The 144,179-nt window shown below is 37.6% G+C and overlaps 1 long non-coding RNA gene and 1 pseudogene across 1 annotated transcript; one reads left to right on the top strand and one right to left on the bottom strand.

Moving 5' to 3' along the window:
• Positions 1–93,945: 93,945 nt before the first annotated feature.
• On the bottom strand, positions 93,946–95,880 carry LOC121471718 (annotated as a pseudogene).
• Positions 95,881–96,381: 501 nt separating this feature from the next.
• On the top strand, positions 96,382–136,016 carry LOC121472116. Its single transcript, XR_005982778.1, has 3 exons — positions 96,382–96,495; positions 96,903–97,037; positions 135,312–136,016. It is a non-coding gene; the product is annotated as an uncharacterized LOC121472116 (long non-coding RNA).
• Positions 136,017–144,179: the final 8,163 nt, after the last annotated feature.

Here is a 144,179-nt window from a genome sequence, read left to right as displayed (position 1 = left end):
GACCCAAGATTATGTATTTACCGATGTTTTGTTCAGTTTTAATCTTTGACATTGATACTGTTTAGCTCATCTCTTACTGACTTCTGCAAGTGATGTGTGATAGGTATCCAACTTATTTTTTCCCATTATCTAACTGTATCATTAGCTCCATTTTCCCTAGTGCTTTATAATGGCCCATTTTTAAATCCCCAAATTTGTAGAATTGTTCACTTATTTGTCTTTATACTCATTGGATATATTTGTATATTCCTCAATGAGTACCCTTCTGTAGGTTTGTAGTATAATGGTGAGTTTGGAGGTTCAATCCATTTTCTACCATTTTCAATAATATTATAATTAATGTATAACTATTCTTTAATTAAAGTAGACTAAAAATCACCTTAGTAAACCCAATAATTTAAAAATTATGTAACACTTTGGAGAAAAACAACTTTATATGAAATCTCTTCATCTCTTTCCCTTTCTGTCTCTGTCACACACACACACACACACACACACACACCATCTCTGATAGTTTTGTGACTTTTTCTCAGGCGGACTCTCAGACTTCTTCTAAATTAAGGTCATAATATAATTGCTTAACTATATAATACTGAGAATTAGAAACAATTATTTGTTAAAAAATTTTTTTGTGAAATATTTCTATTTTTGAAGGTGGGGCTTCTGGGTTTCTAAATTGCAGACTGCTATTGTACACATAGATATGCTTCGGAGACTCTGCAAATCCTTTATAACACTTTCATAGACATTTGTATAGCCCTGAAGATAATGTCCATAGATTTCATTGGTTTGTCAAAGAATATTATGATCTAGGAATAATTAATGCCTCACGTCAACAATTCCCAGACTTGTGACACATTAAATATCAAATACAATTAAAAGTCTTAAAGTTCTTTGATAATTAATTGAGGAAAATAATCGAATACATGAAAGGCCCTGTATTCTAAAAATGAGCAATTGATGTTTTAGTGAAACATTAGTTCACTAAATCAGGTGGGAAATATAAATTACAGCCCATTTTCTCGTCATGTAGGTGGTTTTATTCCCCTTCTAAAAGTAATGAATGTATTAATATAATTATAATAATAGTGTTCTTATTGCTACCAGTTACTTAGCACTCACAATGTACTAACCACCGTGACAAGTACATTGAATGCAGTATCTCATTTCACTCTAAAAAAGTCTCAATTATGAGATATTCTTATCATCATTTTCATACAGAAAGTGATCTTAGGAAATTGCCCAGATGATTAGTAGCTGAGATAGAAATAGAACTTGACTATTTTTTTCTCTCACTCAGGTTAAAAATAAAGCCTTCTCTTTCCCATTTTTTTCTCTCTCCTGTGTCTTGGACATATAGAATGAAATAAGTTCCAATAATGGATTTTTATTAAACACTCAGGCTGTTAAAATGACAAAATTTTAGCAGTTCAATCCTTCTGAGATTAATCTAACCCATTCCTAGAAATTTTAGGGCTGTAATGAAATCATTACCGTTTTTCACTGACAACTGTGTTTAGCAGTAAGCATGTCAATGGCCAAAGTTGCCTTTATTAAATAGTCAAAAACAACCATTCATGATTTTTCCTATTCACTTACCTTAGGGAGCTTTATGATTGACAAAGCACAAATATGAAGAATCAGAGTCAATATTTGATGTCTGTCATCTAGAAACATATATATGAGAGTCTGTGGCAAGGGAATATTTTGAAAGATATTGTTGCAAAGGAAAGTTTTGAAGTCCATTTCTTAAGCTCCTCTTAATATCCAAAGCCACTCAAAATGGATTTAATTTTTAACCCACATGGTAGAGATAACTTAGAACATGTAAGTGAAAGCTGGAAAAACCCCTTCTAGCCTCAAGAATCTGTGGAATTGGAATAAAAGACAGGGGTAAAGCATGGAGGCAAAATGCTCAAGTTCCAGCTTTCCCTTGTTCCCTTGTCTCGGGGCACAATCCCTTCGGGAAGATTAGATACACATAATCCTGGAGCTGGGATTTGAAACAAGACTATCTGAAATTGGAGGCCACTCTCCACGTGGTCTCAGCCAAAAGGCCGAGGAGCGATGGAGGCCACTCTCTAATGATGAAAATATGGAGTCTTTCAGGTAAAGAGCGATGATGCCTGTTTTAGGTGGGCAACATGAAATTATCAAAATAATGATGTGTACAGGTGATACGTAGGAACCTAAGTGGACACAATCAATTAATTAATTTAAAAAGTAGAGCAGGTTGAAGGAATCACTGTGCATTATTAAATAACCATGTAATGTTTTTATCCACCTAATATTTTTATTCATCATGCTAAGGTCATTGTTCTGGTACTGTAGTGTCTTTTGAGCTATGTTTTTTTAAAATAATAAATTTATTTTTTATTGGTGTTCAATTTGTCAACATACAGAATAACACCCAGTGCTTGAGCTATGTTCTACGTTTTGTACAACCAAGTGAAGAATGTGTATGGCAGGGTTTGACTTCATTAATTTGAGTTGTTGTAGGCCATTGAGGAATGGCTGGAAAAACCTGGTGGATGGTAGGAGTAAAAGCAATATGTCAAATATCTAAAATAGATATAGATAAAACCCAAGTAACTCTCTCTAAAGTAGTTCTTTTTGTGGGGACAGGCTATCAGGCTGGGTTCTCTAGAGAAATGGAACTGATAAATTAAAGGTTAAGTTAACATATATAGATCCGCAAGCTGGAGAATGAGGAAAGTGAGAGGTGTAACTCAGTTTTATCTTGAAGACCTGAGAATTAAGATTACAGAAGTGTAAATCCTGGTTTGGGTCTGGAAGCCTGAGAACTAGGAGAGCCAGTGTCTCAGAGCAGAGGACAGGGAAGTCCTGTCTCAAGCTGGGAGAGCAAATTGGCCCTTCCTCCACATGTTTGTTCTATTCAGGCTTTGAATGAATTGGATAAGATCTACTCTCGTTAGTGAGAACATTATTCTTCACTCAGTCTATGAATTCAAATGTGAATCTCTTCCAGAAACACCCTCATAGACATATACAGACATCGTGTCTCACCAGCTATCTGGGCATCCTTCAGACCAATCCAGTGGATACATAAAATTAACTATCATAGTGGGGAAGGAGCGGATTGTTTTTTTCAATCCTGAACACAGATTATAAGTACTGGCACAAACACAGCATTTTAAAATAATGGATGGCCAGACCCCATCACAGAAAAAATTGATCAGAAAATCTGAGGTTAAATCTGGCACTTGTAGGCCTCCCTAGGTGACTCTAATGTGAGTGAATGTTATCTCTAGGAAACACGGTGACAACTCTTAGCTTTTGAAACTTTTTGAAAAATGCTAGTATGACTTTTCTCCATGGAATGTGAAGTTTGGTACTGCACGAAATTTGTTTTTTTTCAATTGTAACATGTCCTTACATGCTCTCCCACTGGCATACCCCTCCTATTCCACCCCCACCAATCCTCAGCCCCATAGAAGGGTGGAATATAGCACGCTCATTTGGCTAGATTCTAAAATCATACATCTGTTTGGATAGAAATCCTGTCAGCTCTGGGTAATAAAATGTGATTTGGAAGTAATGTGTATTTTATTTAACTATTGACTACAAATTAAAAATTAAAAACAAAAAGTTGTTTTTATTGTTGTCAACTTCCTTAAATAATGTCCTTAAATAGAACAGCTTAAGTGGCCAAAATAACCATCTTTTAGGTGATTTTTGAAAATTATTTTTACAAACAGGAAAAAGACACCAAGGGATTTCAGCGAATAAAGCCAAAACTGTCACAACATGATAACTCAGTTCCAAGGTTTTCAGAAAGATGTATTCTTTCTTCTAAAACTTTCACACATGGTTTTCATAATATTTACATTCCTTCCTTTCTTCTTTCTTTCTTCTTTCTTTCTTTCTTTCTTTCTTTCTTTCTTTTCTTTCTTTCTTTCTTTCTTTCTTTCTTTCTTTCTTTCTTTCTTCTTCCTTTCCTTTCCTTTCCTTTCCTTTCCTTTCCTTTCCTTTCCTTTCCTTTTCTTTCTCTCTTTCTTTCTTTCTTCCATCCTGAATCATAAACACAAATAACATATTTTTATCCCGGGAACATTCTTTAAGAAACTTTCTTATTAGTATTTAAAGCTCATAAACTATAACATGCTGCTGTTAAGAAGATGCAACTTGCAAGTATATAATATTACATTTATAAAATAATTGTGTTATTTATGAGAAAAAAAACTATTTTTATTTAAAGTCAGTATACCTTGTTAAATATAGCACTGAATCTATAAATTACATCAGGTAATATTTAACATTCTTCCAACCCATAAGTATGACATATCTTTCTATTTGTTTAACACCTCCAAAATTTCATCAACGTTTTATAATTTTCAGCGTACATATCTTTCACTTTCTTAAGTTTATTCCTAGGTATTTTATTTTGGGGGGTGCAATTATAAATGAAATTATTTTATTAATTTCTCTTTCTGCTACTTTGTTATTACTGTATAGAAATACAATAGATTTCTGTATATTAATTTTGTATCCCACAACTTTACAGAATTCATTTATTACTTCTAAAAGATGTTTGGTGGAGTCTGTGGGGGTTTCTTGTATAAGATCACGTCACCTGCAAATAGTGACACTATCAGAATATAAATTGTACTTTTCACATAACTAAAACAAATAATTCTAAAATCTATAAGGAATCAGAGTAGACCCTGAGTAGCAAAAACTATCTTGGGAAAGAAGAAAAAAGCTGGAGGTACCACAATCTTAGATTTCAATGTATGCTACACCTAAGCCATAATGATCAAAACAGTAGGATACTTGTACAAAAATAGACACATAGATTTAAAAAAATAGAACATAGAGCCCAGAAATAAAATCATGCTTATCTAGTCAATTAGTTTATGACAAAGAGGGCAAAATACATATAATAAGAAAAAGAAAGTCTCCTCAGTAAATGGTGCTGGGAAAACTGTACAGCTACATGCAAAAGACTGAAGCTGGACCACTTTCTTACACCACAGACATTAAAAAAATACCTCACCAAAATGTATTAAGGACCTAAATATGACACCTAAAACCATAAAAATCCTGATGGAAAACAGACGGTAAACCCTTTGACTTCAGCCTAAACAACATTTTTTTAGATATGTCTCCTGAGTCAAGGGAAACAAAAGCAAAAATAAACCATTGGAACTGCATCAGAAAAAAAAAAAAAAAAAGCTTTTGCACAATGAAAGAAGCCATCAACAAATGACAATGCAACCTACTACTGGGAGAAGACATTTGCAGGTGATATATTTGATAAAGGGTAATATCCAAAATATGTAAAGAACTTCTACAACTCAACACCATAAAAATAAATAATCTGATTTAAAAATGGGCAGATGACCTGAATAGACACCAAAGAAGACATACTGATGGACAGCAGACACATGAAAAAATGCTCAACATCATTTATCATCAGGGAGATGCAAACAAAACCACAATGAGATATCTTCTTGCACCTGTCATGATGGCTAATATCAAAAAGACAAGAAATAACACGTGAGGATGTGGAAGAAAGGAACCCTCAGGTACTGTGGGAATGTATTTTGGTACACCTACTATTGAAAACAGTACAGAGTTCCTTAAAAAATTAATACAAATACCATATGATCCAGTAATTCCACTACTGGAATGCAAAAACGCTAATTTAAAAGATACATCTACTTCTATGTTTACTGCAGCCTTATTCACAATAGTCAAATTATGGAAGTAACCTAATTGTCCATCAGTAGATAAATGGTTAAAGAAGATGTGGTGTGTACACACACACACACACACACACACTGGAATACTACTGAGGCATAAAGGAGACTTAAATCTTGCCATCTGCAACAACATGGATAGACCTAGAGGATATCATGCTAAGTGAAACAAGCCAGAGAAAGACAAATATGATGATTTTACTCCTGTAGAATTTAAGAAACAAAGAAAAAAGAAAAAACAAACAAACTCAAATATCGAGAACAAAAGGGTAGGTGGTAGGAGGATGGGTGAGGTACCTGCAGGGGATGAAGGGAACACTTATTGTAGTGAGTACTGACTAATGAATGGAATTGCCGAATCATCGTATCGTACACCTGCAACTAATATAACACCGTCAATTATGTTTAAAAGTGGTAAGAAAAAAAGTTTGTCATATAAATTAAATCAAATCTGCAGGTGGGAAAAATTGATAAATGGATAAATATGTGGTATGTATACATATACAGTGGAGTATTACTCAGCTGTAAAATAAAGGCGCCTTACCATTTGTGGCCACGGAGTATAGGGCTTAGTGGAATCCATCAGAGAAAGACAAATACCGTATGATTTCAAATGGAATCTAAAAACAATACAAAAAAAGGCAGAAAGGGACCCATAAATCAGAAAACAAACTGGTGGTTGCTGGGGGCATGGGTGAAGGTTGGGCAAGAGGGTGAAGGTGGAGCGGGAGGTACAGGCGTCCAGTTATAGGATGAATAAGCCGTGGGAATGAAAGGCACAGTGTAGGGGAGCACAGTCGATGGTCCTGGGTAGCACTGCTTGGTGACAGCGACATGCAGCGGCTACACTCGCAGTGAGCACAGCGGAACATCTAGACCTGTCAAATCACTGTGCTGTACACCCGGACTAATGTGACAGGAGTGTCAACTATATTTCAATAATTATGTTTAAGAAATAAAAATAAAAAATTATAACAGAAAAAAAACAGTATATTTTGTGATATGATTACATTGATTTTTACTATGGGGACTGATTTTTTTTCCTATTAAATAGTATGGATGTGATACAAGTAAGTGTGATAATCAGGTCATGTGATAGTATTATTTATGTGACATTAATGTATGTGGGACGTTAAAGTTTGTAATGATATATTCGGTTTGACTGAAGGATTGGTGAAGTCTACTTCGGTTTTGAAATTATTTGAGTTCCCTACCAGAACACTGATGTGGTGTGAGTGTAGCAGCATTCAATGAGAAGACAGAAACTGTTTTTCCTATTTTTCTGTCTTTATTGTGGACGTTAAACATTACCCAACAGAACAGTAAGTCAATCTCCCTGGTTTTGAATCTCCCTTTACAAGTCTTCACATTAAAATAAAATTCAATGGGTATTTGGAAACATAATTCTGTTGTTTTTTAATATGTGTGCCTTCTTAAATAAAGACAAATTTGAAACCATTTTTTTTAAAAATAAGATCTGCTTTCAGTACAATTCTTCATGATACAAAATGATTTTTACTTTACAGAAAAATTCAAAGTTCCATTAATTCCTAAACTTTCTTCATACAGCCAAGTATTTTCATGTCATTAATTACTGGGCAGAGATACTTGAAGAAAATTAAGATTACATTTAAAGTATCCGACACTGCCAATTGAATATTAATGCCCAGAATAGGCTTTATTCATTACAATAAAACATGTGGGGGAAATAAAGATTTGATTTATAAGCATTTAATTTGCTCACAATGCTGAAGAACTTTATTCCGAGGCACATGTCACTCTAAAGGAAATACTACTGGGACGCCTGGGTGGCTCAGTGGCTGAGCGTCTGCCTTGGGCTCAGGGCATAATCCCGTGGTCCTGGGATCCAGTCCCACATCAGGATCCCCGCAGGGACCCTGCCTCTCTCTGTGTGTTTCTCATGAATAATAAGTAAAAAAATAAATAAAAATAATAAAGGAAATACTACTGATACAGGAGAGCTTGGTTCTTGTCTCACAAAGAATCTCCCGGACAAAAGAGTGAGCAAAGCAATACAGGTTTATTAAGCAGAGATACAGAGACAGCTCTCAGGAGCGAGAGGGGTCCCGACAGGGTCGCCGCTGAGGGCTTTTAGGGTCTGTCTTTTATAGGGCCCGACCCGGAAACTTGGTCAATTCCTTGTCCATATCAGGGTGGGTTTGTAAATATCATGTGGATCCTGAGAACAAACATGGGGGACTTGTAACAACTGAGATGTTCTTGCAAATATCATGAGCCCAAACAAGGTGTCCCCTTCTCTCTGGTTAATGTCTCCTCCACAACATTCCTCTACAGCTGGGTTTCTGTGAGCCTAGGCAGGGAGCCCTGGCCTTGACATTCCTGCACCCTCTGGGTTTGGGGGGACTATGACCACACCCTAATGACCTATGTCTTTGTAGTCTGGTGAGTTTCTGTGATTACTTAGTAGCCATTAAAGGGGGAGACTCCCTAACAGTTTGGAGCTAGGGAGCCAGGTTTTTCCATTTTTAGGTGTCTCACCTTTGTTTTCTTGGGATGGGTAGGAGCCTGACTCTGGGGCCTTTCCCTTATCTTTCCCTGCCTAGCCCAGTCTGCCCCTAATGTGTTCCTACATCACTACAACACCCAAAGAAACAAATGATCTAGTCGAGAAATGGGCAGAAGACAAGAGGAGACATTTCTGCAAAGAAAACATACAAATGGCCAACAGACACATGAAAAAATGCTCAACATCACTCAGCATCAGGGAAATACAAATCAAAACCACAATGAGATACCAGTCAGAATGGCTAAAGTGGAAAAATTAGGAAACTGATGTTGGCAGGATGTGGGGGAAGGGGAATTCTTTTATACTGCTAGTGGGAATGCAAACTGGTGCAGCCACTCTGGAAAACAGCGCGGGGGTTCCTCAAGAAGTTAAAAATAACCAGCAATTACTGGGTATAACAACCCAGCAATTATTAAGTATTTACCCAAAGGATACAGGCATAGCGATCCAAAGGGGCACCTGTACCCTAATGTTTATAGCAGCAAAGTCCACAATAGCCATATGGAAAGAGCCCAGGTGTCCATCAACAGATGAACAGATAGAGAAGATGTGGTATCTGTATACAGTGGAATAGAACCCAGCCATCGAGAGAGAGAGAGAGAGAGAGAGAGAGAGAGAGAGAGAGAGATCTTGCCATTTGCAATGACACGGATGGAATTAGAGGGTATTATGCTGAGTGAGTGAAATACGTCACTCAGAGAAAAACAACCATCATATGATCTCACTCATATGTGAAACTTAAGAAACAAAAGGGGATCATAGGGGAAGAGAGGCAAAAATAAAATAAGATGAAATCAGAGAGGGAGACAAAGCATAAGAGATGCTTAATCATAGAAACAGACTGAGGTTGCTGGAAGGGATGGGGGTGAGGGGATGGGGTCAGTGGGTGACGGACATTAAGGAGGGTGTGTGAAGTAATGAGCACTGGGAACCATATGCAACTGATGAGTATTGAACTTTACCTCTGAAACTAATAATACACTATATGTTAATTAATTCAAAATAAATTTTAAAATAAAATTTTAAAATAAAATTCAAAAATAATCATAAATATACTAAGTACAAGGCTATTGCATAATAATAGACAATAATACAATAGTGCATGGCATTACGTTAGATATTGTGGTCATTTCAAGTAGATACGACGGCCTCATTGCCTAGAGGTTACTGCTTAGTAAAGGGACAAAATTTAGATTTTCATCATTTCCTTCTTGTTAGGTGTCTTGCTTGGAGGACGAGTGTGGACTTCATTCTGACTGGTAAAAACTGAGACAACGTGTACTGGTAGATCCTAAAGCATTTCCTTAATTTAAGAAAGGTTCACAATGAAGGAATGTGTTTTCTTTTCCTCTTCTGACTGTTGGGCATTTAATGGGAGACACTGCAATGCCTGGAAACGTTAGAGGCATTTACGTTGCAGGACAGGACAAGCTTAGAGGTTGGGACCAACATATTGAGAACAGCAAAGCAGAAAGATGAAAAAAAACTGGAACTTTGCTGGAAACTCACTGCGGCGTCAAATTAACTGCAACCACACCACCTCCAGAGTTCACGTTACGTGTGATGGTGACGGTGGTGGTGAGGATGATTTGTCAGGCCCTTCCTGATTGGAGATTCCATATTTCAATATTAGAGCATGCCTAGGGCAGCGTGAGGTCGTGCCCTCCCTGTCCAGGTATCTGGCACCGGGGGGCTGCCCCAACCTCCTGGGCTGACCCCGCGCTCTCCCTTCTGGTGGACGTACATTTGACCTTGCAGCCTAAGGCACTGGTCAGTGCTTTGAAATTTCGCTCTAACTCCTGCCTCACGAAGTCCTTTATAACTGACTTGTAGGTGTTCTGGGCCAGCGACTACCCTGCTTTCTTATTTTAACAGCTCAAAAATATGCTCAGCTGTTGCTGCTGTGATTTCCATTGTCCCGGGACGCTCCGCCAACAGGTGGACACCGTGAACTGTGCCTCCAGGCCCCACGGGTCAGCTCTGCGAACACCGTGTCCCTTGTCTGTCCTGCCGCCGACTCAGGCCTGGCCCCTCGTCCATGTCCTGGGCGGCCCAGGTTCTCACGATGCTTTCGCTCCTTCGCAGCATTGCTGTTTGCAGATACGTGGCTATTGTCCTTCGAGACCTGTTGTTCTGTGCATTCCTTTAAGGTTCTATACGCATGGGAGGCGATAATCTCTGGACAAGTAAAGGTTAACTTGCCCCGGGCTGCTTCCCTGTAGGCTGGACTGTCCCTAAAACCCACTGGTGGCCTGAAAATCTCCAAAGAATCGTGTCACAGCCGAGGCTTCTGGGCCGCCTCTGGAGCCCACGACAGATGGCACCTGGGGTGCCCCCAGCCGTGGGAGCGTCGCCCGGGCCTGCCATGCCTTGCTGCTGCCATCCCAGGAACTGACCCCAGCCAGGAACAGCTGGTGCGTCCCCTCCTCACCAAGCCCGGGCTTCAGGGAGCTGACTTCCTTTCCCAGAGGCTGACGTCCAGTCCTCTTAGTTCTCCTGAAATGCAGTGAAAACGCTTACTGCTATTTTTTTCTTGGTGAGCTTCTCCTAGGAAACCTCGCTCTTCTAGCATCCTCTCGTGCGTACCTGGCCATTTGTCTTTGATTGCTTGACGCTTTGGCACCTCCTAAATTGCACACGTGTAGAAGGAACTGGCTCCAAATAAGACAGACATCGCGGCACAGAACCGTCTGAGGTCCCAGTTAGAAACCTCCTCAGGGTCTCTTCCTCGTCCGCAGCCCACTTTTTCTTTTGGTTGCACCGACGCTGAAATCCATCTGAATCTGGAAGTGGGAAGCTCATCCCCCCTGGCACTCATTCCCACAGGACGACAGACAGCAGCTCGCGGAGAAGAAACGGTGCAGACCGACCTCCTGAAGCTACTACGGCTGCGTCCCCTGGCTATGCCTCTATGCCCTGGAAGCTCAGGGCTTCCCTTCTTTTACGTTCACTTGGTTTATATCCCTTTCCTTCTGCACCTTTTTAAACACAGGACAGTCCAGTCCTGGCCGCCATCTCCAAACCCCATGCTCTGTGTATGACTGATTACATTGGAAATTAGATTATAAATAATTGTAGCTTCTCTAACCAAATGTCTGGTTGGCATTACTAAGGACCCAGTGCCTCGTGGATCATGACACTGACAAATAATCTGACGTTCCTGTTTGGTTTTTTTTTTTTTTCACTAGACCTAACTTAGTTTTGAGGCATCATGTGAGGAGCACCCTGCCAAACTATAGTCCAAGGGCAAAATCTGGAGTGAGAGAGCTACCGGTAGCAACTCCTGCCCCAAAGGAATCCCACTTTAGCAAGTAATAAATAAGGGGAAGAGGAAAGACTCTAAGGGTGCTTGGCTGCCCTGTTTACTCCAGAACAGCCATGATGCCCATAGCAAGTAGAACTCTCAGAAATGTTCATTAGTGGAAATATTTCAATGTTGAAGAATATAAAAGCTACGTGGCAAATATGTACTGAGCAAGGAACAAAGCAACATTAGTCAAGACTAGAGATATAAGCAGATGTAGTGCCTGCAGGTCAAGATAAAGTATTGGGATTGTAGTCAAGGTACAGTGAGAGCCAATAAGAAAGTTTTGGTTGTTGAATTTAGTTTTGTTTTCCTACACAGGATCCAATTTTGTTTTTTTAAAATAGGTGAAAAAGGGGATATATATATATATATATTTTTTTTTTTTTGATGCACGAGGAAGTAGAAGATAGGGAGAACTGATAATGCAACACACAGAAAAGATAATTGCAAAGGAATAAAACCCCCGAAAGTATAAGAGGAAAAACCTACAAGTATATGTAAAAGCATGGACGGGGCTTCGGGATGAGGAGACATACCTTCTCCATGAACACATGAGACAGAAGGAGTAGGTGGGTGCAGGTAGGTTTGCTTTTAGAATCAGCCACAGAAAAGTTGAGGGATTTCCCCTATGATTATTTTAATTTTCCCAATGACACATGCAGGAAAGATGACAGGACTGTAGGACATCACTGAGTTTCAGGATTGCAATTATACAGAAATGCTAGTCAGCCTGGTTGTATAATTTTCTTAATCAACGCTCAGCTGAATGTGTGCAAAAATAGCTAAGGGGATATATACACATGCACAGGATTTTTTTTTTTCAGGCAAGTAGTGAGAGAAGTGGGTAAACAAAGAATAGAAATGATGGAACCTAAGATGAAAAGAAAAGGAAGAGAAGTAATCACGCAACAGATGCTGATTAGTAAAACGCTGGTTAAAATGAACTGACTAGAAGTTTTCAGCAAAGTGAAAAAAAATTTTCTTATGAGTATTTTTAAGTAGGTAAATTAGAATGATAGAAAATTACTGCTGAAAAAGTGAGATACATAAACATGTGACTTTGGGAGTAGCAAGTATAAAAGTGCATTAACTTTATTTTAAAGAAATTAAGCACTTTAACAAGGGCGGAGCTGAGAGTTAGTTCCACGAAGGCTCCAGCCTCTACACTGTCATCATGGAGTCACCCACCCTCTAAGAAAGGGAATATTTCTTTCTTACTTTCTGTTGGGTTCCCTTCCTTCATTCTTCTCAAGATTTTCTGAGTAGCATCTGCACCCCTCCCTAGAGACATCACCTCATCGCTTTGAAAGAAGACAACAGTCTCTTGCCAGAAAGGTAACTTGGCAGGAGCTAGAAGTGGTTCGTTCTCTACCTCTGCTGTGTAGGCCAGAGAATTTATTTATATTAAATATTATGGTATTTTTGGTGGAATATCACATGTGATTTAGTGTTCCACTATGTCTCTAAAATACCCTTTTTTGGGCAGGGGAGAGGATAGTGGGAGAGGGGGAGAGAGAGAATCTCATGCAGGCTTTACGCCCAGCACAGAGCCCAATGCAGGGCTCAATCCCATGACCTGAGCCGAAACCAAGAGTCAAACGCTGAACCAACTGAGCCACCCAGGTGCCCCTATTTCTAAAATATCTAAAGAGAAGTCCCCCAAAATGCTTTTAAAGCCCAAATCTATACATAAAATGCCAGTTTTTCCTGACTTAAATTATACGTTTAAAGATATTTTATTTGTTAAAGATTTTGCTCACATAGTAATAAAGACATAAAATGCATTTCAAATTTTAAACTATAGATTTAGAGAAAATGTATTTACAAGTTTCTAATGACATATGAAATACCACATACATACAAAAACTTGAGTGTAAGTAGTAAAAACATAGAGATAGCAATAAAATATGGTGACCCACTAAGATATATCCTGTACTCCAATAAAACTGTAAGCTTGCAAAAATATCATTTGAGTTATTTCTTTGTCCAACAGTGGATGAATATTCCAACTGGCTATTTGATATCTGAGATCTGTAGGAAAAGTTGTAACTTGATTGAAAATGCAATAATAAATAATAAATAATCTCAATTCAAGTTAAAGGCCATACTTCTTATATGTATAGGCAAAGTTCTATTTTTTTTGCCTGGTTTGCCTAATAATGAATATAATAAGTGAAAACCAGTTATTGGTCATGGATAAATATAGAGACACAGCTTAACTGTTCTACAAAATTTTAAAAAATCATATTTTTTTCCAAAAAAGTCAATATCACAACTCCAGAGGCCAAATACTCCCTATAAATTTTAATTATTTGTAATGACTTAACATTTATAAGACCTCATTGATAATATTCAACCTGAACGACCTAATATGTATCACAATTTACATGTTTATCCAACTGCAGTAACACGAACAGGCTGATATGCACAAAAGTTACATCATGACACTTGGGAAACACCCTGTATTAGTTTCTCACTGCATATTGCCACAGATTTTGTGCCTTTTGTGAAACAACACGAATTTATAATCTTATAGTTCTGGAGTTCAAAAGTCTAAAGCAGGTCTTCTTTGGCTAAACTTAGTGACCTTGACGGGATGTGTTACTTCCTAACGCTCCCAGGGAGAATGAGTTTCCTTGCCTTCTCCAGCTTTTGGAGGCCACCCTGTACCCCTCGGATCATCTTTAAAATGCTTCCAACCTCAGCTTCCATCATCACATCTTTTTCTGACTGATTTTCTTGCCTCCCTCATACGAGAGTCCGGATAATTACATGGGACCCATTTGGATAATTCAGGACAAACTCTCCCCTCATCAAACTCCTTAGCTTAATCACATCTACAAAATCATTTTTTTAAAACATGTAAGGTAATATATTTACAGGTTGCAAAGATTCGGGCATGAAAGCGTGGGGAGTCATTATTCAGTCTGCCACACCTGCGCACGCATCAGAACATGCTTCAGGATTTAACGTCTTTATAGACTGAGTTTATGATTAATGACTACCGTTAGTTGCCTGAACTGCAATTAGCGAAAATTGTTAATGCTTTCCCCTGTGTTCTGAACCTTCTTCAACCTGGTATTGTAATTCATCTGCATTGCTAAGTAATTTCAACTCAGCTAACCCACTTTGAATACAAAATACTATTACGATTTTGTGAAATATTAGACTCAGTATTTATTCTATTGGATGACACATTTTGGGTCGGGCGTTTTGCAGGGGGATATAGATCCAGAGATCAAGATCTCTGCCAAAGACGAGTAAGAAGAACCTGCGGGGCAGATAATGTAAATATAATATAAGGACGGTCACATACATTATCATGTAGAAGAAATTAAAATAGTATGAAAGGACAGACAGGTTTTGATAGGAATACAGGTAAAGACTTCCCGGAAAATTAGTCTGTGGTCTTGATCCTAAAAGGTGAGAAGGATTTTGACTAGTGGATACTCTCGTTCTGGGGAACGAGAACCATTTGCGAGAAGATCCAGGGACAGAAACATTGTGGCTGGAGACACAGCAGCTGCTGGCCTGCACCAGGGCTGGGTGATGGGCGCAACCTGACGCCATGGCTTGAAAGACAGGTTAGGATGAGATTATGGGGGGACTTTAATGTCATGCCAAGGAGGTGAATTATACCCCGACATGAAGCCACAAACAAATTTTAAAATAGGATGTGATTTTTTTTTTTTTTTTTGAGATGTGATTTGTTTTGAGCCCCACTCCAGTGCAGATGGTATTCTTGGTAACGGCCGTACAGTGTGGACCTTACACTCTAATGGCCAGTTAATGGGTCATGGGATCTGGTCTTTTAATTTGATGCCTGATTTTGTTTGGCTTTATCACTCAATACTCCCAACATAAACGGGTGATACTGTGAATATATATATATCTGGAGACGACGGAGAACTGAAGTTTCTTAGAGGAATTTCCTTTTCTCCAGAGGGGGGCAGCACAGTCCTTAGGTTAGCAGGTGGACTGGCATTTCCTGGACCGTCTCTACCAGCGTTTGGAAAATGAGAGCCTGGATGCTGTATCTCTTCTTGGCCTTAGAAAGAAAATCCGTGTGGACTAGTGACCCGCTTACAAATACATAGTGACTCGAAACCAGGGTCCATCTAGTACCGTAGCGGCTCACGCTCATTGCTCCATCTGAGAGCAGGATGAAGGTTCTTGCCCCCAGACTCCTCGACAACATCCTTGAGTTTCCCTCCTGCGCGTGGACTTCCTGTGGCAGCTGGCACGCGGGTCATATTTTTTCGTTCCACTCTCGATGGTGCTACATCAGCCTTGGAAGCCATTTGCTTATAAACGTGTAACAAGATTCATAAACCTTTTCTCCTCTTCAGCCTCTGGCTCATGTAAAATCGTGTGTCACGACAAGTTTCCCCGCCACCTGCTCATACATGTTCTTTCTCCAGAATCACACGGATCGAAGCGATTCTGGGGGGAAGACTGAAGTCTCATGAGCCTTCGCGCATCAACAGCTAAACCCTGGTAGACACGTCTGCCCTTACGTTTGCTTCAAAGTCTCTCAGCCTCCCCGTGCACGCAGGTAGCCAGGAGTCAGGCCTTCCCCGCGTCCCGGCCAGGCCCCGTCTGCAGTGCCAGGTGCCTGATCACCCCTCTGGTCTCACACGGGGTTCACGGCCATGGTTTCCGACTCAACGTACTTCCTTTGTGATCGTCTCACATCCTGCCTTGTAAAGGCAAAAGTCACTTCACTAGGATGATGCCCGCGCTGGTTTCATTAAAGAATCTCCCGCAGATGGACGGACGTGGACAGGAGGCTGTGGCTCGGTGTGAGGGGACGTGACCTGCTCCTTGAGACCATCTTTGTGATGCTTCTAAAGAGACTAAAAACTGGACTCTTTGGACTTTAGTTCCTTCCTTAGCATCATGATGGGGTTCGCAGACATGACCTGGGCTTGCTCTCTAATTGTGTGCGTCTCGTCTAGGGCCGAACGTCCCTGAACGCGCCCACCTTGCCAAGCTGTGCCAGGCTCACACTCATCTGGGCCGGGCTCGCGCAGGGGGCACCCACCGCCCCCGCATGTTTATCTGCGGAACCAAGACGTCTTCCTCAGGGCTCCACACACTCTCTCTGACTTCCAAACCACCACGATGGTGGGCCCGCAGCCTAGTTTACTGGCCGACTCCTGCTTCCACTTCATCTTTCAGAGCGTGGGCTTCATTTTCACATTTCAGAAAAACTAACATAGTTTCGCAATTGCAAATTATAGGGCATCACTGAATATCAGAATATCGGACTGTCCAGAAGGCAAGTATCAAAGGTCTATGGAGCAACATGTAGAGAATAATACACTACTACATGTTTCTTCAGACTTTCATTTTCTATGTCTCATTGGTCAAATTTCATTCTTCCTTACAGACATACTTATTTAAATAAATCGTATGACACTTACCATGCAATGAAAAGTGTGTGTCTTGCCAACATTTTTCTCAAATATTAATGATAAAGTTAATGTAGAATGACATCTAGAAATAATGTTGGTAATATTCAACAATGCCCTTAAACACACAGAAAAGCAATTTTGCAATTCTTATATATCCCACAAAAATGTATGGAATGTGGCTTCTATTACTATTGTTTTAGTTTTTGTTTATTTATTTGAAAGAGGGAGAAAAAGAGAGCACACGCAGGGGGAAGGGCAGAGAGACAAGGAGACTCCCCACCGAGCAAAAAAAAACAGACTCTCAGGGCTTACAGGGCTCGATCCCAGGACCCTGAGACGGTGACCTGAACCAAAGGCAGATGCTTAACCGACCGAGACATCCAGGTGCCCTAAAACGTGGCTTCTATTTACAGTTGGGAAAGTAGTTCGCTACGATTCACTAGACTATTTCAACCTTTTTTTTTTTTTTTTTAAAGTAAGCTGTACACCCACTGTGGGGCTTGAACTCACAACCCTGAGACCAAGAGTGGCAGGCTCTGCCCACTGAGCCAGCCAGGTGCCCCTTGCTAGACCACTGTAAAGTCAGCAAGTCAAAAACATAATTATAGTTGTTAAAAGGAAGCATTTCTTGCAAAACGTAGAATACAGATTTAATATCTGTGTATTAATTGAGTAAAAATATTATTTTTCTATCATTCAAATATATTCTAGAGAGAAATGCTTATGCATTATAATTCTATAAGAAAGTATATTATGCACAATATTCTTAATTTTTCCATATAGGACACAGGTAGTAAATTAAGAAAAAGAACAAAATAAGTTATTTAATGTTTTATGCTTTTCTCAGCGACAACATTAAAATTATGTCCTATGTTCTCCACACTAGCTTGAGTTGTTTAAAAAAAATCCATAAAAATCATAATTGCCAAATCTGTCCAGTCTGTAAATCAAACTAATTACTTTCTCAGTCATTTCACAATTTTGACTGTTTCACTTTTAATAAGTGAGCATTGTTAACCAGGCCAAAAATGAACTTCCAATTAATTTGGCTTTTTTGTTGTTGTTGTTAATGTGACAGATTAACATTGATGTATTTTTACATATTGAATAAGTTCTGCATTCTTAGAATTATTCTCACTCAATCATGCTGTATAATATAATGGATTGGATCTGGAGTTTTTATCCAGAATTTTTAGGTGCATTTTCACAAGAAAGCTGGTCTATAGTTTCTTTCACTTTTCTTTTTTTCTCCGTGTGTGTGTGTGTGTGTATGTGTTGCCTTTGGTGTTGGTATTAGGGTAATGCTAGCATTTTATATAAAAAACTGGTGAGTTCTGAGTCCTATTCTATTTTTTAGAAGAGTTTGTACAGAATTACAAATTAATTCTTTAATTCTTTAAATGTTTGGTAAAATGCTCTAACAAAATTATCTGGTCTTTATGTTTACTTTATTGTAAGCTTTTAAATCACTAATTTATTACCTTTTTGATAGTTTCAGACTATTCTGATTATCTATTTCATTTTGGGTGAGTTAGTTAGTAATCTGTGTTTTTTGGGGAGTTGGTTTAAGTCTTTTAACTTGTCAAATTTAATTGCATAGAGTTGTTCCCAGCATTGCCATTATCCTTCTGACGTCTACAGGGTCTGCAGTGATATTTCCTCCCTTCATTCCTAACACTGGAAATTTAGGTCTTTCTCTTGTTTCTTTGCCTATCTTGCTAAAAGTTTATCAGCTTCCTTTTTAAACAACTCACAGTTTTGTTTCATTGTTTCCTCCACTTTTCTGTTTTCAATTTCTTTGATTTCTGCTCTTTATTACTTCTTTCCTTGTCTTGATTTGGATTTTTCTTTGTTTTTTTAATCTTTTTCTAGCTTCTGGAAGTCAAAGCACCCAGCCATGCCAAATCATACTGGAGACTGAAGCAAAAGAAAAAAAATCACTAATACTGATATTCTCTTTAAGTAAAATGTGAATAATTCTTACATCGTAGATTTATATGTTAAATATATTTTTTAAAATTATTGCATTAAGGTTTTACTTATCTTAGTTATTAGGGCTTAGAAGACCTTAAAATTTTGTCTCTGTGGTACTGGACTTCCCTTAAATCTAACTTCTTTTATTAAGAAATATATAGGCTATGATTTTACCTCTGTAGCACCTTTAAACACCTCACTAAGGATAGTAAATTAGGGAACTGCTTTTCAATCATTTCACAACATATTAAGCTGAGTCCTCCAGAAAGCAGACTCTGAGGAGTGCGTATCTGGGCAAATAATTTATTTAAAAATTATTAAAATTTATTAAAAATTTTATTAAAAATTATTAAATTTATTAAAAATTATTTCTAAGAGCTGCCAGAGAAGAATGTAGGAAGAAGGACAAGGGAGGGGAAGAAGCTGAGAAAGAGTGCAATTTTAGGTAAAATAACAGAGTGAGTGGCTTTATTTTATTTATTTATTTTTTTTAAATTTTAATTTATTTATGATAGTCACACAGAGAGAGAGAGAGAGAGAGATGCAGAGACATAGGCAGAGGGAGAAGCAGGCTCCATGCACCGGGAGCCCGACGTGGGATTCGATCCCGGGTCTCCAGGATCGCGCCCTGGGCCAAAGGCAGGCGCCAAACCGCTGCGCCACCCAGGGATCCCAGAGTGAGTGGCTTTAATTTGATCTTTCAGGGGATCCTGGGAGTGTAAATTATACCTCAGAGTAATGCCTATTTAAAGGAGGGAAGATGACTTCCCATATATTTGAACCCATCTAAAGTCAAGGTTGGATGGAGAGTGAAATGGTGATAAACCTCATAGAGTCTTCCTACCCTTGAAGGCAAAGCAGTCCCAATAGCTTGAGGCCAGTCTTCAGAAAGACTCAAGATACTGGCCTGGCCATGGAAAGCAAAAGGGCCAAGCAGAAGTGGCATTAAGAAAAAATGGTAAAAATGAGGGAACCTGAACAGATCTCCAAGTGTGGGCTACGTCTATTATGTAAGAATATATCGGGGATGCCTGGTGGCTCAGTAGTGAGCCTCTGCCTCTGCTTCAGGGCATGATCCTGGGGTCCCAGGATCGAGTCCCGCATTGGGCTCCCTGCATGGAGCCTGCCTCTTCCTCTGCCTGTGTCTCTGCGTCTCTCTGTGTGTCTCTCATGAATAAATAAATTAATAAAATCTTAAAAAATATATCAATTATAAGTGCAAAAGGAATTTCAGGAACCTAGAGACTTAATGTAATACAAACTAAAATGACTAAGTTTGAATATTTATTAGCTTTAAATGTACATACATGTGCATATATTTACATATACACCTTCTTTATATACACATACGCACTTGTACATGCACATTTACACTTCTCACTCTCCAAGGACTTTCCTTCTAGTACTAGTTCTTTAAAGTAAAGTTTTGATACACTTTGGAAGAATAGATAAGTTGTCAGTGGTGTGGATAAATAAAATATTATAAAGATAGCTGGAGAAGATATTAGGAGAATTTTCTATATTTTCCTAAATACATTCTTAAAAGTATGTCAAAATTCTCTTTGTGTTGTTTTTGAAATTTTAAGATAATTTTGAAAAACTATGTAAAACCTCATGCATTTTTAAATCAGACATCTATATTTTATCACCATAAAATTTAAGAAAAATATTCTATAACACTTTTAAATAAATCCATTTCATACATATGGATAACAGCATGTTAAACAATTGTTTATATAAATACAGTCATATGAAATACATTAGTAATTACATACTAATTTTTACATATTAATATTAGCCACTGTCATAGCTATATATAATTATGATCTGATACCCACTAACATCTACATAAAAAACAATTTAAAACTTTCCTTGAAAGTCAGGCATTTTACTTTGCTCACCTTCTCCTTTGTTTTTTTTTTTTTTTTTTAAATTTTTTTCTAATTTTTATTTATTTATGATAGTCACAGAGAGAGAGAGAGAGGTAGAGACATAGGCAGAGGGAGAAGCAGGCTCCATGCACCGGGAGCCTGATGTGGGATTCGATCCCAGGTCTCCAGGATCGCGCCCTGGGCCAAAGGCAGGTGCCAAACCACTGCGCCACCCAGGGATCCCCATCACCTTCTCCTTTGAATTAACACTTCCTTTCCACTATTTCACTTGCCAACAGAAATTTATGCTAATAAATATTTTATTATAACTATAAAAAATTATTCAAGCAGCTTTTAGGAAAGAACATATTTAAAAACTATCTTAAAATGCATTCTATTGAATTTATCCATATTCCTTTTGAACAAAAATTTTTAGAAATACAATTACACTATTAAATTGAATCTATTATATATTTATATTATGTATAATATGTATTGTAAATAAAAATCTATTTAAAGGTTTTTAAAACAACTTTTATGTATTTTTTAAATTCTCTTGGTTGTGTTGTAAATTGTACCTACATTTTCCGTTCTCAGTCCTAGAAAACAGTATTTCCATAATTGGGTAAAATCTTAGCACTTTTGACCCTATATCTTTTACTTAAAAATAAAAGCTTAAAGGGACGCCTGGTTGGCTCAGCAGCTGAACGCCTGCCTTTGGACCAGGTCGTGACCCGGGGGTCCTAGGATCGAGTCCCACATGGAGCTCCCTGCATGGAGCCTGCTTCTCCCTCTGCCTGTGTCTCTGCCTCTCTCTCTCTGTGCCTCTCATGAATAAATAAATAAAATATTTAAATAAATAAATAAATAAATAAATAAATAAATAAATAAAAGCTTAAAAATTTATGACAATATAAAATACATATGTTTATTTGTTCCTTTTCTCAAACCAACCTTCCACCAACCCAGAGATATACAATATTTTCATCACTTAAAAGAAAAAGTGGAGAGTAATGAGGATTGATACCTATAACATAGCTGATGTTGTGTTGGTTTTTTTTAACTCCTTGCTGAAATACACTGTTTTATTATTTTCTTTGTAAATTAGAAGTCTTCTTTACCTGTTGTGCTTCATCTCTCCTTAATTCAGTGGAGCAATTTATAATTGTATGTTCTAACCCCCCATTAATACAAATATTCCCAAAGATAATTATAATTAATAATTTTAGCATATAAAAAAATTTAGTAGAGTTGTTAAACTACTTTATTGAAGAATATGTTTATAACTCAACTGTGTTAGGAAAAATCCCTCACATTTCCAAATGTTTAATGGTTGCTATTAGCAAACTAAATTAATGTGCTAAGATATAACACGAATATGATGATTGCTTTTTCGTTAGAAGATTAATGCTCTCTATTTAGGTGAGTAAATGATTCACATTGTTTCAACTATAATGTTTATCCCTTAGAATAATTGGATATATGAGAATTATCCCATTTAATCAAAATATAATTTGTTTTTTAAATATTTCTAGGATAGTTACATAGTGTTGGGAATTCATAAAAGTTAAAAATTGAAAAAAAAACACATGATCTTATTTTGTCATTTTGCTATCTCTAAAAATTTCAGAAACAAAGGAAAAAAGTCCATAATATCGAGAGTTATATTAGCAAATTATACTAAGGGGAAGGATGTAATGAGGTAAAATAACACAAATAATTAACGTTCAAACACTGAGGCATTATTAGAATGCTATTTATTTTTCTGGATATAATTAAGGTGTCAAAGGAAAACACATCTTAAACTAACAGATCCTAAAATAATTTCATTTGTAATTTTGCCTTGAGAGAAAGTCCAAATGGCCTTTCCATTGGAATAACAAAACAAACATCATTAATTTGTTTCTTAATGAATTCATAAAATTACAGAAATCAATTTTTAAGAGTTCACTTAGAAATAAAGTAAAATCATGGATACTATTTGGAGATAATATATTTTTATTGCATTAGATTGTAACTTTCTGAAAAAGGTTTCTGATATATATTCAGCTACTTTTCTAGATTAAAGATTATCTACTTAATCATTAAATCAGACAATTATTCTATAATCAATTATGTTATATATGAAAAACTACAAATAAATTGTGTGAGAAAGAACAGTACATAGTAGAAGAGAAATTTACACAAATATTACAGGTGAAACATGCTCTCGGCATAGTCATTCCAATGGAATAAATAAAATTAAAGGGTATATATTGTTCAAAACAAGTTAATGGAATTACAGGAAGAAATAAGATTGTACTACTGGTACTTATGAAATCAAACTTGTGCCTATTCTTTGAAAAATCTTTTCCCAGATACGTATTTGGAAATAACACATATAGAAACTTAAGTTTATACGGAAGGATATTCATTGCAATCTTGCTTACAGGAATGAGAAACTGGATGTGGAGATCCCCTACTACAAGACAGAAATATGCAGTACATTATGGCGTATTATGTAAAGTACATTGTGGCAGCAGTCAGAACTATGGATTTATTTAGAAGACTGAAAACATGACTACATTTTTTAAAATAAAGTTTAAAAAAATGATTATACAACATAAGTGCTATAGTGACATTTATTCAAATTAAATATTCACACACACACACACACACACACACACACACTCATCGTTACCACCACCATCACTACAACCATCAGTTAAAACACTGCATGTGTTTTCACAAATATGGAAATATTTAAAGACATATAATCAGATGCATTACAGTGGATGCACAATGCAGTAGGGGAATGGAAGTGGGATGCATATGCCATGGGAAAAAATATATGTACAGTTATATATATATATATATATACTATAGACATATATGTATGTGTATATATAGATATATATTTACATTATAATTTATAGATAGAACATAAACTTACATGTGTATTATATATGTATATGCATATGTATGTATTTATATTTAAATACTTAAGTATAAATACATCTAATATTTAAATAAGTAGTGCCATACCTAATATTATATCTCATAATATATAGAATACTTCAAATAAATATTTTATCTAATTTATAGGTATGACATAAACATATATGAATGTGTGTATATATATAATTGAGAAGGAAAGAAAAAGAATAGAGATCTTTTAATTTTTTTAGTTTTATTTTTTGAGAATAGAGATCTTTTAAAAGACTCCATTCAATATTCATTTTTCTTTCTCTCTGAAAAGCAAAATGTTTATAGCAGCAATTGCTTAAAGAAAACAGTAACAACATCAAAATCCATGGCTAGATCTAGATGTGTGACCCAGTGTTAAATAACAGAATATAAATAAAGTTGAAGGAAAAAATGTCCTAGAAAGTTCTTTTTAAAAGTGTGATTTGCTTCACCTAAAAAACTGCTCTTTCTCCTTTCCCCTTTTTTATAGCCAGAGATAGGATGTCAGCCATGGGCAGGTGATAACAGAGATGGAGCCTTGATTTCTTAAGACTTATTACAGAAATCCTTCCCCACCACACATCAGTTGCATAGCCATTAGTTCAAGGTGAAATAAGGACAATTACCTTAGTTCTCTCAATCGGAGATAGGGTGAGACTACCTTTATCACTATGATGAACATTTGAATATTTTGAGTGGTATTTGATAAAATATATACTTATGAGACACTCTAATAAATTCTCTGAAGTAATCCCATTGAATGCAGTTACAAAGGAACAAGATAGGTTTACCTATTTTATAAAACTTTTCACTGAATTTTAGCTTTCAATATTGTCTGAAAGACATTAAATGAAGGAAAAATGTGCAGCTACAGCCCAGGCCTTGAGAGGAACTATTTGTTTCTACTTGCCTTCTGGTGCCTCTGTCAATACTACAAGGACTTTCTGTGAAATCCCAACAACTCAGGCCCAGAATAATTAAACGTGAAGCAGACTAGATCCCAGTCCTCTGTGCAGCAAGAGCCAGGTTGACCCAGAGTTTGAAGCAGAGTGAGATAGCCTAGATGCGCTAAGTCCTAACCAACCCAGAGATGCATGAAAAACAAACTCTGGCTCTATGCCTTTGAGATGTTGTGGTTGTCTACTATGCAGTGAAAGCTCATCGATATGGTAAAACTAATTCTCCTTACATTTTTTTCCCATCAGCTGTTAGGGCTTCAGACTTCACTTCTGACAGAGCTAGCTCTTTAGGGAATGCATGTGCAGAAAAGCGTGAATTTATCTGGCTAAGCCTAAGAGAAGTTCGAATGGGGGTAGTATTTAGAAGTCAGGCCAAACCTTATTAATCTTCAAAGAGGTCTTTGATATCAAAGTGTTTGGTTGCAAGCAACAGAAAGAGATTTTGAATAAACTTAAAAACAAGAAGTGTGTTGCAAGCTATCAAATAGATCAGATAATCTGTGGAAAGGTTTGAGAGACTTGTTCAAAAATTGGCAAAAACCAACCAAGGAGGCTGGGCAGTAAGGAGTAGTCACTCTCACATCCGAGAAAAAGTCTTAATTACGATGTTCTTGTGAGCACCACCAATACAAAACACCAGGTGGATGGTAAAGGCTGACTCTGAAGACATAAGCCCTTTGCTTGTACATTTTTGCTGTACTCTTTTGGGATTCAAATTTCCAGACCGGATGCCTCATTGGTTACATTTAATTCACATGTCTACACCTGGTTTTCGTATATGTGCTGCCAAAGCAAGCGGGACACATGCCTGCATTCTGGATGTCAAGAGGTAGAGAGAAGTGTCTGTGTGCGTGTGTGTGTTGAAAAGGGGGGCCCTAACAAGGGGTTCAAAATACAGAGGATAGCCAATAACAGCAATGAATGATCTCTACACTATTCCCAGGGCATCATAGTTAAGCAAAATAAAAGAACTGAAATAAGGCATAAGGGAATCAGGAAAAGACATAAGGCAGTAACACAATTTGGAAGGATACATGGGCATGGAGTCAACAGATGAAGTCTCAAATCAGGGATGTACTGGAATAAAATGATGTTCAGATGAACTAAGGAATATTTCGGGGACTTAATTTTATGAGCTCGTGGCCCATCTCCCCAAGGACCCCTCAGACAAGTGGCTTCTGTGTTCCGCACGTATCCTACCATTAAACTGACTAAGTCACCTTCATCTCCTGCGGACTCTCCGACACTCTGCCGAGGATTACAGAACCCTGGTAATTAGACTCAACGAACAATAACATTTGGTACTTAGCAGCCAAGATGAGATCCATTCCATTCCTTCATGAGATGCTCACTTTTAATTTTTCCTCACTAAAAGACTCTTAGCATGGCAAATTGAGGTTAATAAAATACATTTAACCTTGCGCACAGACGGTGTAAATACACGCACAGCTACTCAGCATGTAAGCTTCTGCAGTACCATTTGGATGTGCTGACGGTTTCTAACAAAGGTAACATTTATCTGTTAAAGTTTTAAGAATCACTCTAAATTGAGGCTTACTCTATTTTTTTTTAAAGCTATTGATGAGGTACTCATAGATTTCATAGCCAAAGACACTTAAAAAACTCCCTTCGTTTCACAGAACAGACTTCTGAGGCCAATGGGAATTTAATGGTTTAACAAGTGTTAGATAGTAAACAGGGGGCGGATCTGGAATTAAAATCAAACTCTCCTCATTACTTTTCCAATGAAAATATTTCATTTTCAGATAGAAAGCATATATTTTGCATGCTGTTATTGTTCAAATTATTTATACCAGGGGCTAAACACATGAAAAGGGATAATAAAGTCACATAAATGAGAGAAGAGGAACAATGAAAACATGTAGGTATGTACGGGGTGAAAGTCAGTGCAAACTAGAAAGCCAGCCCCCTCCCCAAGGACGCTCCTCCACTCAGCTCCAGCGGGCTACTCCCCTGGCGGTGCATGCCCAAAGGGACCACACGTGGTTTTTCATTACAAATGAGTCAATTGTGTAAGTTGTATTTAAAATAAAAACTGAACCAGAAGAAGGCCAGATAAGACCCATCTAGGAGATAAATTTGGTTTGCAGGCTGCTAATTTGAATGACAATTTATACCATCTACTATGCAAGCATAGGTAATAGTATCGGTATTACTCACTGAATTTAAAAACAAGAAATATTCAGCATCACTGTCCTCAGTATGAGATCCTACTAAAAATAGTATATATACATAAATATATATTAATTTCTAAATCAATTTGTCACTGTTAAAGCATATTCTCTTAAAGTCTACAAACATGATTACGTAGGGGCACCTGGGTAGCTCAGTCGGTTGTCTACTTTTGGCTCAGGTCATGACCTCAGGGTGTTGGGACAGAGCCCCAGGATAGGTTCCCTGCTCAGCAGGGAGTCTGCTTCTCCCCACTCTGTCCTTCACCCCCTCGTTCTTTCTCTCTCTCTCTCTCAAATAGTCTTCTAAATTTTTTTAAAAACCAAAGTCTACAAACACTACACGAAATCTTCACTTTAATATAAACAATAGTAGAGGTGATCTTATAAATATTCTAAGAAAATATAACTGAGAACAGGTGATCAATACACGCAAAACTTTGGTAATCAATACACTAAGCTCATGCATGAAATATAGACAAATCTCCTTGGCCCTTGATATAAATGATTATCTTGTCAATTTCTTCAGTAATAATTCAGTGTTGATTAATAGACTGGTAGTTTCTCTCTGAAGTAGTCATTGATTATCAGGATACAATAATGCCACTGACAAGTAATTGTCCTTTAGTAGATGTGGTTGCTTTATCGTATAAAATTTAACATTCAGTTGAAAATGGCAAAATAAAGCCATTTCTTATTCTTTATTTAGTTGACTAATCTGCTGATGAAACCTGGTTTTGGGGGGCTCTTAAGTAATTTTTAGAAAGTATTTTATAATGATTTTATATAACATGCAGTTTGTACTGAAACAATGTTTTTAACTTCTTCTCCCAAAAGAAAACCTAAATTGTATGTGTTCCATAAAAAATGGAATTTATGTTTAAAAAGTTTGGGAGATGTTGCATCCTAAATTCCGCTGGTAGAAGTTCACACTGCAAAATAATATGCTAAAAATTCTGAAGTTTTCCCACAATGAATCTATCTTATTTAACATAAGATATTTTAACATATTTTATTTTTTAAATTTTATTTTAAAAAGGTTTATTTGAACAAGCAGTCAAATAAATTTTCTCCTTGATTTTGAGCAAAAACAATTTGGAGAAGGCTGGTACAGAAAGGAAAATAAATTTTCCAAGGCCATACAGCTGATTCAAATCCAATTTAAAATTACTTAAAAGTTTTTCTGATTCTCATAACATTTTCAAAAAGGCATTTTAGGGCAAATTATGTGGATTTATTTTCCTCAGTCTTGGTGAATATTAAAGGAGCATATTTAAATCAAGCTAAAATCCTTTTGTCAGAAGTATGCAAATTTCTAATATTTACCAGTCAACTTATTTAAATTCATCAGAATATTCATGAGTGCTGAATATGGAGTTTCTAATAATTTCAAAGGAAATAAATTGTGGAGTGGGTGACGAAAGGAAAGATGACCTATAAATTTTCAAACGTAATCAGATTTGTATAAAAAATGAAATGGTCCAGAAAATAGGTTTGTTTGGGTTTACATGAAACTATCTCTCCATGGCTTCCTCCAGCCCTGGAGGAAGGTCCTGCGAATTGCCAAGAGGGCACAGATGGCTCACAGGGGACTCCAAGACCCTCTAAAGAGCTGCCGTACTTGAGGTCACGCATGTCTCTGCAGCTCCAAGAAGCGTGTGAGCCGTTACAGGAGACCCTCCAGCCTACGAGGGGAAATCTCTGCTATGCCTCACACTTCGCAGGGAGCAGACGGGAGCTTTTCCCACTCTCGCCATCTATTTCCCGCCACCTAGTCCATGGTCCTTTTACTTTTATTTCATTTTTGTTTGTTGCCTGGTCATTCGTTCATCCATGGCACAGCAAAGCATTTTCTTTCGTGATATTAGAAGACACTGGAGTCCTCTCCAGGAGGCTCTGGCCTCCGCCTCCGGCTACGACTCACAGCGTCAGCCTCTTAGTTTTCCTTGGACCCAAAGGGTAGGCACTTCCCCTTCCTTGAAGGCTGCACTGATCCCTTCAAGGCTGGACTTGCATCAAGACCCGGTGGGGGTCATCACACACACACACACACACACACACACACACACACACAACCAGGTTTTTGCTCTCTTCTTTGCAAACGTCATCGGGAAGTATGTTTATAGATAAAGATACAAAAGTTCGCAAAGTTTGAGTGTGCAGATACAAAGATTTTCACAAACTACATAAACACATTCAGGCAAACTAGCACAAGATTTCAGAGTATTATTTGCTTCAGACAAGATCCCCCCATGTTCACTGTAATCACTATTTCAAAAGTTAACTACTACAGTGATTTCTGAGTCTACGGATAAACCGTGCTTGTTTCAGAACTGGATGTAAATGGAATAAAACAGTATTATAGTCTTTTCTGATTTGTTTTATTCAACGTTATGTTTCTGTTGCACAAAATTGTACCTTGTTTATCTCATCTCTACACAGGTTTTAATTTTATTAAAAAACCTCAATTATCCATTCTAGTGTTGATGGACACTTAGGGAGACCCAGTTATTGTTAACTACGAGCACCGCGACTATGGGTATTTCATACATGAGGTCTGGTGGACACAGAAATGCAGTTCTGATGGCTTGTACCAAGACATGAAATTTCTGGGTCACAACAGATATGGCATACTGGTTAGCAGTGGTTCCAATCCGTGATCCTATCGGCAGTGTACAGGCGGCCCGGTCTACACGTCCTCACAAACACTCGCTGGACAAGTCAGAAGCCCTGGGAATGCCACGCGCGGCCACGTGGCTGTCCTGCAGAAGCAGCGGGCTTCATCATTAAGGTAAACACACAGAATTGTCCCAGGAGTCACAAAAGCTAAAGGAGAATCTAAGGCAGCTGGCGCATTTGCAGACCAAGTCGCTGTTCTCGATGGCAAGGTGAACATGTGATGTCACCGCCAAAGAAATGGCTGTTGCTTTATAACCAACCCCAAAACCTCACTCAAGAAGCTCTTTTATGGCCCACCTTTTCCAGAAGCAAACAGGAAAATGAACTCTGGGAGATGAGTTTCATGCTAGACAAGTTGACACATAACAGAGCTATGAAATTTGATAGGGTCACTTATTTTTATTTTGTTTTAGCCATTCTGATGTGTAGAATTTTTTCAAATTGTCGTTTTCCCATTACACATTTTTTGTGTCATTTTTATTTTAATTTTTATATATTTGGAGCCTTATCATATTTGGAATTCGATCTCATTCTCTTCTTTTAAAAGATATATGTATAAAATTTATCACTTTCTCATTCTATGTCCTGACTTTTCATATTTTTAATGGTTTCATTTGATTAATAGAAGTTTTATGAAATTCAATTTATTATTCTTTCTTTTATGTTTAGTAAATTTCTGTCCCATTTAAGACACCCCCCTCTTGCATATTGAACATCATTTATTGAAAAGACCATTCTTTTCAGATTGACTTTTTTCACCTGGTAATATGCATTTAAGGTTCCTACATGTCTTTTCATCGCTTGACAGCACATTGCTTTCTAGCACTAAGTAATATGCCGTCGCCTACATATAATATGGTTCATCCATCTCCTGAAGGACATCTTAGTTGCTTCCAAATTTTGCCAATTTTAAATAAAGCTCTATAATCATTTGTGTGCAGGGTTTTTTGTTTTGTGTTGAGAGGATATTACAACTTTATTTCAATAAATTTGAAGATTGACATGAAATGGGCAAACTCATAGAAAACATTAATATCTCAAAACACTCATATTATTAGAGAATTATGTGCAGATTTTTGTAAGTTTCCAATGCATTTTGATATAATACCAAGTAGCGTGATTGATGAATCATATAGTAACAGTATGTTTAGTTTTGTAAGGAATTCTATCTTCCAAAGTGGCTGAACCATCTTGCATTCCCACCAGCAATGAACCAAGGGTTCCAAACCCTTGCCAGGCTACCTACTGTCTGATTCCAGCTACATGACATTCTGGAAAAGCCAAAACTACAAAGACACTAGAAAGATCAGTGGTTGCCAGGGCCTAGGGGAGGAAGGGATGGATGAATAAGCAAAGAGGATTTCTAGGGCAGGGAAACTATTCTGTATGACACTACACTGTGGATTCATGTCATTAGACATTTTTCCTAATCCACAGAAAACATACGACACCAAGAATGAAGCCTAAACTGTGGACTCTGGGTGATGTGTCAATGAAGGTTCATTGATTATAACGAACACACTAGTGTGGTACAAGCTGTTGATGGTAGGGGCAGCTGTACGTGGGGTAGAGAGCAAATGTGGGAACTCCTTGTACTTTCCAATCAATTTGCCATGAACCTGAAACTGCTCTCAAAAATAAATTCTTTTCTTTTAAAGATTTATTTACTTATTTCAGAAAGAGGAGAGGGGCAAACAGAGAGGGAGAGAGAGAATCTCAAGCAGATTTCCCGCTGAGCACAGAGCATGACTTGGACTAAATCTCGCGACCCTGAGATCATGACCTGAGCCGAAGTCGAGACCCAGATGCTTAACCGACCAAGCCACACAGGCATTCCTCAAAAATAAATTCTATTAAAAAAATAAAAATAAGACCATTCTTTGTCCACTGCAAAGTAGCATCATCACAGATCATGTGACCATACATGCAAGAGTCAGGTTCTGAACTCTCAACTCTCTTCTCTTAGTTTTTTTTTTTTTAATATCATTTTATCAATTGCCCACCATTTTAATTATTATAGAATATAATAGGTCTCATTAGCTGGTGTGTAGATTTACACATGATAGTTGATGGAGGTAATCTGGAGATGTTCTCTGTCAGCTTATTGATCACTTTTATTCTTATTTGATGAGAAACTGTTTAGTTTTTTTTTTTAATCCTTTAATAAACGGTTGTTGAATTTTACCAAATGCTTTTCTACATATATTAAGATGTTCAAATAAGTTTTCTTTCTTTTTTTTTGATTAATGTTGTGAACTATGTGGACTGATTTTAGAAACTGAATCCTCCCTTGTATTGCTGAATTAAATCACACTTTGTTGGTCTTTCCATTCTTCTACCTTCAAGTTTCACTTCTGTTAAATCTCCAGCTTCTGGAGTTAAGTGCTTAAATCATTGTTTTCATATATCACTGGCTTTAATTCTCTAATATTTTGCTTTTATATTCATCTATATTCATGAGAGAGAGTCCTCTAATTTAGTCTTCTTGCTAGTATCCTTGCCAGGTTTTAGGGGTTTTTTCCCCCTTAATGAGCATTTCTAGAAATTTCATCTATTTTGGCTAAGAGAGAACTAAAGCTTGACTTATAAATTTTCTTCATTATACTTTTTTTTCCCCACAATTTATACTCTTGGCTGTTATTTTTTCCTTTTACATTACATTAGGTATAATTTATGTTCTTTACCTACTTTCTTGAATTAGAAATTGAGAAAATTGCATTTTATTCTCATTTATACATTTGAAACTACAGATTTCCTTCAGAGTAATGTGCTAGCTACATTCAACAAGCTTGCTATATCTTTTCTTTTTTGAAATTAAATTATTTTTAAATTTTCATTGTGATTTTTTTCCTGTGGCCATGGATAATTTATAAGCACATTGTTTAGTTTCTTGGTAGTTGGGGGGGATATTCTAGTTATTTTGCTACTAAATTTTACCCTAATTCCACTCTATTCAGAGTACATAATCTAAATAACTTCAGCCTTTTAAAATTTTTGAGGTTTTCTTCATATGTCACCATTTGGCCAATTTTGGTAAATGATCCTTGAGCATTTGAAAATAATGTGAATTTTGAGGCTACTGGGGGCAGTAATATTACACACAGCAATTTGCTTATGTTTGTAAGCTCTTCTAATCTCATATAGCATAGAAAATTGATAATTTAGTTTTTGTCTGCTTACTGTTATCAGGTATTCAATGAAGTTTATTAATGTTTTCTACTTGAATTATAAATTTGCCCATTTTTCCTTTTAATTCCTTTGAATTGCTTCATATATTTTGGAACCACATTATTGAATGCAAGCAGGTTTAGGAATGTTATATTGTCTTTTTCCATTGACTTGTTTAGCATTGTGCAAAATTCTTCATCTTCAGAAATTCTTTCTTATCTGAAGCCCACTTTTTCCAGAATATAAGAGCTACCCTCATGTTTGTTTCCCTGCCTCTATTTTACTAGTTTATCTTCATTCATCCCTTTATTTTCAATGTTATTCGTGTCTTTGTCTCGAAGATACGTCTCTTGTAGGCAGTATTATGCAGCATGGAGAACTGAGAAGATTTTGTGTTTTCCTATCTCCCGTCCGCTTCGCCATCCAGCCCCATTGGGTTTCCTTTCTCCCTCAGTAGCAGACTTCTTCCTGTGTCTATCCAAGAATTTTAGCTTCTAAGCAGGGCAAGGGATTAATAAATGAAGAGGGCAGCAGAAGAGATGCAGATCAACTATGAAAGACTCTAAAATTTTACTTTCTATGGATACAGTTGTAGATCTCCATCTTTATGTATGCATATATATGTATGTTTTGAAACATATATGGAAATATATATACATATGTTTTTAAAAAATATTTAGTTGACTTTTCAGATTATTCTCAACAGCCATGTTATCTTCTGTGAACTAATTTATCCCACCTGAATACAGAAGTCAGCATAATTTTAAAGGTATTTCCAATTACTACATATATGATGTCGATAAAGTATTTTAATAGTAGAGCCCTCATATTAGGTTTGCAAAAGAATTTTTCATCGGAAAGACTTACAGCCAATGACAGCCTAATAACTATTGGTCACTGTATTTCTGAGAAAGTAAGCATTAATTGAATCATAAGTGATCTGTTTTTATAACTGCATCATATTTTTTAACTTTTTAAGAAAAATACTACATTTGTTATTGACATAATTATTAAGAGACTTCTAAATGTTTCTTTCAATTGCTAATATATTTTGTTCATGAAAAAATCTTGCAAAACAAACTAAACATATGTGGACTATTCTCCATGTTCCATAAATTAAAAGTTCAAAATGAATAAAAACTACTTGATATCTTTTTCAGTAGCATTAAGTGATGTTAAATATCATAAGTAATATCTAAGTGCTATCACTATTCAGAACAGTAACAGAACCATATACTGTCAGTGATAAAGTTCAGGCATCACATTCCACAAGAGTTGTCAGATAAATTAATTAAAAGTTTCAGACAGGACTCGGTTGCTAAAGAAAACTCACAGGCATCAAAATGACTTATGAATGTTTATGAATCGTTGGTTTGTTCATGGAAGACTACGATATAGCAACAGCATGAAAGTAGGGACATATATCCTGGCCAAGGCTGCTTCAGGGTAATATCTCCAAAGGTCAAATAGAGATCTACTTCCCCCTGTAGGGCCATAGCAGATGTTCTTTTTTGCTATGATCAGGAATTACCTTAGAACCAGAAAGCACAATCTGCCATATTGGCTGGGGCTTCTTAGACTCTTCTGTTCCTGGAGGCACAGTATTGCTACGTAAACGGTCCGTAGAGAAGAACTATCCCCATCTCACCAAACAAAATGCAAACCATTAGTATCACTGCTATTGCCCAATGATCCTGATAAACTGAAACAGCTTCACGACCATAAAGACTAAAAAGATATTTAGTTACTCAAAGTTTATTAATTTTCGGTTAAATTTACATCTTTGGAGTAGACATAGGAGAGCCCTATGTTTATTTGAAAATTTGTGATTAACCACAAGAACCACAAGAACTTGTTTGTTCTTCCAATATATTTTTTTAGATGTTTAGTCTCACTTTTTAATTTTTTAAAATTTTTGTTTATTTTTTGCAGTCTTTGACTACTGGTTCTTAAAATTGTGGTAATAAATGTTTTAATCCTGCTGCTTCTTTTTAAAAGTTTTTATTTCAATTCCAATTAAATATAATGTAATATTAGTTTATTAGTTCCAGAGGTACAGTATAGTGCTTTAACACCTCTACACATCACCCCGTGCTCATCACAAGTGCCCTCCTTCATCCCCATCACCTATTTAACCCATCCTCCCTGGCCCCCTTCCCTCTGGTAACCAGCGATTTGTTCTCTATTGTTAAAAGTCTGTCTCTTAAAAAAATAAATAAATAAATAAAAATAAAAGTCTGTCTCTTGGTTTGTCTCTTTCTTTTTCCTTTTTTTCATTTTTCAGTAAGCCCCTTTTTATAGAAAATGCTGTATATACATATATAATAAACATGCAAGCAAAGGATATTTATAGAAGGCATATTATCAGAATGGATTTTTTTTTTACTAGAGTAGATTTGGTTACTAGAAATACAATACTACTCATGTAGTGTGATAATAATGTTAGAAAAAACATAACATGTTTGCCAATAGTGAAATGATAAAATATTATTATTGCATGTACTATAAGGTTTACTCCATAATATTAAAGAAAAAACATGTAGTGCTGCATGAAATAAGCAAACATATAGTGTTAAAAGAAAAAAATTCGAATTGCTAAAACGTGCATGTGTGTGTGTGCATGTATAATGAAAAGTCCAGAAGATACGATGCATTTCTTTTTTAAACTAGTGATTGCCAGCGGAAACTGTGGGACAGGACAAAGACAAAGGTTTAGGGGGATTCTCTGGTTTTCTTTCTTCATATATGCATTGTTTAGACTATTTTTTTCTTGTTCTTAAATACAGTGCTGCCTGCATATAAAAATGATTCAACAGTTGACGAGAACGCATGAGGCAGAAAGGGCAGAATGCACAAACTCCAGTGAAGTTCCGAACTCGAAGGCCTCTATCAGGGAGTTGGTCCTGGGAGCATTAAGAGAATATATTTCAGAATGAGTCCTGCTAGGCAAAGGGGACCCAGATGGGAGCTCCTGCTGAGTTGCTTAGACTATTTTGTAGGTGATGGAGAGTGATGACTGGATTCCGGGTAAAGAAAGAGGAGGAAGGGACTCTAACAAGTTTAACCTTCAAACTGAGTTAACTAGATCATTACTCGGAGCTGTTAGAGAAGACAGCGAAATGGGGGTGGGTAGGGAGTTAAGAGTTGAGACAAGAAGGTCACTGAAACAGTCCAAATGAGAAGTGGTTAGGACTAGAATGTGGCTGAGTAAGGAGAGTAGGTGACCAGGGTGGGACCTGTTGAGTTGTGATGACGGTGCAGCCAACGCTGACATGTGAGCAGGTCGTTGGATACATGTCTAAAGCGAAAAGTGAAGTTCAGTCCGAGAGATAAAGATAAAAGCACTTTCTGGCCCCGGGTAGTAATTACTGTCATCTGTAGAGTAAGTAAAGTCCCTCTGGGAGAGCTTTAGAGAAAGACCGGTGAAACCAGGGCAGACCCCTTAAAGTCCTGATTGTGCTCTGCTGAAGAAATAATGCCCCATTAAATGGAACAGCAAGAGAGCAAAGAGAAAATCAGGGAACGGAAGTGTCACAAAAACTAAGAATGGCTCAATAGTGTACACAGTAACATTCCAGGGATAACCGGAAAATTAATAAGCACGTGAAAATAATTCTGTTCAGCAGTTAGAGTTTTAGCCATATTATTTATCCTGGCTTTACATTTTTTTTTTTACTATAATCTAAATAGAAGAATTTAATTACTATTTAAAACCTGGATATTGACCTTAGTAAATTTCCACCAGAAATCTACATTTTAACAAAATCAGTGGGTAAAGGGAAAATCAATTGCTAGATGACTAAACACACTCCATGTGAACAAGTATGTGTGATATGATCACGGCCTAAACATGTTAGGATAAGTAAGCACTTGGGATTCTCTACCTAGTTTACCCAAAAGGTAAAATCTCCCAGAGGATGATGTTTAGATTTAACAAGACCAAATAATTAAACTCCATTAGGTCAAGCTGCATGAGATGATCAGCATAATTAATTTAGATTTTGAAGTGCCCCAAAGGGAGACAGTATTTGTGTTATTTCTGAAGGGAGGTTTAGTAAAATAAGGAATAAGTTTTGAGTATTTAGTAAAGGGAATAGAGGAATTAGGTTTCAGTATTTGAAAAGTGACCCAAAGTAATTTGTCTTGACAAAAACTTATATATAAAACTTTATATATAAAACTTTATATATATATATATATAAACTTGTTTTATATATAAAAACTTGTTTTATTAAGATTGACAAATATCTATCGAAATTATTCAGAGAAACTTTTCCCCCAAGTTCTACTCTTACGATGACTATTCTTGCCTCCTCCCCTCGTTTATCTATAGCCTCTTACTACAACAGTGAGAAATGTGGCCCATTATCCACTAACCATTTACTTAACTGTTCAACTTCAGTATAAATATAGAGAAGTGGTGTAATTCCTAACACACAGAATCCAGTAACACAGTGTATAGTTTCCTTTGCCTTTAATTTTATATATTCTACTAAATTTCAGAGTTACTTAAGCCAGCCTCCATTCCTCACTCCTCTCCTTATGAGGTGGTTTCACAGATTTATTGTACAGTTCAATTGTTTTATCACATTCTGCATTCAATCCTGGGATCCTGTGACATCCAAAGATATATATATTTTTAAATTCGTGTAAAGTTCACTCTTCCTATTGTAAAGTTCTATGGGTTTTGACAAATGCATAAAGTCACGTGTCAACCAGTAGAGTCACATACAGAATTATTTCCCTGCCCTAAACAATCCCCTGTGCTTCATGCATTCAACCCTCTCGAAGTCCCCTGAAACGCTGGCAACAACTGGTCTTTCTATCATCTCTATACTTTCGCCAATCCCAATATGTCATAGAATCAGAATCCTACAATATGTAGCCTTTTCATATTGGTTTCTTCCATATAACAATATGCACTGAAGGTCTCTCTCTCTTTTTGTGACTTCCTAGTTCATTTCTTTTCATTGCTGAATAATATTCCATAATGTGGATATGCCACAGTTGGTTTATCCATTCACTGACTGAAGGACAATTATTTACTTCCAATACTTGGTAGTTATCAGGAAAGCTGCTATAAACTTTTGCATGCAGGTGTTGTGTGGCTCTGTTTTCAAATCCATTGGACAAATAGCTAACAGAGCTATTGTTGGATTGTATAGTAAGACTATGTTTAGCTTTGTAAGAAACTGCCTGTCTTCAAAACAGATGGAATGAATGAGAATTCTTGTTGCTCTGCATCTTCTTAAATACTGGTAGTGTCAGGTTCTTAGGGTTTTGTTTTGTTGTCATTCTAATGGGAGATAGTGGTGTATTTCTCACCTCGTTTTCTCGTCCCTCAATGTCATCCATTTTCCTGATAATTAACAATTTGAGATATTGGTTGGGATAATATTGGGATATTCTCCATTACAACTGATGAGTTCCTGAATATGTCTCTGGTTTGGGTCTCTCCTTTTGTATCTTGCACATAACATTCTGGCAATAGAAACAGAATCATAGAAATTGTCGCCGTTATATATAATCACCTCGAACAACACTGCAATGGTAAAAGTTTGCTAGGTGGTCCTAAATGGATTCTATATTCTCTTTGTAAATAAAATAACATTGATGCTGTCCTATTTACATGTACAGGAATATGATGGAATGTGTCCATATCTCTTACTAATTTTGTAACGACTTTTAGAAGTTTCCAGAACAAGTAGGAACACTATTGAGATATCACAATTTTATGAGGATCAAATTGGTTAAATTTATGTTTGAATTAGCACAGAAAACATTGATGTTTTTAAATTTACAATACTGCAAAAAATTATTTCTATGGACTCTAAAATTGGCTAGTAAATTTAAATATTGTTTTTCAGTGAGGCTGAATATGCCTCTAACACTTATTACAGACACCAAAACTGATTGGCTTTTAGGGGCTCTACCTGATTTAAGTTCTAATCCTAATATTTTTGTTGTTGTTTTCTCCACAAAAAGCAACACTGGTTTATAATGCTTTTTAAAGTATAATGTGTAGTTGAGAGTCAAACCTTCAAGTACAAGAAGTTGAAATGAAAAGCATCCTTATATAAAGTAGGCGTGCTACTTTATATAACACTTCCCTTTCCTGTATTATCCTGCTCAGCTAAGGCTACCTTACAATCTAAAGTAAAAGCTGCAGGGACCGTTGACAATTTAATAATGCTGAGCAACACACACACCTCTACATCAAATTGACAGCACACACAAACACATATCATCCCTGTAACACTTAAAGTGGTAAAATAATAGTAGTGATAAGAACTGATCACAATTTGAGTAGCTGAAGAATACTAAGCCAACATAAAACCTTCTAAAAGATTACTTTGTACAACAAGACAGCACATTATTTCTGTACACCTTTAATAATTGTGCCCGTAGGTGAGAATACACCATATATTTTTTAGAAAACTCAAAACAAGGTTGAACAATTTTTTTCAAAGTCACATCCTCAGTGTCTGAGGCTATTATTTATAGTTTAGCCTATTTTACTGTGACTTTGGTAGGATAAAGAACATCTAGTCATAGACTTCTCTGTTAATAGACTCTCTACTTGCAAGACTGTTGTAAAGTCAGACTGTAACTCCAATTTCTTTAATCTTTATAGAGTTCTTTTTTTTTTTAATCTTTAGAGATTTCATTTCCAAATGCCAAATCATGGATTTAAGGGGAAAAGGGGAAGAAAAAAAAAAGGATATGATTCAATTTGGCAAACCTGTGTTGGATGATGAGTTTTTGACAGGGACAATAATAGCAAAGTCTACGGCTCCGCGGTGGAATGCGGTGGGCCCTAACTCTACGTTCTGCTAAGTGTTGTACTGGCAATTTGAACAAAGCGATTTGAAAGCAGGAAAAGACAGCAATCATTCTTTCAAATTATTCTGGAAGTTTCATTTTGAACTTCATCTTAAAGGATGATTGGGGTTTGGTCATGCAAAGAAGAGAGACCAGAGGTATAGAATTTTGTCCTAACATTCCCCATGCTGGTGTTTTATCAGCCCGTTCCTCTCAGTCCAGGTGCTTGTGACCTATCACTTAGAATATCAGTTTAATACTGTCAGTACTAAGCAGTCCTCTGGTTTGTGCATCTCTAATTCAGTATAAGTCTTGTTCAAAGGGTTTACAATATGCCATTACCTAAGAGGGGTAATTGTTAGATCAGGCCATATTTTTTTGTTTGTTTTGTATATGTTTATTTTATTTCTACAAATATATTTCTGTCCTTTGAAAACATGAGAGAGTATGAATTTTACTTCAATTCCTCTTTTTTTGTACACCGTGAGGCATTCAACACTTGACTGGCTAATTGTTAATTCCAAACAGATAATACACTGTCTTTTCAAAACCTATCAGTAGCGTATCCTACCCCAAACTTAAATGTCCACAAGACGCTCAGTCCCCTTGTTTTACTTTCAAAAGAGGTTCTAAATGGTTATCATCCTCCGAGTATTGCCTCATACAAAGCACTACATACAAAGGCCACTATTCAAATACAACATTCCTCTACCTCGCTTTCTTTTCCCAGCTAAAGAATCAGTTTCTCATTGGTTCTTTACAGTGGATCCAGATTTATGTACTTGCAAGACTCAGTATAATTGATTCCTTGAGATGTACATGGAGTCTTGAACTGTGAAGGAGCATGGAGTTCTAGTGGAGGCTCCATTGCTTATTGATGGCTTTGGTCAAGTGACTGAGCATTTCTACCACAGGCCACTTCTCTTATGGGACCATTAATCAAAACTAACTCAATTTCTAATACGAGCAGAACAAAAGAATAAGATAGGAAATTACCCTTTTCTTTGTGCTTTCTACAAAACTAGATCTTCAACAAGGGGTAGACACGGGGAAGAACTTTTTCTTCTCATTCTACATTATAAGGCTTTTTCTAAACTATTTCCAGCTATAAAACAACTAATTCTAATTTGCATTTGAGCTTCAAGTCAACTATTTTTAGTAGACATTCCTCCCAGACTCTTAAAAATGATTGACATGAATTTTATATTTTCAAAGTTATTTCCATCTCAAGTTTGTTAAGATGCTTTCAAAGGAATTTTAATGAATATTTAGGAAAAGGAAGATAAAGCAAAATGTCTAGTTGCCATTTCACAGTAACATCACATCTACTTGAAGATTCCTGAATAATTTTTATAGAATTCTTATGATTTATATTTATTGACATAAAAGTCTTAAGATTTATTTGGCTAATTTTTGACCTAATTATATTTATTAGCATAAGTTAATTTTATTTATTAATTTTACTTATTACCAATAAGTATCAATTATACTTATTGTCATAGAAGTCATGAGACAATTTGACTAATTTTTTTAAAGAGATGGGGGACAGAGAGAGAGAGGGAAAAGAGAATCGCAAGCAGGCTCCATGCTCAGCATGGAGTCAAACATGGGGCACGATCCCAGAACCCTGAGATCACAACCCCAGCTGAAATCAAGAGTCCCACGATCAAGCAACTGAGCCACCCAGGTTGCCCCATAATTTGGCTAATTTAGGAAGGAGAAAAGGAGAGAAGAAACAAGGAAAAAAAAAAAAACAATTTGAAAAAGAAAGAGGGAGGGGGAAATAGAAATAAAGTAACTAGCACTTTCATCCCAAGAGGCTTGTTATCGGTGCAGGTTTAATAATCAAAATATTATTGTGGAAATAGGCAAATGAAGATATGAATAATTTACTCCACATATCCATCAATGGATGTGGAAAATGGCCCCAAACCAATTCCACGGTGGTTGCTGACGGTCTCTAAAATAATGTACTCCACAATATTTTCTAACTCATGACTGATTCCACTGAAATGGCTTTCTCTTGGCTCTAATGGCTTTAGTGTAATTGGTATTTTAGTATGTTATGGCTTAAAAATACAGAGAGATCTAGCATCCCTAACATAGATTCCCTTAACAATGAAACAAAGAAACATCCATAGGGTATAAGGCTAAAGCATTCACTACCTTGCTTAATGTTCCTAGACGCATAAAATCTTCCAGGAAGACATAAAAGTGTGACCATTGGTGAAAAAGCATGTATATATTAGTAGTTAGTGTCAATGAAACTATCTTTTTTTTTTTTAATTTTTATTTATTTATGATAGTCACAGAGAGAGAGAGAGGCAGAGACACAGGCGGAGGGAGAAGCAGGCTCCATGCACCGGGAGCCTGATGTGGGATTCGATCCCGGGTCTCCAGGATCGCGCCCTGGGCCAAAGGCAGGCGCCAAACCGCTGCGCCACCCAGGGATCCCTCAATGAAACTATCTGATTCATTTTAATGGTGACTCTTTTACTTGGAGGAGTGCGACACTATATAGGATATATAGATAACAATTAAAGACAGATAAATCAGTACCAATATTTGAAATTTCCATTTAGGAATAATCTATGAACTGCCTCTTTCTCAGGTGAGATCACTACACCTGTCAAAGGAAAGCAATGAAGTTTTGGATACCACGATTACTTATAAGCACTCACAGATCTTTCCTAAATCAAGTCAGTTTCCATGGAAACAGGAATTATCTGCTCAAGTCTGACCTTTCCATTGCATAGTTTAGTTTTGACAGCTATGTGAGCACTGTTTTAGAAAGCACATATAATTCACAAAACCTTATAAAAGACATACAAAGTAGAAAGTAATTAAAAATGAAAAGCTTTAAAAATGCAGTTAAGGTTATGGATTTTTTAAATGTAATTTATCACTTCTCATGTGAGATTTCTATTAAACCAGTGTTACCTTGTAATGTTCAAAAGCAAGAGATACAACAAGGTGGAGAACTATTTTATTATTATTAAGGGAAATTTTGTTACATAAGTAAATATTAAAAAGAAAACAAAAGCTTGACAAGAAAATATCTCTAAGCATATAATGGAAACTCAATAATAACTTAAATGTGGGGACACCTGGATGGCTCAGTTAGAACAAGCAACTCTTAACCCTCTCTGGGTTGTGAGTTTAAGCCCCATGTTGGGTGTAGAGGTAACTAAAAAATAAATATAAACTTAAAAAGTAACCCAAAAGGAATAAAATGACAACTTGGATGTGTAAGCAAATATAGGAGGTATATTCCATACATTTTACCATAATAATCTAACTGTTACAACTCTATGTCATTATCCTATATTTTTGGTTGCAAAAGGATCAAACATACTAAATGATTCCCCAATGTCATACATCAAGTATTTAAATTCAGGGTTTATGTCTTCAGGATTCAAAGCAAAACTTCCTTTAATTTCAGCCTTTAAGGTCATGAATGAATGAATGAAGCAATATCAAGTGGTAGCAAACTTTTTAGCCAAACTATTGAAAATCATCTTCTAAATTTAGTTAAATGTTATGATTTGAGAAATTATGGCCATATATCTATCTGTTTCTGCATTTGGGAAAGATGATTTTTAAAGTGTTTTTATTAATTTTCATATTTGCAAAGAAATTCAGGGACTATGGCTTTGGCACTGTGGTAGTAAATGAGAGAAAACCTGATAGATTAGAATTTTACAGCATAGAATCTCAGAAGCAGATAATATACTTATGGTGGTTGTCATTAGACCTTCCAATTCAATAAATAAAACTTATCCTCAAGTGTAGGTGATAAAAAGGCATAAAGTTATTTTACAAAAAAACAGTTAATTCTAGTTACTAAGTTTAACTTCCAAAGGAATGAATAGAAAAGAGCATTCATTCCAACATTAAAAATATATATATACATATCTCATGAAGAAATAAAAGCTATCTGAGATGACTACCATGAAGGCAAAATCAGACTAATCTTTTTTTTTCTTTTAAAGATTTTATTTACTTATTCATGAGAGACACAGAGAGAGGAAGAGACACAGGCAGAGGGAGAAGCAGGCTCCCTGCAGGGAGCCCAATTTGGGACTCAATCCGGGGACCCCGGGGTCACAACCTGAGCCAAAGGCAGACGCTCAACCACTAAGCATCCCCCAACCCTAAAGAGCCTTGAAAGATATCACAATGTAATTTCATTTATTTTAAGAAACAATTTTTAAAGTCATAAATTATAAAATAATTTTATATATAAAAAAACTTCTTTATTTTAATAATTTTAAACCTTTAAAGATTATATCTTTTCACATTTAGGATAAAATTTAGACTCTATACTGACAAATTCCCTGTCCCTTCCAGCTCTACTTTATGTGTTTATACTTTCTGATTTTATGACTTAAGTAAATATGTTTATCATCTTTCTCAAGCTGAAACTTATAAAAGAAATGAAGTTATAGACTGAATTTTCGTAGTTGCAGAACACACATTTTTTTTCCTGAAATGAATAAACTTACATATTTTTAAGCTTCAGCTTCTATTTTCCTCCTCTTAAATTTGATACCTTAGTCCTTGAGAGGGAAACGACAACGTTATATAGGTTTGAAAACCGGCATCACAAAAAAGATACAAGTTAATGGGTGATTTAGTTAGGACTCGGTTGAAATGCATGATGGCAAGTCTAAACTAAATAGGAAAATAATCTGTTGTCAAACTCAAATTTATCTGAGCCCATTCTGATTCAGAAAAATTTGGAGTGGACTTTAGGAAACAAATTTACCGAAATATTTTAATAAGAAAGAAGGGAGAGAAAGTTTCAATATCGCTCTCAGCATTTAGATTATATTCAACCTTTAAAATTGCTCTAGAAAGGAACCAGGACTCCTAGGAGAGGTGCGTGATTCCAGGACTGGGGTATAGGAAATATCCGAATATAAAACATCTTTTTGGTGCTGGCGAGTGACAGGATATTCAAGGAGTGATGGAGACGCATCAGAAGGCTACAGGAGCCGGCCTGAGCGAGCAGCCACTGGCCAAATCAGGGAAATTTTGAGAATCAAACGGGCTGCGAGGAACAGACTCAACCTGCACAGGGCTGAGGAGTGGGAAATGTTTGGGATGTGCCACTTTTAAAAAGGAGGCTGGTGCTGCTTTGTCTTGAATTAACTCTGTGTCCCTGGTTAAGTCAGTCTGAGGTAAATTCCCTCCTTTCCAAATGAAAATCTTTGTCTGAGTTTACATCCAGTTAAAAATCTCTAAGTAGAAACAACTTCTAGAATAAAGGGGCGAGGAGTGATGAGAAGCTCTCTCATCAACATTTTAACTAAACTAGACAAAATTATTAAAAGCCATAATTTAAAGTCTCCGGAAATTGTCCTATATAGCAAATGTAGAAACATTCATCCAAATAAATCGTCTAAATCTCAGCGGTCTATAATCTTTGAGCCATTCACCCTTCTCCGCCTCCTTCCCACCCCAAGCTACATCTTGCAGGAACTATTCCAGCTCTGACACAGGAAGGTGCAGCCGTGTCAGTGAGTTTTCTCTCCTTCCTCACGTCCCACTCAGGTTTGGTGTCAAACTAGGGAAACTCCTCACTCTGGGGTGAGGAGAAGGGAATGGGCAGCCTTTAAGAATGCCTCCCTCTGTGTCTGTGCCTCTCTCTCTCTCTGTGTGTGTCTCATGAATAAATAAATAAAAATCTGGATAGATAAAATCTTAAAAAAAAAAAAAAAAAGAATGTCTCATCCTACCCCAAGCCCCGTGCTCCAAGAAATTCTCTTCTAAGAAGGGGTAGCTGAGAACCAGGGCAACCTTACTGCAACCACCTCTTACTCCTGGGACACAACCAGTCAGAGCAGGATGTGGAGAAGAACTGAAAACATTCCTAAGCCACAAAGAGATTGATCAACAAAAGGCAGAAGTTGCAATGGCACCAGGGACTTAGGCACGACCTTTGACCAACAACTGGCTGAGCAATGAGCTCCTCTGACCTAGGCTGTCGGGACTGAATGTTTGTATTCCTCCAAAATTCCTCTGTTGAAACTCCAACCCCCAAAGAGGCTATATTTGGAGACAAGACTTATAAGGAGGTAATTAAAGTTAAGGAGGTCATAACTGCAGCGTCCTGATCCAATAAGATTGTTGTCCTTATAAAAAGAGACACCAGAGATCATTATTCTTTCTCTGTCTCTCACCACTGCGAGGACCTAGTGAGAAGCTGGTCATCTGCAAATCAGGAAGAGAGCTCCCACCAGAAAGTGGACATACAGGACCTTGACCTGGGGCTTTTTAGGAGACCCAAAACTGGACAAGAAAAAAAAAAAATCTGGGACGCCTGGGTGACTCAGCAGTTGAGCGTCTGCCTCGGGCCCAGGGCATGACCCCTGGGGTCCTGGGATTGAGTCCTGCTTTGGGCTCCCTGCATGGAGCCTGCTTCTCCCTCTGCCTGTGTCTCTGCCTCTGTGTGTGTGTGTGTGTCTCTCTCTCTCTGTCTCATGAATGAATAAATACAAATCTTTAAAAAAAAAAATCTGAGCAGGGATATCTAAGGTCACATGGTCATACTCAAGAGGGAAATCAACTTCACAGAATCAGTTCAACCAAGTCACTAAGCAAATAAACAAATGACCAGTCCAAAAAACAAGATGACTCAGAAGTGGAAGAGTCAGCATCCTGTGTTGCTGAGACATGTTTTCCAAAATATCTCATTTTCAAGAGGAATATATCAAGACATGCAAAAAACAGAAAACTGTGACCATACACAGAAAACAAACAGACAACAGAAACTGCTTTTGAAGGGCCCCAGATGTTGCAGTTAGCACACACAGGCTGCAAAGCAGCTATTACAACTATATTCAAAGAACAAAAACGGACTGAGTCTAAAGAATTGAAAAAAGGTATGGTAACAGTATCTAATTAAATAGAACATATAAAAAAAGATATAAATTATTTTTTAAAAAGAACCAAATGGAAATTCTTTAGCTGCAAAATATAATAACCAAAACGAAACATTCACTAGGTGGCATCAATATTAGCTTGAATTGGCAAAAAAAAAAAAAAAAAGGGAACCGGCAAAATTAGAGTAAAAGAGAGTAGGTAATCTGAAAAACAGAGAGAAAAAGTGAAAAGGAAAAAAGAACAGAGCCACAGAGCAATGTGAGGTACCAATAAGCACCCTAACATGTATAGTGGAGAACCCTAGAGGAGAGAAGGGAAAAGGGGCAGGAATTATGATAGTATAGGTATGAAGTATATTTTCATAAATTAAGAGGAAATACCTAGAACTATCGCTAGTTGATAATAGAAAAAAATAACTAAGATTATTAAAGCAATTGCAATTTTGCACTAGAATATCCACCAAATTGAACAGAAATTGGGTAAGAAAAGAACAGAGAGACAAAAAAAAAAAAAAAAGATGTGAGACATAGAAATAAAAGGTAACACGGCAGGTATAAGTGCAACCACACCAATAATAACATGAAATGTGACTGGATTAAATATTCCGATGAAATACAAGACTTTAGACCGGATAAGGAAAAACAAGAGCCGATCTGTATATTGTCCTAAGAAGACAAACATTAGATCTAAAGATGCAAATAGGTTGGAAGGAAATGGATGAAAGGCAGAGACCATGGGAAGAGCAAACCTCGGAGGCCTGGAGAGCTTGGCTAGTACCAGGAAAAGGGACTGTGGACCAGAAACGTCCGTTTGTAAAGAGGGACGACGAAAACCTCATCCATCGGGAGCGAACATGCACGGCCCTGCAAGGCGTCCCACAACCCATGAGGAACCTCGACGGAAGAGGGGGGTGACACAGCCAATTCCAGGGTGATAACTGGAAACCTGCAGACCCTGTTCCTAGGGTTGGGTTAAACCCTAGGTGGGGGATGGAGCCCACCTAGAAACCAGCAGCGGTCTCTGCAGCGCACCTGCCGAGCATCCGTGGGGACCCCCTCCCCCCCGGTGCTCAGGGAACATTCTCCCAGATAGGAAGAAAATGAGCCTTAATACATCTAGAGTAATTAAAATCATACACAATATGTTCTCCAAGCACAAGGGAATGACCTCAGAAGTCAAAAACAAAAAGAAGTTTGGGAAGTTCACAAATTTAGGGAAATTAAACAACACGCTCCCCAGTGACTAAGACAAAAGGGAAAAGATCACAAAGAAAATCAGAAAAAACTTAAGATGGGAGACGGGCAAGCTGGCAGGAAGCAGGATCCTCGCCACACCGACCCCCCTAGGCGACCTAGGGGACATCACGAAACCCGGACACCTACCAGTCTGCCCTGAGGTGTAGACAGAGGGCAGCCCCACCTACAGGGGGAAGGTGTGGGCCTCTAACAGGTAGGAAGGAGAAAAAATAGAATAGAGAAGAACCGGGGGAGGGGGGAACCAGGCTTGGGGGGGGACCTCGGGGACAGGAGAGCCCCAAGGGAGATGGGGGAGCCTGGGGACAGGAGAGCCCTGAGGGAGATGAAGGGACTTTACTCAGCCATTAGAAACGACAAATACCCACCATTGGCTTCGAGGTGGATGGACCTGGAGGGTATGATGCTGAGTGAAGTAAGTCAGTCGGAGAAGGACAAACATTATATGGCCTCATTCATTCGGGGAATATAAAAAATAGTGAAAGGGAATAAAGGGGAAAGGAGAGAAAATGAGTGGGAAATATCAGAAAGGGAGACAGAGCATGAGAGACTCCTAACTCTGGGAAACGAACTAGCGGTGGTGGAAGGGAAGGAGGGCGAGGGGGTGGGGGTGACTGGGTGACGGGCACTGAGGGGGGCACTTGATGGGATGAGCACTGGGTGTTATTCTGTATGTTGGCAAATTGAACACCAATAAAAAAAATTTCCAAAAAAAAAAAAGGAAAGAAAAAACTTAAGATGACTAAAAATGCGAACCTGATACAGCAAAACTTATAGAAAAGCTAAAACAGGCTCAGAGGAAAATCTACAACTACAAATTTCATATTTTTTGAGTACCTCAAATCAATAATCTTTCCATCCTGAGATATTGAGAAAAAAACAAAGAGCAAACTAAACTCAAAGTAAATAGAAGATTAGAGTAGAAATGAATGAAATACAAGCATAACTTGTTTTATTGCTGTTACTTTGTGTTTTGCAAATACCGCAGTTTTTACAAATTGAAGGTTTGTGGCAACGCTACAAGAGCAAGTCTATCGGTACTCTTTTTCCGGTAGTATTTGCTCATTTTGTATCTCTGTCAACTTCATAATTCTTTAAATATTTCAAACTCTCAGGCAGCCCTGGTGGCTCAGCGGTTTAGCGCCGCCTTCTGCCCAGGGCCTGATCCTGGAGATCCAGGATCGAATCCCACGTCGGGCTCCCTGCATGGAGCCTGCTTCTCCCTCTGCCTGTGTCTCTGCCTCTCTCTCTCTCTCTCTCCCTGTCTCCAATAAATAAAATCTTTAAACAAAAATATTTCAAACTCTCTCATTACTATCGTATTGGGCATGGTGATCTGTGATCAGTGTTCACCGATCTTACTACCATACGTACTTTGGGGCTCCGTGAACCGTGTCCAAATGAGATAGTGAACTTAATTAATAAATATTGCATGTGTCCTGACCAGTCCAATCAGTGGCGGTTCCCCTTACCCCCTCTCCTTGGGCCTCCCTATTCCCTGAGACCCAACAATACAGGAATTGAGCCAATTCTGTGATCCTACAATGGGCCCTAAGTGTTCAAATAAAAGAACGACTTGCACCTCTCTCACTTTAAATCAAAAGCTAGAATTGGTTAAGCTTAGCAAGGAAATCATGCTGGAAGCCCAGGTGGGCTGAGAGCTAGGCCTCTTGTACCCATCAGTTCTCCAAGTTCTCAATACTAAGGGGAGGTTCTTGAAGGAAGTTGGAAAAGTGTTACTTCCGTGAACCCGGCAAATGATAATAAAGCAAAACAGCCTTTTTTGCTGATCTGGAGAAAGTCTTAGCAGCCTGGAGAGATTAAAACCACCAGAGCATTCCCTTAAATGCAAGCCGCATCCAAAGGAAGGCCCCTGGTCTGTTCAGACGTGGGCAGGCTGACAGAGCCGAGGAGGCTGCAGAAGGCAAGTCGGAGGCCAGCGGAGGTTGCGTTGAGAGCTGTAAGGACAGAAGCCGTCTCCACAACACGAAGGTAGGTGCAAGGTGAAGCAGCAGGGCTGACTGTAGATGCTGCAGCGAGTTATCCAGAAGATCCGAGTACACGTAATTAGTGAAGGCGTCTACACTAAACAACAGAGTCTCAAAGTGGACGGAACCGCCTCCTATTGGAACACACGATGCAGGAATTCATCCCCAGAAAGAAGTCGGTTCCTAACGTCAAAGTTTCAAAGTCCAGGCCGACTCCCTTAGTACGGGACGATATAACCAGCGACTTTAAGTTGAAGCCCACGTGCACTGACCATTCGGAATCCCCTATGGCTCCTAAGAATTACGCTCAACCTCCTCCACCTGTGCTCTGTGCACGGAGCGGTGAAGTCTGGGTCACAGAACACCTGTGTGTAACAGGACTTCCTGGACACTTTTTTTTTTTAATGGAAATATAGTTGACATAGTGTTAAGTTTCAGATGTACAATAAATATTTTAAACCCACTGCTGGGACCTACTGTTCAGAAAATAAAAGTTTGTTTCAAAATATTACCCCTAACTGACAAAGGCACCTTGTCACCCAAGCGTTCTGATGGAGACGCATGACTTAGTATCACTTTCATACCTACTAACACAACATCCACTTGGCAGGCCATGGGTCAAGAAGAAATTTCAACTTTCAAGTCTTATTTTTTTTTCTTCTTTATTCAGCTGTATAAACATGGGGACAGGGGTCCAAGCATGTATCACTTTGTGGAGACTAATGCACCCTACATACACTGCCAAAAAGCTGCACCACCTGTGCCCCTGTACCCTGCATCCGGGCCTCCTTAGCCCCTTGCCCCTCCAAGGTATCTGAATGGGACAAGTGAGGGTCGGCTGAGCATCCACAGGGAGGAACAGGCATTGGAGGTCAAGCCTTGTTATTTAAGAAATCTGTCTCATAAAGCTATAGCTGCTATGGATAGTGATTCCTTTGATGGATCTGGGCAAAGCACATTAAAAGCTTTCTAGAAAGGATTCACCGTCTTAGATGCCATTAAGAAGATGTGCGTTTCATGGGAAGAGGTCAAGATATCAACATTAACACATTTGGAAGAAGTTGATTCCAACCTCATGGATGACTCTGAGGGGTTCAAGGCTTCAGTGGAGAAAGCAACTGCAGGTGTGGTAGAAACAGCAAGAAAACTGGAATGAGAAGTACAACCTGACGATGAGACCCAAGTGTTGCAGTCTCATGATAAAATTTTTTTTTAAGATTTTATTTATTTATTCATGAGAGACAGAGAGAGAGAAGCATAGACACAGGCAGAGGGAGAAGCAGGTTCCCTGCAGGGAGCCTGACGTGGGACTCGATCCAGGGTCTCCAGGATCAGGCCCCAGGTCAAAGGCAGTGCTAAACCACTGAGCCACCCAGGCTGCCCGTGATAAAACTTTTAATAGATAAGGAGTTGCTATCTATGGATGAGCAAAGAAAGTGGTTTCTTGAGATGGAAACTACTGCAGGGGAAGATTGTGTGAAGACTGTTGAAAAGACCACAAAGGAATTAGAATATTACATGAATTCAGCTGATAAAGCAGTAGCAGAGCTTAAGAGTCCAACTTTGAAATAAGTTCTACTGTGGCTAAAATCCTGCCAAACAGTATTCCATGCTACAGAAACTGTTCATGAAAGGAAGAATTAATTGATGCAGCCAACTTCTTTACTACCTTGGTTTGAGAAGTTGCCACAGCCTACCCAACCTTCAGCAACCACCACCCTGGCCAGCAGCCATCATCATCAAGGCAAGACCTTTTACCACCAGAAAGATTATGACTTGCTGAAAACTCAGATGATAGCTAGCATTTTTTTTTTAGCAATAAAATATTTTGTAATTAAGGTATTTACATTGTTTTTTAGACATAACACTGTTACATAATAAACTACAGTATAGTGTAAACTCAGGTTTTACAGGCACTGAGAAACCAGAAAATTCATTTGACTTACCTTACTGCAATATCTGCTTTATTGTAGTGCTCTGGAACCAAATCCACAATATCTCCATTGCACACCTGTAGAAAATAGAAATACAAAGAAGAAGGCCAACGAAACCAAAAGTTGGTTCTCAAAAAAGATAAAATAGAGAAAAGTATAGGTAAAAATAGACAAGTTAATTAGAGTCTCAAGTTACCGATCCTTTACAAACTTCCAAATTATAAAAAAGGAGAGAGCACTTCCCAATTTATCCGATGTGACCAGTATTATTATGACACCAAAGTTAGGTAAATATATCAAAGAAAATAAAACTACAAGTCAGTATCCTTTTTGAATATATATGTGAAAATCCTCAATAAAATACTAGAAAATTGAATCCAGGAAAATATATAAAACATTATACACTGTGACTAAATTGGAGTTATCCAAGAAAGTGAGCTTAGTTTAAACATATGAAAATCAATCAATGTAATACATCATCTAAGTACAATAAAAGACAATCTTCATGTGGTCATCTTAATGAGTACAGAAAAAGCATTTCATGAAATCAATGCCCTCTCTGAATAAAACACTACACAAATTAGAAATAAAAGTGAATTTTGTCAACCTGGGAGAGGATATCTATTTAACACCCCCAGCTAGCATCATACCTGATGCCAAAGACTAAATGATTTATCCCCAACACTAGGAAAAAACAAGAATGTTCTCTCTTTTCACTTTTATTCAGGCCTTGTTCCGGAAATTCTAGCTAAGACAATTAGGTAAGCAAAAGAAGTAACAGGTATCTATATTGGAAAGGAAGTAAAGCAACATTTGCAGATGTAGGATTTTATTTATAGAAAACCCTAGGTAATCTGTTTAAAAGACTTTTAAATAAATGAGTTCAGCAAAGTTTAAGGACACAAGGTCAATATACAAAACTCAATTATGTTTCTACACACTAGCAATGAAATTGAATGAATAATCAGTATCATAAAAAGGATAAAACCATTCGGCATAAACTTAACAAAGGAAATACATTTCTTGGACACTGAAAACTACAAAATATTGCTGAAAGGATTAAAGAAGATCTAAGAAAATGGGAAGTCAATGAATAGTCATGAATTGGAAGACAATATTGTTAGGATGACAATACTCCCCCAAATTTATCTATCTTCAGTATGCTTCCTATCAAAATATCTGCTTTTTTTTTCTTTTTTACAAAAATTGACAAGGTGATCTTAAAATTCATATGGAAATTCAAGAGAATCATAGTAGGCTAATGAATCTTGAAAAAAAGATCTCAACTTAGAGGAGTCACATTTATACATTTCAAATTTTAGTAGAAAAAAAATTTAGTACAGAGGTGTAGTGATCAAGATGGTGTTGATATACCGACAGACATAGGTAAGTGGATAGAACTAAGAGTGCAGAAATAAACCCTTACATTTATGGTCAATTTATAGCATTAAAATTATTACGACTTTATAGTACTAGTAACATCTATCACCTCAGGTATGAGATCATGGTTCGCTCTACTGTAACAGAAGTAGCATAAAATAAAAGCAATCTAAGCTTTGTCACAGAAGCTTAATTTGCCATTCACAAAAGAAAATAAAACTAGAGAATGTACAAGAAAGGAAAAAATAAAATGAAAATTTTAGTTAATACAAAAGAAAAGTTTGTTTAGTTAAAACAAACACAGAAAAGTGTTTGTTCTTAGAAAAGATTCGTAAAATTGAAATAAGCTAATAAGCATGACAGAGGAGAGAATAAGAAACCCCGAAATTATATTCTGCTCTGAAATTAAAAGGAAGATATCACTGCAGATACTCTAGCTATTAATAAAGGGATTAAGAGAATATAATGAACATTTTTAACCCAATAAATCTTTATAAATTAAATTAGATAATTTAAATAAATAAATTTACCACGTGGGCACAGGAAGAAATAGAAATAATAATCTTAGAGCCCTCCATGCAGCACCATTCCATGGGAGGATCAACAAGCCACAGGCGGAAGGAAGGCTGGTTACACTGAATGTCTTCCTCTCTGAAAAGGGCAGTGTCCCCCTGAATGGGATATATTGTGGCTGTAAGCTTCCTTCCTAACCAGCAGGGCCTCAGCCAGCACCACCTTCCACGAGTTCTCGGAGTTTGCACACTACCAGTTTGGGATCCCACACAACCTCACCTTGGCCCAAGGGATCCACTCTAGGGCAAGGAAGGTAATCGCGGGTAATGATTATGGTTCACTGGTTCTAATACACACAACATCGCCCGCAGGCTGCTGTCCTTATAATAAGGGAACGGTTTCTGGAAATATATCTAAATATCTACTTGCCTGTGAACCCCTGAGAAGATGGTACACTATCCTTCAGTTCCATTTTGTGATATGTAGGCCACCTATGGACAGAAAACAAGGGGTCGAAATAGGACTCCCCATGCTCTCCAACGTGCCTGTTAATGTACCTGGGGAATTTGGGCTTCTTTTCCCTATAATATGAAGTTCTGTGCTTCTAGAGGATTTGGTTGGCTGAGCATTTTCATTAGGGGGTCTCAGTAACGGTCTTGTTAAATTTAAGGCTATTATGGCCTCCTCTTTACCCCAGGCTCCTCGTAACTATTGATTAGCAGGCAAAAAAAAGAGTTAACATGTTGGCAAGATTCACGGACTCTCATCATCAGAAGAGGTAGGTGTGTTACTATACAACGAGGGCAAAAAGAAAAACAGTAAGTAACTAAGTGATAAGCCAGGATCTCACTCTATATTTATATAGAATATATTCTATTCACTGTTATGGCTTTAAATGGACAGGAACACCAAAAGTGGCTCTATACAGGCATGATAACTAGGGATTTGGTCACCCCAGGCATGACTGTCAGGTTCACTCCAGCAGGCAAAGCTCTCAAACCAACAGTGATTTTCCTTGAAGAAATGGAAATGTGGAATTTGTGGTAGAGATAGAATGAGTATCAGTAACAGGCTTATTTAAATTCAGGGGTATTATGTGTTCCTAAAACACTCATCTTTAAATTTCCCCTGGAGTATGTCTGAGGAATCCTAGAGAAATTGTGCCCTGGTGGAATGAATGAATGTAAGGAGCAAGATGACCTGAGCAATATAAGCCCCAGAGGACAGGGGAAGCTGTTGGGGCCCTACCCGCACAATCCCTTCGTTACCAGGGCAGCCATAGCCTAGCCACCCGCACCTGATGGCTCATAGCTTTACTCTTCTAGGAAAACTACTCATGTCCAGAGAAAATCACTTTCCCAAGAAAGGCATGAAAACCCACGTCCTTTACCTAGGAAGTGGCCCACAGACAATGAGTAACTTGATACTGAATACACACAAAGTTGTGCCTCTTGTCTCAAGTTTGGGCAATTTTATGATTTAGGGCTACTCATGTGGTCGACGTAAGAGTAGAATAGACTGAAATATATCGATTATTAGCTCCCTGCCCCGCTTCTATCCTGTTTCCCTCATTTCCTTAATAGGATTCTCCTAAGAACATTTCCTCAATAAACCGCTTGTATCAGAATTCATGTCAGGTTCTGCTTCCAAAGAATACGGACTAATTCCACTCAAAAGAATGAGTCTCTGACTTAGCAAAACAAAGAAATTGTAATATTTTATGTAGTAAAGAAATATTTTATTTTATTTTTTTGTAAAGAAATATTTTAAACCAATGAATACAAAGTAGTTAAAAATACGGGGATGCAAAAAGGTATATCTGATAAATATGAGCCCAAAAAAGGATGTTTCTGTAACAATATTAAACAATAAAAGGCCAACAGACATGAAAGGATAAACGAAGAATGGTCTATTTACACAACGTTCATTGGGCAATAAAATACTTCTCAAGTGGACGTGTGTATGAATAAAGAACCAGGGTAAGAACAGCTGATTCTCTGTTTATTTGTCAAACGGCCTTGGCGCTAATTCTTTTATTTTACAGACTTTATTTTCTCCACTTTCACCATGTGAATCTCGGGATTTCCACATATCTCTAAGCACATACTAAAAGCAAAGAGCGGAATCTCTTCATTCTCAGTGATTCATGAATATGAAAGAGAACTGTTTCATTCCAGAGGACAACGTGAAATGTGCACAACCCTTTTTCTTACTAATTGTCTCAGCTGAGGCTAATTATTTAATTTTTTGAGTCTTACTTTAATCACTGTTATAATGGGAAAAATTCCATAAATTGCAAGGCATTAAAAATCTCGAATGTCTCTCAAAGGCATATATTATAATCTCTCAACAACCCATACCTCTTTATCCTCCTTTTTTTCTTTTTTCCTTTCAAAGTAAAAAAAAAAAAAAAATCATATCATTTGATATTTTCCCCTCTCTTAGACCAATTAAATTTGAATTTCTGTGGGTGGAGCTTAGGCACTGTTTTTTTTTTTTTTAATGCCAAATTGTTTGTATAATTACAATGCTACTCTTCTGAAACTAATATTATACTATATGCCAACTAACGAATTTACGTAAAAACTTGAAACAGAAACAGAAAACCCCACAAGGTTACATTAGGTCCAAGTGTACAATTTACTGATTCAACAATTCTATGAGTTACTCAGTGCTCACCATGATAATTGAAGTCATTATCTGTTGCCATATAACATTATTACGATATTATTGACTACATTCCTTAATCCTGAAATATTTTTAACCCTAAAATGTTAATATTCTAAAATGATTTTCTAATAGGGCAATAAAAAAGAATAAAATAATGAAATTTTATTTCAAAAAAATCTCATTATTTAAAAATGTCTTCACTATTATTCTTACTATTTTAGATGCTCACTGAAATATGAAAGGGCAAAAATTAGATTTACGAACGGAATAGAAAAACTTCTGAGTTCCACATTGTCAAGACAATGTTTAAATTGTAATATATTCAGAAAGATAATAAATTATTTTCACATGTCAATAAGAACACAAAGAGGTATCTCTAATCTGCTCGTACTATAATTTTGTTTCCTCCAAACTCAGTAGAGAAAGAGAGAGAATATATCTCTTCATATTCCACATGAGATGGGCTTATGTAAGCTAACAGAATAGAATTCCTCATGTTGTAAAAAATGCATGATCACATTCTGGAAAAATCCTCTTAGGAGACAGTGTTTCTCACTGCCCCCGTCCCCTGTCAAAAATAGCAAGAATAGCAAATACCAGCCCTCCAGGTAATTGTAATAATAAACAGTACCAGAATTTTGATCAAGGAGTTAATTCTTACCTTGAGGAATAACGTAAGCCCCTAAAATACCAAGTTTCTGCATTAGAAATAAGTAACGGCTACTAGGCACAGTCCTTACGTGTGTGGTTTTTATTTTTATTATTATTTTTAATTTTTTTAAAAGAGTTTATTCATTTATTCATTAGAGACACAGAGAGAGGCGCAGAGATAGAGGCAGAGGGAAAAGCAGGCTCCATGCAGGGAACCCGACATGGGACTCGATCCCAGGACCCCGGGGTCACGCCCTGGCCCGAAGGAAGGTGCTCAACCGATGAGCCACCCGGGCATCCCTGTGTGTGGTCTTTATTTTAAGATAATCAAACTTACTTGCTAGACTCTCTGAAATTGTAGGCAAGCTAAAACTTATAAAAATTAGTCATGAAGAAAATACATTCTCAGTTAGGAAGTAAATGGAAACGCTGCTCGCCTCATACCACCGTTTCATCAGCTGCTCCTAGAAAACACTTCGGGGCTGCACCTCAAGGTAGTCCTAGCTTCTAGGAAGGAGGCTACTTCACCAGCTCCAGGTGGGCCCGTCCTTAAAGCAACATCATTGTACCTGCCTCTATTCTGGAGACGATTTACTGTTACCGTTAACTCTCACGAAGGAACAAATGAAAAAAAAAAATGTATTTATACCACGGGGGTATAAAGAGAATGGTTTTAATAATAAAAACCTAAACTTGAATCCTGGGTGATCTTAGGACAAATTTAATTAGACTTTTAAGTCCCAGTTTTTCCATGTGTGAAATGTAATAACTAAACATACAGCATCATTGAGAAAAGAAAAGAAGTAAAACATCTATTAGTGTTTTGCAAATAGTCTACACTCCATGACTGTGAGTCCTTATCTCCCTGTTCCATATGATACTCAAAATAGGGCACCCTACTGGAAAGAGCTCGAATTATTGGTATATTATGCTGGATCACATTTGCAAAGTAAATCATTTAGACATATGTAAGATGGCATTAAAAAAACTCCCCTCTAATGACCTCTCATTAGCTAAAACCCTCTTCCAAGCTCCATACTTGGGTCTCTAACTAACTTTCCAAACTTCCACTTGGCTGTTCCTTAGATATTTCATAATTAATACCACTATGCTGAACTGTTGATTTGTTCCCTTCCTCCCTTTTGTTTTTAAGAGCTTTTTTTCTACAGACTTTTCCAAATCAGTGACTGGCCTCATCCACCACCCGTACACGTCAGCACTGGGCTGCTCCTGACACCTCCTTTTCTTTCCCAGGCACCTAATCTGTCCAACCCGAGCCACTTTGATTCTATTTTGCAAAAAGTATATATCATCCATTTCTCTTCAGTTTTGGTTCAGATCACTGTCGTTTCTTCACGGAGTACTGCAGTGATCTCCTGACTACTCTCGTCTCTAATTATCCTGTCACTTTCCATTTCATTTTCCACGAAGCAGCTAAGGTGATAATTTAAAAGTACAAATTGCTTTGTTACTCTTGCCTACAATTATCCAATGGCTTTCTTATCCACTTAAAAATTATATTATAATATAATATATTAAATATACCATAAATATATTCATATTTGATATATTAAATATTATACAAATATATCTAATATTATACAAATCTAACATATTAAATAATATATAAATATAATAGATATATTATAAATATATTTATATTTAATACATTCAATATATAAATATATTAAACATTATACAAATATATCAAATATTATATAAATATATTAAATATATTATAAATATATTTATACTTAATATATTAATATAAATATATTTTTAAAGATTATATATATATATATATATATAGATAGATAGATAGATATATACCTACCAGGCACTTTATGTTCCGACCCCTACCTCACTCCCCACACTCTTCTCATGAATCTCTTCTCCCTACTGATTGTCTCATCCTTAAGAGTGTCTCAGGTAACTTATATATGCTGTGTCTTTCCCACCAGGTGCCATTTATTTGACTTGAAAATCTTCCTCACTCCAATTTTTCACATAATTGGCTTCTGCTCATTTTTTGAGTCTCATATTAAATTTCTTCTCAAAAACCTTTCTGGCAACTCAAACTAATAACATATCTTCTTTTACTTCCTCTGAGGACACCTGTTCCTTTTCTGCTATTACTTTTTTGCAATATATTATATATACGAGATGGGATTTTACTTCTCCTTATTTTCTCTTCTAGGCAAGGAAGGAATTTTTGGTGTAACAAGAAAAAAAAAAAAAAAACAATGGCATCATATGTTCATTCATTCAACCAAAGAACACATGAAGAGGTAGGAGGTAATGGTTGTGGCCAGGAGCAGTAGCTATCTGTCCAGGTTACTTGGGGGGAGACCTAAGATGCAATGACATTTAGCAGGGACAAAATGAAGCGAGGGAGAACGCCAAGAGGAAGTGCCCTGCGGGCGGGAAGCACAGGCACAAAGTTCCTGGGCCGGGTACTTACCGTGTGTCTGAGGAGCAGGAGGGAGGGCAGGGTGAGAGGAGGCAGAGGGCGGAGAAGAGGGTTAAGCTGGGTCTCGACTGCATAAGGAATCACAGATCACGGCGTGGGCTGTGTTTTATTGTAGCATCAACATCATTTTCTTATTCGAGGCAATCAATTTTGTGTTTCTTGTAGATTCTGCTGTTTGGAAAGTCCCAAGGCCTGATATCCCCCCCGCGAGGAAGGGCCGCTGCTCCTGGATGAGTCAAGAGGGAGACCCAGAATAGGAGCACATCCGACCTGGAGCTGGGGGCGCAAAGGGCGAAGCCCAGAGAATAAAAGAGCGAAGGGATGATCGAGGGGGGATAACAAAGGAGCAGACTGGGATCCAGAAGAGGACTTGTCAGGCACTGTCTGGGCGGGCCTCAGTGGGTCTGAGAGAACCAGAGGCCATAGGGACGCGACGTTTTGCACCATCCCTCCAACTCCTTGGGGGCCCACAATCATCTGAAAGCAGTACGTCTCTCTAAGTGTCCAGACAGCGCATCGCGTCTAGACAATGCAAGAAAAGCCAAAGAGCTAACTTGGAAGGGAATCATCTACGTATTTATCCATCTGAGATGTGCTGTGTGACCTTGCATGACCCGTGACAAACCCTATCCCTAGAGCAGGACCCTAACACCTCGCTCCCTCTCCTACAGGTGGAATGTGCAATCACCTAGTGGAAGGAGGGGCGGCCTGGAGTTAGAGGCCCCCTGTCAGGTGCAGTCCAGCGTGGGGCAAACAGATGGGAAATTACACTGTAAAACAAAGGACACTTGAGACACTTCCAGTTTCGGCACTGACAGTGAAAGAGCTCGCTTAAAGGTTGTCCCTTCCTTTCTTACAACTAGAAAATAACTGAACAACTGAAATGATTTTTCCTGGAAACATCAGTGCATTGAGTTTGCAGCCAAACCACCATCCGCGAATCCAGAGAGACGAGTGAATACAGAGAGTCACCCTCTACTGAGACTCCGCGCGCAGGGGGCCGAAGCCTCGGGAGTCACATTTTGGAAGAAACTCTTGCAGAGTAATTCTGCTGAATTGCTGGAGGCACAGTGCCCATTAGAGTAAAACCCGACAAGTTTCTCACTCTCAAAAGGGAAAATCAGTGAAATCAAAAGCTGTTTTTTTTTTTTAAAGATCAATACATTTCATAAACTTCTAGCCATATTAACCAAGAAACAGAGAGAACACAAGTTATTAAAATCAGAAATGAAGGAGGGGTCATCACTACTGATTGTGTAACATTAAAAAAAAAAATACGATGAACTCTATACTCACAAATTTGATCGTTTAAATGAAATGGGCCCTTTCCTTGAAAGGCACAAACTACAAAAAGCTCATAAGAGGAAAAAGAAATAATCTGCGTAGGACTATATCTATAAGTTATTTCATTGTAACATTGCAAAAAGTAAGCCGGTAAGCCTGTATGATTTTATGGTGAATTCTTCCAAACACTTAAAGAAATGACACCATTTCTCTAGCCTAGGACATAGAATAAGTGAGGTATTGAGACTTCACTATTTATTGAAGTAAAAACGATAGGAAACGGAGTGGTTTCAGACAAGGAGGAGAGTTTTCTGGGAGAAGCCATGTATACTCACATTGTGATTAAACTCAGGTTTCTCCAGAGTTTCAACATGCTCTGGGAAACTCTACACTTTTCAATTAATTTGGGCAAAAAGAGAAGAAAAGAAATATATGAGGTCATCAGCAAAAAAAGCTGCTAATCAGATAGAGCTTATCTTATAATGGAAACCAGATGGCAGAGAAAGACTCATATAAAGTTTAGTGGGAAAATGTGAAACTACGGTTGGTGAAGAAAGAAAAGGGACAGGTCCAGGGTTAAGGTGGTTCCCTAACAGAGGAAATACATAAGCAGCTTTGCTGTTAGCGTGACTGTCGCGCACAGGAAATGACATAAATGATCACTAATTGTTGGGGAGTACGAAAGAATAATAGAAACCCACAAATTGACTGTGGATGAGACTAATATGCCCTCAGAAATCACTAAAAAATAATGTATGGTGAACTGAAAATTTGCAGAAGGAACAGGTGTTATAAAATGTTATAAAAAATGTTGATGTTATTCAATTTTGTTCAGCAAAACCACTGGCCACTAGAAGCCTATGAAGACAGGATTCAGACCTTCAAAACTAATAGCAATATGTGTCAAGTCCTATACAGGATAGTCAGAACTTAGGAAAATATTTTATTGTTTATAAGAAAAAAAAAAAAAACATTTCACATGTTTTTCTCTTAAAAGTTCTATCTGGGGCCTGGAAGCCCTGAGAGGATCCTGCAAGAGAAGCTGACCGGCAGCTCTCTACCCAACTTCAACTCTGAGCAAGAAAGAGATTTTGAAAACATACTGTTCCGGCATCAATATTGAGACAAACCAACACCATGTACCCCTCATCTGATGCACTAGAAGGAAACAACATCGTGCCACTGGAATTCCTTCCAGAAATGCATGACTTGAATCTCATCATAAGACGCAACCCAACTGAATAAAGATCTGTAAAATACGTTTCCCACTCTTCAAAAATTAATTGGTAAGGGCAGGAAGCTTAAGAAAATCTGGATATTATTTCACAGAAAAGAAGGCTAAACAAATATGACAATTAAATAAGTTTTGTAGCCCTAGATTGGTTCTTGAATCAGGGAAAAAATAAGTCACAAAAGATGTCACCGAGACAACTGATAACCTCTGAAATACGGAATACGGATTATACAAGGGCATATGTTAATACTAAAATTCTCTGGTTTTGATCATTGTATTGTGGTTATGGGAGAGAATTACGTCCTTTGTCTATAAAACAACACATAGTGGCAAAAAACACAGTATCTCCAACTTATTCTCAAAAATTCAGGAAAAAAATTTCATCTATTTGTTTATATGCATACAAGCAAGTGGGGCAAAACGTCAACAAATTATGAATCTAAAAGAAATGTGTACAAGCGGCCTGTATTATTCTTATACTTTCTCTGTCGAAATTATATAAAAATTAAAGTATAAAATTAACTTAAGCATTATATATTTCATTAACCTTAGGAATGATACGGTGCTATGAATTTTCAATAATTAGGTTCATCTTTTTTAAAGATTTCTTCATGAAAGAGAGGGGACAAACATTTGAAAACTATAAACATAGCCTAAACTTTGTTAACAATGAAACACTGTTCAGTTTATATTTTTTTTCAGTTTTACAATTTTTTGCTTTTACTTCCTGACTATACTGAAGTAATATATAAATGTTGACATGAAGCAAGGATTTTAATTTTCATCATCTCTCTATTTACCTCTCACACTTTCTTTTTCCCTGCCTTTATCAGCCTTGACATTTTTTGACAATTTACTTCCTTCTAATGAGAGATAAAAATAAGGCTTAATAAACCTTGAACTTAATTTCTAGAAGTTTTGGCTTAGGGTTAGGTTTTGTGTTCAAACCAATATCCCTAGGATTCCTGTCATTACTCTTGCCTGACAGTTTTCTACTCAGATGTTTTATCTGTTCATATTGTATTTTATAAAACATACGTGAAACCTCTCCTAACAAAATATGAGAAAAATTCGTTTGATATCGTGTCAAATTAATAAAAAATAGCACTTATAATTAATGTGGGAAATCAAAGAGTAGAAGAAAAATACCATAAAATTTGATTGGAACTACATCTGCTCACCAAAAGAAAGGAATCTGAATAATTTTGATGTATAAAATCAGCTTTAAAAATCAATTAAGCTAATAAGTAAAAACTAAAGACTGATTAAGCTCTTTCTTAACCAGGTTTCTATTTGAAAAACTAATATTTAAATAAGCACGTGTGATCATATTGCAAATAGAATATAAAATTTTATTTGTAATATCTATGGCAAGTTATTTTTTTTAAAGATTTTACTTAAATTCCAGTGAGTTCACATACAGTGTGATATTAGTTCCAGGTGTACAGTAGAGTGATTCTACACCTCACACGACATCTGGTGCTCATTACAGGTGCCCTCCTTCATCCCCATCCCCTAGTTCCCGTCACCGTACCCACCTCCCTTGGGTTTACCGTCAGTTTGTTCTCTTATTTCTAATAAGATGTGACTCTTATTAGATGCTTCAAAAGGAAGCATCATTCCGTAAAATCTAATGACTGTAATAAAATCATCAGCTTTCATAGTGGTCATTCTGTAGTATATGCAAATATTGAGTCATTATGGTGTACGCCTGAGACCAATAGGTCAATTGTACCTCAATTTTAAAAATCAGGCTTTCGAGGCTGTTCTGAGATACACGCACCTGCACGTGTGTGTGATTTGATAACCAGTGCTGTGTGAGAACTTTCAAACTACTCATTAATACATTTTCTAAGACAAGATTTTTTGAGATACTTCATCATTAGAGTGGCTGAATAAATTACGTTTTTCATTCATCTTGCCTGTTCACCTTGGAATATATCTGTTAGGATACAAAATATAGTTTCCGGCTGATAGGCTGAGGCAGAAACTTGAAAAGTAATCAACTAAATCTGCAAGAAAGTTCTCATCTTAATTGCATACTTCCAGATGTAAAAAGGAAAATTTCTGTTCACGAATACTTCTTGCAAAATATGACTTTCTTAGAATTCAATAAACCGACATTAACATAAACTCGGTAAGCCTGGCACAGTACATGAACGAAGGTGTAGTGGACATAGACTTCGTCAGGCATCAGTTTGCTTTTAAACTTCTATTACTGCAGAGAAACTTGTTTAGAGACATGACGAGGATCAAAAATTATGCCTTCAAGTTAAGTCATAATTAAGTCGTAAATTAAATTAAGTCCTTATCAACTTTCACCACATCGAGGCTTATCACGGAAAACCTATCAGAGCAGTGATGACTCTGGGGCTACAGAGGGTCACTGATGGGACTCTTGAATCAACACGTTGACACGGACTCTCTTTCCATTACCTCGCCAAGAAAAAGACACCGAATCTTTCTCTAAGGGCAAATTAAATTTTTCTCCTAACTGTAATTGAATGAGAGTGTTTCCAAAAGCAAAATTAGCAGAATATCAAATAAGCTACAAGTTATATTTCTTTTTTTTTTATTTTTTTTTAAATTTTTCTACAAGTTATATTTCTGTATCAACGCTGACTGGCTGTATTTCGTATTTATGATCCTATTGTTTTATTGATTTAAATGCATGCATTAGATTAGATAAAAAAGAAAACGAGACTAGCTTTGTACTAGAAGAACATGTTCACTAGCGCTTTAATCTGTCTAAACATTAAAAATAATAAAAAAAATAAAAATAAATTAAGAAAACAGACTTTTGTCTGAAGTTTCACGAACCTTAAAAAGAAAATAATTTATCAGTCGGGGGCATCATTTGGTGTCCAGGTAATCTGAAAATGACCACACATCACGCCGGGGCCGTCAGAGTCCTCTGAAGAGTTACACAAAGGACTTCCCCGCTCTTGGCCTTCCCCCCTCCTGGAGGAGGCCACATGACTACAAAACCTCCTGAAGCTGCCATATTAACCGTCTACTTTCTGGCCCCACCGAGTTTACGCTCAGGCCCCTCGTAAAGGACGCATCACCTTTGCCCCCACATGGTGCCCAGCGTGGCAATGACCATGGGCTCGCGAGGGCCGCCCACAGTTGTTTCCTATTTCGTTACCCGGGGATGCATCCCAGCCTGCGATCATCTCATGCTTCTTTCCTTCCTTGTTTTTTTTTTTTTTCTGTTTCTTCCTCAATAATGTGAGATTCATATTTTCTCTCTGGCTCATGTGTATATATCCCTGTGTCTTAGCACAGTAACAGGTGTTCAATAAACACCTAAAGGAGAATAGCAGTAGGAGTGCTAAGGCTCCGATGGTTTGCCACTGCCTGAAACACAAAATGCCAATTCCTTAATGTCGAACAAGGCTTTCTGTGAGCTAACCGTGACCTACCTCTCGGCCTCTCTCACTCATTAAAGCAAACTAGACGTTGCTTCCCGAGCATCGCTGCATTTCTGTACCTGCAGATTCCTGACCAGGGTTAGCTCTCCCAGGATGATCTTCAGGACATGTCTGATGGATCATTCAAAGTTCTGAGCAAAAGTCTCCTGTTTTCTTTTTTTTGAAGAATCTCTGCATGCATCAAATAGGATTTATCCCTCCTCACCTTGTGATCTCCCAACACGTTATTTGTCTACCACCTGGCCAATAAGCATATCTGCTGTACTTGTGCATATTTCTACGCTCTTCACCAACCATGGTGTGAGATCTGTGAGGACACAGACCACGTAGTCTCACCTGCCTACATGCAGAACCGAATCCAGTAATTGATATACCGTACTTTTTTGAATGGATACTTTAATTTTCACTAAGCAGTTTACTTTCCCTCCTAAAATAATACTATTAAAATTTCTCAAATTCTCCGAATGCAATAGAACATAATGAAAGGGGATACCTGATGGACCTTAATGGTCAGGAACTCGCGTAACTGTACGGTAGGTTTTGGTGTTGGTGGGCAGCACGCTTGCAAAGGTGGCGACGGCCAAGGACAGTGATCTCTTATGTACCACATACCACCTGCGATACTTGGCATATCAAACAGTAGCCCATAGTGTTTGAGCGTTGGGTAAAGGTCACAACCACCTGAGAAATCATCCGTGCAACTGCATTAACAGAACTGAGTCGGAAGAAGGCAAAGTATTTAAAATCCTCAGTTATAAGTTTATAGATGAATAACATGGGTTTCTGAAGTCGCATTTCAATCTCTTTGGTTTTTTTTTTTTTCATTATAGTTAAATTTGCTAAGAAATCAGATCTCAAATGTTCTCACCCCACACGCAAGGTATTACAGAAGCTGTTATTGACTACCCCTATCGTGGTAATAATTCCATATTGTGTGTATCAAACGCGCATGTTACACACCTTAAATACATGCCACGTTCTAAGTCAATGATACCTCAATAAAGCTGGGAAAAAAGGTAGAGCACACTTAAGAAATTAGAGAGCAGGGTGAATTATTGGGGGGTATGTGAGGGAAACCCCGACGCTTCCTTGTTCCTCCCGCTTCTTTTCCCGGGGGGAAAGCTGAGTGAATTAGCAGAGTTCTTTCACACGTGTTTTTAGTTCCTGGAAAAGATTCCTTTCGCGTTCTCTAGGGGCTCGTCAAAGGACGACGTTTCTCAGGAAGCTCACGTTGGCCATTTTCGCTAAGGGCCTGACCAAGTCTTTCTGTCATGCGCCAGTTGGCTTAGAACCGTTACTGGGACACACAGCTCCGTGGCCACAGGAAAAGGCATCGGAATGTCCCAGGGCCTCCTGCCAGGTTCACTCCAAACCACCATTTTGATGGAAGTAGTGTATTTTGGGTGAAAAAAATTAATTCGTAAAAATTTAATTTCCAGATATCATTATGGATGTACCCCCCCCCCTTTAAAGCAAATTCCTTAAAGAGAGATTTCTAATTGTTAATATTTAATTATTAAATTGCCTACTTGGGAAGAATGATCTCCTCCCAAAAAGCTAGACTGAGGTCCCAACCCCAGGTAACGGTGAACGGGACGCTATTTGGAAATAATTTCTTTGTAGAAATAATCAGGCAGGATGGGGCGGTTCAGGATGAGGGTGAGCCCTAAGTCCAGCGGCCGGCATCCTTGTGGAGCACAGCCGGGGGCGCAGAGGCCCTGGAGGAAAGCCCTGGACGCCAGAGCCAGCGTGAGGGGGGTCTGGACACGGGCCCCTGCAAGCACTGCTGGCACCACCTACACCCAGAAGAGGCAAGGAGGCCGTCTTCCCTCTGGGCCTCAGAGGAAGCCCCACGCCACCGACACCTTGATTTTAGACTCAGCCTCTAGGACCACGGGAGGATGAACTTTTGTTTTTTAACTCAGCTTGTGGTAATTTGTTGGAGTAGCCCTAGGATCGAACACGGGGGGGTGGCACCAAACAACTGCTGTTTAGACGCTGGTCTGCCTTTCCGGGGTCTTCAAAAATTCATCCAAGGGACTTTAGTAATGACTCAGTCACCTGGGCTAACCTCCTTCATCTGTACCTCCTGGAAAGCCAGATCCCATTGTCTGTTTTATGAGGTTTGTTATGAAGGTTCATGACAGTCCCAGAAATTCTCATGCGTTCAGCTCCTTGGGCTGAGTCACAGGAACTGCGGGTGCCTGTGGGACTGTCACACTGACCTCCTCCTGGGAGGGGAGAGAGCAGGTGCCCACAGAGTGGGGGGGGGAGCAGGACAGGGAACGAATCCCAAACCCGCCTCCCCCTCGGTCCAGTCTGAGCCTGAGCCCAGGATCTGAGCAGAAGCCAAGGGCTGGAGGCCCAACCGGCGGAGCCACTCCAGGGCCCCTGGGCCTGTGTGTAGCCTGTCAGGCGGTCGGTGGTAGTCGGACAACGTCTCCACTTCCATCGCACGCGCCGCCCTGGAAACCTCAGTCTTCCTGCGTCTCTAACCAACCTGAGCCAGGAGAAGCAGTAATGGATATCTCACTTACATTTATTTACCATGAATTTCACTTTTTGAAACGTTGGCTTGAAACGTTTCAAAATATTGAAAATATTTTTTTTCAATCAGGTTCCTTGATTATGCCAACTATCTTGTGTTCTGGATTCTCAAGACCTAAATCTCTAGCCTTGTGATCATAGTCAAGTCACCGAATTTCTCTGTCTCAATATCCTTATCTGTAAAATGGTGGTGGTGAGAAAATACACCTCTAAGGGATGCCGCAGACCGGAGGACACCTGCAGAGTCACGGTGCGATGCAGAACAGATGCCGAAACGCCGTAGCACTGCACCGTCGGTGACCGAGAGGAACCCCCGGCGATGGTGCAAACGTCGGCTTAGGATGGCAACACTTGCCATCAAAGAAACGCGTCCCTGATGTCAATCTTTGCAAGTCAAATAGAACTGAATTCAACTCTACTCTACATGGTCTTTCACGTACATGACGCCACCTTTTTATTATTATTATTTTTTTTTTTCTCATTAAACTTTTGTTTTAATGGGTCTCAAAATTCTGTGACAGATTTTTGGTCAAGTTGTTTCCATTAAAAAGTACTGATTTTAAAAACTAATAACTTAAAACTGCCACACACGCACAAAAAAAAAAAAAAAAACAAATGGTCCACAAAACATTCTCCTTTCCTTCTGAAGGTTTTACGATGCATTGTTATCATTAACCAGTCTTTTACTATTAAACTTAAATGGCCAATTGACACAAACAGTTCTCAGACGGTTCTTCCACCACTGATTAAGACTGGGGTGGCAGGTATTGGGGATAATGTTCATTTAGCCTTCTGAGCTTTCTGGGCAGACTTGGTGACTTTGCCAGCTCCAGCTGCCTTCTTGTCCACTGCTTTGATGACACCCACAGCAACCGTCTGTGTCATGTCACGAACAGCAAAACGACCCAGAGCAGGATAGTCAGAGAAGCTCTCAACACACATAGGTTTGCCAGGAACCATATCAACAATGGCAGCATCCCCAGATTTCAAGAACTTGGGACCATCTTCCAGCTTCTTTCCGGAACGACGATCTATCTTTTCCTTCAGCTCAGCAAACTTGCAAGCAATGTGAGCTGTGTGACAATCCAGCACAGGTGCATATCCAGCACTGATTTGGCCTGGATGGTTCAGGATAATCACCTGAGCTGTGAAGCCAGCTGCTTCCATTGGTGGGTCATTTTTGCTGTCACCAGCCACGTTGCCACGACGAACATCTTTGACAGATACGTTCTTGACATTGAAGCCCACACTGTCCCCAGGAAAAGCCTCACTCAAAGCTTCATGGTGCATTTCAACAGACTTTACTTCAGTTGTAACATTGACTGGAGCAAAGGTGACCACCATACCAGGCTTAAGAACACCAGTCTCCACTCGACCCACTGGGACAGTTCCAATACCACCAATTTTGTAGACGTCTTGGAGAGGCAGACGCAGGGGCTTATCAGTCGGACGAGTTGGTGGCAGAATGCAATCCAGGGCTTCAAGCAGTGTGGTTCCGCTGGCATTCCCATCTTATCGGGTGACTTTCCATCCCTTGAACCAAGGCATGTTAGCACTTGGCTCCAGCATGTTGTCACCATTCCAACCAGAAATTGGCACAAATGCTACGGTGTCAGGGTTGTAGCCAATTTTCTTAATGTAGGTGCTGACTTCCTTAACGATTTCCTCGTATCTCTTCTGGCTGTAGGGTGGTTCAGTGGAATCCGTTTTGTTAACACCAACAATTAGTTGTTTTACACCCAGTGTGTAAGCCAGAAGGGCGCACTCTCGGGTCTGCCCTTTCTTGGAGACACCTGCTTCAAATTCACCAACACCAGCAGCAACAATCAGGACAGCACAGTCAGCCTGAGATGTGCCTGTAATCATGTTTTTGATAAAGTCTCTGTGTCCTGGGGCATCAATGATGGTCACATAATACTTGCTGGTCTCGAATTTCCACAGGGAGATATCAATGGTGATACCACGTTCGCGTTCAGCTTTCAGTTTATCCAAGACCCAGGCATACTTGAAGGAGCCTTTTCCCATCTCAGCAGCCTCCTTCTCAAATTTCTCGATAGTTCTTTTGTCGATTCCACCACATTTGTAGATCAGATGGCCTGTAGTGGTAGACTTGCCCGAATCTACGTGTCCAATGACGACGATGTTGATGTGAGTCTTCTCCTTTCCCATTTTGGTTTAGGTTTAGCGGTGGTTTTCATGACACCTGTGTTCTGGCGGCAAACCCGTTGCCGACGCCACCTTTTTAAACCTCAGTTCTCTCACCAGTCAAAACGTAACCGCAACCTTCAGTTTAAACGGCAAATTTAATCACGTGCTCCTGGGTTTATACCTTAGCTCTGGAACTTCATTTGGTGATTATTGACTTTTCCGTGCTTTTAATTTTTCTCATGTATGTAGACAGAAATAATACTGTTAAGGTGATTCTTAGGCTGTGAGGGGGATTAAATCAAATAACTATTTGCAGGTGTTACTGCAGCACCCGGCACACACGAGTCCTCACTGCTTGGCGACTATCACCACTGCCACTGTCGCCGGCCTGCTCAGCGTTCCGAGTGGAGGACACATGTAGGCTTTGAACACGGTGAATGATAGCACAAGCGTCTATTAGGGGCTTCTCAGAGTGGGATGATGGTAGAAGGGGAGGGAGAGGCAACACCACGGGGGTTTCTTCACGGAAACATTTCCAGGTCAAACTTGGCAACCACCCTACGTTCCGCGGAACTCGGTGGGCATGATCCTCGATCCACACACATGCTGGAAGACATCCTAAGCTTTTATTTTGTGGGGAGAAGCGTCACAGGGACTATGTCGGTCCACCTGTGTGTAGATAGGCCGAGGCCTTCTGGTCAGGCACCTGCGCTCCTTAGGCTCCTGCCACTTCACAGGGGATGTTAATCTTACCTCCTGCTCCCCTGCTGGTGGCACCATATGGCCCTGTGCAGACTGGCAGCGCCCGAGAGCCGCGCTCCAAGCACTCGGCAGGGAGTGACCTTGGCAGAGTGGACTGATGAAAACTGAGTTAAAACAAATATTATGTTCAATTCTTTGGGGAGACATTGAAATCTCTCTTTAGATAGACTATAGAGGCCTATTTTTAAAATGTTAGCATAGGATTTTGCTTCAAAACCATCCCCTCAAATCCCTTTCCTATACTTTATTATTATTAATATTTTAATGAATCAGACTTAGAGTCCTTTGAAACTCATCCCCATATTTACTCCAAATTTATTGTTAGAGATAACGTTCAGTACATTGCACATTTTTCCTTTTTTCTGAGGGTGAACAAGAATTTTCTCTGTGGTCTCTGACCCAGGAATATTTGCATTACTCTGATTCACAATTCATCTTCAATTCATGAACACTGTACAACTTGTGTTTTTAATTTTGCATTTTTAATTTTTTTTGAATTATTTATTTATTTATTTATTTATTTATGATAGTCACAGAGAGAGAGAGAGAGAGAGAGGCAGAGACACAGGCAGAGGGAGAAGCAGGCTCCATGCACCGGGAGCCCTGATGTGGGATTCGATCCCAGGTCTCCAGGATCGCGCCCTGGGCCAAAGGCAGGCGCCAAACCGCTGGGCCACCCAGGGATCCCTTAATTTTGCATTTTTAATTTTGGTTGCTAAAAAGTATTTTTTGTTTGTTTGTTTTTTGTTTTTTTTTTGCTAAAATGTTTTAAGCCAATTTTTGCCACCCATCCCTGCCACAAATATATAGACTCAGATAACATGCATTTGTGTGGTGCATTAACATTACTTCTGGCCTTATGTTATCTTTAATAAGCTAACCTCTTCAAAATTCTTTATGAATTTCACACTAACTTAGTCTTGAAAAATAAACCTTTTATTGAAATATGATATATAGGAAGAAATATAATCCATAAATGGATAACTTAATGCATTAACACAATGGGAACGTAGCTGTGGAATCACCACTCAGAATGAGAAATGAAACATCAACAGCAATACAGATGCCCCAAATTCTCCTTTTCAATCCCTATCATCCTCATCGTCACGGTCAACCAGCACCCTGACTTCTAACACCATAGTTAACTAAGCCTATTTTTGAAGGGCATGTGAGTGGACCTATTAGATACTATAATTCAGAATTACATTTCAGAGACTCACCCACACTGTTGTATGCAGCAGTGCATTTACTCTTATCACTAAAAAAAAAAAAAAAAAGTTTTTAAATTGTTTTTGGAAAGCTTTCTTTTGATTAATCTTCTTTGCATATATCTTCTCTATACTTTTATTTTCAATTTATTTGTGTTCTTATAAACAATATATATTTAGGTCAACCTATTTCTTGACACTAATTTTTAATTGGGATGTTTATTATTTTTTTGGGGGGGATGTTTAAATTTCACTTACATTTTAGGTAATTACTAATATAATTAGGTACCTCTGCTATCTTGTTATTTGTTTTCTACTTTCCCCGTCTGTTCTTCCTGTGTCTCTCTTTTCTTGCCATTTACGTATTTTTTAATTTAGTACTGTCTTTTCCCTCTCTTTCTAAACTGTTTTTACAGCCACATGCACCCTTTAGTCAGTAAGTCTAATATATATTAGTACTTTCCATCATGCACAAAGGACATCAAAACTCTTCAACTCCATTTAATACTTTCCCATAGTTCATGCTATTATTTCCCTGTACCTTAGCTCTTTATATATTTTTAACAGCCTATTGCATTGTGTTTTGAATTTACCTTTTAGTTTCATTTTCTTTAACCCTTTCTAAATACATCACCCGTAAATACTGTGTTGGAAAATACCCTTAGTATTTCCTTTAATGTGAGTTCACTGGCAATAATATTTTTAAAATTCTCACTTGCCTAAAATGGTCTCTATTTTGCCTTAATTTATGAAGGGTAATTTCTGTTCTATACAGAAGTCCATGGTGGAAGTTATTTTATTGCCCCATTTGGAGCTATCATTCTATTTTTGCTTTCCAGTTTAGTGTGAGAAAGAATCTGTCCGTGTTAATGGTTCTCCTTGGGAGCTTATGTTCTCATCCTTCATACTCTCTTTAAGATGGTCTCTATCTTTGGTTTTCAGCAGCTTTACTAGGGAGTAGCTAGGTGTATTCCCAGATGAATTTTCAATTCTTGGTGTTCATGTCATTTCCTGATATCTAGCATCAGTCTGGGAAAACTCTGAACCCTTCATATTTAAACAGTGCTCTGTCCTATTCTCTATCTCCACTATTTCTGGCCCTCAGTTAAATTAAACTGAAGTAATTGTAAACGTTCAACATATATTTATTATACTATAATGTTTGCCCATCAATTACTGAAGGCCATGCACTATTCTGTCTTAGTGCACCTTATGTTTAATGACTACATGACCAGAATATAAATTTTGATTCTCACAAACAACATTTACTTGCGTCTGATCCATAGAGTGTGAATGTCACTGAGAAGTCAAAGGAGAACAAAGTTGCAGCTTCTAACGTGGAAAGGCTCATCATATAACATCTGAGACTGTAATTTTTTGATTCTTAGATATGTATTAAGAAAGGTATCCAGAAAGTAATGAGAACCATGAAGATGCAGAAACTAACTGGAACCTAGAAGAAAAAAAAAAGACTACCTACGGACAAAAAATATTAGATGTCCTGAAAGAAATATTGGATTTGCCCAACAGATAAGACGGAGTGGGAAAACATGCCAGGCTGAGCAAATTTCCAAAGGAAAAGAGATTTCACAGAGCAGATTGTGTTAGAAAATTGCAAATACCCAATGCAAGGACAGAGATTATAAATTTTGTGTATGGGCGTGTGTATATATGTGTGTGTAGCAGGGGGTGGTACGTATGCATGCTTACAGAAACTGAATGGGACCCTGAGGCAATTGAGAGATACAAGTAAAATACTTGGCCAGACTATACCATTAAATGCTAAGAGCTTCAGACTATCTTGTAAGTAATGGGAAATCTGAGAAATTTTAAGGCAAAATGTCATAAATTCATGTTTTCAGAAATCTAAATTTTCTATGATGGGATAAAGTGGAAATTTTTCTTAACATCTTACAATGCTCCTTCCCCAAATTTATCGTACAAGCCTGACAATGATGAATACCGCCTTCCACAACTATTTCAGGCAGCTTAATGATATGATTAGTATCTCTGTTTCCATCCCGTTCACATCACCAACCAGCACTTCTTGTTCTGTGCTCATTGTTCATAGGACCAGTTTCCCTTAAGTCTTGCTCACTCTTCAGAGATAAAATTGTCAGCAAAGAAATAGCAGCATTTATCAGATTTCCCATTTTAAGTGGAACATGGACTGTAGCACTCATCTAGATTGAGGCTCTTATATATAGTATGAGGGCACTGATACAAGGTGTTTGTCAAGCAATGTGTTATTAATGACAGTGTTATTTAGTATATATTAGTATTCATATATAACTTATTTATGTATGAGTTTGAGAGTTCTATACATAAAATAATTTATAATGACTAAAGGTTATCCCTCTAATCCTATCAGTTTACTCATGTTCATATACAGTTAATCATTGTAGGAGAAAACTAGCAAGCTGGGAATTGTACAATATCTGCAGCCAATTTTATCCAAGTAACAACTAGATCCCAGAGTAATTCATCATTAGCAGATGAAATGAACACTAACTGTTATATTGTTTAACTCACCAAGAGCATTCTGTGGGGTTTATTAAAATATGATAGGGTTCCCTAAATCCCTCACTACTCTTACTTTGTTACAGGAGAGTGCTTTCTCTTCTTTGAATTTATTTATTCAATAATTTTAAAATCATTTTATGTGCTATAATCTGTTTATTATTATATTTTAACACTCAGAGTTCTCACAACTTGGTCACTGCCGTGTCCACTTGCTACACCTCCATCATTCTTTGAGCACTTCCTTATCTCTGGCATATAAGATTATTTCGAACTCTTTCCCAGCAGCAGGCCCGAAATCAGCAATTTTGCCAAGAAATCTACTTACTTTTAGTTGGTTTAGGAATCAAAGATGGGTTCTGAACGCCAAATATATTCCTTGCTCTGGGAATGTCAGTGATTTGAGACCCTGTAAGAGACACGAGTCAATAAATACATCTATACGTCTCTGTGTGTGTGTGTGTGTGTGTGTGTGCTCGCGTGTGGACACAGAGGATACGTTTGATCTTCTTCCCTTTCTGTATCTGTAATTCTCTGAGAGAAGTATGGATCCTAATACAGATTATGTCGTTCCTTGTTCTCTCAGTGTTAGAACGCTCATGGGTTCGGAATTGCTTATTCGTAGCACTGTGAACATAAACCAACTGACTAGACTTCAATACTGTTGTATTCCTGTAAATATTTAGCCTAACGATATACATGGTTAAATACTGTTTGACAATCATCATAGTAATAATACTTTCAAGTAAAAATCATCAGACAGAAACGAAATTTTGATGGGTTTACTGAGATATTTACATAATCTCAAAGTTTTCTCCTGCAAGATACTTAGTATCTACAAAGGGAAAAGTAGTAACTATTAAAGTAGAGAGATCTGGCAAGCGTCGCTTTAACCAAGTGATCAAAATTAAGGCGTCCAAGAACGAGAGTTAGACATGTACTTTCTAATGTAATGCCCTGGGAGCACCAGAATTCATTTCCATGGCATTTCCACCAAAGAATACGCAGCACCATAATCAAATCAAATATTCCAACAAACCAAACCTGAGGAACAACATATGAAAATAAACTCTTTACTTCTCAGAGTCAAGGGCATGGACAAACGAGAAACCCCAAGATACTGTTTTAGTTTAAATGACAGGAAAAAGATAATAAAAAAATGAAAAATAGGAATGAATGAAGAAAAGAAGGCATGGAAGGAGGAAGGGAGGAATGGAAGGAAAAAAGAAAAGGAAAAGAAAAAGGCGGGGAAAAAATGTGACAATTGAATGGAACGAGTAATCCTAGACTGATCCAAAGGTCGACTATTTTTTTTTTCATTTAATATAGGACTTTTGTGGACAAGTGGAAAATTTGAATAAGGTCCGTATATTAGATAATACTGTATTAATGTTTCTAACTTTGAAAATTACAAAGTGGGTTATGTAGAAGAACACATTTGTTTTCAATAAATATACACGGAAGTTTGTAGGACTAAGGGAGCATGATGTGTGTAACTTACGTTGAAAAGTTCCCCTCCAAAAATGAAAATAATAAGAGAGGTAGGGAGAACGATAAAGCAAACGGGATAAAATATTAACACTTGGGCAATGTGGGTTGGTGGCTTTCAATATTTGTGGACAGTCTGATGCGTCTTCCTTCCAGAAGTGAAGGTAAATCCCTCGTCCTCACTTTGGGCTGGATTTAGCGATATAGTTCCATCAAAATCAGTAGGACAGAAATGGTAGAGTAGAAGTCTGACATTATGACCTCAAAGGCCTCTTTCTCCATCTTCCTCCCCCTCCCTGGAAAGCCCTGGCCCTGCTCTGTGAGCCTTGGGGAAGGAAGCCCACGTGCTGAGTCAGGGAACGAGTGTCCCACCAACCACAGCCATGAGCTCTAGAAGCAGATCCCAACACCTTGATGACTACAGCCCCAGGCATCAACCTGACTACGACTGCAGGAAAAATTCCAAACCACAAACACTCCACTAAAGTGCTTCCAGATTCCTGACACTCAGACGCTATGTAAGGAAATAAATCTTTGCTGTTTTAAGGTACAAAATTCTGGGGCTGATAAACTATATTTGGTAATTAATATAATCTGTGAAGGGCTTATAGAAACTCTCTGAGCAATTTTTATCTTTTTCTGCAAGTCTGAAATTATTTCCAAATAAAATGTTGAAAAAAAAAAAGAAAAGAAAAAAAAAAACCTGGAAGAGTGTTACATATGGCAGATTTTTCCAGTCACCACGTCATGGTAGTAAAAATGGTTCATTGTGCATCTAGAGACTTGCTGCTTTCTGCCAATTTTTCCTTGGCATTTATGGCACGTCTAGCCTTTATTTCATCTGTAGAGCAGCACTGAAGAATGTCGCCTCCCATGAATGTTCTTTTTCCTTATTCAAATACATGTATACATACATTTCAATGTGTGAAAGTGAAATATGCTATAGACTTTAATTTTTAGTTTCAATTATTACTTTCAAAAGTATAGGAAACCATATTATTCCCTCCATACTGTGAAAAGTTTACTTAGTACACGAAGTGAGCTATTGTCTCCTGACCAATAAAAGGTAAAAATGGCCCTTGAGAAAAATTCTCATACAATCTCTGTCCTGACAACATAGAACAACCAAAAGAGAAACATTCCCTTTTTAATGGATTAACGTTTGTGTCCAGGAATCGATCACAGTACACGTCTACCCGAGATGCCCAGTAAAAGTAGCTTGAATTGTTTAAATTACCTCCAAGCACCATTTCATGCTGAGTCCCTTGCTTTCAATTACAAAACTGAACTCAGAAATTACTTATGTAATTTATTATTATGATTTTGAAAACTATTTTCTTGCTATTTAAGACTCACATGGTTTCCCCAGTTTTTTTTTTTTCGGTTTTTTTTTCTTTTTTTTTTGGATATAGTCCCATCATGAAACCCTTTATGAATTCTCCGGAACTTGAATATATCATCTTGTCTTGGCTGATTCTCCCCTTTATACTGTGGCTTTTGTTAGAAACACTCCCCTATCAACACTGTCAGGACAAATAATGTTCTGTAACTCTACTTTCAGAGACTTTCCCGTCTAAGTTCTGTACTGAGAAGCACTTGAACCTCTTTGCTTTGTTCTTTTCTTATGGATCTTTTCCTACAGAGACCAAATAATGAGAACAGTCCTATTCCTTTTCTTTTTCTTTCTCAAAATAAACTTCTCAAAATTTAATGTTGTCTGGATCTTTAGAGATGGTTTGAAGGATCTCTATTTCTGCTGCAGTAATGATTTTACATACAACATGAGAATTATTTTTCCGTTCAATTTTCACACTTTGTCACTGCCTTGCATGTCGCTTACTTAAGGTCCTTCCCAGGTCCCTTTCTCAGGTACAAACATGCAGGCCAGGGTGAAGTCTGATTGACCGTCACGTTTCTAAGTCCTAGCGTCTGACAAGTATCCATCCATTTAGGGGTAAGCAGGACACATTGAGAGGCTTGTGAACCTTTGTAATTATGCTTCACCATTTTGATGGATGAAAAGTATTTTAAAAATTGCAATCCTCAAAAGTCAATCCTATAAAAGTCATTTATTGTATCTGAGACCATAAATACTGTTAATCGTAGAGCAGTTACACGATATCACTTTCTCCATGTTCTCCTTTCAATTTTTTCTATTTGTTTGTTTTAGTTTATGGAATGTTATCGTAATAAATCTGTGGAAGGCTTTATATTGATGTAATTTTATTATATTTATCGTTACCATTAATATTTTGTTTGTACCAGTACCCTAATCATGCTCTACTATTCACTCTTCGCTAAATGACATCGCCTCAATTCATCATCTTTGCTAAATGACATCTACTCAATTCATATATATTTTTTTAAGATTTTATTTATTCATGAGAGACATAGACACAGAGAGAGGCAGAGACACAGAAAGAGGGAGAAGCAGGCTCCCTGCGGGGAGCCCGATGTGGGCCTCGATCCCAGACCCCGGGATCACGCCCTGGGCCGCAGGCAGACGCTCCACTGTTGAGCCACCCAGACGTCCCTACTCAATTCATATTTAAAAGTATATATGAAAATGTATATAGATGACCCTAAAAGTCTCATTTTTTATTTTTATTTAAATTATGATTTGAGATTTATATCAACTACAATACTTTGCTATATGTTTTTTTTATCATTTCCCTAGTGATAAATTCTTACAGCTTTATTGATGCCCTCCTTTCACTTAGTGGGGAAAACATTCAAAATATCTAGATTTGAGTACATATTAGACCTGATGATTCTCTATTTTAACCATGCAGTTTTGCATATTTTTTGTATCAATGCACTATATTTAATTACTAAGTAAAAGAGGATTTAACGCTTACTATGTCCTCTCATAGAAAATAGGAAGCAAATTGGTATTTTAGTACCTGATAATACTTTAGGTATATATATATCCCAAAGTCAATAGTAGAAATCAGTCTATACCATTTTATTCTGGAGTGTATTGCATAAAGCTGTAAGTCATTCTCTTGTCATAAAAAAGTCTGGGAAAAGGAGACAAAGAAAAATGCTACACTACTGTTGAAAAACACTAACGCTGAGGAAGAGCATGCTTATGCCACAACCTTGGTGTCAGGAACTTTAGCTTATAAATATCCAGAACTAAAGTAGAATGTGTTCTGATCTCTGAGAATAAATTTAATAGAATTATCCTTTAACTTGCATGGTGCTTCCTGTTATTGGGTAAAAAGTACAGCTATAACCCTGTGGCTGTATTTTCTGCACCGTACTACAGATTAATAGGAAAAAGACCTTAGTATCTATTAGTATAAGAATATGTCACTTTTATATGTGTCTGAGACCATTGTAATATAAAGAGAGTAGACTTGATTCTTCTTGAATATTATTTTAAAACCTAGGATAATTTACCTTTCTCTTTATTCCTTTAAGGTTAGGAAAGATATGGATAGCATTTCAAATCCTTGCATGTTTCTTTTGGGAAAATTATGTGGGATTTAGAAAATAATTTACTCAAAACTGCCAATAACAAAACAAAAATCTTGACATTGGGACAATATTAGTGCCAAATTTGTCATTGATCTACCAAATTGGGGGCACCTGGGTCGCTCACAGTCGGTTAAGTGATTGACTTAGGTCATGATCTCAGGGCCCTGGGTTGGAGCCTCTTGTCAGGCTCCCTGCTCAGCGGGTGGCCTGCTTCTCCCTCTCCTCCCCATTCATGCTCTTTTTCGCTATCTCTGTCTCTCAAATAAATACATAAGTAAAATCTTTAAAAAAAAATCTACAGGGCAGCCTGGGTGGCTCAGCAGTTTAGCACCACCTTCCGCCCAGGGCGTGACCCCCGGGTCCCAGGACCGAGTCCCACATCAGGCTCCCTGCAGGGAGCCTGCTTCTCCCTCTGCCTGTGTCTCTGCCTCCCTCTCTCTCTCTGTGTGTCTCTCATGAATAAATAAATAAAATCCTTAAAAAAATCTACAAAATTGGACATAGTACATGCTATTAGCACTCAAACCCTTCTAACTACAGACTGAACTGACTAACTTGTCTCAGTCTTTTCTAACTCTTTCCTATGGGATGAAAAGAAAATGAATAAACATAATAAGATCATATCAACAAGTTCTTTGTTGCACTTATAATTAAATGAAACAAGTGTATCAGTGGACATTTTTTTAAGTAAGTTTAGAATATCATCTCTTTATTCTTAATACTTTGGGATTCTGGGACTCAGTTTTTATATAGGATAACCAATAATTAAAAATCAGTTTATAAAGTATTCTATTCTCAGAGAAAATAGAGTCATATAAAAAGTACTAAAAGGGGGCACCTGGGTGTCTCAGTCAGTTAAGCATCTGACTCTTGGTTTGGGCTCAGGTTGTGATCTCAGTGTTGCGAGATCGAGTCCCACCTCGGGGTCTGGCTCAGTGCCGCACAGAATCTGCTTCAGATTCTCTCTCTCTCCCTCTACCTGTCTGCCTTCCTCCCCCTCTCCCCACCCTCCTGAGCACTCTCTCTCTCTCTAAAATAAACATTTAAAGAAAAAGAACTAAAAGAACTATAGTGTGATAACATATTGCACTGCCTGAAACACAACGTTGTATTATTAATGAATAACTCTCATTTTTCATTCAGTATATACTCTCATAAGAAGCAAAGAGTGAAGATAGTGATGCATTTACATGAATGAGTTAATCCCCAATCCCAAACTACCCTAGTCTGTCCCCATTTGACTAATGAACTGATAAAGACCAAAAGCCAAAAGCCAACTCTTACAACAAAGTTGGATTATCATAAAGTGTATTACTGCGGGGCTTTATTGGAATTAGACAGATGCCTAGTGAATTGCACACCTAACTAAATATTTCTTCATATACTTCCAAAATGTGCTCATTGTAATTAAAATATATAAATTTCAAATGTATAAATGCAGAGCAACTTTTAAAAGGCATTTGTTTGAATACAAACTTTGGGTTTTACAGTAATGAAAGGAAGCAAAGACCTGAAAGTGGTTGTTAGTGTATCAGTGCTAAACTCTTTGTGTAATCAGTCAGCGGTTTCAAGACTTCCAACTAGAGATAATTCCTAACTCATGTATCAATGTGAAAGTCCCATCAAAGATTTTCAGAATCCAGGAAAGAAAGAAAAAATTAAATGACTAAAGGAAATAACCATGTGAATAAAGCACACACACACACACATATATATATATCTCATTAGAGCTCTGACCTAGTATTGATCCTTCTTTAAATTTGTTTAAAAGTTGTAAAATATTTAGGAAATAGATGGCGTCCATCTAGTATATGTATCATTGACTGTGTCGATTACTTATAATGCACCTCAATTATTTTAGAAAACATTTCAATCTAAACTCCATCAGCATGCTATAAAGATCATTTAATATGGTAAACTTTACAGATTATATATACTTTTTTGAGATGGTTATATATTAAAAGAAATGATAAACACTTACTTGTCACTGAGTTAAAACATGAGGCAGAGTCAAAGGCTTACTGGTGTTTATTCTTTTTTATCAACTAGCCTAATAATAAGCTTCTAAAAACTTTTTATCATAAATATCCTTACAAAAATGCATCCCTCAAAGTCTAAGGAAATGGTCTAGACAGTTTTCCTTCTTTGTTAACTTCCCTGAAAATGAAGATTTAGTCTCAATGGGTCAACACACTCCTACCTGTCAGAATGTTATACAATTCTGTGATCTAAACATGTAAATCTTCCTCCAGTCATTATAATTCTCCAATTTTTAAAGACTCAGAATACATGTATATTTTCTTAGAAAAATCAAAAGCAGAAATTAACTAAGAGCTTAAACTGATAAATTAAAGCACGATGTTCTGCAAAATTAGCTTAATCACATAAGACTGAATATATCTTACTCATTTAAAAACTGAATCAAATTACTCCTTTTTCATCTTTAAAATAAGTCATACACAATCCTGACAACATTTTATATTGTTGTATCCACATGGAGGCTATGCTTCTTTATTAATTTACAGAACAAAAAAACTGATTCATAAATTCAGTCTTTATTTTTAATCATGGGAGCACTTAACATCAATACATTTCTCCTTTTAGGTGCAATTAAAAAGTAATTGCTAATTCAAAACAAATATTTTTACATTGATTAGGAAAAATCCCAATTGTAGCACTGCCATCCCTAAATACATGAGGTACGGAGTATTTTCCTATTACCTCCAATTTTAACATAATGACTTTTTTCCTGTGCCATTATTTAGCTTCTAGGAAAATCCTTTTAATCTTAAATTATGTTCTTTATTTCAAAAACACAGGGGAACCCGGGTGGCTCAGGTGATTAAGTGTCTGCCTTGACTTAGGTCATGATCCCAGGGTCGGTCATGCTCAGCCAGGAGCCTGCCTCTCCCTCTCGCTCTGCCCCTTCTCTGCTTGTGCTCTCTCTTTCTCAAAAAATAAATAAACTCTAAGATTTTTAAAAATCTTAAAAAATATAAAAATAAAAATATGTCACAAATTTTTGCCACTATTTCTGCTCTGTTTTTCCTTAATTGTGTTTAAAGTTAAAACATTAATAATAGGGACACCTGGGTGGCTCAGCAGTCGAGCGCCTGCCTTCAGCCCAGGGTGTGCCCCCAGGGTCCTGGGTTCGAGTCCTGCATCAGCCCCCCTGCAGGGAGCCTGCTTCTCCCTCACCTGTGTCTCTGCCCCTCTCTCTGGGTCTCTCATGAATAAATAAATAAAATCTTTAAAAAATAATAATAAATAAAACAATAATAAATACAAATTCATGTGTATTCCCTAATGAATTCTAATAAATAAAATATAAAACTTAATTCAGAGTAAAAGCAACAGTCGTCTAGAAACAATAAGAGCCCTGACTTCTAGGTTTACCATCACTTCTGTCCTGTGTCATCGTAACAGCCTTCTCGTGGTTTTCCTTGCTTCCCCGTATCTTGCTATAGACTATTCTCTGGATACGTGATGCCATTTTGCCAGTTCTTCTCTTTCCGCACTTAAAACGTTGGCCACTTCTTTCTGGCCACCACGATTTCAGATAAGAAAAATACTCTTTTTTTTTTTTTAATTAATTTTTATTGGTGTTCAATTTACCAACATACAGAAAAACACCCAGTGCTCATCCCGTCAAGTGTCCACCTCAGTGCCCGTCACCCCTTCCCCTCCAACACCCGCCCTCCTCCCCTTCCACCACCCCTAGTTCGTTTCCCCGAGTTAGGAGTCTTTATGTTCTGTCTCCCTTCCTGATATTTCCCAACATTTCTTTTCCCTTCCTTTATATTCCCTTTCACCATTATTCATATTCCCCAAATGAATGAGAACATACACTGTTTGTCCCTCTCCAATTGACTTATTTCACTCAGCATAATACCCTCCAGTTCCATCCACGTTGAAGCAAATGGTGGGTATTTGTCATTTCTAATTGCTGAGTAATATTCCATTGTATACATAGACCACAGCTTCTTTATCCATCATCTTTCGATGGACACCGAGGCTCCTTCCACAGTTTGGCTATTGTGGCCATTGCTGATAGAAACATCGGGGTGCAGGTGTCCCGACGTTTCATTGCATCTGAATCTTTGGGGTAAATCCCCAACAGTGCAATTGCTGGGTCGTAGGGCAGGTCTATTTTTAACTCTTTGAGGAACCTCCACACAGTTTTCCAGAGTGGCTGCACCAGGTCACATTCCCACCAACAGTGTAAGAGGGTTCCCTAAGAAAAATACTCTTATTTCAGTTGATGTTCCTCCACATGTGTCGTTTTCTCCGGCTGTTTTTAAAATGTTTTGTCTTCAGTATTCGTGAGTTAATTAGGATACATCTTCATGAGTATTTCTTTGGATTCACTCTATTTAAATTTCTCTGGATTTCTTGAATCTACAGGTTTATGTCTTCTTCCAGATTTGGTAACGTGCGTCATTATTTATTTGTTCAGCCCCAACCTCTTACTCCTACCTTAGGGATTCTGATAATTAAATGATCAATCTATTATTATTATTATTATCTTACAAGTCCCAGAGGCTCTTTCACTTCTTCCAATCATTAAGCTCTCTGTTGTTCAGATTAAATAAACTATCGATCTGTCCTCAAGTTCACTTACTCATCCTCTGTTGTCTCCACTCTACTATTGAGCCCATCCAGCAGGGTTTTTTTTCTTATTATTTTGCTTTTCAGTTATAGTTGCCATTTGGCTTCTTTTATATAATTTCCTTCTTGTTGTTGAGATTTTCTTTTATTCATTTGTTCTAAGAAAACTTGTAATTATTTGTTGAAGTAATAAATAATTATAAACAAAGCCTGAGGAATACTTTAAAAATCTTGATGGGTAATTCTAACATCTAATTAATTATGGTATTAGTATGAGTTGATTATTTTTTCTTATTCAAGATGTTTTTCCCAATTCTTGATATTTTTTAAAAACATATTATATATGACATATATTATGCATGGTGTATACAAAATACATAAAAAACAAAACGCACAAAAATTGAAATATGAAATAATTTTTATTATATCCTACACATTTCGGGTATTATGAATTTTCAGTGAGAATTTCATTTTTGCATGTTTTATCTGTTTATACATATACTTATTTCACTGCTAGTCAATGAAGTCTTTGATTAAAGATATTAATGAATGACTTATTTCACTCACCCCTTCAGTATGTAACATATTACTTTTAACAAAAAATATACTGGAGAAAATTTAATTTGTTCTATTGAAATCTACATAATCTTTAATGAACATTTTGCTTTATAAAATCCCAAATAACCTTTTCTTTAGAAATTATTAAAAATATTGGTTTAAAAGAAAGATTATTTATTTATTTATTTGTTTGTTTGTTTATTCATTTATTTATTTATTTAAGAGAGACAGTGCCATGAGAGGGGCAGAGAGAGAAACTTAAGCAGACTTCAGGCTCAGCAGGCTTCAATCTGACAACCCTGAGATCCGGACCTGAGCCAGAACCCAGAGTCAGACGCTTATCCGACTGCAACACTTAGGCACCCCGAAAATGTTTCATTTTGTTTTCAATTAAGTGGTAACATGATCCCACATAATGTGAAATTAAATGTAAAATCAAATGAGGTACTTCATAAAAATATGTACTTGATTTGAGTCAATATTCATCAACGAAAATGGCATTTATGATAACTATGCAGCGAGTTTACATTTGGTCCCTTTTGTATTAAAGTAGTATAAAGAGAATGTTTACTGATAATTTTTAATTGCACACCCTTGAGAGAAGTTTAATGGTGACATACGATTGTTCACCATCACAGTGAACTTGAGCACCATGACATGGGCAAACTATAGTTCTGTGTTAAGAAACAACATTAAACCAAGATACGCATTTGCTTATACATATACAAATATTCACATATACATCTATACATACAAATATACTCATTTTACAGTCATATTATGCAATATTTTACAGTCATATTATGTAATATTATGTATATGTATATTATATTACATATATAATATATGTATATATTGCATAATATGACTGTATGTATTTTATATATGGGGAGCCTCGGTCGTGCTGCTGGTTAAGGGTCTGACTCTTGGTTTGGGCTCACGGTCGTGAGACGAGGCCCAGAGTTGGGCTCCGTGCTCAGCATGGAGTCTACTGGAGATTCTCTCTCTCTCCCCCTCTCCCTCTGGCCCTCCTGCTCATGCTCCATCTCTAAAATAAATGAATAGATCTTTAAAAAAATAAAAATATACAGAATACATATACACACATGTGTGTACCCAGAGAAACTCCTTTTAAGAAACTAAAATAAGTAAGTTTGATTAAGTAAAGTTATATTCTAAAATGTTTTCTCTGTGCCCTATGTTAGTCTGGAAGAAAATTATGTTGTTGCCCTCATTTTTACATAGTATAAAACAGTATTTGAATAACTATTTAGCACAAGAAATCCTGTCAAGTCATTTACACGGTTGAAAAGAAAACCATTGAGAGCTCCCAAAGTCTAAAGAAAAAAAAAGCAGAAAAATAATAATAGTCCAAGACTTTATATAATCACCTGGTTTTTAAAATCATAATCCTCTACCTGAGTTTCCTGATGCATATTTATCAGTGAGGGGAAAATAAGTGTATACTAAAGGCCTACTCACTTAGGGTTTACTTTAATTTGAATTCAAACTATTGAAAATAATTCTTTTATGTGTCATGCTTTTTTTTTTTTTTTTTTTGCTGACTTACTTTAAGACATCTAACTATCAGTTCATTTGTGACCTGCTGTGAGAAGAAAGTAAAATTTCCCTGAAGCACCTCTTAAGAGAAAGCTCATTAACCTTCCACAGGAGCTCCTAATGAAGATAATCACCATGTAATGCCAGTATGCACTGGAACCCAGAATCCGTATCAATGAGAATTTCTGAATTTCTGTAAAAGATTAATATATACTTAGAATAAAGTGTCATAAAATTTACCATTCTTTATTATAAAATGGTATAATGTTGTGCAGAGTTGTAAATCAAATATATGTGTAGATTGTTGTCCCAGCCAGACGTCTATCCGCAGCAGGACAAAACAGAGCACATTTAATAATTGATCCCTTGTTTATTCTATTTTTTTTTAAAGATTTTATTTATTTATTCTTGAGAGATAGAAGGAGAGACAGAGCCAGAGACACAGGCAGAGACAGAGCCAGAGACACAGGCAGAGGGAGAAGCAGGCTCCATGCACCGGGAGCCTGACGTGGGATTCGATCCCGGGTCTCCAGGATCGCGCCCTGGGCCAAAGGCAGGCGCCAAACCGCTGCGCCACCCAGGGATCCCCCTTGTTTATTCTAAAGCTGATGTATTTTTATTAGATCTCTTACTCTCTTCAGAGGCATTTATTACCTAATGTGCAGATTAGGAAAAATATGTAAAATTCAAGCATACTCTTTAAAACTTGCATTTATTAAGAAACTGCAAGTAAGTTAAAACTTTTCCTTATGTAAAAAAGAATCTGAAATTTGTATTTGTTTCTTTATTTAAAAAAATATTTATTTATTCATGGGAGACACAGAGAGAGGCAGAGACACAGGCTGAAGGAGAAGCAGGCTCCATGCAGATAGCCCAATGCGGGACTCGATCCCAGGACCCTGGGGTCACCCCCTGAGCCAAAGGCAGACCCTCAACTGCCGAGCCACCTGGGAGCCCCTGTATTTGTTTCTTATTCCTAAACCTATTCATATATCTATAAACCAACATTTCCCAAAGCATGGCTTGCAGCAAACTAATACTACTAAATATTTGAATAATCATTGAGTGGATGATAAATACTGAGCTAAGTCGAGCAGGTTTTCAAACTCCTGAAATTCTTGGAACCTCTAATATGCTAATGGATTTGTGAATATCGAAGAGTACATCATATTTTCCAAATGCATTTTGCCAGAGAAACATTCACTTTCTTTTTCCTCTCACACTCCCAATCATTATCTCAGTGGATGAATATTCTGGGAAACCAGTTGCAGAAATGCTGCCCTAGAAAAATAATTTCCTTTAAATTAGCAAAGGTTATTCTTTTGTTTTGTTTAATGATTCACTTTGGACAGTGTAAGAAACCTTCCAATCACACACCACATCCCTTCATTATCCCCCAATCCTCACCGTGCCATCTTTTTTCCGGGCTTTATGTCAGGATGTTATTGGTTTTAATCTTGTTTGGCATCCAGCAGAAAAACCTCTTCTCATTTTAGACTATCCCCTTGATTGGGAGGAAATTCAGAGCAATTGACTTCTTTTATAACTATTAGCACATTCTTTCAAAAGCAGCATTCTGAAGCTTCCTGTAGATAATTGAGTGTATAAAATTTGATGTTAACATTGAAAAGGCAAGCTAGCTCTAAAGAATAGCTGACTGGAGGTCCTGACTCCACCTCTCTTTATAACCTTGAACAAATATTTAACCTATAAAAATGTTATCTTCTTCATTTTTAAAAAGACCATCATGATCGTAACTACCTCACAGCATGAGGAGTAAGGGATACGCTGCATATAAATTCTCTTTATATGGACACCGTGCAGGCCACAGAGCAAACATCTGATACTTGGCCATTATGAGTTCTGGCACTGTCAATATTTCCATTCTTTTAGGGGGTACAGCTGGATTTGTCACATGACTCCCAGTAGCAAGGCCTTCCTGCAAAGCCCTAGAAAACTTGCTCAGTCACCTGTGCATATGTGGTGTTTTATACAAGTAATATAACACTTACCAAATGGTTGTTCATATTTGTATTGATGTGGGAGCCAAAGGCAGAAGAAAAATTACTGAATCTCCTTACTACTTATAGCCCATTGACAAGCCCTCAAAACAGGCAGAGGGACCTTCCTCTAGGGGCTCAACTGCCTGGAAGCTGAACTGTGCTAAGGGCAAAGGCGATCCTGACCCCCAGGATCCTGTAGATCTACTTTAACATATACAAATTCCTTTGGAAACTTCCCTTGTCGCTCACCCCCCAAGATACACGCTGGCAACCATCCCCCAAGTATATGGCCCACTGAGACACATCTGGAGGGTCTCACTGAGCAAGGGACAGGTGAAACCCGGTAGGAAGAAATAGGTAGGGGACTATGTGATTAGGCTCTAAAAAAGTCCCAGAAATGCTGAGGCTTAACAAAACCAGAAATAAAGGAATAAATCATCTCTGCTCTGGGCGTCAGATGGGGTTCATGGCCGTCACCTTGTGACCAACGAAGAAAGGCCAGACCCCAAGGAGAAGCAAGCCATTAAAGATGTTATCACCGTCCTCACTCAAACAGAAAGTCGCAAGAACGACAAGGCCCCAGGCTCCCTGTCAGCTCCAAAGAAAAGCCTGTGGGTGGAGGTGCACGTTGGCCACCTGTCGGGACCCCTCACTCCTGAGAGCCCCGTCTGTGACCTCGCCGAGTTGACTTCCATCCCTCTGCTCGCTGTCCTGTGTCCCCGAGATCCAGTCTCCGGCCCCGTGAGACAAGAGCCCTGCTCTCACACTTCAGTATCGTCAGCATCTGTCACGGTACTTGCCCTACAGTAAGCGCTTAAAACTACTGGAAAAAAATAAATGACCGTGGATATAAATGCAAATTGTGATGCAAATCTTGTGAAAATATTATGCTACATATTTGTGAATGTACTATATTATAACCACATCTAATATCATTTTTTTTCTTTCTCAACCATGTAAGAAACAGGATTATCTGAAATCCAACAATTTCATGAAGTTTGGTTAAATAGAGAAACATTAAATATTTAGTGTGATATTTTCATTAGCAATAACATTTTTGCTTATGGTGAAATTCTTTTGCTTAAATGTCAAAATCATACATCTGACATTTAATTTGTAACTTACATTTTAAATTACTTTGTATTTGAATAATAAACTGCAAAGGAGGCTTTTGATTTCCTGATTCGTATGTCACTTGTCTTATCTGTCATCATTTTTTGATAATTTCAAGAAATCTCCCTTTTATAACATTTATGTGCTTTTTGACCCTGAAGTTAGAGTTTAAGATAGTGTTGTCTGTGCCCCTACTATTTGCTCATTATAATACAAAAAATTACAAAGGAGAGAAATATAAAGCAGAAACTATGTTATTAAATAGCTAAAAAAAAAAAAATCTAGCACTTTATAAGCATTTTCATTTCAGTGTTAGTAAAACTCACCTAATAAAAACTATCAGGGACAATCTGTAGTCCAGAAAGTTAGGTTAATTAATGCCTAACTCACCACCATAAATCAATATATTCATTCATATCTTTTATAGGTGAACTTATAAAGTCAAAGACTTGTGGAAGATTGGACCGTTTTATAACATTTCTGAGAGAGTCATGAGGGAAAATTAGCAATGGCTTTATTTTCTCAAGTTGCTTTGTCTGAGAAATAGGTGAGAGGCCTTTGTAAGTTATGAGAAAGCTGTTGTGTTAAGATACTGTAATATACATCTTTTAAAACCCTGGATTTTTGTAGTATTATTGAATTTCCAGGTTTGATGTGACGCCCCCACAGTAATTGGAACACCTGCATTTTCTGATCAACAGCAAACATGAAAATCTTCTGTTGGTTCCTGTGTTGTTAATTTTAGCCATTCTGACAGATGCGAGGTGGTATCTCATCATGGTTTCCATTTGTGTTTCCCAGATGATAAGTGATGTTGGACAGCTTTTCATGTGTCAGTTAGCCATCTGGATGTCTTCTCTGGAAAAATGCCTATTCATGTCTTCTGCCCATTTCTTAACTGGAATAATTTTTTTGGGGGGTGGGTGGTTATTGAGTTTGATGAGTTCTTCATAGATTTGGATACTAGCCCTTTATCAGATATGTCATTTGCAAATATCTTCTCCCATTCTGAAGGCTTTTAGTTTTATTGGTTGGTTACTTTGCTGTGCAGAAGCTTTTTATATTAATGGAGTCTTAATAGTTTATTTTTGCTTTTTTTTCTCTTCCCTGAGGTGACGTATCTAGTAAGAAGCTGGTATGGCCAATGTCAAAAAGGTTTCTGCCTATGTCCTCCTCTAGGATTTTGATGATTTCTTGTTTCACATTTAGGCCTTTCATCCATTTTGATTTTATTGTTGCGTATGGTGTAAGAAAGTGGTGGCTTCAATCTTTTGCCATGTTGCTGTCCAGTTGTCCCAACACCATTTGTTGAAGAGACTTTTTTTCCATTGGATGTTCTTTCCCACTTTCTTGAAGATTAGCTGACCATAGAGTTGTGGGTCCATTTCTGTGTTTCCTATTCAGTTATGTTGCAGGATCCAAAATCAACAAACAGAAATCTGTTACTTTTTTATACACCAATAATGAAACAGCAGAAAGTGAAATCAAGGAATGGATCCCATTCATAATGGCACCAAAAACTAAGATACGTAGGAATAAACCTAAACAAAGAGGTAAAAGATCTGTTCTCTGCAAACTACAGAACACTTCTGAAAGAAAATGAGGGGACAGAAGGAAATGGGAAAACATTCTGTGTTCATGGATTAGAAGAAAAATACTGTTAGAATGTCTGTAGTACTCACGGCAATCTACACATTCAACGCCATTCCTGTCAAAATACCGCCAACATTTTTCACAGAGCTGGAATAAACAATCCTAAAATTTCTATGGAACCACAAAGGACCCCAAATAGCCAACGCAATCTTGAAATACAAAAGCAAAGCTGGGGGCATCACAATGCCTGGCTTTAAGCTGTATTACAAAGCTGTAGTGATCAAGACAGTGTGGTACTGGCACAGAGATACATAGATCAATGGAACACAATAAATTTAGATCTAAAATGCTACACAACAGTGAAGGCAAGGTCCTTCGACAGCAGTTTTTAAGATGCATTGCATATCATTTTTTTTATATTGTCTTCATTCATTTCCTAGAATTACTGAAACAAATTCTATAAATATTTGATAAAACCTTCAGCTGTAGACTACTTGCCAGAAAATGACTGTTTCAATAAGCCAATTTCTCCTTAACATACAATTGTCTTACTTAAGAACATTTTATTTAGGTAGCAAAGTTCGAATAAACAATTCATAGGTACGAGAGGCAAAGATCCATTGTGAGGCAGTCTAGGCAAAGAATCTAGGTTACATATCAACAAATTTATATTGGTACATGAAATAAATGTGGAAAAAGTCCACGTTGTTGGCTTTCCAACCTAAACTTAACTCTGGAAACAATATAAAAGAAAAAGAGAGAGAAGTACTCTAAAAAACTAATGCTAAACTCTGAGAAACCATTCTGGCGAGGAAGAAAGTGCAGTCTGAAGCAGGGGCAGTATGGAGGATATGTCAGATGCAGTTTTTGTGCATTTTTCATTTTTTTCTCCCATTACCTGGGGTATATTATCGTTTGACCTTCAGTCACTATATAACAAAAACCAGTTATTATAGCCAAAGCCACCCAGGTTTTGTTGGAGTAACATCAAGACAGCACCAAAATCTGGCCAGGGAGGGAATACAGGTAGATCAGATAAGCCTAAAAATTCCTATCTTCTTCCCTCCATCCTTACATTCCCAAGATTGGTAGACTCAAGTAAAAGGAGATTATCACCCTGGATTGCTATATAAGCCTAAAGTTTTTGAAGTTTAAGACAGTACTCTGAGAGTGAAATTGCAGAGTTCTCTGAAGGATGAAACTGCATGTCAGGGTGGTAGTAAGGTGAGTGTCTCGCTATTGATGGCATTCTTCCCCCACTCTTCAACTTTTGTCAGGGTACAAATTCTGGTCTGGGCAATATTCTCTCTTGAGAAATCTACCCAGCTTCACCCTAAGCGATATCAAAGGGAGAATAAGCTCCTGAAAAAAAAAAAAATTTCACATCTGTTTTATATCACTGCTATGGAGTGTGACAATACACAGAAATCTGCATACTGTAAAAAAAGAGAATAAATAGAACAGAGAGCTAAGGAATAATAACCACTCACAATGAAGGGGAAGATTTAGTAATTAGGAAAGATATTAGTAATATGAATTAAGATCATGAAGTCACAAAGAAGAACAAGATGGCAATTACTAGTATAAAAATATAACAACAAAGATTTTATAAGCAGATGGGACTGCCTCTGTCTTCAACTTTGAAATGTAAAGTACTTAGAAGCTGTTACTTATCTACAACAGGAAAAAGCCACAAACTGAAAAATCAATGACTCTTCTTGTATCCATCAGAAAACTAAGGTCACCCAGCAAACAATCACTTTAAATCTGGAAAAGCAGTTAAATCCATGGAGGCATAACCAAGACCTACATACCTGGAGCAGAAACTGGTAGGAACGTTTAAATGCTAATTTCAATGAATTTCAGGAGCCCGATGAGGACTAGTGTGAGTGACAAACTTTTGAAGTCTATAGTCTTGGGGGAAACACACAGATTTCTGGTCTGTCCCTGCAGAACCCCACCAGGTTCTCAAAGTTCTCTTCATAGCTCTGACAGTGACAGAGGAGAAGCTGCCTCGAAACTTTGAGCCGTATCCCAACTGAGGGAAAGGAATTTCTCAGACTCTAAGGCCTCCTGTCTTCCTGCCCCACGGAAGAGGGAAAAAAATCAGTCAGCAGGGGTGAGGACTTCAAGCAAACTGACTAGAACTCTGGAGCCAGGAAGGAGGGGAGGAGCCTGGGAGGAAAGAAAGCTATACCAGTCGAGAAACATTTGTGAAGGTTATGTCTCCAAGGCATGGGCCCACCAAAAGACTGAGTTTTTTTTTTTTTTAATATTTTATTTATTCATTCTTGAGAGAGAGAGAGAAGAGAGAGAGAGAGGCAGAGACACAGGCAGAGGGAAGCAGGCTCCATGCAGGGAACCCGACGTGGGACTCGATCCCAGGACCCCAGGATCATGTCCTGGGCTGAAGGCAGGTGCTAAACCACTGAGCCACCCAGGGATCCCAAGACTGAGATTTAATGACAAGATTATCCAGTCCTCCCTCTCTTCCGTATAACAGCACATCACACCAAAATAACATAACATATGGTAGCATGTCATCTGCAAATAGGGAAAGCCTTACTTCTTACATACCAATTTGGATGCCTTTTGCTTTTTTCATATCTGATTGCTATGGCTGGGACTTCTATACTGAATAAACGCCATGATAGTGGACATCCTCGTCTTATTCCTGATCTTAAAGAAAAAGCTCTCAGGTTGTAACTACAGAGTATAATGGTTGCTGTGGATTTTTCGTATTTGGCCTTTATTATGTTGAGGTGTGTTCTCTCTAAACCTACCTTGTTGAGAGCTTTTATCATGAATGGATGTTGCACTTTGTCAAATGATTTTTCTGCATCTATTGAGATATGTTTTTTATCCATTCTTTTGTTAACGTGATGTATGTGCTAATTGATTTGCAAATACTGAACCACCCGTGCATCCCTTGAATAAATCCCACTTGATCATGGTGAATGAGTTTTTTGATGTATTATTGGATTTGGTTTGCTAGTATTTTGTTGAGGATTTGTTTAAACGGTAGCATTAGGACTTCTTATGCTGCGCCCTAGTAAGAAGGCTCCCCAGGGTGCTCTAATGTATAAGCTAGGGCATTTTGCCAATTCCTCATGAGCAATGACATCAGGAAACTAATAGCTAAGTGGATGTTGGACAGAAGCTCATTATCTATCATCTTCATATGGCCAGACACTGTACCTTCTTCACCGGGAATTTGACTGTAGGCTTCACTTTGACTTTGGCCACCATGTTCTCATTGTGGGTCACCAAAGAAGGAATTTGCCAGCCCCTCATTCAGGCCTGGGCCCAAGATCCATGGGGTCTGCTTGATCAGAGATTCTAAAGTCAAAAAGGCCTCATACTTCTTGACCAGCTTCTTGACCAATTTCTTACTCTTGTTGAGTTTCTTGAGCACCTCACTGTCCATGTGGGCCATTATCCATATGGACCACATAAGCCAAGCCATATTCTTGACCTCATCACAGAGCTGCAGGTCCCCCAGAACACATATGGGGAATTTGAGGTGGGGAGAGGACTTGCCTGACAATGCCTGAGAAGTGTTTGTCCTTCTGTGGATCATAGTTCTTCTTCTAGTCAGTCTTCAGCACAAACATCTCCAAAAACTTCCAACACGATGCACTAATTCCCATGTAGGACTTCCTGCACCACCTTACAGAGATTGTCATAGGATACTTTGCTGGCCACGGTGACTAGAGCTGCAATAACTGGAGAAGAGAATTTTTTGCATCTATTCTTCAGGTGTAAGTTTAGGTTGCTTACTTGAGATTTTTCTTTTTTCTGAAGTCTGTATGGCTATAGACTTCCAACTTAATTCTGCTTTTGCTGCATCCCAAAGATTTTGACCATTGTGTTTTCATTTTCACCTCTCCACATGTATTTTTTAATTTCCTCTTTGATTTATTGGTTAGATTCACTCATTTTTTAAAAAGATTTTATTTGAGAGAGAAAGAGTATGAATGAGGGGAGGGGCAGAGGGAGAGGGAAAAGTGGGGCTCAATCTGAGGACCTGGGATCATGACCTGAGGCGAAGGCAGATGCATAACCAACTAATCCACCCAGGCACCCCTAGATTCACTCATTCTTTAGTGTTATATTATTTAGCCTCAGTGTATTGGTTCTTTCCAGATTTTTTTTTTTTGTGATTCATTACTATTTCATACTATTGTAGTTAGAAAAGATGCATGCTATGATTTCAATTGTTTTGACTTCACTGAGACTTGTTATGTGGCCTAACACATGATCTACTCTGGAGAATGTTTCATGTACACTTGAAAACAATGTGTAATCCGCTGCTTTTGAATGGAATGCTCTGAATATATCTGTTAAGTCCATTTGGTCTAGTGTGTCATTCTATTCCACTGTTTCCTTGTTGATTTTCTGTATGGGCATATCCATTGATATAAACGGGGTGTTAAGATGTCTACTATTATTGTATTACTGTCAATTTCTTCCTTTATGTCTGTTAGTAGTTGCTTTATGTATATAAGTGCTCCACCAAAAAACTGTGAGACTGATTAATGAATTCAGTAGAATTGTAGGATATAAAATCAATAAAGAGCGATTTGTTTCATTTCTATACACCAATAATGAAGTAACAGAAAGAGAGATTAAGAAAACAATCCCAGGGATCCCTGGGTGGCGCAGCGGTTTAGCACTGCCTTCAGCCCGGGGTGTGATCCTGGAGACCCGGGATCGAGTCCCACGTCGGGCTCCCTGCATGGAGCCTGCTTCTGCCTGTCTCTGCCTCTTTCTCTCTCTGTGTCTATCATGAATAAATAAATAAAATCTTTAAAAAATAAAAAATTAAAAAGTCAGTAACAGAAAGACAACTGGAAAATCTTATAAACATTTATAACCATTTAAACTATATATTGCTTCATTTACTTTTTCCTTTCCAAATCCCCTAATTCTAGTTTGAATCTATTGAAAAAGTTGATGAGGCTCTTTTCACATTACAGTTCATGGCTCTACTCCTAAATAGTGCTTGAAAATTTCCTGAAGTGTCATTTTGAAGGATCCTGTTTATTTATTTTTAAGGATTTTATCTATTTGGGGGTTGGGGGGGAGAGCGAGTGCTCAGGAGGTGTGAAGAGGAGCAGAGGGAAGGGAGAGAGAGAAGTATAGTCTCCACTAGCAGTGAGTCCAGGAGCCCTCAGATCAGGGCCTGAGCCAAAGGTAGACCCTTAACGGACACGGACAGAGCCACCCAGGCGCCCCTGGAGTCTCTTGTGTATTTATCTTCATTTTGTTAAAATTTTTATGCCATTTTCATGTCTACCGTTAAGAAAAAGACTTTTTTAATTGAATGCCGTTCAATTCCTACATTTCTTCACTTCTCAAGATAATTTTAAATTTCAAGGAGTTATTACTTGAATCAATCTACTTTTCCCCCTCCTGCTATTAACTATTAACCATTTTCCCTAACAAGATAAGTTAAAAATTAAGGGCAGTCGTTGTTGAAGGTCTGGCTGTTAAGGAAAATGCATGCTAGCAAAACCTAGAGATCGCTTGCATATTTCTGTCACTCTACCTCTGAGAGAATCCTTAATTAAAATCTCTAACTTTGCTTTAAACCAAGGTAAGAATTCAGTTTCTGTAGATCTTCTTTCTGATCTAACAGCTTTTCAATGGAATTATTTTTTTTTTCCTGAAAAATGGCACCCATATATCCAAAGTTGGGGGAAGGAAGCGATGGAAGGAAAGGGTTATGAGCAAGTTATGGAGACAAACTGGGCATATGCAGGAAGGGTTTCCAGGGAGGGTTTATCAACTTTGAGAGAGAACATCTTTGAGTTAGAATCTGTTTTGAAATCTCATTACAGAAGTTAAAACTGGCTGACTTTTGAATGTTTGTTACTGTCTTTTCTTTTTTTTTTTTTTTCTTAAACTCTTCTTACAAATGTTTGTGTGTTGATCAACACAAACGGATCCATGGAGTCGTGGACTTCTAGCAGTCAATTCACAAAACTGGTTTGTATCCATCAGATTGTGAAAGTATTGGGATCAACCCCTTTGTTGCCCGTGTGGCGCACGATGATGCATTCCACAGAAACAAGACAGCCCGGGACAGAACAGAAACACATGACCCGATACACTCGTCTCATCTAAATGATGCTACAGGTAACAAGGATAATTTATTTCCATACAATAGCGAATTGGAGTTTGATTCAGATATTTCATTTGGTTCACACACCAAATCCCAATCAATATAGGGCTTTGTCTTATGTTATTGTTTGTATGACACTTGCTTTAGAATATCAGTTTCGCGGGTTTGTTTTGTAGATCACTACTAATAATGTCGTACTACGGTAATAAGACATAAAGCAGCAATGTCCTATTTTAATCTTGACATTATTCAAATAACTAAATCGACAGAGGGATTGATAGAAATGTAAGAGAACTTTCTGGATGGAGAAAATTTCTGTATGTAGGTCACATGAAAGTATGCATTTGTAACAAATTTGTAAAAGTTCATTACATGAAACATTTAAGATCTGAGCGTTTCATTATAATTATACTGCAAGGATATTCTTCTATTATATGACGTGGAAATGTGGGGATTCAGAACGGAAGGCCAAGAGAGAATTCTTGAGATGCTTCTGATGCCAAAAAAGGTGCTTTTTATTATAGCTCGGGGACAGGACCCTTGGGCGGAGAGAGGCGCAGTGGGTTGTAAGGAGAAATTGATTATAGACTTACACGCCTTAGAGTTGGGGAAGGTAAAAACACAACAGTCTCCAAAAGGACTTTCCTCTGCTAAAGAGGACTCCCAGGATACTGGAGGCCTGACTACGGTCAAGCTAGGTTGCTTTTCCCTCTAGCAATGCCCTGAGATTGGGAGTTCTGGAGGAATGTTCTACTCAGCCTGCCCCAAGTATTTGACAGTGGGCTCCAGATCATAAGAAAATTTAATTTTATTTACATTTCTTTTGCTTTTGTTCTCCACATCATTATATTTTGGTGATATGAAGAAAAATAATCCTATAAAATAACTGTACTCATACCTTGGAAAGAAAACATTCTCTTCTATTTTAAATAAAAGAGAAAAGCGAAGACCTATCTGTAATGAAATTATGCAGCTGCTACTCACATTTATGTCTTATTCTTGATGAGAGAGAAACAAATTTTGGAAGCTGGGTAATGCCTACATATAATAGAGTCATTGGCTTTAAAAAAAAATTTCATATTAAAAATTTCATATACATTCCAAGTCAAATTACAGGGTCTCTGTTAGAGAACATCTCCAAAAAATATTTTCATATCAACTCATATATCAAAAAGAGATGTACAGAAGACATACTTTTGAAAAACTCTACATGTACTTTTGATTTTTCTTAGACATAAATATCTGAGGGTAACTTTAGAGAACATGTATATTTTAGACATTTCTAAAGCTTGTGGTCTCTTTGCTGTGTAAGTATTCAGAATGTACCTTTTTTTCAAATCATTTGAAAAGAAAATTTCATATTTGCTCTTCTGAAGAAAGCTTTCACAGCTGGTTGCTTTGAGTATTTCCAGATATGGTTTTCCAAATAAAAATATACTATTTTCTATTAAGGACATTTTCTCCTGGAGTGCATCAGCTTTTTTCCACAGTAAGTCATTATAAATTCCCATTGAAGTTCCCTCACTAGTTTCCAACAGATACAAATCAGTGCGTGGTACGATGCTATCAAAATTAACCACCACAATATCATCACCCATGTCTTTCTCAAATAATATTGCTTGCAAGTTCCGGGCAGGCATAAGAACTCTAAAAACAAGCAAAGCTCCTACCCTTTTCTACTTGGACTAGATTTCAAATCATATTTGCATAGAAGGGACAGTATACATAATTGTATGTTATTCAGTGACTTAAAAATAATTCATAGTAAGAGTGATGTGGGAAACAAAGGCAGAAAAAAAAATTAATTAAATTTCCTTACTACCTACAGCCCACTGACAAGTCCTTGAAACAGGCAGAGGGACCTTCCTCCAGGGACTCAACTGCCTCAATGTTAATACTTTGCTAAAGTCAAAAAGCAATCTTGGCCTGACAAAGTCCTTTAGAAATTTCCTTTATCTCTAACCACCCCCAAGATAGGTGTTGACAATCATCCCCTAAACATGGGCCCACTGATATACATCTGAAAGGTCTCAAGGCCGAAGTTTTATTAGACAATAATAAATCACCTTTTCCTAACAATAGCTCGCCCCCTCAAGGTCCTGGAGATCTTGCTTTCAAAATCCCTTAGAGATTTATGCTATTCCCTGAACCCCTCCCAACTTGAAAGTATATACTAGGCCCCTCCTCATGACCCCAGAGGCGCTTTCTGCCCCTAGGCCCTATTCCTGTGCTTTAATCACCTTTTTGCACCAAAAATGTTTCAAGAAATTCTTTCTTGACCGTGGGCTTCGAACCTTTACCTTCTTTCCTACATCAAGAGTAAGTATAATGTGAAATGACACAACTTAACCAAAGATTTTAAAGTAATATATTGAGGTCAACCTGCAGCAAATATTTTATTATACATAAAAAAAAATAAAACTCAATTTCAATATTAGGAAGTATTTTATTATCTCATTTGCTAATACTGAAATGATTATTTATTCATTCATCTGTATGTATTGCTCCTCCTACGAGGCTTAGTTTACAGTTATGTTTTTGATATTTTTCACTAATATTACAGTGGGCCTGGGAGAGATGAGTGACTTTTTAATAAGAAACAATTCCATCTCTCTCTTTGAGAAGACATACTAATCCATAACGACTCATTGGATACCCCTTCTTGGGCAGAGACCCAGGTATCTTACCATTGCATGTTTTCTGGGAAGAAATGGGCACTATTATAGTTTGCAGAGATGGTATCTTGAGTCCTATAAATAAATGTGATCTCTACAAGCAACTGCTGTGCTTTGAAATACTGCGACAAGGAGGGACGGCCAATAAACCTTGTGGTTATCTCCATCTGTGCTATATCTGCATCTTCTTGATTTAAGCTTTCAAAGACTGAGCACTTAGTGAGAGAGGAAGGGAATGATTCATTCTCTTTCAAGTGCGAGATATGCTCACACTGCCTACTGAAATGATCGCGGAAGAAATTATTTTCCAGATTTTTACCTTTAACTCCACGCCATTATGCCAAATAATCATCAGGCTGATAAAGAATTTATCATAAATTCACTCGTGCTTTGAGACTATGCGCGTGCAGACAGTAAAGCCTTTATTAACTATTGGTCCACTCACTTTCCTCTGAAACTTTCCTATGTATTCCTTTCTCTATGACTTTACTTACATACCATTTGCCCTTGTATTGAATAATTTACCCTCCCCATCGTCTGAAACAAAGCTAAATGTTACCCAGAATCAGAAACCTTATTGAGAAAATAAGAGAATTTGAAACAAACAGACTGACTTGGCCTGACGCCTACTTCTCCCAGTGAGTAAACTGGGATACATTTGGTTTTGAATCATCTCACAAGTGACTAACGTGAAGAGAGAGATGGCAATGACGGGACCAGTGACATCTCCAATGGTTCATAACCCATCTCTCCTACCTTTTCACTATAATTAAAGATATTCTTGAAAACACTATGTATTTAATTTAATAATAAGGACATGAACGCACCTTGCACCTTTCTTTACTCAGGTGTTTTTAAAGGGGATATGTATCTCCTCCTCTTCTCCTCAGACCCCTAACATCAAAGCCTACACCACATTCTCTCATCTGATGACGGCTCTTCTATTTCGCTGACAAAACAGGTGCAATTAAATAAGTGCTACCTCATTGTCCTAAGGTTCCAGAATTCCTTCCTATACTCTTTGATTCCCTTTTTGTTACAATGGGAGACATTCTGCTGATATCAAGACCAACCCATCACTCTTGACCTTGATCCCACCCACTAACCAATCATATGCTTTCATGCAGCCAATTATCCACCATGTATTTTTCTGCATTTTCATTTCTCTACTATTAATAGTACATTCTTACTAGCATACATACGTGCTTCAAGAAAGAAGAAAAAGTGATCAACACATGAGTAAACCTGACACTCTGGTATTTTCCCTTAATTTGGGCTTCCAGCTTGTTGCTGATGTACTTTGCAGGACTCTTACACTGGGCATGAATTCAGTACTTTGTACTACCAACTACCCACAGTTGGCTTTTGGACTAAAATTGTGTTAATGAGCCCCTACTCTGGCTCTCATTTGGTCAGCGTGCTACCTATGATGCCACTTCCTGTCAAAGCACCTCCAGGCAGCAGCGGTGGGGTCAGGAGTCCTTCACCTTCTGTGTCTTCAGGAGCTAGCATGTAGGACATTAACCAACCCTTTCTCCATGCTCTGTGACGCATGTCAAGTATTTCTCCATGAGTGTCTGCCCTATTTCCTCTAAGGGTGCAAGGCCACACTGCTATACAATGCCAACCACCCTTTCTTTCTTTCTTTTTTAAAAGATTTTATTTATTTGAGAGAGAGAGAGAGAGAGAGAGAGAGAGGGAGGCTCCCCACTGAGCAGAGAACCTGACACAGGCTTTGATCCCAGGACCCTGGGATCATGACCTGAACTAAAGGCAGATCCTTAACCAACTGAGCCACTGAGCCACCCCAAAATAGGCCTTTCTAACTGATGTCCTCTCTTGCCTCAATCACTGTATTGAAGATGTGTTCTCCCAGGTAGATTTTAAACCAGGCTGGAAGGGGGTTGTATTTTCCTTGTCTCATCTCCCTTAAGCACCCACCCAATATGATGAAAGGCACGGATGTGGTCAACATTGTGGGAAATCACATTCTAGGATTAAAATAGTTCCAGCTAGACTTCAAAAGAATTTAAGGTAGGAAGATGTGTTTTGCATTTGTACTATACATGCTGAGCGATAATTCAACATGACAAGAAAACAGATTAACATTCCAATTTTCCTGCATTCCCTAAGTAAGATGTGTTTTTGTAATCATCAACTAAGCACAACACCAATCCATGGGAGTCTTTGAAAAATAGTATTCACAAGCAACACAATGGGTGATAAAGCATCATGAGTAATAATTCTATTTCCTAACCAGCTTAAATTTTTATCAATAAGCTACTATAATTCAAAGAAGTCCATGAATTTTGCTACATATTTTTAACTGGAATTGTTTATATAAATAGGAAGCCCGCAACATAATCCTTTCCCTGAAACCTCGCACATCCTAGAGGAACCCAGAAAGGGTGCCAATCACTACTAAATGAGGCAAAGAGTATGTGCAAGAAATAAAGTCTGGGTATTCAATAGGTCTTAAGACAAATGATTCAAATTGGAGCAAAACAGTAATAAAACACTGGAAAATTTTAAGGGAAATCATTCTATGCAAAATAATAAAATATATGAAAAAATAAAAATGGTAGTTTACCATACCTGTTTGATTATATTTGAGAGGACTTTAATGGGACTTTTTCGAAATTTATTAGCAGCAACTAAGTCCATGAGGGGGACAAATACTAACTTAAGGAAAAGCACATTACACGAAAGAAATGCAATCATAATATACAATGTGACAGCTCAATTAGAAGCCACATGAACATAAATACTAGCTTTCCAAAATGCATGTGATAAAAACTGTATCTGGAAACGATGGAAAAAGAATATTTAGGGAGTACAGAGACAAGGGAGGGAAACTTCCATCTTCTGTAGTAAGAGGCCATGGATAAGGTCTAACATGGAAAAACCACAAAATGTCAGTGTAAACGTAGCATTTAGCAACTTGGAGGTCGATAGAAGAGTTCAAGGGTCAATGCCATTGTCTCCAGGTATCAGAAATAAGGACTTATAAGGGATTAAAAAAGAGGTACTGTTTTTATTATTAGTCACATAGAACAACTTTATTTTGAAAATGTACATTAACTAATTTGATAATATTGACATTTAAAAAGTATTCTAAAAATAAGCATTTGATTTCAACACAAATTCATTTTTCTGATCAGTCTAGCCACCTTTTCTTCTTTTAACTTGTATTTCTAATGGGGGTTTTCTATAGCTAGACATGGTAAAGTAAAAATAGATGTGTCATAAATAATTTCCTAAAGTAGCTCTTTTGCTTTTACTCCCTCCTCTAAATATAAGTATCTTTGAGATAAATCCATCAATTATCCCCTTCCTGTATTTGTATTTTTAATATGTGATTTTAAGAGATATTGCTAAATTCCACAAAAAAAAAAAAAAAAAAGTGGCTGGTGACTGGCTATACAGAAAATTACATACACCTCATTAGAGTCTATTTTTATTTTTCAGATAAATATAAAAAAGTGCTATAATAATATATTTTGTCAGGTGCTGCCATACTATGAGTGACTGATACTCTTCTCATGAAATATCCTTCAAATCATAGGCAATATGTCTGGTCAAAACACTGATACTACTGTAATTATTATCGTAACCAAATTTTCCTTTGATTTCCTTAATTCTTCAGACTGAGCATCTGATTCTAAAGTATAACCTTGACTTTTGCATTTACCTTGAATCATTTTTTCAGGTCTGCAGGCTTTATATTCCAATCTGATCTCACAAATTCATCCTTTTCTGTTTTCTCTGGAGTTTCATCTTCACGGGATGACAATTTTTTACTAAGAGAAGTACAGAACATAACAAGTCAGGTAAAGATGCCACAGCAAAAATTGGCCAAATTCTCTGAACAGTTTCATGGTTTGCTCTACTCTCTAGCAGTCCAGTGCATGCAGCTCAGTCTCATGCCTCTGTAAGATTCAAATTATTTCTTCCACTGATCCTGGGATGATTGTGTTTAGTAGAAATTGGGAAGTTAAATAAATCAGCGCTAAGGGAGTCTCTTGTACTCTGCAGGGGAACCAGGTGTGCCCTAATCTCCACATGGCAGGAAATGGAAAGAGCTGATAGGCACAGAAACATTGCTTCCGTTCTTCTAACTGCTGAAGTATTTAAACAGGAAGGCCATTAGACTGAGACCGTTCTAACGCCTTGGTAACCTATGTAAGCAAACCAAAACAGGCCAGAGTCCATGCACTCAAAACTGAGAAAATCAAGAACCACCAGTCACAAACAACCAACCTTCCCAAATAAGCAACTGCTTAAAACTATGATTAATCAAACAATTTCCTTGCTTTGCTGCTTCATCTTCGGTATAAACCCTCCTATCACCACCCCCGCCCCCCCCCCCCCCCCCCCCCACACACACCCAGCTCCTGCTACTGTGGGTGGAATTCTCCCAACTACCTTTGGTTAGCACGGCCTGATTCAAAGGGACACACGCTCAGATGCACTCCTGTACACCTGGTGCCTTAGTCCACCTTTCAACATGACCTTTTCTAAGAATTGGCTCTTAAACATAGATAGAAGGACGTATCGATAGAAACGTGCCATGTGTGCCTACGGGGGTGGATGGCTATATAAATCTACACGTATGGAACTTCTCTTCCAACAAGGAGAAAAAATAGTAAAACATACACATAAAGTTCTGAGTTTGCAGAAGTACAATGAGAGATCAATCATTTTCTTCCAAGACTGGGAAAACAAATCTCTTTAAGTGACGTGTTCTCCCAGAGTTTTTAAATTTAGGAGCTTAAGGTTTTTTAAATTTGTCTTTTAATGTTTCTTATCTATAGGAGGGTAGAACCATAAGGCTTTGAGGAATAATGTGGCCACATTTTAAGAAAATACTTAAATGCGACTTCTCTACTAAAATTAACCATCTTAAAGTTACTTGATGTTGGAGGGGTGGTTTATGGTTAGTTTAAATCATTTCCCCACTAAAGGAAAATCCCATGGGCATCTGGAATGTTTCTTTATTTTCTCTGGTAGCTATTTTTATTGTCTGTCTAGACTTTAAAACAGGCTTCTAGGTGTGACTAATAAGCCACACGGAAATACTTTGCATCACATTACACTTTCAGATGTTCTCATACACCTTGCCTTAAATTTGACTATACTCATTTTCACTTAGACAAGCTTTCCCAGGGTGGCTGTTCAATTTCAATTGAAGTTAATGGGTCTAATTCTGCTGCCTCTACTGAGATGAGATCACCTTCTGATTCAATGTCAGCACCTTTTAAAAAGAATATCTTTAAGTGCTTTGCTGGAGTCAAGTCTGAAATTAAAGTTTGCAAACAATGGATTTTCATTTCCGGTTATAGAAAATCTAAATTTTATCTGGCAATCAAGAGAAGGGAACAAATTAGAGAAAAGAACAAAATCAGCTATATTCTCACTTCTGATTAAAAATGAGCAGGAAAATAAATAAATAAATAAAAATGAGCAGGAAGGGGCTCCTGGGTAGGCTCAGTCAGTTAAGCCGCCAACTCTTGGTTGTGGCTCAAGTCATGATTTCATGGGTCATGTCAGGCTCCTTGCTCATTATCTCATGTGCGTGCTCTCGCTCTAAAATAAATAAATACATCTTTAAAAAAATAGGACAAGAAGGCCTAGAATGTCAGAGGAGTACTCATGACACTAAAGTACGCTAGAAAAAATTATTTTCAAGTTTCCGAGGTGTTCTAAATCCTTTTAATACCCACTGCAATGTTCTTATTAGACAATTATTTTATCTAAATATTAAAACACTATTTCCATAAACATTAGATTGTAATAACTTTTGTTCTTGCTGATGTGGATATTTTTTTCAAATGTTCTAATTATACATATAATGATATAATTTCTATATAAATGAGAACTGTTTATTGCCTATAATGCATTCATTTTGAATTCCAACATCTGTTATTAATTTGCTGAAAACACAATATGAATTTTTAAACTGCATTAGTAGTATACAAACAAAGCAACAAGCTCCTGGCATTCACCATAAATATATATAAGTGGGTATAAAGCTAGCCAGCTGGTCTTGTGACAAAATTTTCCAAACTGTTCCATGGTATACTTTTCAAAATTGTCAACCTTCATTACATGGTGAAGGTTTTGACGGGTTAAGCATAGGAAAACTATTTGATTACATCTTAGGCAAGTAAAATTATTTTCGCCTGTGTTTATGGATAATAGAAAATTTGCCCAAGAAGTAAAATTGAAAGACTTGCAATTTATGAGACTACAATTTTGCTCTTTTCATTTTTTTTTTTTCTCACAAGGTGGTTACATGTTAGATTTGACTTAAGGCTAAACTCTCTGTCACTGATTGAAACAAGGTGTTGAGTGCCTCTTACATGGGTAGTTGGTAAAATCCTCATAACCACCCTCTGATGTAGTATTATTTTTAGCTTCATTTCACCCGTAGAAATTGAGACTCAAAAGAGATAAGACCCTTTGCTAAACATCCTCAGATTAGAAATCCACAAGGCCTGGTTATAATCAGTCTGTCCATTTGATAGTCCTTAAAGCTTTAGTTCAACCAAATAAATTCAGTTATGGTGCCTGCAAGGCCCTGGCTCTGCCTCAAACACTCAGGGCATAGACAAACTTGTCCCTTCCATCAGATTACCTACAATCAAAGGTAGATAGTCCATCCACAACTGTGCTCGAGATATTTATGTGATGGATGAAAATTACAAGGTGTCTCCTGATTCTGTCTGGGTCTCAGAGAGGGTCTAGGAAAGGCGTCTAGGGAACAGTTGTGACGAGGCCTTGTCTGATAGAGGTGGCTGCTATTCAGCTCCACTGATTTGCTAAATTGCAAAAAGGCAACTCATCCTTTTTAAGTTAAAACGTTCAAAATAGAAAAAAATTTTTTGCATGAATGATCACAATTTTTAAATTGACAAAAAAATTAAAATTTTAAAACCCTGTGAGGCAGATTAAAAAAAAAAGGGGGGGCTAGGTTTGGTTTATAGGCTTCTAGTTTGCAACTTAAATGCAAGTATTTGCTCATTCCATTCCCTCCACTGAGATTCTCTTTAGTCCTTTGAGCTCAGTGAATAGCAAGCATCACCATCTCCACTCCCACCTAAGATTATAATCAGTGACTAGAATTATTTCTCTGATCTTCTCTACTCATGATCTTCTCTACTCACGTCCCCAGTTCCAGGGAGGTGACTTCATTTCAGTTTTTACTATGTCGTGATAGCATTCTCATCATCACCATACCTCAGGCCCCTCTTGCCTGAGGGATTTTTCCTAAAACATTGTGTGTGTGTGTTTGTGTGTGTGTGTGTGTGTTAATGTAACATTCCTTGTTAGAAACTTCTGATGTGTTCATATTACCTAACAGAAGTAAATTATTCTGATATTAAAGGCCTTCTATGAGCTGATCCAATCTACTTTTAGCATTCTGGTTCAGAATTTCCTATTCGTCCTCTATTAATTTATCCTGTATTATTCAGGGTTCTCCAGAGAAACTGAACCAAGAATTGGTTTACATGATTATAGAGGCTGAAAAGTCCCAGCTTCTGCAGTCAGCAAGTTGAAGACCAAAAAGAGTTGATGGTATAATTTCAGTCTTAAGTCCAAAGGCCTGAGAACCAGGAGAGTCAAAGGCTGGAAACATTTGAAAATAGCAAGTAGTATGTGTGTGTGTGTGTGTGTGTGTGCATGCGTGTGTGCTAAACATATGGCTGAACACCTGCTAAACATATGACTGCAGCAGGAAATGGATTAGAACTAAAAGGAGGATGACAACAGAGAGAATCAAGGGAACAGGAAAAAAAAAGAACAACAAAGTATTTAACCTGAAAACAAGCATCAAGTGTGATTTTTGTCAAAACAAGTAGAGTAAAACCACATGTGTTCTTCTATTCAAATACAGAATCAGAAGACTTTTTGCAAAAAAGAAGCTATGATTCATAGATTTCTAAGTTGAGGCTGGAAAGTGTTGCAAGTCAATCTACTACCACAAGAATAGTTACTGGTATAAAGTCAGCCGCTCTTGTATATTTGTCTTAGAATTTAATTGAAAACTGGAATTGTAACGTTTCCAAATGACAGCGGGAATTGTTTCTCTTAAAGAAACATTCTTTTAATCCATGTTTAATTTATTAATGTCTTATTTAGATCCACAAAGAGACCTAAAGAGACACTGATTATAAGCCAAGCTTTAAGAAACATAGATTTAGTGTAATCAAATATGAAAGATAATTTTGTGAATTGAATAATTTTTAGTTAACTTATGCTTCTACTTGGCATACATTATAGGAACCATGATTATATGACTAGACTCCTCTGATTTATAGGCATGAAATCTATCTGAAAATATATTTGGGTATATTTTCAAATGTGAAATGTATACCCGGGATTACACACTAGTTTGAGTCTTATAATCAACATTTATGATGATATTGAAAAGATACTCTGTTCTTTGATTAAATGAGTTTTCAGTTTTCACTATTTTGTTTTATAAAAATTAAATAACAGTCTGCGGTAATGGAAAATTACTTGTAAAGGCACTTTACAATTTTGAGTATATTTAATTCATCATTTAGCATGAAATATGGTGGGTCTTCAAATTGTGCTTTAAAATGGCCTATCATATAAAGAGTTTTAAAAAGAAATACTGATTTCTTGAACTCCAGGGACTAGAATATCTTCCTAAAAATATCTCTAGGTTGAAAAAAATATCAGGTGCGTAATGTCTGAAACCTATGAGAGCTGGGCAAAGAGAGGATCAACTGGTTTTTTGGCTGTATTAATCAGATGTGGAGACCTTGGGGGAGGATGGAAAGGATGTGGTAATTGAAGTCCCAGTATCTGTGGTTGAGAGCTTAGAGGACTGCAAGGATGCTGAAAACACACTGCAGATGACATAGCTGCTGGCAGAGGAGAAAAGGCAGTTGCATCTAATAGATAAATAGTGTCTAAGGCACAATTTGCCTAGAATATCTGTGTCTGGAGAGATGCAGGAGATGAGAAAATGGCAAGAAAGGTAACTCTGGAGTCAGTGTTGGTAACTGGAAGAGAGGATGCAGGATTGCTTAGCAAGAAGAAATGAAAGTGTACTGGGAGGATGGGAGATCAGAGAAGTGAAAGTTACAGAGTAAGGAGTGACTTATGCAGTAGGAGCTAATGGGCACTCCAAAGAACCAGAAGAACCTAGAATTCTTCAATTCATCATTTTTCCAGTGGTATTGGAATTTCCAACGGATTTATTGTCCATCCATCATTTGTCTACAATCATACTGGGGATGCTACAGTGCCCATCAATACATTGTTGAAACAGAGGCGCCCGGGTGGCTCAGTCAGTTAATTATCTGCCTTCAGCTCAGGTCATGATCCCAGGATCCTGGGATCAAGCTCCATATCAGGCTCTCTGATAAGCAGGTGGGAGCCTGGGATCAAGCTCCATATCAGGCTCTCTGATAAGCAGGTGGGAGCCTGGGATCAAGCTCCATATCAGGCTCTCTGATAAGCAGGTGGGAGCTTCCATATCAGGCTCTCTGTTAAGCAGGTGGGAGCCTGCTTCTCCCTCTCCCTCTGTCTGTTGCTATACCTGCTTGTGTTCTCTGTCAAATAAATAAATGGAATCATTAAAAAAGTAATAATAATTAATGAAATGTTAGAAATAAAAATACTGTTTTATCTATGAAAAATAAAAGACTTTAAGTTTTTTTTTCCCACAAGTAATAAAAAATCCTTCAAGCAATAAGCAACTCTATAAAAACTACCAATGCATATCTTGCTGAACATGCTGTCAGAGAAATGTCATTGACTTCTTAATGTGTATTATTTAACTTTTGAGATTTAATTTTATTTGCAGCAACAAATAAAAATTTCGTTATTTACTTTCATAGCACAATGCTATATGCTACCTGCATCTAATCTCTCTCTGTCATTCACAGACACACACACAAAACAATCAAATGTAGACAACTTTTCCCACATGATAGAATAAGGTTCAAAGTTGAACTTTATCTATAATGTCAAATAATTTATATATTTATAGCTGGTTTAGGTATCATCCCAATCCTACAAAAATATTACAGACAAACACCTAAGATTGTATCTGTAAATTTGGATGCATTTTTTTGCGGAGAACTTTTTGAAACCTAGAAGAAGTGAGTATGAAATGGGCCACTAATAATAAATGACACGAGCTCTCTGGGTAAGGACCAATGCCAGCTTAATGGGTTCATTATGTTATCTGCAGTCTCTGAATTATTTTCAGAATAGGTAAGGGATGTTTTCAGTTATGCCTCAAAGTATTAAATAAGTAAGCTTTCCAATGAAAATGAGAAAATTTCTCCTAAGTTAATGTATCATCACAAGCCATTCAGGGAACAAGTCTATCAGAATATGTTTTGAGTCAGCTTTCTCTATTTGTCACTAAAAAGTATATTGATAACATCAGTGAACAGAGGGTGCAATCGGAGTTTCCTCAAGATGTCGGCACATCAGCTTTGCTGTAAAAGAAACTAATTTCGAAATATTTTAATTGCCTACCAATTATAAAAAGGATGGTTATGATTAACAAGTGAACCCTTGGTAGAAATATAATTTCCTGAGACACTTAATAAGAGAGGTTAAGAAAAAACAAATAAAACCTAAAATTGCCATGATTTCATTTTAATCTATAGAATATAAAGTTAATGGCAAACCTCTCCCAGCTTCCCCAGAGTGTCTGACATATCATATTCAAATGTCTATAAATTGAATACAATGAAAATGAACTTCCAGTCTGTCTCTTTTGTTCAGACTTTTATGACATCATAATTTGATATTGAACTAACCTAATTTAGGGGCTGGCAAGCTTTATATGTAAGGGCAAGGTAATACATATTTTCAGCCTTGTGGGCCATATGGTCTCTTCTCAAATACTCAACTCTGTTGTTCTAGCATGAAAATCAAAGATAACAAATGAGCATGGCTGTATTTCAGTAAAACTTAATTATAAAAACAGGCGGTGAGTCAGATTGGACCCATGGGTCCTAGTTTGTCAACCCTGTTTCAATTGATCTTCCTGTCTCCAGTCTTCCTGTTTAGATACTCCTGATCTTCTGGTTAAAACACATGACCCAAGGTGCATCAGGGCACCACACGGGATTCACTGGGACACCCCAGCATATTTTAAATTTTCAAGGGATATAGGATAGCATTTGTTAGAGGCCATGTGAACTATTACTATTCTGTGACTTGGACATAACTACTTAATAAACAGGACCATTAGGTATTTTTTGGCCTGGAAGGTCCTTTAAAAATTACTGATATGTTGAGGCCTGGAACTGAGACAGTTTGGGGCTCTCTGCTCTCTTCTAGCCTACTTTTTCTACAGGATACATTTTCTTAAAATATTGTTTCAGTATGACTCTCTGCTGCTCCAATAACTTCCCTTATCTCAATAATTTCCCACTGATTACAGTAAAACGAAAAAGGCAAACAACAACAACAACGACCTGTCCAATTCACAGATCTCTACCTTAACACAGAACCACAATTCAAGGACTAAGTAAAAAAACAATTAATCCAGAAGTCTTGAAATATGGGTGTTTTTAGACAGGCATCAGGAAAGACATATCACAAGATCAAAGGAAGAAATGAAAAAAATATAGTTGAAGGCATAGTAAATAGATCAATATGATTTATTAGAGAGATTGAAGAAATTTAACAGAGAAGTGAGGGAAGGAAGTGGAATACAGGCAAAGAAAAGCACCAGGCGGGACATAGCTCATGTGCAGGAAAGCCCAGTCAGATCATCATACTACAGGGTCGGACGAATGCTGGATTAGTGGGCTGGGCCAAGCCATGACGGACACTGTGTGCCATACAACAGGCTCAGGATATTATTATGTAGGCAATGAAGATCCATGAAAGGTTTTGAGAAGGTCAAGTCTTACTTTTAGATTTGTAATTACAGCAGCAATGTGGACGAAGAATTGAAAAGACTGGAGATGGAATCAGCAGAAGGAATGCAAAATAAAAATCAAAATTAATGGAGCCCTTACTCAACTATCAGGCAAAATTCTAAACACTTTACATGTATTCACATCTATTCCTCAGAGGACACCTGTGAAATAGATACTACAACTTTTTTTTTTTCTATTTTAATCTAGGACACTAAGGCACAGACACGAAGATTATAGAGTAAGGAAGTAGTATAGTTGGAAATAGAACCTAGGTGGGTAGCCTCAGAACTCATGCTCTTAAGAACTCTATTAATTTACTCTCAAAAATGTAAATGAAAGATGATCTAGGGCTCACTTATGATAGTAGCAATGGTACAAAGAAACTGGAAGTCAGAAACATTCAACTGATAAGGATTTACTGATTAATCCCAAATAAAAGAGAGACTTTGGTGATATTCCTCAGTTTTCAAGCTGTAGTGATTATGGGAATAGCCAGTATAGAAGACTAAGAGTTTGGTTTGAAAAATAAGCTGTTCAAGATTAAACATGCTAAATTTGAAATGCTGAAATATCCAGGCACAGAAATTCAGTAAGATGTTTTGTATATAACCCAACAGCTCTGTCAGAGTCTAATCTGAAGGTACAGATTATAGAACTACCAGAATAGTCAGAAATGGTAATATAAGCTACTTAATTGTTTATGATCATCCAGATAAAGTGAATAAATTGGTTAAGAACCCAAGAGTTCATTAGCATATGAGGGTCAACGGAGGAAGAGCCCAAAAGAAGACTACTGGACAGGTCTTCTAAAAATCCACCAGTTATGCCATAACCTCTTCCTCACCTCCCACATCCATTTCTAACAGGACTCAAACTATCTGGCATATCCATTGCTCTTTATCAATGGTTTCTTTCTGATAAAGCACAATGCTATATGCCATATAGTTTTTGTATTGTAGCCACATGCCATGGAAGTTCTATAAATATTTTGCTAGGTTTTACTTCCATGTTACTGTGAGTTGCTTGAGAAATAGAAGAAACTTCTAGAGAAGCAGGGCAGTATGTCTGCGTTCAATACAGATATTGTCAACAGACCACCAAAGCTGTTCTCTGAATCACAACCTGAAAATGGATGAACAGGTCACCACTTCTCTGTTCCTGGCTCTGGACTGCTGGGAGCGTTTCTTTTTTTTCTTATTATAACTCGTTTGCTGAAGACATCTAATACGTGTTTCTTACAAATTTAAATGCCCAACCCACACTAGTGTGACGGCCCACCACATATTGTGCTCTTTTCCGCTGTGCTTGCCAAAATCGTAATGTAAGCCAGTTAGGCATGAACAGGAATCATTATTAGGACACTGGAAATCTTCATGAAATCAACAGGGCACATTGCTGGGGCTCAGGAACAAGGAGTAAGTGGTCTCTAGCTGTGAAGATCTGATTCCCTCTTGCTTCGTATTCAGAAAAACAGCCTTTTTCTGACTTTTTACATAAAATGGCAGTAAACATGGTTTTAAAAAGCTCTTGAGAATAAAACCTTTAAGCTTTAGAGAGAGGTGGCTGTTATCACTAAGTCAATAAGTCCAAAAATCCCGAGAAAAAGAATCATTATTTAGTCATTTACCCAGTTTGGAGTAATCAGTGGCCTGGTTACTAAATAACATGTCACGTAACCACCTGGAAAATCGCTAGGAAAAAATGTTTGTTGACATTCCCAAATACGTCTACACATTAAGTGTATTTAAGTTATGCATAGATAGCTTAAAGTCAGTCCTCCACTGGATTGTAGTCTACTATATCAACCCTGTTTTCTTCCTATATTTCTTATCCTGATTGGATACAAATCCAAAGGTCAGGGACCTTTATTAACACAGTATAATTAAGGGTTTTGAAAAAAAGTGATGTTGATTTAAAAAAATTTTTTGAGCATAAAATGAATAGGAATGCAGTATAGAAGTGTAAGAGAATTTGCCTGTTCAAAAGGAAAAAGAAATAGGGATTTATTAAAGCAGGAAAGTCACATGCAATGAAGAAAGGAAAACCTCTGTAGACACATTAAAATAAAATTAAATACACTATGGAAATTGTTCATTTAAATTTTTGATAGTTGTGAAAATTACTTCACTGGTGTATATACATTTTTCGCTTTATGGTTCATGTTAGTTAAGCAATGTGAGAGAATTGCATTTCAAAGCACAAAGGCTCAATTTTCACTCACGTGCAGAACACATCTATTTGTTTAATGATTTAATAATCGCCAAGTATTTGTTTTCGGTACAGTTTTATGTGTAATAAATTTTTCTATTTCAGTAACATGTGAAAGTGGCAAAATAAGATTTGTAAAAATATATCCCTTTTTCTTGAAGATTTTACTTATTTATTTGACAGAATGGGGGGGTAAGCACAAGCAGGGGGGTAGCAGAGGGAGAGAGAGAAGCAGGCTCTCCCCACCCGACAGAGGGCTTGACCCCAGGACACTGGGATCATATCCTGAGCCCAAGGCAGATGCTTAAGAACTGAGGCACCCAGACCCCCCTGTAAAAATATATCTTAACCACAGTTATTCAGAGTAAAATTAAGTTCATTTGTATCATTTTTTTTAATTTTTTTAATTTTATTTATTTATGATAGGCACACAGTGAGAGAGAGAGAGAGGCAGAGACATAGGCAGAGGGAGAAGCAGGCTCCATGCACCGGGAGCCCGACGTGGGATTCGATCCCGGGTCTCCAGGATCGCGCCCTGGGCCAAAGGCAGGCGCCAAACCGCTGCGCCACCCAGGGATCCCCATTTGTATCATTTTTTAGCCACAACTAGCTATATGTATTTGACAAATGCTATTTTATTTCAAATTATATTTAATAATATGAAATGAGAATCTTTCTTAGAACTATTACAGCCCTATTTCAATTATATAACACTTTCAATATACATAACAAACTGCATTTTCTTTCAAATTCTTACATAAGAATTTCACTGAAATGTGTAAATATTGCCTTACCTGTAGGCTGCTACGTACGTATACCTGTTGCCTAAGCTTTTGGAGTAATAGGAAGTGACCATCATCACAGCAATAATGACATGATGGCGGATGCAGTGATTATTTAGGTAGCATGACACACTTGTTACAAGAACAAGGTCTGCAGTCATAGCACCTGAATTTTGAATAAGCATACCTCATGTGATCGCACCCCACTCTACTATACTTCTCGGACACTGCATTTCTCACTGACTGAAGGTTTGTGGCAACCCTACATTGAGCAGGTCTATTGGAATCATTTTTTCAAAAGCATTTGCTCACTTACGTTTTTCACAGTTTGGTAATTCTCACAATATTTCAAACTTTTTCATTATCCTTACATTTGTTATAATGATCTGTGATCAGTGATTTTTTATTGTTACCATTGCAATTGTTCAGAGTATCAAGAACTGTACCCATATTAGGTTGTGAACTTAATAAATACCGTGTATATTCAGAGTGCCCCAGTAACCAGCCAGTCCCCCATCTCTGTCTTCCTCTTCCAGCCTCTCTATTCCTCAAGACACAACAATATTGAAATCAGGCCAGTTAATGGCTTTACAATGGCCTTTAAGTGTTCAAGTGCATAACTGTACATCTCTCACTTTAAATCAAAAGCTAGAAATGATCAAGCCTAGTGAAGAAGGCATGTCAAAAGCCAAGATAGGTCAAAAGTTAGGCCTCTTGCATGAGTGAGGCAAGTTGTAAATATAAAGGAAAAGTTCTCACAGGAAATCAAAAGTGCTACCCCAGTGAACACACAACTGATAAGAAAGTGAAACATATTATTGCTTATAGGGACTAAAGCTCCAGTGGCCTGGATAGAAGATCAAATCAGCCACGACATTCCCTTGAGCCAAAGCCTAATCCAAACAAACAAACAAACAAACAAACAAACAAAGCCTAATCCGGAGCAATGCCCTGACCCTCTTCAATTCTATGAAGGCTGAGAGAAATCAAGCAGCTGAATAAGAAGTTCGAAGCTAACAGAGGTAGGTTCCTGAGGTTTAAGGAAAGAAACCGTCCCTATAACGTAAAAGTGCAAGGTGAAGTAGCAGGTGCTGCCTGTACATGCTGCAGCAAGTCTCCAGATCTAGCTAAGATCGTTAATAAAGGTGGTTACATTAAGCAACAGATTTTCTATATAAATGAAATGAAATCACTTTATATTGGCAGAAGATGCCATCTAGGACTTTCATAAATAGGAAAAGTGGATGCCTGACTTCCAGACTTCAAGGGACAGGCTGACTGTCTTGTTAGGGGCTGATGCAGCTGGTGACTAAGTTGAAGCCAGTGCACACTGGCCAACGCAGATATCCTAGGACCCTTAAGAATTAGGCTAAATCTACTCAGTCGATGCTCCATAAAAGGAACAACAAAGCCTGGATGAGGACGAGTCTGTTTACAACATAATTTACTGAATATTTTAAGCCTACTGTTAAACCTACTACTCAGAAAAGAAGATTCCTTTCAAATATTCCTGCTCATTGACAATATACCTGGTCACCTCTGATAGAGATGTACAAGGGTGACTTGTTTTCATGCCTACTATAACACAACATTTTGTAGTTTCTACTTTCAAGTCTTATTATCTCAGCACACCCTTTAAGACAGCAGTAGAACAGACTGAGGTGAATGCAGAGTGTCTTAAGACCTTTGGCATAAAATCCCTGAGATGATTTTTATTCTTACCTGACTAATAAGAAATGCTGATTAATTATACCTTAAATTTACCAAATGATGAGAAAAGAAATTCTCTGCTATGTCCTTAAGCTGTGCTCATTTTTCATTTTTAACTTTCTTTTTAATCTAAGATGATATATAAAACACAATGCTTATTTAAAGCGTGTATTTGGTTACATGTGACAATGATAGTATGTTGCTCCCAGGATCTTCCGGGGGATTAAAGTATTAAATGTGAATGAGCTTTTTAAAAAAAGTTAAAAGAGAAAAGCATTATTATTTGAAACTAATTGTTACAGTAACAATTAGTCATGTATATCTGAATGTACATACATAACTAGATTAGTAGTTACTAAGATATTATTGCAATCATATTTTTGATACTACACTGTTATATAGGATTTACACCTATTTATTTACTTAGGGCTGTCATGTGTTCCTTCAAAAAATATAAGGGCATATAAAGTAAATATTATTTTTCCCACTTTGGGCATGAGGAAGTCAAGACTTCCAGAAATAGTGTAACTTGCTCATGATCATAGTCATCACTGAAATTCCAAATGATCTGGTGAAAAGTATGCATTCTTTTCACCATATCATCGTATTTTGACTTTTTAAAAATGTCATAGTTTATCATTTATTTCCATTTAATTATTTTTCCTATTTTCTTAATATAATCCACCCTGGCTTATACATTCCAATTTTTAAAAATAGAAAAAAAAAAGCTGTTTTGATGATTTTATCATGTTAGGCTAAGATTTTTAATCCTGGTAATTATCAATTATTTTTATGTATATGCTATGCATACGTAAGTTTTCCAAATTACAGGTTCAAGATACACACAGGCAAAAACACATACACATTTTATAAAATAAGGAAGAATGCAAACCATGATATAGATACAGTATATAAAGATATAATAAATGTGGATATTGTGAGATGTCACTAAAATATTCTTCCATAAAATGGGATTAGTATGGGATGCCTGGGTGGCTCAGGGTGTGATCCCAGGTCTGCGGATTGAGTCCCGCATCGAGCTCCCTGTGAGGAGCCCTCTACTCCCTCGGCCTGTGTCTCTGCCTCTCTGTGTGTCTCTCATGAATATATAAATAAAATCTTTAAAGAAAAAATTTTAATGGGATTAATATGATCCCATTTATCAGCAGTTGTGAGAATGTAAGAAGATAACATATATGAAAAGGTTTTATAAATTGCAAGGACCTGAGAAACTGTTACAGGAAATCATACTAAAATTAAATCTTGAATTTTGAATGAATTCTAGATTATTTATAACTATACTTTATAAATACATACTATAAAATATATAACTATACATTATTACTATATAGATATTATTTATATATCATGAACCTTGACATTTTAATTTATAATCTAAACATTTGATAATCTACTAGAAACTAATTTGCATTGAAGTTTGTTCTTTCCTTTACTATAGTATCAGTAAAAGAAACTCCTTTCAGTTTGTGTTATAAACACATTTGGAATAAATATAAAGATCTACTTCATTTCTCTTCTAGTTTTGGGTAATTCTCCACTGAGAATGGAATTTCCAAATTAAACAATTATTAAGAAAGTTACAATGGGATTTAAAAATATATACAGTATACTTGAAAATGATTCTAAACATTTCTAAAACATTAAAGTCTTCACAGTTCATTACTGTTTCATGCTACAGAACACATCTGAATTACATAAGCCTGTCAGTATATCAGTATGAACCAATGGGGCACCCGGAGGGCTCAGCGGTTGAGCATCTGCCTTCGGCTCAGGTCGTGACCCCAGGTCCCGGGATCGAGTCCCACATCTGGCTCCCCGCAGGGAGCCTGCTTCTCCCTCTGACTGTGTCTCTGCCTCTCTCTCTGTGTCTCATGAATAAAATAAATCTTTAAAAGACAATCAAAAACTGAAATGTATAGTTTTTGTAATTAGAATAATTTATTACATCATAGAATATGTTTATACTTCTTCCCTTATATAATCTCTTGATATTTCTAACCATCTTATAAATATTATAGAGCAAGTATTTCCTCTGCTTCAAAAGTGGAAGACGTGCACTCTAAGGTACTTTGCCCAGGGTTATGCAGTTATCCTGTAGGTGACCCAAGGCTAGATTCTTGATCATCTAAATCTCTATAAAAGGAAGCCAGAGGTTTCCTTAAGTGCTAAAGGAGCTGGTTATAGTTACTAGACTTGCTATAATCTCTTTATAAGTGGTATCAAACCGAAATTTCAAGTACTTTCAGTCTAAGCTTTTGTATTCCATGATAACAGTGTGAACAAGAGAGAGTACTGTAGGCTAAATAAAAGTACATTTATTATGATGCACCCTGGATAGCCATTTAACAATATCCAAATAATATTAAATAACCATTGAATGCATGTGATGATTTTTTTTTTACTTCTTTACAATATAAAGTGAAGTTATTTGACATTATCTAGTCAACAAGTATTTATTGAGTGTACTGTATGCTCCAGGCACTGCTCTAAGTACTTAGGATTCAAGAGGAAACAAAACAGACACAGATTCCTGCTTTTTTGGTAATTAACTTGTTAGCTAAGGATAACTGACTTTATTTATTTATTTTTTTTTTAAGATTTGTTTGTTTTAGGGAAAAAGCGCACACACACGCAGGGGGAGGGACACGGAGGGGGTGGAAGAGAGAATCTACAGCAGACACCACAGTGAGTGCAGTCTGACTCGCGGTTCGATTCTACCACCCTGAGATCACGATCTGAGCCCAAACCAAGAGCAGCTCACGGTTAACCCACTGTGCCCACCCATCCCAAGAGTGACTGATTTTCACTTTGTAAACATAATAAATAAAGTACATTGGGTGGTAATAAGTTCTATCGGAAAAAGGCAAGCAAACTGGGTCGTGCCAGAGGGGTGCTGGGTAAACAATTTTGTATAGCATAGTCAGAGTGAGCATCGGTGAGAGGGTGATGTTTGAACAATGACTTCAGTACGAGACAGTAAATCATACAGATTCAAAAGGAAGAGAGTTCCACTCAGAAGAAACGATTGCATGAAGGGCACTCAGGTAGTAGCAGGCCTATTATCTTGGTGTATCTGAAGAAAAAGGCCACTACGTCTGGAGGAGCGGGCGAGAGAGGAAACAAGAGACCAACTCAATAAGGGCGTGCAGGCCTTCAACATCTGCAGTGACGGGAATGCGGAGCTTACTTCCTCTGCTTGACAGGACACTTTCAAGCAGAGGGAATGACATCACGTGATACATATTGTGACAAAATCACACTTTAAAGTGTTGTGCTGATAACACAAAATAGGGGAGGCCAACTGGGAAGACCAGTGGTGAAGCTAATAAAGTAATTCAAAGAAGAGATGATGAGTAGCTTGAACAAAGCGGAGATAGTGAAAAGAGGTCCGATGGTAGGTATATTTTGAAGGGAAAGCAAATAGGATTTCATGACAGACTGAACGGTATGATTTAAAAAGGGGGGGGGGAGTCAAGAATAACACTAAAGGGGACGTCAGGGTGGCTCAGTGGTTGAGCATCTGCCTTGGGCTCAGGTCGTGACCCCGGGGTCCTGGGATTGAGTCCTGCATCGGGCTCCCCGTAGGGAGCCTGCTTCTCCCTCTGCCCCATCTCTGCTTCTTTCTCTGTGTGTCTCTCATGAATAAATAAATAAAATCTTTAAAAAAAAAAAAAGAATAACACTAAGATTTTTGTCTTAAGACACATCTAGGATAAAGATGTCACCACTGAGAAGGGGCGATCTGTAGAAGGAACAAGCTTAGCATAGAGACGTACCAGAAGTGTTTGGTTGCACGCAAGCTGTGTTTCCCATCAACTTTATCAAGAAGGCACCTGAGACATGAGACTAGAGCTGGAGAAAATGGTCTAGACGACAGATACAAATGAAAATTAGTTGACCTACAGATGTTTATACAGTATTAGGAGAGTAAATGAAATCACAAAGGAGAGAGTGTAGCAGCACAGAAAAGGACCAAAGACTGCTGCGTGGATCACTCCAACCTTAAGAGTTTCAGGGAAAGAGGAAGAATCAGTAAGACACAAGTGAAAAACAAAAAACAAAAAAAGTGCCTCCTAGTGAAGTGGGAGTAAAAGCAATAAAATGTGGTTTTCAGGAACCAAGTGAAGAAACTATAACAGGATAATGCACGCAGTAAATCACACAGTAAACTAATGAGGTGAGATAATCAACCATTTGCAATATAGAGTTCAAGAGTAGTTTCATCAGGGCTGTGGAGGGACTCTTCTGGGTGTCTGGAGAGAGAAATGGGAGGAGCCTTGTTAGACACTGACGATGTAGAAAATCCCCCCCGCCTTTTTTTTTTAAGTAATCTCTACCCCCAACATGGGGCTCAAACTGGTGACTCCAAATCAAGATCACGAGTCGCACGCTCTACTGAATGAGCCAACCAAATGCCCCAAGAATTCTTCTGAGGCGCCTTGCTGCAGAGAGAAGCAACAAAACCCAACAGTGTTTGTTTATTGTTTTTTTTTAAGAGGAAATGAATAATATCTTTTTTATATGTTATTGGGGATAATCCAATAGAGAAGGGGAAATTTACAACATGAGAGACAATAATTGTAGGATCAAAATTCTTTATCAGAAAAAAGGACAGGATGTAGTGACCAAGCAGAGGGACTGGCTTTAGATACTATCAGTTTAATAAGATATATTTTCTAATCCTATATTTAAGTAGGCACCCAGAGGTCTTAGATTTGGTTTCTATATATTCCAACATATTTCTAATTAAATATAAATCAATAACTGTATATGATATTTTGTTCATATTTCCTATAAAGATAGCAGTAAGATCCATCTCCACATGGGGATCCCTGGGTGGCCCAGTGGTTTAGCACCTGCCTTCGGCCCAGGGCATGATCCTAGAGTCCCGGGATCGAGTCCCACGTCGGGCTCCCTGCATGGAGCCTGCTTCTCCCTCTGCCTGTGTCTCTGCCTCTCTCTCTCTGTGTGTCTCTCATGAATAAATGAATAAAATCTTTTTTAAAATAAAAAAAAGATCCATCTCCACAATGTAACATTCAGCAGAGTAGAATCAAACTGTGTTCAGTGTTGAGAAATGACACAGGTATTAAAATGACTCATTCAACAAATACTTACTGAGCAGCTGCTTACCCCATCATTCTTTTCCTGAGTAGATGGGGCTCTTTGTCAAGGGCACGGCTTGAAGTGAGGATAATTAGAGGTCGCTGGATTTCACATCTGTGTGTAATTGCTTTAAGCTTTTGACTAGACTGTGCCAATGAAATAAAAGATTCAATTTGTAACAAGAGAAAGAAGAATTTGCAAAAAGTAGTTTTTAAATTTAAAAAGCATGAACTAAACTTACTGGTTTTTTAAGGCACTCACTCTGGAGACAATCATGATATGATTTTGAATGTCTGATTTCTTTGTGAGTCAGAATTATTCTTCAAGGTATTTTTACTTCTTGAAGAAAGCTCAATATTCTATCTTCATTTTGTGCCTGCTATGAATTGGTCCATTAAATATGCAGCATCCCTTCTTGGCCTAACAGTAAACACTGTTATTTTTTAAAGGATTAAAGCAGACGTACACAGAAAATAGATTAATTTTAACCTACATCATCATTAACCAAAGAATTATTTTCATAAAAATATAAATATTGGCCAAAGTTAAAATTGAATATTAAATAAATTTGCATTGCTTTAGAAGAGATGGATGAAAATGTTTTCCTAGAATACCATATCAAATTTTTTGTTTAGCTCTATTTCTTTAGATTTTAAATTTCACATCTAAAAATATAAGTTATGGGATCCCTGGGTGGCGCAGCGGTTTGGCGCCTGCCTCTGGCCCAGGGCGTGATCCTGGAGACCCGGGATCAAATCCCACGTCGGGCTCCCGGTGTATGGAGCCTGCTTCTCCCTCTGCCTGTGTCTCTGCCTCTCTCTCTGTGTGTGTGTGTGTGTGACTACCATAAAAAATAAAATAAATAATAAAATAAAATAAAATAAAATAAATAAAATAAATAAAATAAAATAAAATAAAATAAATAAAATAAAATAAATAAAATAAAATAAAATAAAATAAAATAAAATAAAATAAAATAAAAAAATAAAAATAAAAATATAAGTTATGGGCAGCCCCAGTGACTCAGCGGTTTAGCTCCACCTTCAGCCCTGGGTGTGACCCAGAGTCCCGGGATCGAGTCCCACGTCAGGCTCCCCACATGGAGCCTGCTTCTTCCTCTGCCTGTGTCTCTGCCTCTTTCTCTCTGTGCTTCTCGTAAATAAATAACAGCTTTAGAAAAGTAAAATAAAATAAAATAAAATAAAATAAAATAAAATAAAAACGTAAGTTATATCTGCCTACCCTTATTCAATTAGCTTGAATTTCCATCCCTTCATTAAAGAGTTTAGTCTGCATTTTCTGATGGCTTTATAATTCTTAAATTTTATATTACGTTTTAAGATAACATTTAAATTGTCTTGATATTATGTATTATTTGCTTCCAATTATAACCTTCACATTTATTCATTTACATTTATAACTATGTATACCAATTTCTGAATATCTCCCATGTCAAGAAAGATGTTATTGCCAATTTATGGCTCTTAAATGCCCTTCAGTCATTTCAAATTTGTTGCTATCCTTTTCTGACAATATATCTCCCATACTTTTTTATTCCCTGCAAATATTACATTATCTAGTTTATAAGTTGTGTGTTGTTACCATTTTCTACTCTTAAAAACATTGGCACCTTCTCCAAACTCCAACTTTCCAGTGTTCCAGATGGCAAAACTGTCTAAACGAAAAGCTCCTCTTTATTACAACCTGCTTTTACTCTCATACTTATTTAAATTGTTTTATTAATATCTGCCCATCACATAAGAGTGCAACCACCTGGGAGAATCCGGTATTGGCAGGTAGTTCACTCTCAGGACTGGTTGACTGGCGGGCGAGTACCCGCACTTATGCACAAGGCACATGAGCGAGAACCTGAGGTCGGGGCCCCACTGTGAACCGGGGGAGCAGCGACCTGGGGTGCCAGGGGCATCAGTGCAGGTGGGCACTCAGCTGGCTGCCACCTTGCCGCGCTGTCACCCACATGCCATGCCGCAGCACTACTCAGAACCCCCGGGCCCGAGGGATCACCACCCAAGCTGGGTCTGAGCTGGGGGAAGGGGAAGCAGCACCCAGGGTTGGGGCTTTCATTTCAGGGTCCTGCAGCCACTACCTCCATGTCCATGAGCACGACGTCAGGCAGAATCAGTCCCATGTCTTCAACCTGCTGTAATAAAGTCTGGTATTTCCATCTACATTTCCAGCTAAAGTTTAAGGATCTGTTGTTGAACCAAGAAAGGGAGATTGTAGCAGTTTCTGTCTTTTCACCCGCTTACAACCATTTATTCTCTTGGATCATTTTTAATTTTCAACCTTTGATTTTAAAACATGAATTAACCGTATTTTTGAGATTCCTTAAAAAATAAAAGCAAAAGTATACATATGATCACCTCACTTCAACACAACCCACTTTACCAAAGAAAATAGAATAACAATTCTACTGGAAGAAACCAAAAACTTCCCTTTTGTATTTTCCTTCTAATTTTGACTGAAATAAATCATGTTGCAGAAACCCAGAGAAACATCACCTGCATCAAGCACATACACACACACCATATACACGAACATGCGTGGCACACACACACACACACACACATACACACACACGTTACTTCTCTACTCCCAAAAGCATTCACAATCTTCTCAACACCCTAATAGTCTAATGTACCAATTCGTGAAGTTTTTGATAACTGCATGAAGTGCTATTGTTTTTGTAGATTTATTTCAAATAGGGTGTTTTAAACTTCCCACTGCTGCAAAATCCAGATGCCACAATGCCACACACCTGTGCAGACATTTTTAAGGGGCAATAAAGGAAAGCAGAAAACATGCAACTGCTTATAAAAAAAATAGAAAGCCCTAAATACCGGGGTACAGGCTATGAGAGGTCACTGATGATGTTTGTATGATGCTTTTGAAAGGATACAGACGAATCAATATAATATTTTACATTATGATTATAAACCATATAAGCTTATTTAAGAAATGCGTGAAAACAGAAATATGCAAAAGCTTCATGCATTTCAGAGATGGCCCCTGATCCACACAGTTTCTGCACTAAGTGCGCAGAAACTATTAGTGATTATCAGCATTTTTATTAATCTTAAAAATCAATGTTAATCAAGTAAGATTTGATACAGAGCATCAGCCTGCGGGCAACAGAGATATTACACGGTGTCATTTTTTTGCTAGGTATTTGGTACGAAGAAGACCAAATACTTCATATGCTCCTCAGGGGCTTTTCTGGCCTTTCACATGTGGATGAAATACAGTATATTTTCCCCCCGGGATTTAGCTTACTATGAGGCATCCTTTCATGTTCTATGGCCGCAGACCCTCTAGGAGGGTCCCGGAATGGCTCCTCGCTGCTGCTGGCTAAGCCTTCCTGCAACAGTCGCCTGCCCTGGTCTTAGCTGCAGAACACAGACCGCTGTTGAAGGCTTTTTCACTTGCAATAAAATGCAGTCGTCTCTGAAGAATAAGGATAGGATTAGGCAGGAATCATTCACCTCTTGTCTTTTAAGAAAAATGTGCTTTTTGTTTCTATGGAGACACATCTCATGACATGATGAAAGGTGCAGGAGAGAGGAGGAGAGAAGCGAAGCACAGGGGGTGACACGACGCACACTCGGTTGGTTCCAGTGGAAGGAACCAGCATCAGGGCGACGCCTACACAGCATCCTCCTGACACTCCGTTAAACGGGAGCTGTTTTGCCAACCCTCACTTGGTTTTCTTCATCATGTAATGTTGTAACTGAGATGTCTGCTCCTAAGTGGCAGTATTCAGACCAACTGTGCCCCTGACAAGCTCTGACCTACCTAGGGAAAGGGCGGTTGCTTATATTCACAGTAAGATAAAAAAGGAAGATAGGATCCAGAGACAAACCATTAAAACACTCTAATAAACGTGTGGTGTACATCATCAATTGCTTTTTCTCCCCTACAAGCATTAATACGTTAAAAAATAAGCTTGAAATATGCTCTATTCAGTGTTAAAATATAAAGATAACTTCATCATCATCATTAATTTTGTCAAAATCGGCCACAAGCGCAGCCCAATCAAAAGTATCACGTGTGCGTGCCTACTATGTTTTAGGGTTGGTTCTTTCTTTTTTTTTTTTTTTAACATATATTAGTTCATTTGATCTTCACAGTAATTCTCTAAATTAGGCACAATTAACTTTTTTATATTTTACTCTAACTGTATCGATGTAATATGACTTCACCAATGTCAGAGCTTAGATTTGAAAAAAAAATACATCTTATACATAAAGGAAGTAAGTGGAGCTTTGCTAATTAACAAGATATGAGTCGTTCATATTAGTTATTTGCTCTCTTATCTTTTTTTTAAAGTAATCTGTACACCCAACGTGGGGCTTGAACTCACCACCCCAAGATCAAGAGTCAGATATTCCACCAACTAAGCCAGCCAGGCACCCCAAGTTACTTGTTCTTTTCATCAATAAACCCACCTTGCATAGCTGCTAGGGCACAAAACATTAGGTCTATCCCTAGCAGAAGGTTCAGAAAGGGGAGAAAACAGAAATAAGGTTGGTTAAGATCCGGAGGCATTCCAGGCGTTGAGATACCATTTAGTACATATGATCTCACTTCAGTTCTCTACAACTGCTGGAGACCAATTCTTCTCAGATGGGAAAGCACATGCCCCCCAAGAATGAAAGTCAGCGCACTCACAGACGAGCAGCTCCTCAGTGCGGGCGCCCGGCTTGGAGTCCGGCCGGAATACCCTCCCTGTGCTCCCATTACATCTCTCCAGATATCCAAGCCTTTGTGTCTAGTTCCACACTATTTCTCTCTTCTCTGTGCTATTGGGTCACAATCTCAAATCACTAAAAAAACGGTTTGTGATTTTCTGTAATTAATTCCAATGTGGTTATTCTGAGGCCTATCATTGAAATATTATCGATTTTCACTATCATACTTTGAGTTGTTTCAATGTTCTAAAAAAAATAATAATAATTTTAAAATGAAGTATTTGGGCAGCCCCGGTGACTCAGCGGTTTAGCGCCGCCTTCAGCCCAGGGCATGATCCTGGAGTCCCGAGATCGAGTTCCACATCAGTCTCCCTGCATGGAGCCTGCTTCTCCCTCTGCCTGTGTCTCTGCCTCTCTCTCTCTCTCTCTCTCTCTCTCTCTCTCTCTCTGTATCTCTCATGAATAAATAAATAAAATCTTTTTTTTACATAAATAAAATCTTAAAAAAATAAAATAAAATAATAAAATAAAGTGAAGTATTTGTTTTGTTTGGCAGAAAAAAAATACTTAGCATTCATACGTTATCTGATATTTGGCCACTAATGCCTTTATCCATAGAGATAAAAAACAATCTGTTTAGGGCCCTTGTAGATTGTTGCAAACTTAAATATATAACCAAAACAATGAAATATTACCCTTAGGAAACTTAATGAAAGGTTTCTTATCTTCCTGCTTTAGACATGATGCTAGTTAGAGTTGAAGAATAGGATGACTAATCACTTTCAAATAAAAACTGAGAATCTTAAAAAAAAAAAAAAAAAAAAAAAAAACAACCGAGAATCTCAAAGTCAGATATACAGGCCTACACATACACCTCTCGCCTGAAATGTGGCTGATTATACTGCAAAGTGAATTGCTAGCACATTTATCATAATTTATAAATATGTTGTAGAGGCAAGTTTTATAATGACTCACTAAAAATTGGGAAACCTCAAATCCCTACCTCATTCATCTTCTGTGTTTATGAAGCCCCAGAAGTGGGACAGCTGAAGGACAACGTGGGGACCAGAAGCAGCTGCGTGTGGTCCTGTGCTTGCAGCTGGTGTTAACAGTCATCATTCTCTCTCCTCCAAATTATGGGGATTTTGTACTGTGTTGACAAGTAACCTATGTGTGCATTATTTTCCCATTCTGCAGCTTCACTTCCTGCTTGGCTAGGTCCAAATTAAAAAAAAAAAAAAAGGCAGTAAAATGTACATATTTCTCATGCACTTACTCACATCTGTCCTATTTGATCATCATGCGTCCAGAATTATTCCATATAAATCTATCTGAATCATCTCTCGTAAGAAATATGCTATTAGGGATGTTGTGATATATCTTTACTTGGTAAACAGTATATTTTTAGTTTTTTATATATATTTGCCATAAGATACAGCGATTTTGATCTTTACAAATGTATAAAGAAAGTGGCATTTGTTCTGATCCTTGAAGAATGCCTAGATGTTTTCCAGAAAGACAAAGAAAGGCAGGACATCTTAGGCTGAGGGGAAACATTACATTGGTAAAGTTGCGGAAGTGTCAGGGGATGGGGGAGCCTGGCACAAATGCGTGTGCTCCAGGGAGGTCTAAGGAATTTCCAGAAACGTAAGCCAATGCCACAAACTGTGACAAGACTCAAGAGTAGTAATGAGTCTTTAAAAAATTCAAATTTTCCCCAGCACCAAATGTGAAGAGGAGCATCTTCCCTCTCCCTTTTCTTAAAGCACTTCCTTGTAATTGCAAATCCTTCCTCTGTCTCTTTGAGACGTTCGGAAATCGTTTAAAAGCCTAGTAGGCCTCTTGCTGGCTTTGCATCTCGGGGCCCTTCCCTGGCGTCCTTGGCACCGGCTTTTTGAAACGTGAACCTCAGGGAAGGTTGAGCCCCGTGTCCCTGTTTCTAGACACCTGGACACAAGGGTAACTTCTTGCTCGTCTTAGGGACACCAGCTCCATCTTCCTTTGACTGGAACAACGGGCGGCCGGTACGCGTGGACGGTCGGGCCTGGCTTTAGGAAGGCGGGAGCTCCCTCTTCACGGTCCCCAGCAGACGGCGTCGGGTGCGGTGCGGCCTGCCTGGATGCTTCACCAACAGGAAAACTATTTTCTTTCCTTTTTGCATTTGTGGAGACCTCGGAGATAGCAGAAGGCTTTATTTTTAATCACGTCCAAAATAAAACCACCAAAACCTCTGTGAGCTGGGCTTAGGACACTGAAGTCTACTATTAGAAAAAGCCATCGGAAGCCTGGAGGGTCATGATCGACACGCACGTGTGCTTTCAAATAATAGGCAAGTCCCTGAGTTGGCAGCCCTGAGGACACCCTGCGATCAACGTCGGGATGCCAACGCCGTAAACTCAGCAGTTTATGACAAAGTCTTGGACGTCAGCTTCTGGGACATATTCCATACTGGTTGACCACCGAACGACCACTACGCACCGTGAACTGATGCCAGCATTGGTGTCGGCCCAAACCACGTCATCACAGTCCTGTGAAGCACACTGTCTTATCGTGCCACAAAGGAAGATACCGAGAGACGTTTCTGAGCGATTTGCCAAAAGTCACAAAAAAAAAAAAAAAAAAAAAAAAACAGAGCTCGTGGACCCAAGATAAATACTTACTATACTAAGGACTGGAACGAAATATGTTAACCAGTTAATCATACGTAGATAAAAAGAATTCTAGATGAGTATGTGGGGTACGGAGAGACTTGGGCGAGGATAGGTATTAACACCAGAGGAAGAAAAATGTCAACAGAACCATTAACCCAACAATATTCTTTCACAGAAAGCACTTCTTGGAAGACGGACCAATGTACAATTTTTCTAAAACTAACTAAAAGGGTACGGGTGTCTACTGGGTAACAAGGTACGGGAGTGCTCCCTGGAGCACGAGGTATAGACCATTACTGCTGACGAGAGACACGCAACTAACAGAGGAAGGGTCCACGCAGGAACTCTCCAGAGAAGGAATTCACAGAATGTCTAGAGAACTTCTTCCTTCTCTTCCTTTTCAATTTATTTTTTTATTTATTTATGATAGACAGAGAGAGAGAGAGAGAGGCAGAGACACAGGCAGAGGGAGAAGCAGGCTCCATGCAGGGAGCCCGATGTGGGACTCGATCCCAGGACTCCAGGATCACGCCCTGAGCCAAAGGCAGGCGCGAAACTGCTGAGCCACCCAGGGATCCCCCCTTCTCTTCCTTTTCTAGAAAAAAATACTAGTAAACACTTCACCAACGTTTGAGTAACTATGAACGATCCTGCAGAAATAGTAGGTAGTGTGTGCGCAGCCTGTGTGTGGATAAACACAAATATGTACACGTACACACACAGCATATGTTCTAAACAAAATGGTGGGAGGTGTCTACGTAAAAACGTGTGTACATACGTGTACATACATATATTATTCCCGATTATAAGACCTTGCATGCTGGCAGTGGTACCTCTGTAAGAATCAAGATTCTCTCTCTGTAATTGATTTCCCTGTTGTGCCCGAGGTTGCGAATCCGAGAAACCACCGAGGAGCCGACACCGATGCAGACACACGGGGGTTTATTAACAAGCTCGAGCTGGGGTCCAAGTGCACCCGACACAGCGGAGCAGGGACTGGGACCCCAAGGGGGGTTACAGGTGGGTTTTTATGGGCTGGCCTAGGGGATTTTTAGAAGGGGGGAGGAATTTCTTAAGCTCCGTTTTCATTCCGATACGGGACTTTCTGTCTCTGTCAAGGGCGTTCTGAGCTGTTTTCATTCTGACATGGGATTTTCTGTCAAGGGCATTAAGCTCTGTTCTCATTCTGTTATGGGACTCCCTGTCAAGGCTGTTCTGTGGTTTTTCCTATAAAGTTCAGCTCTTATTCACGGGGGCCTGAGATGGCTGTGCTTGTGCTACGCTTGTGCTAACGCTTGTGCTAATGCTACACTTGAGGTGGAGTGGCCTTGGTTTTCTCGGCCTCCACACTCTCTAAATATTTCCTCCTGGAAATAACACGGAGCAAAATCGATTGGTTGTTTAATTTCCTATTAGTCTTATAAGTCAATCTGAGATGTCACTAATTAATTTCCTTTGTTGCACCATCAATTAGGTCCAATTAATTCAACTAAATTGAATTGCTTGAATCAAGTCGAAATGTAATTTGTAAGTATAAATGCTTAAAGAAACGTTTCATCAGATCAACACAGAACAGTTATCCCTATTATGAATAAAGGAGATATGCTACAGAATAGCATTTTTTTCCCAGAAATTCCCAACTATAAGGAGGAATACTAAATGTCCACTGATGGACGAGTGGGTAAAGAAGATGTGGTAACACACGCACACATAATGGAATATTACTCAGGCATGAAAGACTAAGATCTTGCCATCTGCGACAACATGGATTTACCTAAAGAGTATTTTTCTAAGTGAAATGTGAGTCAGACAGACAAAGGCAAATACACGTGGAATCTAAAACACGAAGCAAACAGACAAAACAGAAACAGACTCATAGTTATGTGAAGCAAACTGATGGCTGCTGGGGGGGGGGGCAGGGGAGGGGACGGACAAAAATAGGTAGAGGGGGTTAGGAGCTACAATTCCCCAAGACTGGAGAAATAGGCAAGTGGAAATAGCAACTCATGGCTCCCCAGAACAGAGACTCCCAGGTGGAAACTGCAACAGGAGTCGAAAAGCCCCAACCGTAATGGAGAACTTGCTGAAGGCTCAATGGGAAGGACTCTGAGAGGTAAAAATTCAAGGGTACCCAGGCAAAGGAGAACCTCCACAATTTGGGGGGATTTACCTCCAGACCGTCCAGGTTCTCACACTAAATACCAGAGAAAAACCCCCCTGTGCTTCCTGCAGAAATGGAAGAAAGGAACCATTTTCAAATACTCTAGAACACTCCATTGTTGACAAAGCTTACCCTCGGAAGAAGCTAGTTAACCAGAGCCTGACTGGCTGCAGCATTGCCGGAGCCCAGTCTAACCAAGGGAATGGAACTACCCAACTCCAATCAGCTCTCGTCCAAGTAGAAATCAATGACATTGAAAATAGGAAATCAATAGAGAAAATAAATGAAAGCAAAAACTGGGTCTTTGGAAAGATCAATAAACTCAATAAACTTTTAGCCAGGCTAGCAGAAGATGAAGAAGAAAGACAATACAAATCACTAAAATCAAAAAATGAAAGAGGAGTGGCTTTCTCTCAACCGCGTGTCCATCAATGTCCAGCCAAAGACAGGGGCACCTGCTGCAGGCCTCAAGCGAGCCACCATCCCACTCGCAAAAAAAAAAAAAAAAAAAAAAATCCTTATATATCTTTCTTTATACAACTTTGCCACTTACACTGGGATTTAACTAAAAATTTAAATGCTGGGTCGGGCTGTGTGCACAAGTGAAATTACACACCAGACCGCCTTCCAAAGTGGTTGATTTCTGTCCCCAACAAGGCATGAAAGTTACCACTTGCCTGATGGAGTCTGCTTGGATTCTCTCTCCCTCTCCCTCCGCTCCTCCCCTGTGCATGTGTTCTCTCTCGCTCTCTCTCTTTCTTTCTCTAAAATAAATCTTTAAAAAACTATGTAAGGTTATGTCTTAAACTTTTCTATTTCTGTCTTTAAAGAATCCATCCTCTGGGCGCCTTGGTGACTCAGTTAAGTGTCAAACTCTTGGTTTGGGCTCAAGTTATGATCTCATGGGTCCCGCCCGAGTGCTGCACGCGGTGGGGAGTCGGCCTCAAGATTCTTTCCCTCCGCCTCTCCCCCAGCCTGCCAGCGCTCTCTCACATAATCACATAAACAAATAGATCTTTAAAAAAAAAGAGAGAGAGAACACATTATCAAAATGAGCAGATGTTATAGATGTAGTGGAGAGGAAATACAGTGGAGGTACACTGTCTACAGATTCCTCATATACGTTGCCTTTGATTTTAATGAGATAAAATGTAAATTAACATATTAACATAGAAATTATTTTGAAATATGATAGGAAATTCTAACAAAATTGTGCGTGTTTGTTGTTATTTTTCTTGTTGTTGTTTTTTGGTTTGTGACTTGCACTTTTGATTGGCAATTACCTATAAATATACTGAATCTTTTTTTTTAAAGACTTATTTATTTATTCATGAGAGACCCAGAGAGAGAGGCAGAGACATAGGTAGAGGGAGAAGCAGGCTCCTTGCAGGGAGCCCGACGTGGGACTCGATCCCGGGACCCCGGGGTCACGCCCTGGGCTGAAGGCAGACGCTCACTCAACCACTGAGCCACCCAGGTGTCCCTAAATCCTGAATCTTGCTTCCATTATATTATTCAATATTTTTATTGATACAGTGTACATATAATAAAATATACATATTTTTGTGCTCAGTAGGATGACTTCAGGCAAATGCATGACTTCCTCTAACCCACACCTCTTTCAAAACTGGCTCTTTCCCATCTGCAGAAATTTCCCTCATGCCGCTTTCCAATCTCTGTCCTCACGTCATCCCTCACCAGAGCCAAACACTGATCTAATTATAGTCACCATAAACAACTTGACCTCTTTTAGAAATTCTTATAAACGCAATCATACAGCATGTATTCTTTTATGTGTTTTTTTATTCAGCCAATCATCATGTTATGTATATCAGAATATTTAAAATTTTTATTGCTGAGTCATATTCAATTGTATGAATACATCACAATTTGTTTATTATTCTCTTGATAGCCATTTGGGATGTTTCTAGTTTTGGCCTATTATAACTTAAACTCTTATGAAAATTGTTCACAAATCCTTTTATGTATATAAATTTTATTTTTCTTGGTTAGGAGGCGAATTGCTGGGTAACAGGGTAAATATAAGTCAAAATTCATAAGAAACCGACAAACTTTTAAAAAACTGGTTGCAACATTTACATTCCCACCAGCAATGTTTGAGACTTGCTCTTGTTGCATTTTTTTTTTTTTTTTTTACATTTTTAAATGACTGCCTTTTAAATGTAGCCATTCTGGTAGACATGGAGAGGTATCTCAAAGTGGTTTATATTTTCATTTCACTTATTACCAATAATACTGAGCATTATTTCATATACTTATTGGATACCTGTATATCTTTCTGACATGCGTGTTCAATTTTTTTGTATATTTTTATTGGGTGTCATATTATTGGAGTCGTAACAATTCATTATATGTTTTAGATGTAAGTTGTTTGATATAAATAACATTTTGTTCCAATTTGTCTTTGTTTTCTTAAGGGTTGTCTTCTGAAGAATAGTTTTAATTTGATGAAGTCCAACCTTTCCTTTCTAAGATAATGTTGCCTATTCTAGGCCATAAAGATAGTCTCCTATATTTTCTTTTCCAAATTTTTTTTATAGGTTCAGATTCAACATTTAGGTCTATGATTCATCTCAAAATAGATTTTTGTTTATCATGTGAAGTAGCTTTGGAGGTTTTTTTTTTTTTCCTCACATGATATTTACTATTCACTATTTCTCACTGAATTTTTCCCATCGAATTTTTCTGGTGCCTTTGTTGAATATGAGTTAGACATACCTGCATTGCTTTATTTCTGGACTCTCCATTTTGCTCCATTATTATATGTGTCTATCTTCACATTTACAATACACAGCTTGAATTACTGTATTTTTATAGTAAATCTTAAAATCAAGTGGCATCAATCCTCTATCTTTCTTTTTCTTTTTCAAGATGGCTTTAGCTGTTTAGGACCTTTGAATTTTCACATAGATTTGCAATCACCCTGCCCATCTCTAAAGTAGATCTTGATATGCTTTTTCTGGCAGCTGTATCGAATCAATTGATGAATTTATGGAGAACAGCCAAGTTAACGATATTAAGTATTACACTTTAGGAACATAATATGTTTCCCCATTTATTTAGGTCTTCTACAATTTCAGCATTGTTTTCTACTTTCAGTGTGGGAATTTTTTTACACACCTTATGTCACATTTGTCCTTTTATTCTATTATAAATATGATTTTAAATTTTCAATTACTTATTGTGTATGTATGGAAATACAATTGATACTGACTTTATTATTTTTGATAATTTTAATTAACATTTTTGATCACTTATTTTTATTTCAGTTATTTTACTTGTTTTGTATGTATAGATTCTAGAGATATTCAATAATCATGTTATCTGAGAATAAGGATAATAAAACTCTCTACTTCTCTCTTCTATACTTTATGCCTTTTTCTTTTTTTTGCTTTGTGTAATAAAGTATCTGTGAAGTATAAATAGATGTTGTAGAAATGTACAACCTTTAACTGCTTCAGATAATGATCCTAGAAAAGGAGTAAGTATTTGCAAGAGCCCTTCTCCCTTTGCTTATTGTTTACTCCTTGTTTTGTTTTTTACTTCCCAGCTAGCTCCTAAGGTCCACAGCCAGCCTTTCTCTAATTTCTTTTAAATTGTTTGAAACTACAGTGCATCTCATTACCTCATGCCTAACCAGCCTGACTCTTCAAATTAATAGTAATGAATTCATCTATTTACTCATCTGTCTGGAAATACAGCTTACTTCAGCTTATTGACATTTTTAAATGCAACTCAAAAGTTGTGTAACAATAGTACTACAATGATGCATAAAATTGACTTTGAGTAAGGAACACACTATACATTGGAGGGTTAGTAATAAAATCTGAGAATGCTAATGATGACTCCAAGGTTATCATCCCTGCTCAAGATACTCTTTGCAGAGTTCTGCCTCAGAGACCTGTTCTAGTTATTCTTTGTAGAGACTTTGCAGAGATGATCTTGGCTCCCAACAGAAAACAGTAAGTAAAATTAGGATATGCATGATAAAAAAAACTGTTGAAAAAAATGTTCTTTTGGGCACCTTGCTTGATTCATGAATTCTGTTGTATGCTTTTTTTAAACTCAAGAGCATTTCAAAGACCTGATACCGTTTGGGAATATGAAAGAAAAATTCCCTATACTTTTTGTAAGCTAAGTAAGAAACAACAGAAAAAGTTAGCTACTTTAAAGGACAGAGAGATGTACATGAAATCCTAATAGACATTATGTTTATGCCCTTAACTTAGGCAAAAAAAACCCAAAATGTCGCATTGCTTTACATCCTTTAAGTAAATGAATTCTAACCCTAAAATTCCATTCCACCTCTGTCTCTATTAGGATTCCTTAATCAGTTATGGCCATGACTATGAAGAAGTTCTTGGAGCTTGCATCACAGCAAAAGCCAAAGACATCCAACCAGTATTGGCTCATCTCTTCATTTACTTCTTGCCTCTGAAAAGCTTGTCGCCCAGTCTTCATCACTTCATCTCTAGGCCCAGTGTCCAGCAGTTTCCACATCCAGTTTAGTTATAGGGATCTTTGCTCAAGAACTCTGGGGGCAAGTGTTGAGCATCTCTGAGTCCGTCAATCATCATTTGTCTTTTTCTAATTAATATTAGAGCAAAATTGTGTGATGCTTACAGACTCTCGATTATGTACACAATTTACTTTTATCCAAATTCTTTCATGAGCAAGACGCAATTCATAAAACTCTACCGGTAACTGAATACTTTTTTAATGGAAGCAAAATTATGTATTTAAATACTAAATTAAAGAAGCTAACAAGAGAGGATATATCTATGAAAAATTAAAAGAAACTAAGTCGTAAATACTTATATTTAATGTGAATATAGCACTAATAGAAATATAAAGACAAAATGTAATAAATTACAAAAGTTACTTGTTACTGAAAACAGACACCCATAAAAATGAATAATATTTTTAAAAACTTGAGGAACCTCCACAGTTTTCCAGAGTGGCTGCACCCTCTTGCATTCCCACCAAGAATACACAAGGGTTTCTTTTACTCCACATCCTTATTGACACTTGTTTCTTGTGTTTTTTATTTTACCCATTCTGACAGGTGTGAGGTGGTATCTCATTCTAGTTTTGATTTGCATTTCCCTGATGGTGAGTGACGATGAGCATTTTTTAATGTTGTTTGTTGGCCATCTGTATGTATTTTTTGGAAAAATCTTCTATGTTTGAACTGCATTATTTGTCTTTTGGGTCTTAAGTTGTATTAGTTCTTTATATAGATATTAACCCTTTATTGGATATGTCATTTCTAAATATCTTCTCCCATTCAATATGTTGGTTTTTGTCGATTGTTTTCTTCACTGTGCAGAAGCATTTTTATTTTGAAGTAGTCCCAAAAGTTTATTTTTGCTTTTGTTTCCTTTGCTTCAGAAGACAAATATCACACATCAGAGAAATTACTGCCTATGCTCTTACTGAGTATTTTTATGGTTTTAGGTCTCACATTTTAGGTCTATAATCCAATTGGAGTTTGTTTTTGTGCAGAGTGAAAGAGGTACAGTTTCATTCTTTTGCATGTAGCTGTCCAGTTTTCCAAGTATCATTTGTTGAAGAGATTATCTTCTCATTATATCCACTCTTTCTTTGTTGAAGATTAATTGCCATATAATGGTGCATTTATTTCTGGGTTTTTCTATTCTATTCCATTAATCTATGTGTCTATTTTTATGCCACTACCATGTCATTTTAATTACTATTGCTTGGTAATAAAACTTGAAATCTGGAATTGTGATTACCTCCAGTTTTGTTTTTTCTTTTGCAAGATTGCTTTAGCCATTCAAGGTCTTTTGAGGTTCCATACAAATTTTAGGAGTTTGTTCTAGATCTCTGAAAAATGTTATTAGTATTTTGATAGAGATTGCATTGAATGTGTAGATTGCTTTGGGTAGTATAGACATTTTAACAATATTTGTTCTTCCAAACCATGAGATGAAATATTTTTCCATTTCTTTGTGTTGTCTTGAATTTCTTCATCAGTATTTTATTGTTTTCAGAGTGCAGATCTTTCACATCTTTGGTTAAGTTTATTCCTAGATATTTGATTGGTTTTGATGCAACTGTAAATGGGATTTTCTTAATTTCACTGTCTGATGCTTCATTATTAGCATATAGAAATGCAACAGATTTCTATACATTGATTTTGTATCCTGGGACTTTACTGAATTCATTTGTCAGTCCTAGTACTTTTTTGGTAGAATTTGTATGGTTTTCTATATATACAGTATCATGTCAACTGCAAATAGAGTTTTGCTTCTTTCTTACCAATCTGGGTGCCTTTTATTTATGTTGTTTAACTGCTGTGGTTAGGACTTCCAGTACTATGTTAAACAAAAGGGGTGAGAGTGAACATCCTTGTCACATTCCTGACCTTAGGACAAAGCTCTCAGTTCTTCACCAATGAATATTATGTTTTCATATGAGGCTTTTATTATGTTGAAGTATGTTCCCTTTAGACCTACTTTTCAGAGCGTTTTTATAATGAATGGATGTTATATTTTGCCGAATGCTTCTGCACCCACTGAAATGATCATATGGTTTTTATCCTTTTTCTTATTGATGTGAAATATCATGTTTACAGTTTTGCAAATATTGAACCACCTTTGCATCTCAGAAATAAATCCCACTTGATTGTGGTGTATGACATGTTAAATGTATTGTTGGATTCAATTTGCTAATATTTTGTTGAGGATTTTTGCATATATATTCATAAGAAATATTGACTGGCTCAGTCAGTTAAGCATCTGACTCTTGATCTTGGCTCAGGTCACAATCTCAGGGTTATGAGATCCAGCCCCCATCCTGTGGAGCCTACTTAAGAGTCTCTCCCCATCTCTCTTTGCCCCTTCCCCTGCTTGTGCATATGTATGTGCACTCTCTCTCTCTCTCTCAAAAAAATAATACAAATGACTACCAATAGCCTTTGTAATTGACAATTATTTCCCTGAAAAATATAGAGGACATCAAAAAATATAAAAAGGGTAATTCAAAAGCAATACATGGGTGGATTTCACCCAGTATGCTGAACAAATTGTAGATCAACAGTCACATTTTCAGCCTTAGCACTTCACTCCCACTCTCATCTTTCTATCATGGGGCCCTGCCCTCAGAGCCCTGGCTATTTTCTCTAACACTCAGAAAATGATCCATGTATGTGCCTTACCTGGCTTCTAATGCCCCCCCATCATCCATCCATAAACCTCTAGCTTTTCCTTTCAAGAATGTTTGATGATATGTCAGTTAGACATATTATTTGGGAATAATAAATTGTGAGAGTTAACTGAAGTGTAAAATGCTCTACTCTAGGAGTCATGGTGGACAGAACAAAAAGAGCTCTGTCCCAGGGCTTTGTTATCTAAAAGGTGCCAAAATCTAAATGATTTTTAGAAGGCTGTAAATATTTCGAGGTCCCTTCTGTTTTATTACAATAGTCCACCCACACTTTTCTGGTTATGATATCAGCAGAGCTGGATGAGATCAGAGCACAAGATCAGAAACCTTGGACTCACTTTGTTATCAAAGACCACCTCATTTCCCTTTAGACCTCACCCATTCTACACCCCACACCATTCACACATAGACTTAGCTCCATTTTTGACCATCTGTATCTAGCGATGCTTGCCTGAGGAGATAACTTGCTTCATGAAAGGCATGTCAGCAACCTTCAGTTTAGATGATAATACAGTACAACCTGTGAATTAAGTTTATATGCACATTATGATTCAGGTTAAAATGTATGTAGTATAGAGATATACAGGAATACTTGAGATATTAAATATTTTTGCAAAAAAAAATTAAAAAAAATATTTTTGCAGATAAGGCAGTAAGAGTCCAACTAAATTGCATTATTAGACCACGAGCAACAAAATTCTTTCTCACAAACTGAATGCAGATTTGTCAACACAGCAGTGTTAATGAAAAACATGGAATCAACTGACAATGATAGAAAATTCTAAAATTTACAAAAGATGTACATTTCCCAGCTTTTCTTAATCAATTAGATCTAACAATAGGCACCCACACTGCTGCTTTGGAGTGAATGGAAAATGTTTCTTCTAGTTCTCTACAATTATCAGCCTCTTTCAGTCAAAAAGGTGACTGTACTTCCTTATGGACCTGTATAGTCCTGTTGTGAACTTCTAGTCACAACATTTCATTCTCAAATATCTTCATTCTTAGTAGTGTCCCAGTTTAACGAAATGTACATGAATGTGCAACTCATTTACCTTCCTAGTTCCTAATAATATTCTATTCTGCTACCATAAAAACATAACAGAAGAGATTGTTCAGCAACTCCCTAAATGGCCATTACTGCCATTACTTCCATCCTCTAGTAGAAGATCCTTCATCACAAAGACCCTTGTGGACACACTGGAATCCAACTCATAAACTTTTCATAATAAAATTTGGTAATAAACGTCCCTTTCTTCTCTGACAAGGGATTCAGGATGTCAATTTATTTAGGAGAGAGAGAGAGAGAGAGAGAGAGATAACAAAAGAGAGCACAAGTGGGAGGGCATGGAAAGGGAGAACAAGCTCCCCACTGAGCAGGGAGCCCAACATGGGCCTCAATCTCAGAACCCCAGGATCACGACCTAAGCCAAAGATGCTTAATCATCTGAGCTACCCAGGTGCCCTCAGGATATCAATTTAAAGTTGTCTGTGTACACGTCTCCAATGAAGAAGCCACCAGGTAGAGGCGAGGAAAGATGGGACACCAGGTTAAGTCTTAATAGTGTGAATAAAAAGCTTATCTCAATTGCTGTTGTCATCTATGACTTTCCTAGTTTAGAGGGTAATATATTCCATCTTTATTGAGCTAAATGGAGCTCAGTTTCTGCTAGGATGCACACAAAAAGCATCATTTACTTTTATTCCAATAGCTTATTGTTATTAAAAATAAACAAATAGGGGTGCCTGGGTGGCTCAGTCCGTTAGGCATTCAACTCTTGATTTTGGCTCCTATCCTGATCTTAGGCTTGTGGTATCAAGTCCCTATGTCCAGCTCTGTGCTCAGCAGGGAGAGTCTGTTAGAGATTCTCTCTTCCTCCTCTGTCCTTCCCCCGCTTGTACACGTGCACACACACACATACACGTGTGCACTCGAGTGTGCTCTCTCTCCAAAATAAATAAATAAATCTTTAAAAAAAAATAAAACATACAAATATAACACAAATGAAAATTAGATCTATTTTGGTGAAATAAATCAGTAACTTCCCTGTTCTGGCTTCTTTACATTTAATTTTAAGAATTATGCATCTGTTTCTTTATCTCTTTCATATCCTCCTAGAGAAAGAGGAAGAGCGTGTGCGCACGTGTGTATGCACCTATCAAGGAATGCTAGAAGAAACAGAAATCATCCTTTCCAGCTTTTTACATTTACAGAAGTCTGCCCTGGCCTGAATTTTTGAGTCCCCCCCCCACAAAAAAAAAATTTATATGTTGAAATCCTAACTCTTCAGAGATAATGGTATCAGTAGGTGGGGCCTCCTTGGGAGGTTCTTGAGAGTAGAACTATCATGAATATGGACAATGCTCTTTTAAGAGATCCCACAAAGCTCCCTAGTCCCCTCCACAACATGCAGATATGAGAAGCCTGTGACCTGCAAGGCCCTTACGACCTTAGTGCCAGCCTGATTTTGGGCTGTCAGCCTCCAGAGCTGTGAGCAATGACCTGCTCATAAGCCACCCAGTCTGTGGTTCCTTGTTACAGTGGCCTGAATGAACTAAGACAAAGTCACAGAAAGATTCTATGGTCAAACTGTACCTATTCATTTACAAAATGGTACTGAATGAATAAAAATAGATTTTTGTGCATTAAATTTCCTTTCATCACGTTTACTCTTCTACATTTGCCTTATCCCTCATTTGGTGAGGGTGGGGGGAGAAGCTGATGGTCACTGACAACTGAAATGGAGTCATTTACTCATTCTGTAAGATAGACACTCCCCTACCCCTTACAAGATTACACTAATGATAGGTAACTTTTACTGAGCACCAGTGTAACGTAATGTTGTTATTTGTCTTTTCCATTTAATCCTTGCCACAGCTCAATGATATGGGTACTGCTATAATTGACATTTTATAGATCTGGTTATTTTTCCACGGTAATGCACATAATTATTGCAATCATTTAAAAAATAAATCTACTGTTTAGCTTATTTTATATATAAAATATATATAGCTATTAATATACAATAGCTAGATTTATATACCTTATATTTATTTTGTTTTGTATATACCGAAAATACTCTTTATAACGAGGCAGATTTAAATAAGGATAGATTCCATGAGTTATCAAAAATCACACTGCCTAGTAAAGATAAGAAATAGGATATAGACTCAAATGGCCTAATTCCAAATCCAGAGCTATTTCATAGAGAAGCTTGATATAAAGCAGTAGTGTCTTGAAATTAACAGTAATTTTTAAAAATTCTTCAAGATTGAATTAGCTTGGTGCTGGGCTGTAACTCTGGACATATTACTGATAAAAGGAACGTGTACCAGATTATTAAATAGTTTAGTGACTGGTGAAAACTACTCTAGGAGATGGAAGGTTATACCGATGTTCTATTTCTCAGCTTAATGAAACTTGGAAGACGTCTGTTAATATATATCTGAACCCAGTCAGTATACCCAGTCACACATTCCTCAGGCTAATGGAAAAGGCCTCTACTGAATGAGTTTTTTATGTTTATCCCTTGTTATTAAAATGGGGAGGAACATACAGAAGAAAACTATAAATCAGACCATGGGAAGCATATTTTAATTCTAGACTAGACCAAAAAATTGGAACTCTTTCTTCCTAAAAAGGAAACAGAAATAACACTTCAAGTATAGCTATTCCATACTTAGAGTTTTAATTAGGTTCTCCATTTTCTAAGTTAACTTTGGCAAAAAAAAAAAAAAAAAATCTGATTAAGGAAATTATTCTAAAACTTTTGATGCAAGTAAAATACGTAATAACAAATACATTTTTCTATTAGTTCTGTCCATCAATGACATTTTTTTGAAGCAATTAAAAATGGTGAAGACTTTTAAGGGGAACAAAGAATTAGCCACTAGGACTTTTCATCAGGCTTCACAGTCCTTTCATTTAGCTCATGAAAGACAGGGTTAAATGGCCTGGCCTTTCCCAAGGCCTTGGGTATCTTATTTCTCTCGTCCTCAAGCTAAGAGAATAATCCCAGATATGTATGAATTTGGCCCCGAAACATACTCCGAGACAGAATGTGCACAGAATGTTTATGTGGGCCGAAAGCACGTAAAGCACGAAGAAGGAAGCGGAATCGTCCAGAGAAAGCGGCAGAGCTGGAGGGCAGGTCCCACAGTTTCCTTTACCCCACTGGGGAGATCTGAGGCTTGCAATGGTCTCAGCTGTTTGGCGTCAGCGTCAGTCACTGCACCTGTCTCGCCCAGAGGAACGGAGCTGGGCTAAGGTGCTGCTCTCTGTCATTATTACATAGTCCTCAAGCTCTTGTTTGTTTTTTTTTCTATTTTTATGGTATTGGCCGAACTCTGGTAAAATGTTAATGCTGTTATAGCCAATATCCTTGCCTTTCTTCTTAATTTTAATGGGAATGTTTCTAATCCGTCAACATCAAGTCGGCTATCCAGGGGTGGATTCCTGGTGGGCACCATTTTCAATGTGTGTTTCAATTCCTGATGGGTTAAGAATTTGTTATAAATGCAGATTAAATGTTAGCGAATGCTTTTCGAACATTTATCTAGTTGGTTATATGCTTTTCTATTCCCATCTGTTAATGTAGGTTATTTTCTAATGATGCGGCTCAGTAACCAAAGGGATTAGTCGGCATGATCTTTCCATTCTCCATCCATCCAGCTTCCATGGCCTCATTACAGAGAAATGTATGTCCCTACCTCCCGACTTTGGGCTAGGCATGCCACTGGGGTTTGTTTGTGTTTGCTTTTGTTTTGATGCTTTTGACCAATCGTAAGTAGGGGGAAATTAGTCTCTACCGTGTTGGAGCCTAAACCCTAAGATTTATTGTTTTCGCTTGCCGCCATGTACTCTGCTTCTGCTGTGAGAGGAACATGCCCTCACTAACCCGACAGCCCAAGGAGACGGAGAAGGAGAGATACAGGAAGAGTTACTAAATCATGTATGATTTTTGTCCCTATTTTCAAAAATAAAATCAGTCTGCCTTTCTCTTGTGTGCTTGTCTGGTTTTGGTATCAGGGAATACTACTGACCTACAAGGTAATGTATTGCACAAAGTTGTGTATGGCCTATGGCAGTGTATACAATGTCACCAATCATTTGGTTTTATGAACCAAAGCTTCCTAATTTTTATCAATTACCTTTCTCTTTTTAAATTATTTTCCTTCTAGTCTTTTGAGTTTGTTTTTAATTCTGGTTATTTTTGAGCTTCCTAATTTCAGAATATATGTTATTCTCAGAGAACTGTATTGGCTTGTTATATGCATTTTGCTATTTACTACGTTTTAATTCATTCATTTTAAATAGCTTATTATTTCTATTGTTTTCTCTTTAAAGATACATGTTGAAAAATATTTTTTTTCACTTCCAATGGAAAATAAACTATGTGTATTTTGTTCATCTTTTTATTGCCTTTTTCCAGAAAATATATTTTTAATGTATTCAGATTCATTTTTGCTGACTTCTATGTTAAATACTATAAATATTTCAAATACATTTGAAAATAATATGGACATTATATATTGTTTCTTGGATTCATAATTCCATGTTACGTGTGTTCTTGTATACATACACCCTCATTAATACATTACAGAAGATTTTAAATTATGACATTGATGTTCTCTGGTATCTCTCCGTTAATTTTTCTATCGTTAGAATTAAATGCAGGGGCTGATATTATGAATATCTTTATATTTTCAATATGTAAGATTTATTCCTAGTAATATATGTTTAATTACATGATAAAAAGTAAGTATAAAGAATTTAAGTAGTTTATGTACTTTAACCCTTGATAACAAATATTTAATAATTTTACTATATACGGGAATGAGTAAAGATAAAATGACACTGTGACTACTTTCCAATACATTAAGTATACAATTTCACTGTATTAAGGAAAAGAACTGTAGATGATGGAAGATGTAATTTGACTCTTTTTTTGCACATCTGCCTGCCTATACTATACTTTTTTCAGGCTTAGTCTAGAATAG

This window comes from Vulpes lagopus, chromosome 11 (genome assembly GCF_018345385.1).
Source record: "Vulpes lagopus strain Blue_001 chromosome 11, ASM1834538v1, whole genome shotgun sequence".
Lineage (NCBI taxonomy): Eukaryota > Metazoa > Chordata > Mammalia > Carnivora > Canidae > Vulpes > Vulpes lagopus.
This window is presented reverse-complemented; position numbering and strand designations above follow the sequence as displayed.